General features: G+C 42.2%; 2 protein-coding genes across 2 annotated transcripts; both read right to left on the bottom strand.

Annotated features, from left to right (window-relative positions):
• Positions 1-3,579: 3,579 nt before the first annotated feature.
• On the bottom strand, positions 3,580-84,099 carry Pstpip2 (proline-serine-threonine phosphatase interacting protein 2). The gene is made up of 15 exons (XM_070029231.1): positions 83,955-84,099; positions 42,722-42,822; positions 36,263-36,340; positions 33,023-33,057; positions 29,032-29,138; positions 23,174-23,236; positions 22,711-22,809; positions 21,138-21,183; positions 20,834-20,913; positions 16,945-17,043; positions 13,773-13,869; positions 13,239-13,320; positions 10,966-11,000; positions 9,319-9,376; positions 3,580-5,387 (listed from the first exon to the last, which is right to left on the bottom strand). Exons 1-14 carry the CDS (start codon positions 83,985-83,987, stop codon positions 9,327-9,329), a joined length of 1,005 nt encoding a protein of 334 aa, XP_069885332.1. The 5' UTR covers positions 83,988-84,099; the 3' UTR covers positions 3,580-5,387; positions 9,319-9,326.
• Positions 84,100-91,327: 7,228 nt separating this feature from the next.
• Positions 91,328-102,930, bottom strand: Atp5f1a (ATP synthase F1 subunit alpha). Its single transcript, XM_070029230.1, has 12 exons — positions 102,607-102,930; positions 101,187-101,265; positions 98,732-98,901; positions 96,408-96,581; positions 96,136-96,302; positions 95,829-95,977; positions 94,371-94,522; positions 94,044-94,268; positions 93,179-93,286; positions 92,928-93,072; positions 92,156-92,306; positions 91,328-91,541 (listed from the first exon to the last, which is right to left on the bottom strand). The coding sequence occupies exons 1-12, from the start codon at positions 102,664-102,666 to the stop codon at positions 91,460-91,462; spliced, it is 1,662 nt and encodes a 553-aa protein (XP_069885331.1). The 5' UTR covers positions 102,667-102,930; the 3' UTR covers positions 91,328-91,459.
• Positions 102,931-103,333: the final 403 nt, after the last annotated feature.

Below are 103,333 nucleotides of genomic sequence, written 5' to 3'. Positions count from 1 at the left end.
AAATAAAGAAAAGAAAAGAGGAGACCAGGTAGATGTTACATTTCATATGAAAAAGTTAGGGAATCTGGGGGTAAAGGAGAGAAATAAGAGCTCTTTAGAAAGAAACTGAAAGGCTGGGCATTGGTGGCTCACACCTGTAATCCTAGCTACGCAGGAGGCTGAGATCTGAGGATCGAGGTTCAAAGCCAGCCCATACAGGAAAGTGGATGAGACTCTTATCTCCAATTAACCAGCAGAAAACCAGAAGTGATGCTGTGGCTCAAGTAGTAAAGAGCTCACTTTGAGCTGAAGAGCTCAGGGACAGCACCCAGGCCCCAGACGTTAAGCCCCATGACAGACACAAAGAGAGAGAGAGAGAGAGAGAGAGAGAGAGAGAGAGAGAGAGAGAGAGAGAGAGAGAGAGAGAGAGAGAGAGAGAGGGAGAGAGAGAGAGAGAGGGGAAGAAGAAGAAGAAGAAGAAGAAGAAGAAGAAGAAGAAGAAGAAGAAGAAGAAGAAGAAGAAGAAGAAGAAGAAGAAGAAAGAGGGAGGGAGGGAGGAAGAAAACTCAAAGAGGGGCTTGACATTGAAGCTCAGTGGTAGATCACTTGGTTAGCATGATCAAGGCCCTAGATTCCAACCACAGCACTACCAAAAAGAAAGGAAAAAAAAAAAAAAAAAAAAACCTCAAAGAGCTGCTTGAGAGGCCAAGGCAGAAAGATCAGGAGCTCTAGGGCAGGGGCTAGTCTCTAGCTAAAAAGTCTATCTAAAAAAGAAAATAAGGGGCTGGGAAGGTGGCTCAGTGGTAGAGCGCATGCCTTGCATGCCAGAGGCCCTGGGTTCGATTCCTCAGCACCACATAAGCAAAAAGAAAAAAAGCCGGAAGTGGCGCTGTGGCTTAAGTGGCTTAAGTGCTAGCCTTGAGCTGAAGAGCTGAGGGACAGCACCCAGGCCCAGAGTTCAGGCCCCACGACAGGACCCAAAAACAAAAAACAAAAAATAAATAAATAAATAAAAAAGAAAATAAGTCTATCTAAAAAAGAAAACAAGTCTCTATCTTAAAAAGAATAAAGCAATTCAAAGGAACTAGGCTATAGCTTGTTAAGAGATGTAGCAAATAAAAAAGATTGACAAATTACAAAGTAGATTTTTTTTGCATGTATGAAAAGAGAACAATGAAACCCATTGAAATTGGGGGAAAGAGAGAAGGAACAATCATTCTCATTTTTGTGTTCCAGTATTGGGGCATGAACTCAGGGCTCATGCTCTTGCTTAGCTTTGTTGCTCAAGGCTAGTGATTTGCCATTTGAGCCACACCTCTACATCTGGCTTTTTGTTGGTTAATTGAAAGTGAGTCTCAGATTTGTCTGCCTGGACAGGCTTTGAACTAGGATTCTCAAATATCAGTCTCTTGAGTTACCAGGATTACAGGCATGAGCATGCATGAGCACCCAGCTTCATTCTCATTTCTATTTTTGATAAACATATGCTAGAATTCCCTCTAATAAACTATCTTGTCACTGCAACTTTTTAATCTCTTGAGAAAAATTTCAACCAATTTAAAACAAGCACCACAAAGAAAAAAACAACCAGTCATTTATATAAGGACTGCAATTCTCATGGTATATTGTGACGTTCCAAAATTGACTATGATTATGATACACAAGTCAGCTAATAATCTGAAACCTTTCTGAAACTGTTTTACCAAATCCTAATCCAGGGTCTCTATTGCCCTCTGGTGGCAATTTCTCATTGGTGACATGTTCTACACATGATTTCCAGGAAAGTCATTCTATAAAAACTCTACTGTACACCACCCTGTAGAGGGAATTCTTTCACCATTCCTGATTACTAATTCATTTCACAAGATTAAACCAGACTAGTTGTAGATTATTTCCATCTATTGAGACAATTAATTTGCAAGACAAGTGCATACCAAAAATGTCCAGCTACATTTGTGTGTGTGTGTGTGTGTGTGTGTGTGTGTGTGTGTGTGTTTATGTATGTGTGTCTGCATACACGTGTATGTGCTGATACTGGGGCTAATCCAGAGTCTAGGCGCTATCTCAGCTTTTCTGCTCAAGTATAGCACTGTAGCACTTAAGCTATATCTCCACTTCCAGCTTTTTGGTGGTCAACTGAAGAGAAGAGTCTCATTTTCTGAGTAGAATGGCTTTGAACCATGATCCTCAGATCTCATCCTCCTGAGTAGCTCGGATCATAGGTGTGAGCCACTGGCTCTTGGCTCATAGCCTACATTTTTAAAAGACTCTTCCACAAACAGGCTCTCTTCTATTAACAGACTTTTGTTTTTATACCTTGAAAAGCACTTAAAATGAGTCTTTTACCTTCCTTTTCATCGCTTCCCTACTTAAAAAATCAAAAGAGCTGAGTTGTAGAAGTAGCTTTTACATTCCCAAAACATCATGCCTGGGTAGTGCCTCATTGGTGTTGTTTGGCACTTATGTTTATGAGTGTATGTCCCCTTCCCCATCCCAACTGCTGGCATATTTTTGCGTCTGAGTTCACTTCAGCCTCTGCTTGTGGCCAGCCTCTACACATGCACACAACTGTTCTATCTTTCTCTTCTTGTGAGGATGCCAGGCCATTTTGGCTTAGAGTCCATTGCAACAGCCTCGTATCAACTTAACTGTCTCTTTCAAGAGATGATCTTGATTTCTAACATACAAATTGGGGTGTGCAAAAAAGGAAACAACAGAGTATTTTAGAGGAAGGAGAGGATGAACATCGATTGTGGACTTAGAACTATTTGTAAACATAGGGACTAGAGCTTATCCTACTAAACTTGCTGTTTCTCTTAGGCATCTGTGAGTTTGTTTTGGAGAGCTGAGACTTCAAGAAGAAATAACAGGATGGAGTCAAATGAATGTGGCACAATATGAGTATATAGAGGCCAGACACTGCCAGTGCCCCATCCACATCTCCCCAATATCTACCATTTCCTGAAACACCAGCCCAAGTTCTTACTGCCAGTAATTATGTTGTTGCCTGAAGACCTGGACCACTGGAAGCACTCTGCCACTGTCAGAGACAGCCCAGAAGTAACAGAAAAGTTGTGTGCCCCTTCTAGGAGCAGCCCTCTACCAGGAGTTCCAGGCAGGATCACACCCCAAGTACCAGCTGCAATATTCTCTAAGTAAGACAGACATGGAATTTTTTTTTTTGGTCCAGTGGTGGGGCCTGAACTCTGGGCCTGGGTGCTGTCCCTCAGCTCTTCAGCTCAAGGCTAGTGCTCTACCACTTGAGCCATAGTGCCACTTCCGGCTTTTTTTTTGCTTATGTGGTGCTGAGGAATCGAACCCAGGGCCTCATGCATGCAAGGCAAGTGCTCTACCACTGAGCCACCTTCCCAGCCCCCAGACCTGGAATTATTATCCCATTTAATAACAAGGAAAAGGAGTAATGAAATAGTAAAATTCACTCCAGCAGTAAGACAGGGACAGAGGAAATAATGTGGCAACTGACATAGACGAAGAGGAAGTGTGATAGGCTCCATCTCTACCTGGCCTTCCTGACCAGTGGTCTGGTATTCTGTAGTCTAACAATTGCAAATCAAATAAGAGGTCGAAGGAAGCTTGCACTAATGCAAAATAAATCTCCATCATCCAGGATCTTTATTTTACCTCAAATCAAACTAAAAGAACAGTAAAAGAAAAATATTACTTTCCACTCATGAAATATTTTTATGACCACACTGACCAATAGAAATATGAAATCCCTGAGGACTTGCCAACATAAATAATATACTCAAAATAGAATGTTCTGAGTACGAAGGAAAATTTCTCGAAACAATTTGGTATAGTATGGGGAAGTCAGTGGTCCTTTGCAAACTTGAGTTTCTCAAAAGGATGCCCATCTGATGCAAGTTTCCTGTGTTAGCAAAAAGTTGCCACGTTCAGTAGCACTGCATACTTTAAAAGAGGGGAAACAATCAATCTTCTTTTAATCAATTTGTCTATAGTCCTAGAAAACCTATTACATAGAGGAGAGGAAAACATTGGCGCTTTGTGGTAACAAAATTTTACAACATACCCAATAAGTAATAGTGCTATTTTAACTTGCCGTAACTAAAAGTTACCATATTCTCAAGGTGCAAATATACAAAAGGTATAATGTAATTTCCTTGCTGTTGGGTGACAAAGAAAGATCCAGATATTTGTGGAAGAGTAAGATTTGCTCTTTAAAGACCCCAAGATCTAGTATCTCTGTGAAGACACAGTATTGTATATTGCCTTTGAAACTCTGAAATTCTCTATGAGAATCATCAAAATATGATAGTTCATTGACTCTAGGATCTTTGTCTTATGCTTTACTGCCTGACATTCAGATGAGTTTGGCCACCATACCCTGTTTTAGTTTATTGGCAACTTTCCATCCCACATTCCTGGTGGTACATTAGTATATCTATGACTTCTTAGATTAAATATGCTGTTCCTTAGTTCAATACATAATTACATAAATGAATCTGGCATTTAAATCTTGATAATTTTCCCAATTGAAAATAAAGCTAGGAAAAAATATATTTTGCCTTTTAAATTGTAGTATCACAAAGGGTTAGAAGAATGACTTTTTAGATTGGGCTGCTGTTCTGTCACAACAGCACAAAATTTATTTCATGCACCTGGGCTTTGTTTCCTCATCTGCAACATGAGAAAGTGCTCTTAGGTGATTTGAAGTCTTCCAGCCAAAAGAGAAGGTGATGACTTTATTTTATTTTATGTTATCTATTTTTTGTGCTAGCTACTGGGGCTTAAACTGAGAACCCGGGTACTGTTTCTAAGCTTTTTCCCTCATGGCTGGTGCTCTCTCACTTAAGCCAAAGCTTTGCTCCAGCATTTTGGTGGTTAATTGGAGATAAGAGTCTCATAGACTTTCTTGCCCAGGCTGGCTTTAAACCATGATCCTCAGATCTCAGCCTCCTGAATAACTGGGATTACAGGTATGAACCACTGGCATCCAGCTGAGAAGATGATTTTAAAATCTTGCATGCTGAGAGTATGTGTCGCTGTGGAAATTTCAGTCTTGGTTCCAAAGCCTAAGCCGCTTCTTCCTCAGCTGATGGCTCAGCATCTTCTGCAGCTGCCTCTGCGCCTTCAAGTGCCAATACTCAGGGATAGTTCTGCTTCCAACTAGGAAAGAGAACTCATCCAAGTTGACTAACTGGCTGAGGAAGGAATAATTCTTCAGACTAGGGCAATTCTGTAAACTTTGCCAAACAATTATAGAGCTTTACTAACTTAACTTGAACTCAATGTCTACAATAAATTTAGCATATCAAAAAATTACAGCAAGGGTTCACATCAAAGTCTTCATGATTTGGCTAAGATTCTGTTGCTCTGCTTGCCTCTTTCTGTGCCACAGAAGCAACAAATTGAAAAAGCTTTCTTTTCTGAAAGAAAAAAAACAAAGAAATTGTATTAGAACATTCATATCATCACCCACTCTTATCCTGCGAATGCATTCAGACAATGTAAACGTGCTTGCCCAAATGGTGAAAAATGAATAATTCCATGTGATGACAAATGACAAATGTGACAAGTGAGATAATAATGGAAGTTTCTTAAGATGAATGACACATATTTATATTTTTGATACTCCTTTTTATTTTTGTCTGGTAGTAGGGCTTGAACTCGACCTTGAGCTTCTGCTTAGTTTTTTCTCAAGGTTAATGATTTACCACTTAAGCCACAGCCCTACTTTCCTTTTTTTCTGGTTAATTGGAGATAAGATTCTCTTGAATTTGTCTGACCAAGTTGAATTCAAACAAGGATTCTCAGATCTCAGCCTCTTGAGTAGCTATAGTTATAAGCATGAGTTATGCCAGTATCTGGTATGATACACATTTTTAAATTCAAAAATTATAAACTGTCTTTATCTAAACATATTAGGATTCAAAACTAGAATAGCAGCTAAAATTCAACAACTGTAAAACCCATTGCAAATTCCTAAATCTTACTATTTAAATTTCAAAGCTAAGATTCACTCAAACATTTTAAATATCATAATTGTTCAACTAAATTATTATTTGTGTGTGTGTTGCAGGTGCTGGGGCTTGAACTTAGGGCCTGGATATTATCTCTGGGCTTCTTTTGCTCAAGGCTAGTGCTCTGTGCTCTACTTCTTGAGCCACATTGCAACTTCTGGCTTTTTCTGAGTAGTGTTTTAGAGATAAGAGTCTCACAGGCTTTTCTGCCTTGGCTGACTTTGAACCACCATCCTCAGATCTCAGCCTCCTCAGTAGCTAGGATTACACATGGGAGCCACCAGCACCCTGGCTAGTTCAACTAAATTATTAACTAACCAAATCAAGGCTCTTTTCTCTAAAATTCTCTGAAATTCATACAAATATGTATGTATATATTGAGCCTCTCTTCATTGAGCTGGTACAGTAAGATTAGAGAGAGATAGCTGAAGTAAATGTATGGCACTAGCACCACACATTCACATATCCAAGAATTCATTTTCTTGGGTTCTGGGGAGTCCAAATGCTAGTTCCTAGCATGTATGCTTTATCCATACAGGAAACAAAGGTAATAAAACTCATAGGAGTGCCAATGCTCTGTCCCTTAGCCATCATTTGCACCATGTCCAGAGAGCAGGTTTTACCTCTGAATTCCAATCACTGATTGACTTGCCATATCCACGCTCTGAATCTAATCAGGGCTTTATCCCTTCTCTCTGAGAAACAGAGCAAGGTTTTTGAAGAAGAAATTGTAAGTACATGAAAAAACAATTCTTGGAGGTCAGAAAGACATATCTAGTTAGAGAACAGAAGATTTTGTCTTCAGTTTGCTCACCTTTTACAGCAAAGTTACTTACATATTATATTTCTTTTTCTGTGTGTGTGTGTGTGTGTGTGTGTGTGTGTGTGTGTGTGTGTGTGTGTGTGTGTGTGTGTGTGTGTGTGTGTGTGTGTGTGTGTGTGTGTGTGTGTGTGTGTGTGTGTGTCTCCGTCATGGGGCCTGAGCTCTGGGCCTGGGTACTGTCACTCAGCTCTTTAGCTCAAGGCTAGCACTCTACCACTTGAGCCACAATGCCACTTCTGGCTTTTTCTGCTTATGTAGTGCTAAATCGAACCCATGGCATCATGCATGAAAGGCAAGCACTCTACCACTGAGCTACCTTCCCAGCCCCCATATCAGATTTCTTAAATTTGTGTTTGACATAAACTGATACTAGCTGATTTATTTTTATCTAGTAAAAACTATGTGGCACATGTCCTATTTTAGCTAATTGCTATAAGTTAAAATATAGGTGCTTTGAATATTGAAGTAATGTTTGATGTGCTAACACTGTAGGAAATCACCATGGGAAACCTATTGGGTTTCAGTTATGAAATCAAACACTACAGTCAATGTCATCAACAGGAATCCAGGAAGGGAGGGGAAGAGGCTATTCCAGCTCTCCTATGACTTCTGGCATCCCAGTCACCCACTTCCTGTAACTCCCAGAAACTCACAGCATCAGGAAAATACAAAACTTCAAAACTTTTCTTTGAGCTGGGCACCAGTGGCTCATGCCTGTAATCCTAGCTACTCGGGAGGCTGAGATCTGAAGATTGTGGTTCAAAGCCAGCCCAGACTAGAAAAGTCTGTGAGACTCTTATCTCCAATTAAGCCCCAGAAAACCAGAAGTGGTACTGTGGCTCAAGTGGTATAATGCTCACCTTAAGCTGAAGAGTTCAGGGACAGTGCCTAAGCCCAGAGTTCAAGCCCCACTACCAACCAAAAAAAAATTTTTTTCTTTGTGTGTGTGGGTACTAAGGCTTCAACTCAGGACCTGGACACTGTCTCAGCCTTTTCTTTATTTTTTCTTTTTTTTTTTTTTGTTGGTTGTGGGACCTGAACTCTGGGCCTGGGCGCTGTCCCTCAGCTCTTCAGCTCAAGGCGAGCGCTCTACCACTTGAGCCACAGCACCACTTCCAGCTTTTTTCTTTTTGCTTATGTGGTGCTGGGGAATCGAACCCAGGGCCTCAGGCATGCAAGGCAAGCACTCTACCACAGCACCACTTCCAGTTTTCTGAGTGGTTTATTGAAGATAAGAGTCTCATGGACTTTCCTGCCCTGGATGGCTTTGAACCGAGATCCTCAGATCTCAGCCTCCTGAGTAGCTAAGATGACAGGCATGAGCCACTGGCGCCAGCCGTCTCAGCTTTTTCTAACACTTTGCTTTTTCTCAGTATTTTACCATTTGAGCCATACCTCTACTTCCAGATTTTTTGGTAGTTAACTGGAGATAAGAATCTAACAATTTTCCTGCCTGAGCTGCCTTTAAACCTCGATCCTCATATTTCAGTCTCCTGATTAGCTAGGATTACAGACATGAGCACTTGGGCTCAAAACTTTTAGTTAAACAAGTAACACATTCTCATAATGGGCAAATTAGAAAACAGGATTTTTTTTTAAATAATAATATTAGGAATATTCTTTCAGACTTTTTCTTTGTTCATGTATGCCTATATAATTTCACCAAGCATTTCATTTATTGTGTTACTTTGGCTTCACATTGGTGAAGAATGACTTTGACTTGGGGCATATTCAAAGTGTCTGAGTGCCAAAGAGACCAGCTATCATTTGATGATCTTTGACGGCTCAGTTGGCAGAGTAGTGTTGAGTTCTCTTCCAAGAATTCTGTGGCTTGCTACTTTCGAGCAGGAACAATTTGGCATAGGATGGCCCCTGTGATGTGTTTGGTAGTATTTGTGATATCATTCATTTTACTTTCACTGACTTTTTACTTTGCCCTTTTAGGGAAGCAGGAATACATTAAAGACTAAATGACTTAGTGAGACCATGTATGTTTTGTTTGTGAGCATGCCTACATAGAGGTGTGTAATGGCTACCAAAAGAGCTTAACATCTAGCAGAGACTCAGAGAGTAATGAAAGGAAAATACCTTCCTTTAAATAAATATGGAACAAGCCTAGTGCTGGTGGCTCATGCCTGTAATCCCGGCTATTCAGGAGGCTGAGAGCTGAGGATCACGGTTCAAAGCCAACCCAGGCAGGAAAGTCCATGAGCCGCCAATAAACCACTCAGAAAAAGGCGGAAGTGGTGGTGAGGCTCAAGTGGTAGAACGCTAGCTTTGAGCACAGAGAGGCTCAAGAACAGAGCCCAGGCCCTGAGTGCAAGTGACAGGATAGGTAAAAAAAAAAAAAAAAAAACAGTATGGATCAGTCTCTAGTCATCTTTCAGTTGTAGGACCCAGAGATCCTGAAAGGGCATCATCTCTACCAGAATGCTGAGTCATAAAGAAACTTCTAAGGCTTCAGAAATATGATCATAAGTTCAACTTGATTATGTGAAAGTTCAAAGTTCTTACCATTGATGTTACTGATAGAGCAAACTGTAGTCATCGACCAAAGAATAATCAGGGTCACCTACAAAACGAAGAACATAGCACTAAGCTATTTTTTATAATAAAATCAGTCCTTTCAAACCTTGTCATTCCACTTAAAGATTGGATGACTGGCCTTTTATAAGGATAAAAATATATGTGACACCAAAACCTATCATTAGTTGTCATGACTACAAGCCAGAGAACATTCTAGAAAATGCTGTTAAGATTTCTTTGCTCTTTTTTATCCAGGCCCAGACAGTAACATCTGTAGTGATCTTCAAAACTAAATAAAAGTGAAATCCATATTACCTAGTAGTAATTATAAACTGACACAGAATAATTTAAACCATCCTATCATCCAAAAAAGATATACAGCTGGCGCCGGTGGCTCACACCTATAATCCTAATCTTAGGAGGCTGAGATCTGAGGACCATGGTTCAAAGCCAGCGCCCAGATTCTTGTTTGTTTGTTTGTTTGTTGGTCATGTGGCCTGGACTCTGGGCACTGTCCCTCAGCTCTTCAGCTCAAGGCTAGAGCTCTACCACTTGAGCCACAGTGCTACTTCAGGTTTTTCTGCTTATGTGGTGCTGAGGAATTGAACCCAGGGCCTCATGCATGCAAGGCAAGTACTCTTCCACTGAGCTACCTTCCCAGCCCCAAGATTCTTATAAGTTTCGTTTGGATTCTCTTGCATAAGCTATAAATACAGAGCATCACTTACCAAATTTCACTCTGTGGTAGAGTATTATAATAAGATTCTAGTAATGCAGGCTCATTCTCTCATTCTTTCTGTCTCTCTCCCTCCCTCTCTCTCTCTCTGCCTCTCTCTCTCCCTCCCCCCCCTCCTGTTGTAGGGCTGGAAATCAGGGCCTATGTGCTGTCCCTGAGCTCTTTTGCTCTACCACTTTGAGCCACACCTCTACCTCCAGTTTTCTGGAGATGAGTCTCATGGACTTTCCTGCCCAGGCTGGCTTTAAACCACAATTCTTAGGTCTCAGCCTTCTGAGTAGCTAGGATTACAGGTGTGAGCCACCAGCACTAGCTTCAGGTTTGTTCTCTTGAGAATTTGATTCTATTAAGTTCTTTTCCCTTATTTCAAAATTCTAGTTATTCGGGCTGGGAAAGTGGCTCAGTGGTAGAGTGCTTGCCTTGCATGCTTGAGGCCCTGGGTTCAATTCCTCAGCACCACATAAGCAAAAAGAAAAAAAAAGCCAGAAGTGGTGCTGTGACTCAAGTGGTAGAGTGCTAGCCTTGAGCTGAAGAGCTGAGGGATAGCACCCAGGCCCAGAGTTCAGGCCCCACAATTGGACCAAAAGAAAAAAAAGAAAAGAAACCTAAAAAAATTCTAGTTATGTGCTGGGAAGGTGGCTCAGTGGTAGAGTGCTTGCCTTGCATTCATGAGGCCCTGGGTTCGATTCCTTATCACCACATAAGCAAAAAGAAAAAAGCTGGAAGTGGCACTGTGGCTCAAGTGGTAGAGCACTAGCCTTGAGCTGAAGAGCTGAGGGACAGCGCCCAGGCCCAGAGTTCATGCCCCATGACCGGACCCCCCACCAAAAAAATTCTAGTTATTCAACCATAAATAAAACCTAAATTAAGAATTCCAAAAAGCCTTTCTAATGACATACCTGGTAAATTTTTAGGAATTGGAAGAGGTCCTCTCCTGTAAGAAAGAAAAAGACCTTCAGATAAGTTCTTGTGTTTATAATGTTCTACTCCATGTTACAAGCATATTCTACTGTAATCAGCTCTGGTTTCTAAACTAGAGGGTTAAGAAGGGTCAGATTACTGATGCCACTGATCTGCAGTCCCAGCCTGTTGAAATCTAAGGATCAGAAATCACAAGATACTGACCATACTAGTCAGGAGCACAGAGCACTTCTCCCATAGCCCACTCTGGCATGACTAAAATCTCAGCACGAAATCTCCTCCTTCATCCACATCTTCCTTTGCAGAATGGGAAACACAAACAGATCCTACCTTGTTGTGTTCTTTCATATTAACCGTTTTTGAATAGGGCCTGGCATTCCTAAATTTTGATGGTAAACACGTAATCCCTCTCAAACACTTTCCATCTTTCCTAAAACTGAATGGAAAATTCAACAGCTTAAACTGCTGCTGACTTTATGTGAAAGAGAAGTTTCTCTTCCCTCAAGATTCTTTATAGCAGAATGCCAGGCACTGGTGGCTTATGTCTCTAATCCTAGCTACTCAGGAGGCTGAGATCTGAGGATTGTAGTTCAAAGCCAGCTGGAGAAGGAAAGTCTGATAGACTCTTATCTCCAATTAACCACTAGAAAACAGGAAGTGGAGCTGTGGTTCAAAGTGGTAGAGTGCTAGCCTTTAGCAGAAAAGATCAGGGACAGCACCCAGGCCCTTAGTTCAATCCCTATGACAGAGGTGGCAGAGAGGGCAATTCTTTATAGCAGAAGCAGCAAACATTCCCTGTGGGCCCATTTACCAAATTAATGGTAAAGAGTATAGGCTTTGCTGGCCATCTGGCACCTCTGTTGCAATTCTCCTCGGCTTCAGTGAGGAAACAGTCATACATGATCCATTAATGGCTATGTTTCCATACAACGTTCCTCAAAAAGGCAGAAATTGAAATTTCATTTGACTTCCACATGTCATGAGATAATATCTCTCCTTTTCATTTTTTTCCAGCCACTTAAAAACATAAAAACTCATCTTAACTCAAAAGCCCTAGAAAAAAAATTTAGATCAGATATGATTCACAAGGGGACATAGTTTGCTAGTTCCTGCTTTTTTCTTCATATTTTTATTGTCATTAGAAAGGTGATGTACAGAGGGATTACTGTTTCATATGTCAGATAATGAGTACATTTCTTTTTGGACAATGTCACTCCTTCACTCTCTCCCAGTTTTCCCACGCATCCCCACCCACAAGTTGTCTAGTTCATTTTCAACATAGGGTCGACTGAGTACCACTGCTGCATTTGTTCATTCTTTGTTCCTCCATTTCTGTGCTCTCCGTTGCCTCCCCCACCAGATAAACGAACAAACAAAACAAAAAGAAGAAAACCCTCATGTTTCCATTTCCTAGAATTCATTCAATAAATATTATTTTATATGATCAGAGGCACAGAGGCGCTGCACCTTTGTGTTTCCTTCCCTAAGTGGCTCCTGCTTCTTATAGTCTCTAAGAAAGGTATAGGATTCATTAAAAAAAAAAAAAAAAAGTAATGATGGTCACACTACAGCATGACATAGCCCTCCTTAGACTATGAGTAATAAGAATCCATTTAATATTCATCCTAAAATGCTATTTTTATGTAATGGTAAAAATGTACAAGTTTTATTAATGAAAACTAAACTTGCCAAGCACTGGTGGCTCACAGCTATAATCCTAGCTACTCAAGGGTCTGAGGATCAAGGTTTGAAGCCAGCCCAGGCAGGAAATTCTATGAGACTTTTACCTCCAATTAAACAGTAAAAAGCAGGAAGTAAAGCTGTGCCTCAAGTGGTAGAGCACTAGCCTTGAGGAAAAAAAAAAACAAGGGATAGCACCCAGGTCCTGAGTTCAAGTCCCCATACTTGAACAAACAAACGAACAAGAAAAAACTTTAGTCAGGTGCTGGTGGCTCATACCATCAGGAGGCTGAGATCTGAGGATCAAAATTCAAAGCCAGCCTAGACAGGAAAGTCCATGAAACTCTTCTCTCTGATTAATCACCAAAAAATAAAACAGAAGTAGAGCTGTGGCTCAAGTGATAGAGTACCAGCCTCAAGAGAAAAAAGCTAAGTGACAGTGCCTAGGCCCTAAATACCAGCACAAAAACAAAGCAAAAAAAATCTTTAAAATTTAATACTCCTTCCAACATTAATATTAAAAGCATTAATCAAATATATTTTTCTTCACATGAAAGACAGCAGGCATTACCTTGCCAACTTAGGCCCTGTGGCCTTTCCTGGAGGAGCTGCATTCCGCTGTGGGCAGTAGAAATTCTCGTACATGATGGGTGCTAGGAGAGTCATTGAGAAACAAGACAGTAAGAAGGGGCAGTATCATCTGGGTCTGGAATATCCCCCAAGGACTCAAGTGTTAGAGGCTTGGTTCCCAGCTTGCCATTATTGGGAGGTGTTAGTTCCTTTGAGAGGTGTTACCTATTTGGGAAGATAACTGAGGTAACTATGGTAACTGAGGGTGTGCTTCTGAAAGGCATAGTAGGATCTTGACCCCCATGAAGTAATTAATGATTTTCTGGGCCACATGCTCTCTATCATGACATGCTATGTCACCATAGACTCAAAAGCAATGGGAACAGCTGACTGGGAACTGCAAGACTCTAAGACTGTGATCCAAACTCCTTTTCTGTTATAAGTTGATTTATCTCAGGTATTTGTTGCAGTTACAGAAAGACTAACAACATTGCATGGAGAGCTCTCCTTACCCTGCTACCCGCATTCAACTCACCTGGTGGAATCTGTCCAGTTTTGCGTTGGTTCACAAAATACTGGATGTCCTTCTCAATGCTGCACATTTCTAAACTCTTACGGACTTGTTCATACATCTAATGAAAAGAAGATGAATTGGTAACTAGAGGTATAGTGATGATGATTTTGAAGTGTTTCTTTGCTTGTTTTTTTAATTAAATATATATTTTTATTGTAAAGATACTGTACAGAGGGGTTACAGTTACATGAGCAAGGTAATGAGTACATTTTCTATCAAGCATTGTTACCCCCTCCTTTGTTTTTTCCCCTACTATTCCTTCCCTCCCCACCTTCCCAACTCCTCCCTCTGGCTTTAGACTCAAAAAACTCCTCCTATCTCAGCTTACCAAGTACTAGGACTACAGGTATGTATTGTCATATGCAACTTGAAATAGCTCTTTAAAAAAATTGCCAGGGCATTGTGTAGTCATACCTGTAGTCCTAACTATTCAGAAGGCTGACATATAAGAATCACAGTTCACAGCCAGCCCAGTCAGGTGAGAATCTTATCTTCAATTAATTACCAAAAAGCTGAAGTAGAGCTATGCTCAAGTGATAAGAGTACCAGCCTTGAGCAAAAGTCTCAGAAACAGTGCTCAGGCCCTGAAAAAGCCCCAAGACTAGCATACGTGCATACATGCACACACACACACACACACACACACACACACACACACACACACACACACACACACACACACACACACACACACACACACTAGTTTTTCCCACACTGACTATTTTTGAGATAAGGTTTTGAAAATGAACTATATAACTTGTGAGTGGGAACAGGAGGGAAAAACTGGGAGAGAGTAAGGGCAGGGGTGATGTTGTTCAGAAAGAAATGTACTCTTTACCTGACATATAACTGTAACCCCTCTGGACACCACCCTTATAATATCAGTTTTTTATGAAAAAAAAACTTTGGCTGAACTTAAAAAATACCAATGGAACTAAAAACAACTTACCAAATCCAATGAGATAAGACTAATGTTACACAGAAATGCAAAGAATGATTACTTAACTTCAAGAAAAGTTCTTCCAGCTGAGCGCCGGTGGCTCACGCCTGTAATCCTAGCTACTTAGGAGGCTGAGATCTGAGGATCGAGGTTCAAAGCCAGCCCGGGCACGAAAGTCCATGAAACTCTTATCTCCAATAAACCACTCAGAAAACCAGAAGTGGTGCTGTAGCTCAAGTGGTAGAGCACTAGCCTTGAGCTGAAGAGCTGAGGGACGGCGCCCAGGCCCAGAGTTCAAGCCCCACGACCGACCAAAAAAAAAAAAAAGAAAGAAAGAAAAGAAAAGTTCTTCCATGCAATCCTATGGGTTTTCCACATGTTTAATAATCATTCTATAGTAAGTGTCCCATCTAAGTGAAGGGAGCTGTTTATAAGGTTGTGCTATCCTGATTTAGTGCTTCTGAGGTCTGGGGGCCCTATTACTATAGTTGTGTACAAGTTAATTCTAGGAATAGTGTTGAAGAAAATATTAAGCTCTTCAGTGATTGCTAGCCCAAGTATGGGTCAGTCTGCTAATACTTGCTGCTGTCTGGAGCCATCTCATCCTAGACTAGAGCCATCTCTGAGACTCATATACATGCTGTGACATCTCTCTCTCCAAAACATTAAACTGCATTGAGGTTCTTTCTCTGTTCTCCTGGACAAACATTATTTTTTTTTTGTCAGTCATGGGTCTTGAACTTTGGACCTGGGTGCTGTCCCTCAGCTCTTTAGATCAAGGCGAGCTCTCTACCACTTGAGCCACAGGGCCACTTCCTGTTTTCTGAGGGTTAACTGAGATAAGAGTCTCATGGACTTTCCTGCCCAGGCTGGCTTTGAACTACGATCCTCAGATCTCAGCCTCTTGAGTAGCTAGGATTACAGGCGTGAGCCACTGGCATCCAGCTTTCACTTATTTTTAAAAAAGATTTTTTTTATTACCAGGAATTAATTGTACAGGGATGGTAGGTTATTGTGACATTTCCACACATGTATGTACACCTGTTAACCCCTCTAACACTCTCCATTATCTCCTCTCCCACTTCTTTGTGTGTATGTATATGTGTGTGTATGTATATGCATGTGAACATGCATGCACACACTCAGGCTTGAGCTCAGGACATCATATTCTTGCTTGACTCAATCCTCAGATTTCAGTTTTTTGAGTAGCTAGGATTACAGGCTGGAGCCACTGATGTCCAGGCCTTCCCCTGCTTCTTGAATCAACTCCAATAGTTTCATTATTCTGTTTTCATACATGCATATAAAGTACTTGTGCTTGTGCTACCTTCACACTCATTTACTCTCTTCATTCACTTTCCTCCTCTTGCAGATACCACTCCCTCCTCTCCCCCCGCACCCCCCCCCCCCGCCCTGGCAAGAGACCTTGTTTTCCTCTCCTCTCAATTTTTTTAAGTGTATATTAGTTGTACCAAGGGGCCTCTGTGGTATTTCAACAAACTATGAATTTCTTAATTAGAAAGTCATGGTGGTGGCTGGGAAGGTGTCTCAGTGGTAGAGTGCTTGCCTTGCATGCATGAGGCCCTGGGTTTGAGTCCTCAGCACCACATAAACAGAAAAAAATAGAAGTGGCACTATGGCTCAAGTGGTAGAGCGTAGCCTTGAGCTGAAGAGCTGAGGGACAGCACCCAGGCCAGAGTTCAAACCCCACAACCAACCAAAAAAAAAAAAAAAAAAAGAAAGAAAGAAAAGAAAAGAAAAGAAAGTCATGGTGGTAGCATGGCATGGTAGTTACTCCTATAACTCCAGCACTAGTGAAGTACAGGCAAGGAGATTGTGAGTTTGAGGCTGGCCTGAGTTACATAATGAGATCTTGTCAAATAACAAATGAAGAAAGGAAAGAGGAAATGAGAAAAGAGAGGAGGAAGAGAGAGAGGAAGAGAGAGAAGAGAGAGAAATAAGGAGAAAATGTAAATGAGTGGGTCATATCATCATATTAAAAATGGGCTCGCAGGTTAGGTGTTTGGGACCTTGTATCATGTCACTTGGCTTAGAGTGACTCATTTAACCTCTTGACTTCAAATAGAAGAGGGGAGCAGGGAGATGATGAACTAATAAGCCTTTGTTGGGTTCTTTCCACTCTAAGGAATCCAGTCACAGTGTCACAATCCTCTGTGGATGCTTCCAACTTACCTCATCGCTTGTGACACACTGTTTTGACAGCTGATTCACATGTAACCACAATGTATTCCGGAAGAAGTTTATTCGTTCACATTCTTGAACTTCAAACACCTACAGAAAAACAATTACATGAATATACACATGCACTTGTTTACACTGGTTATGACTTAATGTCAACTCCTCATTATCTGCAAGCTGAGTGTCTAATTTAGGGTACTTCCCCCAGCACCAGGGAGAAAGGTGATAAACTCACCACAGACAAAAAGTACAAATGGATTCAAATTTCATATCAACACAAACAGGACTAGATAGAGTTCTTAGGCAAGAGGAAATGATGATCCCAGGAGACAAAGGTCTAACCTGAGTTCCAGATGATATTTCCAAATGCCTAATGTGCATCTCTGCCCGAATAACCTGCTAGAGCATCAGTTTCAACACACTCTCACTCTGGGGTGAACTAATTGTTTTTCTTTTCTTTACTTTTTTTGCTGGTCCTGGGGCTTGAACTGAGGGCCTGGGTGCTGTCCCTGATCTTCTTTTGCTCAAGTCTAGTGCTCTACCCCATAGTACTATTTCAAGCTTTTTCTGAGTTTGTTGGAGATAAGAGTCTCACAGACTCTTCTGCCCTAGCTGGCTTCTAACTGTGATCCTCAGATCTCAGCCTACTGAGTAGCTAGGATTACAGGTGTGAGCCACCAGCACCCCAGTAATTTGACTGGCAAGATGATTATGATTATTTAAGCAGTTCAAGAGGACATAGGAGACCTTGTACTTGTTTTATCTTTGTGTATGTTTTAAGTTTTTCCTTAATAAAAAAATAAAAAGTTACTACCTGAATAATAGGTTTTTGGGGGGGTTTTTTGTTTTGGGGTTACTAGGCCTTGAACTCAGGGCCTTGTACTCTCACATCTGTTTTTACTCTAGGCTGGTACTCCACTGCTTGGGCTATACCTCTTCTTTCAGCTTTTTGATGGTTAATTGGATATGAAGAGTCTCACAGACTTGTCTTTCCAGGGTGGCTTCAAACCACAATCCTCATATCTCAGATTCTTGAGTAGCTAGGATTACAATCATGAGATGCCAATGCCCAGCTTTGAATGACAGTGTTTTTGAGATGTAAGCAAATATGAGTATTTGAAAACTCAAGCTATTCAACAAAGTGGTTGATAGTCTATTCAATAGTAGATGTTATATATACTAATATATTTTATAATATTGAATACTACAGCATTCACCTTTAATAATATAAAATTTTAAAAGTTTTCAAAATAGGGAGACTAGCATAATGAATCCCTGCCAATGGTTTAAATATTTATCAGTGGGGCTGGGAAGGTGGCTCAGTGTAGAGTGCTTGCCTTGCATACATGAGGCCCTGGGTTTGATTCCTCAGCACCACATACGCAGAAAAAACTGGAAGAGGTGCTGTGGCTCAAGTGGTAGAACGCTAGCCTTGAGCTGAAGAGCTGAGGGCCAGTGCCCAGGCCCAGAGTTCAGGCCCCACAACACACACACACACACACACACATATATACACACATACACACACACACACACATATCAACCCACTGTCCATTCTATTAACTGATATCCCTGCCAACCTACTTCCTACTTCCTGGGCATTTTGAAGCAAATGCATTATTCCACCTGTAAATATTTTACATATATTTATATACTAAAAAATGTTTACACACTAAAAATTATTTTGGAATATTTCACACAGAATAAGACAATAATATAGTGAATACTCACCAATCACCTAGCTTTACTATTTTCAGCCACTGGTAGGTATCATGGATCACATCTGTACATACCTGTCATCTAAGCACTTAGAAAGCTGAGGTAGGAAGAGTTCAAAGCTACCCTGGGCCACATAGCAAGAGTTTGTCTCAAACTTCCCTTAAATCAAAAATTTTTGGCCATCCTTGTACCAGATCTTGTTAAAGTCCCTATGTGATTTTCCTGATCTCTGTCACCTTTCCCCCTTCCCCAGAGAAAATCTAAATGTCATCATTTCTATGCAGGTTCTAATAATACCTATGTATCCATGAGAGGTGTGTCATATTGTCTTGTATATTTTTTAAATTTAAAAGGAAATCCTCATCTGAGCCTTTATATGAATTCATATAAAGTTAAGAAAATAAAGTAAAAGGGAATGCTTTTGTGGGGGGGGGGATGGCATCATGGCATAGAGAAATCAAAGGAGAAAAATTAGAAACCACAAAGGCCAGGTGAGTGTGCAGCTCAATAGTAAAGGGCTTTCCTCCCATGCATGCAGCCTGGGTTCCACCATCACCAAGGATAATGAAGAAGCCACAAAGGCCCACTAGACCTCACACTGGAGGGTCCCTGGTAGCCCCCAAGAGAGAAGTGAGCTTCTTCAGGGAAGCAAATCTCAGACTGGGAAGGCTGAAATAAGAACTTGGAAATAGGGCTGGGAAGTTGGCTCAGTGGTAGAGCGCTTGCCTTGCATGCCTGAGGCCCTGGGTTCGATTCCTCAGCACCATATAAGCAAAAAGAACAAAGCCGGAAGTGGCGCTGTGGCTCAAGCGCTAGCCTTGAGCTGAAGAGCTGAGGGACAGCGCCCAGGCCCAGAGTTCAGGCCCCATGACCGGACCCCCCCCCCCCAAAAAAAGAACTTGGAAATAATTCCTTCAAAAGATTAGAATGGGGCCAAGCAACGGTGGCTCATGCCTGTAATCCTAGCTACTCAGGAGGCTGAGACCTGAGGATTGAGTTACAAAGCCAGCCCAGGCAGGAAAGTCCATGAAATTCTTATCTCCAATTAACCACCAGAACACTGGAAGTGGTACTATGGCTCAAGTGGTAGAGCAAGAAGCTCAGAGCCAGTGCCCAGGCCCAGAGTTCAAGCCTCGTGGCTGATAAAAATAAAATAAAATAAAAGATTAGAATGAGGCTGGGAATATAGTTCAGTAGAGTGGGCACGTATAATTTTACTTTGTTTTGAGACAAACTGGCCTCTTATTTGTGGGCTTTCCTGCCTGAGCCTCCACAGTGCTCCAGTTCCAGTGGTGTGCCATGACACTCAGTAAGCTGATGGGCTGGGAGGATAACAGCTGTTGATGTTCAGGGAACTGTGCCCTAGAGAGCAGGAAAAGGCCAGCTAGATGGGATACGCGCTTGCTAGATGGAAAAAGCCCAGTTTTCTACTCTCAGAGGAGAGAGGGGCCCTCTGAACTAGTGGTTCTCATTCTCCAATGCACAGAGATTGCTGGGCCCCCACTCCCACAGTTCCTGACTCTGGAGTTCTGTGGTTGAGTTGAGAATATTCATCTCTAACAAACCTCCAGTTGATGCTGCTTCTGTTAGTCCTGGGGCCATGGAGTAGTCATTAGAAAATGTGTAGACATGGTAACAGAAACTTGAGGAAGTTACCAAATTATTCTAAGTTCCTCTGGGAAATCGTGAGGTCATGGCCAGAAAACAAAAGGGCTAGTAGTGAAATAGATGGGAAGAGAATTTAAAAAAAACAAACACCTAAAAACCAGTATTCCAAAGCCTACATTTCCTCTCTTCTAACCTAGCAAGTACAGGCAAGGTTCTCAAAGGTAATTACTGTGTGCATCCCACCACTAACTGATTTGGCTGGTTCAGGCCTGCCTAATCAAACATTACACTAAAATGGACACAGTGGTACAGTGTGATCTGGATGGAGAAGAGGCAGAAAGATGAAGTTTGGAGGAGGGGGGGAAGTATTCAAGTTACCTGAAGTTTTTCACTTAATTTCCTGATTTCTAACTTACTCTCAAGCTCCTTAACAAATGAGAATCAGGACACTAAAATATGAGAGCAGAGCAGGGTACTAAGAAATAGATGCACAGGGCTGAAGTCCTGTGTCCCAAACCCCATCCCACCATTCTGAGCTGCTTCCAGTTCCAAGTACCTCACAGGCCTTGATGTGCTCGCTCTGCCAGTCTTCTCGGACCTTGTCCAGTGTGTTGATGTGCTGCATGTACACTTTGTCTGCAGTGGAAGGGAGGGGCCTGGGTTCAGAAACTAGACAGTTGGTCAGAGTTGTGGTAAACTCACAAGGCCCCCACAGAGCTCTGAACAATGTTAGAAAGGCATAATTCCTTCCTTCTCCCTACTTTGTATTCATACACTCTTGACTAGTTTTCAGGATAATAGGTTTAGGATAAGGTAAGCCACCACCAGCCCTCCTCCAATCATGGCAGCAAAGCCCTCACCTGAGTCTTCCACTGCAGTCTTTGAAGTCGCCAGTTTCACAAAAAGCTGTGAGGATACAACATAGCAAGAAAGCAGCTGAGCCAGGCTTACATGAGTAAAACCCATGTAAAAGCAGTGACTATGGAGAGACAAGTTCTAGTCCAAGTCCAGACTAGGTTTCTCTCAAAAGTAAATCATTGCTTTTCATTTTCTCACAATTAGAAAACAGTCATAGAGCATCTTGCCGTATGTCTTCATAAACACACCCCTGCCTCTGATTGTTAATAATCTTATATTCAGATCTTATAATATTACATTTACAATCCTCCCACGAAAAGGCAATCTGACAACAAAGAATACATAAGGTTTGAAAACACATTAAAGAAAAAAGCAGATCTCTTATATGTCACCCCATATGCCTCAACCAGACATGATTTCCCTAAACCCAAAAATATGACAATAGTTTTTCTGGTTCACAGGACTCAAATATCCTGAATGGAGATATTACCATAGGCTTTGGTCCATGTGCATGTGTGTGTATGTGCGCGTGCGCATGCATGCATACATGTTGTGGACATTTTCTGGGGCTTGAACTCAGGGCCTGGGTGCTGTACCTGAGCTTTTATGCTTAAGGCTACTACCACTTGGGCCACAACTCCTTTGGCTTTTTTGGTGATTAATTGGAGATAAGATTATGAGGACTTACCTGCCTGGGCTAGCTTTGAACCATGATCCTCAGATCTCAGCCTCCTCAGAAGCAACTGGCACCTGGCCATGTCCATTTTATAATTAAGATTCTTAGTTACACCCGGGTGTCAGTGGCTTACACCTATAATCCTAGCTACTCAGGAGGCTGAGATCTGAGGATCATGGTTCAAAGCCAGCCCAGGCAGGAAAGTCTGTGAGACTCTTATCTCCAATAAACCACTAGAAACCAGAAGTGGTGCTGTGGTAGAGCACTGAAGAACTCAGGGACAGCATCCAGGCCCAGAGTTCAAGCCCCACGACTGACAAAAGAAAGAAAGAAAGAAAGAGAGAGAGAGAGACAGAGACAGAGAGAGAGAAAGAAAGAAAGAGAGAGAGAGAGAGACAGAGACGGAGAGAGAGAAAGAAAGAGAGAAAGAAAGAAAGAAAGAAAGAAAGAAAGAAAGAAAGAAAGAAAGAAAGAAAGAAAGAAAGAAAGAAAGAAAGATTCTTAGTTACTTCTTTGATAGAATTTCTTTTTTTTTTTTTTTTTTTGGGTCCGGTCATGGGGCCTGAACTCTGGGCCTGGGCGCTGTCCCTCAGCTCTTCAGCTCAAGGCTAGCACTCTACCACTTGAGCCACAGCACCACTTCCAGCTTTTTTCTTTTTGCTTATGTGGTGCTGAGGAATCGAACCCAGGGCCTTGAGCATGCAAGGCAAGTGCTCTACCACTGAGCCACCTTCCCAGCCCCTTTGATAGAATTTCACTATGTAGCCCAAGCTGACCTCAGACTTGTAATCCTCCTGTCTCAACCTCTCCAGACATGTGCCACCACTCTCAGTCCTTAGTTGACTTTATATGAATATAGGTAAATCTCAATTTTTTCAGTTTGGGGATCCTCCTAGTACCTTTTCTTGTTGTTTTGGGTTTACTGCATTGGCACTCCGGTGCACAGCTTGCTCAGCCTCATCTTTGTCCCGGCATTTCTGTTCATAAACCTTCTTTGCCTTTGTTATTATGAACAAAGAGAAAAAGGAGACAAATGAGTACACTGTAGTCCTGAAAAGCAGTCCCCTAGTGCTCAAGCCCAGCACAGATGGGGACTCTGGCTAGTGTTGGGATTACCATTCGTCATGGGCTTCGGAGAGCAAATGCTCACTCTGTCTATCATTTTACCTTCAGGATTTCTAAGGCTTTAAGAAAAAGGAAAGCCAGGCCACTTAAGATTGGGTTTCCCCTAAAACACCACACTAATAAATAATAGTATCATTGAAATGTTATTTGAGTAAGGATATACTCTTTCACAGCACAGGATTTCAGAAAATATCACCATTACTCCTCCCCTCACAAAGGCAATGAAGTGTGACTCACATCCATAGTTTTCTTGAACTGTAAGTTTCTTTGTTTATGAGCAGCATCCATTATGAGTTCTGTCTGTGAAGATAATAAAAGTATTTTTATTAAACACAGAAACCATTATTAACATTAGAGTAACTTGAAGCTAAATAGTCCATATGAATTATTCTGTGTAGTTCTCAGACCTCCAAGAATGCAGGTTCTAATAATAAAGATATATTCTCTCAGCAGAACATGGAAACTAAAAACAATCTGGCCAAGGTCTTATGTCTAATTGACAATGACCTTTGAACTTGGGCCATGGAACACCAGAGATTGAACCCCAGGTTTCTGTAGGCTCATGGATCACCTCTGAGCACTCTCTTCAGATTAGCTGAAATCAAGGAACTTTGGTTTCATAAAGAAATTTTAGGACTGGGTGTGGCTCAAGTAGTAAAACATTTGCTTTGCATGAATGACGTCCTGAGTTTAATCCCCAACACTGAAAGAATTCTAAAAATGTAAATACCGGATTATATTTTAAGAGTAGTCTTTAGTGTCAAGATACATTGTACTCACAAATTGACCTGTTGGATTGAAAATCCTTGGTACAATTACGTATAATTAAAAAAATAATGGGCTAGGAACATGGCTTTGTGGTAGAATGCTTGCCTAGCATGCATGAGGTCCTGGGTTTGATTCCTTGGTACCACATAAACAAAAACTAAATAAAATTAACTTTAAAAAAAAGAAGTAAAAAAAAGAAGTATTTTTAAAAGGAAATGTAAACAAGAAAACAATAATAAGTTATGAAAGTAAAAGGCGATAGAACGCCAGGTGATAGAACGCCAGCCAGTGAGTGAAAACATAAGATACCAAGTCCAGGTCTTAGACAAAAAAGTAAATAAATAAATGAAAATAAACAAAACAATAAATCTATAATAATGTGTTTTTAATATATAAAATAAACATTTGAGGAAAAGAGAGGTACTTATTCTGTAAGTTTATGTCAATGCAACTAAATTAGTAACATAAACATCCATTTCTATGGTCCATCAGTGACACGCCTTTTGTTTTTCTAGCTGGGTTTGTTACTGCTGCTGCTGCTGCTTATTTGACACAAAGTCTCACTCTGCAGCCCAGGTTAGCCCTGAATTCATGATCTTCCTGTCTTACCCTCACAAGTGCTAGGATTACAGGCATATCTCACTTTGCCTGGCACCAGTGACAAATCCTTTCCCAGAAATATTGCCCAGGCAATATGAAGGAAGGAAGTGTTTACAGGACAGCTAAAAGACACTGCTATGCTATTCCTTTCCCTGGTTAACCTAGCAAGGGTCAACTCTTCCATCAAGTTCATTTAAGAGCAATATCTTCATCATTGTGGCTGGAATGATAATGGTGCTAATAATAAAGATATTATCTCTCAGGGGCTGGGGGGTTTAGCCCAGTGGAAGGGGGCCTGCCCGGCGTGCACAAGGCCCTGGGTTCGGTCCTCAGCCCTGGGAAAAAAAAAAAAAGATATATCTCTCAGATACAATCATAATGCCTCACATTTATCAGATGTTTCAGAAGTGGAAAAAGACTGTCCCATGGGCCATATAAAATTTGATATAAAACAGGACAGACATGCATACTTCTCATCAGCTGCCCATGGCTTATCTGCCTGCATTAATAATTTTCTATGGCCTATAAATGATGATATAAACATCCAAATGGCCCTTTGTAGAAAAAAGATTCCCTAGCCCTGTGTGCTAAGCAGTTTTCATGCACCACAACAATAGTATGAGTACTATTATTTCTATTTTCTTGATGGTAATAAATTTAATAAACTTACCCCAAGTAGCAAGTATCAGCAAGTAATAGAGCTAAAACTTGAACCCAGGAGCCTGACTCTGGTACTCTAGTTCCTAGTCATTAACCTAAAGCACCATTATCCCTATGATAGCTCAATAAAACCAACCAGCAGAACAAACTGAGAGATACAATGACTTCAAAATGAGCAGTGACAGTGATTTTGTGCAAAAATGATAAAAATAATATTGACAATGAAATTCAAATGTAATTGCTTCTGAATCTATTAAAAACTAAGGGTTGCTGGGGTTTTTTGTTTGTTTGTCTGTGTCTTTGTGCCAGAACTGGGGCTTGAACTCAGGGCAGTACTGGGGCTTGAACTTAGGATCTGGGCCCCATCACTTTTTCACCCAAGGCTAGGGTTCTACCACTTGAGCCACAGTTTCATTTATGTCTTTTTGCTGACTAAATGTACCTAAGAGTCGCATAGACTTTCTTTCTTGGGCTGATTTCAAACCTAGCTTCTCAGATATCAGTCTCCTGAGTAGCAAGGATTACAGATGTAAGCCACCAGTGCCTCAACTAGAAATTAAGTGTTAACCCATTACCATATACATAGATAACAAAATATTTTCAAGATTATAGAGTATTTGAGATAGTCTCACTTCCAGGATGAACTTTGTGGAGAACATGAAATTCCCTTGAAAGAGTCCCAAAGGGCCTTCAGAGGGCCCAGTAGTCATCTTCCAGCCTGGCTGAAAAACAGGTACCAAGAGATGGTATCATCTGCTAACAGGAAAGAAGATAGAGACACTGAGAGCAGACAAGGCTTTTACTTCAACTCATGGCAGCTTTTTGTTATGACAGGCAGGGCTGTGGTTCACAGAAGTGACTGTGCCCCTCTACCAGGAGGAAAAGCCAAGTTTCCTGATTTAATAATGCTTCCTGATGTGCTCTGGCTACTAGAGTACATCGGTTAGCAATGTTGTTTTATGCCATCTCCTTTTTAGTCCAAATACACACTTCATCACTTTTCCAGTTTGGAGTTGTTACTGTCTTATAGTTGGTAGGTTGAGACAGGTCTCCTTATCTCCAAGTTCAAAAAACAGCACCTGCTCCAAGCACCTCGTAGGTGTTGCCAGTATCACCACTGACAAATATTTTCACTTCCTATCTGCCTTCAGGAATTTCTGGCATTTGAAAGCTGGCAGGAACCTAGAAAGCAGCTACCCAACTCTACCCAGATACGAGAGAGTCTTGGCATCCCAGATTTCACATGCTTTGCTCAAGGTCACCCAGTGACCTTCTGTCTACTATACCAAAAATAAGCCTCCTTTCCCTAACCATGACATGTTTACTTATAGGCTGACCCCAGAGAGTGAAAGCTTCTTTTTCAGATATGCTGAGGGGGCAGGGAGAAGGTCCTTCTAAAACTCAGACTTTTTCTTTGCTCAGTCCAAATCTGGTGGAAATAAGAATTTTATTTGGCTAACACAAAGGAGAGCAAAACCACAACCATTTGGCTCTAGGATGGGAAAGAATGAGGGAGGGAAAAAGGAAGGAGAGATTTATGAATGACCCAAATAACTGGAGGCAAATTCTTGAAATAGCTGCTTTATGGTCTGTTTTCCTGCTTGCCTATACTTTTCACTCTGATTCTACAAACTGGAAGCACCATTCTCAGTAACAAAGAGGCTCCTGGCTTTGGAAATGGCTCTCTACACAGACAGCACAAATCCCTTCAAAACCACTCTGACCTTCTCCCATGATTCCAAAACAGTGTGAACACCAGAGGACAGAATGATTGGCCATTTTCTGTCTCTGTCCTATCAAAGACATTTCTGGGATGGAAAATAAGCCTCAGCATCCTTAAACATCCAGATTTCTGAGCAAAGACCCCTTCCTTATCTGCCAACACCAGGGGTTTCCTGGCCTTTTACTGATGGTACTTTCACACTTTCTGCCAAGAGGTTTTCCTCAAACTACAGATGAGGTTATACATCCCCCACCTCTGATGCTCAGATGTCACCTTCTTTTCCCTATCTCCATAGAAGTCTCATCATGATTTATCGTTTTCTAGAGTCACATCAGTCTATCTGGACATGCTCTATGCTTAGTGACAGTGAGATAGCTATGTCCTTCTTGGTGTCCATCCTTAGAAAATATGAGCTTTATGAGTGATTAGCTATAAATGTCTGACCAGCCATTCTACCGGTGGGTCTCCTACCAGTAAGGTCTGCCCCGGGCCATGCAAGCCCCGTGTGGATACTTCCCTACCTCTTGGATAAGTTTCTACCCAGTATCTGTGTTACCAAGGTAACTGGCATACCAGGAAGCAGTCATCTCTCCCTCCTGTTAGGTTATATCCTGGGCTGCTCCTAGTCTAGCTTCCCATGTGACCACAGGAAGGGTCCCAGGCCACAAGGTCACATCCTTTCCCCTACCTGGACACACCTTTCCCCCACCTGGCCACACCTCTTCCTGTCCCTGACCTAGATAAGTCCTGGCCCAGTGATGAGTTGCTCCTTTCATCTATGCCTTTCCACCATGCTTGGCAGGACAGCAGTTCAGTAAATAAACTTCTTTTTTTGGAGGGGCGGGGGGTCAGTCGTGGGGCCTGAACTCTGGGCCTGGGCGCTGTCTCTTAGCTCAAGGCTAGCGCTCTAGCGCTTGAGCCACAGCGCCACTTCTAGCTTTTTTCTTTTTACTTATGTGGTGCTGAGGAATCGAACCCAGGGCCTCAGGCATGCAAGGCAAGCGCTCTACCACTGAGCCACCTTCCCAGCCCCATAAATAAACTTCTTTTCCTGCCTGAATATCACTTGGTGTTCTCTTCATCTGTTATCTAATGAAACCTACCTATTTAATATACCCATTTACTGAAAAAATCTAACTCATGGTTTTCCTTGAAAAGTAGAAATGCCTTCATTTCCAAAAAGCAGAAGGTCATAGTGTGTAAAGTTTGACCACTGAAAATGAGAAGTTAGTATTGACACATTTTCTCCTAACATGTTCGTTTTATCTAACTACAGAAATGATGAAAATCCTGAGCTCACTGTGATGCACAAAACTGCAAATTCCTTAATGAACTTTGGACTTGTCAATGTTCTGAATGTATCTGCCTGCTAGAGAGGGAAGTTGACTGATAGCAAGGAAGCTAAGCATAAACTAATCTATTGCTTAACAGAATTCACAGCATGCTCTAACAATAACGACTTGTTCTGTGTAACTTGTTGGAGGGGAAGTTTCAGAAGCTTTGCAAAAGCATCAAAATTCTACCTGAAAGGAACAGTGCTGGGCTGGGAAGTTAGCTCAGTCGTAGGGTGCTTGCCTCACATACATGAGGCCCTGGGTTCGGTTCCTCAGCACCACAAAAATAGAAAAAAGCTGGAAGTGGTACTGTGGCTCAAGTGGTAGCGTGCTAGCCTTGAGCTGAGGGACAGTGCCCAGGCCCAGAGTTCAGGCCCCAGGACCAACCAAAAAAAAAAAAAAAAAAAGGAACAGAGCTTCTCAAAGACACTTAAAAATATGAGGAATGACTCTCCTCTGATCATACTGAAGGTATTTTGCTTCTGAGAATAAAATTTTAATCTCCATAGAAAGAAGGGCAAGCCTGGAACTGTCCTGTAAAAGGATCTGGCCATCTAATTGATTAACATACATAGTGTGGAAAAAGATTTTGGGACAGATGTCCTCCTCGTGTCTAATACATGAGCTTGAGAGAATGTGTGAAAGTACCTGACACAGTTTTCTGAAATATTCATGTCTGCATTTGCTTCTGGAAAAGAGGTAGAGCACAAGAATAGGCTGAGAAATGGGATGAAGCTGCGGTTTGCTAAGAGCAGTGTTTGAGGTAGCTGTAAGGCAGGCAGGCAGGATCTTAAGATACCAATACTAACCCCAGAAACCAGTAGCTACCAGGGACCAGTGGACTCATACAAGGCAAAGTTTCCAAGATAGAAGGAGGGGTGGAGTAGGGAAAGGAGGGAAGAGAGGAAGGGAGAGAAGAGAGGAGAGGAGAGGAGCATTTTTGTGTGGGTGTGGAAACTGAGCTTTTCTGCAGGAAGAAAGGTGACATTTCATACGTGTACAAATCCAACCTTTTTCTGTTGTAGCTTTTGCTTTTCCCTGAATTCTTCCATTTTCCTGGCCTCTTCTCTTAGAGTTTGTGCAAGGTGAATGTGACATTGAGCCACATTGTCTATTTCTGCAAAAAAAAATTTAAGACAATAATTAAGATCAAATATATGTCTAAGCTTATGCCTAAGCTCAAATATACAGGACTATACAATATTCTAAACACACACACATATATACTACTGCTACCATGACTAAACATTGATATCTTCATCTTACAACATATGTTCTGAGTATCATTGTTGAATTTGTTTACCCTTTGTTCCTCCATTTTTATGTCCAAAGACAGATAAATGAAAAAACAAGACAAAAAGAAGAAAACAAAAACAAAAAATCCCCATGTGTTCTGGTCCCATCCTGTAAGATTCTGAACTACTGCCACAGTAGAATATTATATACATTGTTGACCATAAATATATAGCATATATGGTGAATATATAGTCTCTATATGGCATATATGTGATATATGATAGCTATAACATGTATATATACCATCACATACATGACATATATTGTGTTTCCTATATGATCACTGACTTATAACCTGCTCCTCTGCCATTAGCTGGTCATATAGAAATTCCTTAGCCCACCTTGTCAGATAAGAAGTCAAAGACCATCCTATTCAAAAAAATTATTTCCTCTGGTAGGACACCACTTACCTAACTATAGAAACACCCGAAGCACAGGTGTTTAGAAAGCCTCCAGCTTTTCTAAAGTATAGAAAGCTTCAGAAGCAGAGTCTGAGCACTGTAAGCTCTATAGGACACCTTAACTGCACAATTCCCTTTAAAGAGCAAAGTACCAGGCCTCACCCTCAATTTCTCAGTTTCTAGTGTGATGACCCCCCCCCCAAAAAAAGAATATAAATGTGCAATTAGAAACAGAACAAAATCATTGATTATTAAGAATAGGGCCAAACCTGAAAGGCAGGATCTCCCTGTAGAGGAAAAAAAAACTCCAGGCTAGTCATTAAAAGGAGAAATTCCAAAGATAAAGGCTTGAAGTAAATTGAAGAGTTAAACAACGAGTTACTACCATTTGGTAAATAACAGTGAAACTAAGAAAGAGCCAGAAAACCTGGAAGGTGGTTTGATTTTGGGTGGGATAAGTAAGAGGTTTGGAATGTGTTCTGGTCAATATCAATTAAAACCAAAACCGGAAACTGAAAAAAGGGAAGTTGGGATAAGAACTTTGCCTTGTGACTTATTGCCTTGGCTATTGGAATTGTAATTGCCATTTTGTAACCAGTAACTGCTAGCTCTGCTTCTGTAACTTGCTTCTTGGTCAATTGCGAAACTACCACTGGTCACCTGTGGGTGGCCCCCTTGCTGGTATTTTTCCTATATAAGCCTACCCCATTTTGAGCTTGGTTGCTGTTCACTGTTGCCAATTGTGGGTTCCAGTCCCGCCAGCCCCGGGAAATTGGGATACTTCACTAGTTGTCACCACAATAGAATAAAATCCTGCTGACTGGCTTGTCACCAGGCGCTTATGCCTATAATTCTAGCTACTCAGGAAGCTGAGATCTGAGGATCGCGGTTCAAAGCAAGCCCTGGGCCGAAAAGTCCATGAGACTCTTATCTCCAATAAACCACTAGAAAAACCGGAAGTGGCGCTGTGGCTCAAGCGGTAGAGCGCTTGCCTTGAGCTGAAGAGCTGAGGGACAGCGCCCAAGCCCAGAGTTCAAGCCCCACGACGGACCAAAAAAAAAAAAAAAAAAAAAAGCTGGACATGGGGCTGCGACTCAAGTGGCAGAGTGCTAGACTTGAACAAAAGACCTCAAGGGCAGAGCCCAGGCCCCAAGTTCAAGCCCTATGGCCAACACACACACACACACACACACACACACACACACACACACACACACACACACACACACACACACACACACACACACACACACACACACACACACACTTCTGATGGCTGAAGTCCAAGTTAGATTTATAACCAAAGGCAACAATACAGAAAGAAGAACTTGGAGATTAAGAAAGCCTACTGATGGCATGGTAATTCCTGCCTTCCATCTAAACTCTGGGTGGAGACAAATAGATAATTAGCCATACCTTGAGTTCAAGCCCCATGACTGGCACACAAACAAACAAAAAAAATTCTGCTGGATGAAGTCCAAGTTAGATTTACAATAAAGGCAACAATACAGAAAGAAGAACTTGAAGATTAAGAAATCCTGCTGAGGACAGGGTAACTCCTGCCTTCCATCTAGCTTCTGGGTGGAGGCAAACACATTAGCTATGAGAAAAACCACACAAAAAGCTGTTATCTTTTCCACTGAAAACAATGCAGAAAAGTAGAACTTCACTCCAGCAGATATGACCCTGACAGTGAATATCAGTATTTCCAAAGACGCAGTTTCCTTTCTGATCCTTTCTCATACTCAAGATGCATGTTTAAACTAGAATGCCCAGGGGAAACATTTATAAAAGAAATCCAAAAACAAGAGGGAGCTCCATTCCAATAGGATGTCTTCCTGAGAGGATGACAGAAAACAGGGGAAGGGATCCTGTCATTCATAGGACAGCATCCTGACTCTAGGGATAAAAAGAATAAATTAAGAATTAAGAGAACACTGAGATCTGAAGGATGTGGTTTGAAACCAGCCTGGGTAGAAAAGTCCATGGAGATTCTTATCTCCAATTAACCAGCAAAAAGCTGAAAGTAAGATGGAAGTAAGTGGTAGAGCACCTGTCTTCAGTGGAAAAACCAAGTGAGAGCTTGAGGCCCTGAGTTCAAGCCCCAGTATTGCCCCTACACCATGTATACACACATACACACACATACATACACATACACACACACACACACACACACACACACACACACACACACACACACACACACACCGAATCTTGAAGAAGAATATGAATGTGAATGTCTTGACAAGACATTCACAATTTACTGAGGCAACATCTGTTTTTTTTCTTTTTTAAAAAAATTTTCAATTAATTTACTTTTTGCCAGTTCTGGGGCTTGAACTCAGGGCCTAGGCACTATCCCTGAGTTTCTTTTGCTCAAGGCTAGTACTCACCACTTGAGCCACAGCACAACTTCTGACTTTTTCTGTGTATGTGGTACTGAGAAATTGAACCCAGGGCTTCACCCATGCTAGGCAAGCACTCTACCACTAAGCCACATTCCCAGCCCCTCTTTTTTTTTTTATAAGGTACAAGTGCTGGACTTGAACTTGGTACCTGATGTTCTGGCTTATTGGCTAGTGCTCTACCAACTGAGCCATGCTGTGGCCTGTGGTGATGTCCCAGAAAGAGGAAATCAGACCATACAGAATAATATGCAAGGTTAGACTGGTATATGAGTCTGTCTGGTGGGGTGTGAGTAAGCACCTTAGTAACTGTGTCTCTGAGTTAGAATAAAACAGTATAGACAATCCTCTAAATGTGCCATTCCCACTGAGGTCCCTGGACCAGTGCTCTAAGCATCAGTTGGGAACTTATGAGAGAGTCAAGATCTCAGACCCCACCCCACACTGCCTGAGTCAGAACAAGCCCTCCAAGTGAGGGCTAGAGTGAGAAAGCCAGAGGCCCAGCATGATGATCAAGTGTGTAGGAGCCTCCTGGTTACCTTGGCTCTGCCCATTTTTCTCACCTTGGGAGTCGCTCTCATCTTTTTTAATTTTACTCATTGTGAAATTGCTCTTCAAATTAAAACTTGCCTTTGATGAGGCAGAACTTATTTTGGCCCACAGGTACATTTTTTAGCTAGATGCCCATGGTCTAATGCCTGCCTAAGCAGAAATGTCCACTAGACTCTATCTCCAAAAAACAGGGCTAGAGGCATAGCTCATGTATCAAGTGAGAACCTAACAAGCATGAGGCCCTGAGTTCAAACCCCAGTATCACACACACACACACATACAGACACACACACACACACACACATGCACACACATGCACACATAAGTTTTTAAAAATAACTTACGCTGCTTGAAGACTTCAAGGGCCCGCTTCAGGGTGCTATAAACCAAGAATATATATATACATATATCATTTCAGTGCTGGAAATTATCTTTACAGCTTTACTATAATCCCTTTGTATGGTTCTCTCTGTCTATATCTTAATTTAGAGCTATAGATTCATCCTTGTGAACTTGAAAAGAGAGTGAAAGACCAAATGTTCTTAAAGTTGAATTCCCTCAAGTGAGGGAATTCCTGTCTTCCTTGGATAAAGATGCCAAAACTCTTTGTGCTACATTTTCCCTGTGATAGTCTTGGAGCCATGGCTTCTTCATCATAAGAATATCAGCCAGCCAGGCACCGGTGGTTCACGCCTGTAATCCTAGCTAGTCAGGAGGCTGAGATCTGAGGATCACAGTTCAAAGCCAGCCCAGGCAGGAAAGTCCATGTGAACCTCTTATCTCCAATAAACCACTAGAAAACCGGAAGTGGCACTGTGGCTCAAGTGGTAGAGCACTCGCCTTGAGCTGAAGAGCTGAAGGACAGTGCCCAAGCCCAGAGTTCAAGCCCCATGACCGACAAAAAAAAAAAAGAATATCAGCCATCCTTTAATGTATAGAAATTATAAATACAGAAATGCAAGGCAATAAAGAAGGGCTAGGAAGGAACCCTACTTATTGGTTGCCTCTCTTTCATTCATTTATCAATCATCATAAACTTAATTGCCTTATACTATGGATCAGGAATTGTATCAGATTTTGGAGATCAATAGTGTAAGGCAGACACTGTCTCAGACTTCACAATCTAATGGAAGAGACATTGGACAAATTGTACTGTGTTAGTTTTTCTGTTACCACATAACAAACAGCAGTAAATCTAGTTGACAAATTAAAAACGTGCATATCATGTACAATGTGACATTTTAAAATCTGTACACAGTGTGGAATAGCTTATGAGAAATAAAATATGCATTATCTGCTATTCTTAAACTACTTCTTTTCTTTTTTCTATTTTCTTTTTTCTTTTTTTTTTTCGGTCCTGGGGCTTGAACTCTGGGCCTGGGTGCTGTCCCTAAGCTTTTTTTGCTGGAGGTAACATTGTACCACTTAAACCACAGTGCCCCTTCCAGCTTTTTTATTTAGTTAATTGGAGACAAGAATCTCATGGACTTTCCTGACCAGGCTGCTTTTGAACCACAATGCTCAGATCTCAGTTTCCTGAGTAGCTAGGATTACGGCATGAGCTATCAGTACTTGGCTTCTTACCATTTATTGTGTTAAAACAGACTCTCTTGGTAATTTTCAAGATTACAATAAATTGTTTCTGATGATAGTCACAATGTAAAATAATTCTCTTGAATCTACTTCTCTTAACTAAAAGCTTGTATCTTTTGACCAACATCTCTCCAGCCTTGATCTTAGCCCCTTGTGATTTTGTTTTCATTTCTATTCAATTCTCTTTCAGAATTTCTTGGATGCTTCTGAAAATCATCTTGCTCATGCTATCAATTAACTTCTTTATTTTCTTTAAACATATTGTGTACAAGTTGTTATGTCGAAAATGAACTTTACAACTTTGGTGGGGGGGTGGGTGGGGAGGACTAGGTGGGGGGGACGGGGGGAGGATGGGAAGGGATGGGAAGGGGAAACAAAGGAGGAGGCTACAATGCTTGATAAGAAATGTACTCATTATCTTGCCCATGTAATTGTAACCCCTCTGTACAGTATTTTCACAATAAAAAATAAATAAAAATTTAAAAAAAGAATAAAATACAAAAAAATAAACATATTGTATATATTTTGTTACTTGCAGAAGGTAAAATCTACAAGCAATTTACTGCTTTTGTTGAATTCATACTAATTTACTTTCATGTGTGCGTTTATCTGTGTACTTGGACATATGCAATTTAGTTTGCATGTGTGTGTGTGTTCATGTGTGTGTCAGGTAGGTAGAGAACTTACCTAAGATTGTTTTAAATTAAACTTTTCATATGATGTTGATGAACACCAACATCATATACGGTTTGGAACCGCAAACCATGCCTGTCCTACTAGGACCTCTGTAGGAACACAGACCTCTAGAAATCTCTGCAGGTGTCTATAGCACAGCTAAAGTAGGATTTAGGTAAATATGATAACTGATTAGTCTACAGAGAGTAGACTCCCAAGCTTCCTTCAACATTCTTACTTTGGGGAAAGTATCAGGAAAATATGAAACTCCTCATTTATAAACTACTAAGAATTTCAGAACAGTATCAGGAGAGGAGTGAACTAATTATGAAACCCTTTGAAGTAAGGGTTCTTACATGATGTCCATGAAGTCAGCCATATATATGAGAGAGACTGCTCCTAACATAGACATGTTCTGGCAATTTCTGCATCCTTAAAATATTCAATGAATGATTGAAATATAAATAATTATGGTACAGGAATCTCACATTGGGCTAAGACTATAGGCAGGCACAAAGTTACTCTCTTATAGCTATCATAAACCATAAAATACATATAAACTATAAAATATATTTTATGTTATTTCAACATATCATATCAGAAACAAGAAGCCCTACTGTTAAACTTCTAGCATAAATTTATATACAATACAAACTTTTTATATACAGATAAAAAGGCTTTAAGGAGCTAAGTACAAGCAGCTGACACCTGTATTCCTAACTACTTAGGAAGCTGAGATCTGAGAATCATGGTTTGAAGCCAGTCCAGGTAGAAAAGTCCATGAGACTCTTACTTCTGATTAACTACCAAAAAGGTAGAAATGGAGCTATGGTTCAAATGGTAGAGCACTAGGCTTGAGTAAAAAAGCTCAGAGACAGTGCCCAGGCCTAAGTTCAAGAACCAGGACTGGCACAAAAACAAAACAGAAAGGCTTTAAGGAAACTAGAAATGTTAATGAGAGATTATGGCTTCATAATTTAGTTTTGCCTTCTTTCTGATTATCTAAAATTTTCAAGGCCAGTGCTCTACCATTTGAGCCACAGTGCCACTTCTGGTTTTCTGGTAGTTAACTGGAGATAAGAGTCTCACGAACTTTCCTGCTTGGGCTGGCTTTGCACCTCGATCCTCAGGTATCAGCCTCCTGAGTAGCTAGGATTACAGGCATGAACCACTAGTGCCCGGCTTTGAAACACTTTTTGAAAAGCATTAATTTTATGTTTTATCCAATAACTGCACACCTTAACATGCTGAAGCAGAGGGAGCTCCAGTAGATCTTATCCAACTTAGAAACGAGAAATACACATCTAGATACCTACTTGATCTCAGATTGTCCATAGGGCTTCTTCTTGGAGAGGCTGAGCAGATCTTTGCCATATTTCTCTTCAATCGATGCCCTGGGAAAACAGAAAAGAGGGTTACAGGTCATTTTTTGGAGCTAACTCTAAAAGCCATCTCTAGATCTTTTCCTCCCAAATAGCTGGGTTTGCAAGCATGAGCCACAGGCTATATTAACAATTGCTTAAATTATTACCAGCCTTTAAAGAAACATTAAAAAATAAAGAAGAAGAAATAGAATAGAAGCCAAGTATGGTGGTACATGTCTATAATTCTTTCATTTGGGATACTGAAGCAGTACAATCATGAATTCAGGGTCAGCATGGTCTATAACAATAAGACTCTCAAACTCACACAAATAACTTTGGGAATATCCACATTGAGAAACTGTTGTTTATTTATTTGTTTATTTATTAACTTATTTTTCCATGCTGGGAACTAAACCCAGGGCCTTATACATATTAGGCATGTACTCTATCATTGAGCTACATCTCCAGCTGAGCAATTTTATCTAAGAGAGAGAGAGAGAGAGAGAGAGAGAGAGACTCTCCCTTTGAATTTACATTTCCCTCATTTCTAGTGTGGTTGTACACCATGTATATGTTTACTGAACTTTTTATTTCATCTTCTATGTTGTCATCATGTTTCACCTGAATATTTGGCCCTTTTCCTATTATTTGGTAGAAGTTCTTCATATACTATGAATATGGTACTTATTCTTACATTAAAAAGTTTCTCCATTTCTTTTTTTAGGTTTTTTAAAATAACCTTTATTTAAGATGTGCATTGCAGAAAACATATATAAGCAAAGAGCAAAGTATTACTGCCACAAGCAGTTCAATGGGACATGACTGCCTAGATCCTTCATATAAACACACCAATCCCTTTTAGCAACTGAGATTGTATGGTATGTGTCATGCTTTTCCAAAAGTTGTGAATTCACCAATTCAAAAATCCAAAAGCTGCATGAAAATTTTGATAACAAAGACTAAACTATATCATATAATCTCTCCATTTCTTTATAAAATTTATTTTATTTATTTGCTTGTTTATTTTGTTGTACTAGAAATTGAACTATGGACCTTATACTTTCTAGGCAAGTGATCTACCATGTGAGCATGCTCCAGTCCTCTAAATAACTTTATGTATTATATTAAAATAATATGGGCCAGGTGCTAGTGTCTCATACTTGTAATCCTAGCTACTCAGGAGGCTGAGATTTGAGGATCAGGGTTCAAAGCCAACCAGAGCAGGAAAGTCTGTGAAACTCTTTTTTATTTTTTTGGGGGGGGGTCCGGTAGTGGGGCCTGAAATCTGGGCCTGGGCGCTGTCCCTCAGCTCTTCAGCTCAAGGCCAGCGCTCTGCCACCTGAGCCACAGCACCACTTCCAGCTTTTTTCTTTTTGCTTATGTAGTGCTGAGGAATCAAACCCAGGGCCTCAGGCATGCAAGGCAAGCGCTCTACCACTGAGCCACCTTCCCAGCCCAGAGCCACCTTCCCAGCCCCTGTGAAACTCTTATCTCCAATTAGCCACCAAAAAATCAGAAGTGGTGCTGTGGCTCAATGTGGTAGAGTGCTAGCTTTGAGTGAAAGAGCTCATGAACAGCCCCCATTCCCCAAGTTTAACTCCATGACTGACCCAAAAAAGCATATTTTTTACTTCTTTAATTAAGTAAAAAGCAAAGCACAGAGGACATTGTAAAATTTCACCAAAACTAATTTCACTAAATATAATTTGTTTTGAGACCTGGTAATGATTATAATGAATATACCTTTATATAAATACACAGGTTGGACAGATTGATACAACAAATACTTTTGAGGGATTTTGTTTTTATTTGGGGGGGGGGGGGGCGGGCAGTCATGGGGCTTGAACTCTGGGCCTGGGTGCTGTTCCTAAACTCTTCAGCTTAAGGAGAGCACTCTATCACTTGATCCACAGCGCCACTTCTGGTTTTCTGGTGGTTAATTGTAGATAAGGGTCTCATAAACTTTTCTACCCAGGGTTGGCTTTGAACCATGATCCTCAGATCTCAGCCTCCTGAGTAACTAGGATTGCAGATGTTAGCCACTGACTCCCAGCCACAACAAATAATTTTTCTGTGTGTGCCCATCCTGGGGCTTTGAATTTGGAACTGGGTTCTGTCCCTGAGCTTTTTGGCTCAAGGCTATTACTCTACTACTTTAACCACAACTCCACCTCTGGCTTTTGGGTGGTTAACTAGAGACAAAAATTTCTTTCCTGCCTAAACTGGCTCTGAGCTGTAATCCTCGGATCTCAGCCTCCAGAGTAACTTAGATTACAGGTGTGCACTGCCAGCACCTAATCACAACAAATGATTTTTAAACATGAAACAATACTGTACTGCTTTTTAAAACTTTAGTATGAAAACTGATCTTTAGTTTCTTGGGAGAAGAGGAAAATGAAGTAAAGCTGAAGGAATTGCTAAATTTAATTGTTTCTTTGCCACAGGCAAAAAAATGTTCACAAATCATACTTGTAAAATTAAAAGAAAAAGTTTATGAAAATGATCAAGAGAAGCCAGATGTCGGTGGCTCATGCCTGTAATCCTAGCTACTCAGGGGGCTGAGATCTGAGGATCATGGCTCAAAGCCAGCCTGGGCAAGAAAACCATGAGATTCTTATCTCCAATAAACCACCAGAAAACCTGAAGCGGCGCTGTGGCTCAAGTGATAGAGTCCTAGCCTTGAGCTGAAGAGCTGAGGGACAGTGCCCAGGCCCAGAACTCAAGACCCACAGCCGACAAAAAAAAAAAAAAAAAAAGAAGAAGAAAAAAGAAAAAAGAAAAAGAAAAGAAAAGAATCAAGAGGATTGAGATGTTAAAATATTTCTTTTTTCCTTGCTTCCTTCTTTTGTGGCTGAGGTGCATTTTCTTGGCTGCTGGCCCTCCTATTCTCTAGCAGGCCTATCTGTTTGCTCGGAAACTAGGTCAGTGAATGTTCCTTCTTATCCTTCTGGCTTCACATGGTGCTCTGCCTCACAGTTGTAACAAGACCCTGTTTCTTCTCATGCTTCTGCTCTTGGACTCCTTGTGAAGTTTTTCCCAGGTCCTGATCTTTCTCTAATTATAGAAACAAATGCATTTGAATAACAAAAAACTATTTCTATCTTTCTGAATTCCTATTGATTGAATTTATAGTCTAAATTATGATAGTATGCAATGAATAATAATTTTATTGTGTGTTAATACTGGGGCTTGAACTCATGGCCTTGAACTCTTGCTGGGTTTTTTTTCTCACAGCTGGAGCTCTTCCACTTGAGCCACATCTATAGTTCAGGCCTTTCGTTGATGAAGATAAGAGTCTCTCAGATTTGTCTACCCTTCTCTGCCTGGGATGGATGGCTTCAAACCACAATCCTCAGCCTCCTGAGTAGCTAGAATTACAGATGTGAGCCACTAGCACTAGGCTAACATTAACCAGTAAATTAATGTTTAATTAATTAATGTTTAAAGGGAAATTACTGTACACTAATTTACATTAATGTTTAAAATGTTAACATAATTTAATGTTTTTTTTTGTTTTGTTTTTGTCAGTCGTAGGGCCTGGGCGCTGTCCCTCAGCTCTTCAGCTCAAAGCAAGCACTATACCACTTGAGCCACAGTACCACTTCCAGCTTTTTCTGCTTATGTGGTGCTGAGAAATCAAACCCAGGGCCTTATGCATGTGAGGCAAGCACTCTACCACTGAGCCACCTTCCCAGCCCATAATTTAATGTTTAAATTAACTTACAGGCAAAAAAGATTTACATGCAGAATTGTGTTAAGACCATTTATACTTTTTTAAATATATGCTGTATGTATGCCCTATCCTTTTGGAATTATGCCCACTAAGAGTGCTAGAGAATCTTTTGTGGTTTCCAGAAAAAAAAAAAAGACGTTATCTAACATTCTAACATTAAGGAAACCTCAGGCAGAATCTGTTCCCCATGGGAAACCCTAGAATGTGGTAAAGATGAATTTCCAGGAAGTGCCATGGCCTGCTCTTTGGAGAAAAGCAGGAGCTTTACTGAAGTGAAACTGCAGTCTCATCTGCTGGAAGCCAGAGGACCCACATCCAATCAAAAGAGGATGCTCTCTGGCACAAATGGGGAGTACCAGGTCCCAGGGCCTGAATGCAAGAGAGGAGTCACCAGGACCTCAAACAAATCACCACTGACTAGGGAGGCCTTTCCCATCTTCCCTCCATCCCAGTGCACCCTCTTATCTGCTTATCCATTTATGTCTTAAATATAGATGATGCATCCAGCATCCTCCTAGAAGCTAAGACCACAGAAATGATAGAATTATAAGAATGCCTAGCAGAGTTCACAGCCTTGTGGAAGAGAAAGATGCCAACCAATACTATAGTTTACAACCAAGTAACCATGGCCATATGTAAATGTACAGAACAAGAGATCCTATTCCTTTTTTGTTTCTAACTGCTAATTTATTTTTTAACTTTTTAATTGTAAAAGTTAACACATTAATGGGAAATTTTGATGGGTTTCACCCATAAAGCATATGTCATGCTTTAATCAATCAATTCCATCCTCCCTATTGCCCTTTCTTACCTGCCTTTCTCTTTCCCATTCCCACCTCCACCCTATGTGCCTTTCTCCTTCCCTTTGTAGTCCTTCTATATTCAATTCATCTTTTTGTTGTTAGTTTTCCTTTTCCCTTAAGACAGACTCTCAATACATAGCCCAGATTGGCCTTGAACAAGTTATCTTCCTATCTCAGCTTCCAGAATGCTCGTATTGCAAGAGTGTGGTATTATGCTCAGATTTTATTCTTTTTCCTTCTATTTTTTTGTTTTTTGTTTGTTTTTACATGTGATAGGAAACACACAATGTTTGTCTTTCTTCTGTGCGTGTGTATGCCAGTACTATGACTTGAACTTAGAACTGTGAGTTCTTACTTAATTTTTCTGCTCAAGACTGGCACTTTATCACTTTAACATTTCTGGCTTTTTGTTGGTTAACTGGAGATAGAAGTCTCTTGCCTTTGTCAGCCAGAGCTAGCTTCAAAACTCCTCTATCCAGGCTAGGAATTGAACCTCAGTACCACATACACAGAAAAAGCTGGAAGTGGTACTGTGACTCAAGTAGTAGAGAGTACAGCCTTGAGCTCAGGGACAGTGCTCAAGCCCAGAATTGAAGTCCCTTGACCAAAACAAACAAACAAAAAAAAACACCTCCTCTATCCCTTCATCTTTAGGTCTCAGCCTCCTAATTAGCTATGATTGCATGCATGAGTCACTAGCACCTGGCCATAATATTTGCCTTTCTGTGTCTGAGTTATTTCATATAACATGATGATTTACAGTCCCATCCACTTTTCTGTAAACAATGCTACACTTCCTCTTAAAACTACTTAGCTGGCTACATTCTTTACAAAGCTCCCCTTGAAAATCCCAGCTCCCTTTGCCCTGTCTGAACTTTCTCCGGTCTGACTTCCCAGACTAAGAATGATGCATGTGCTGACTCCCCTCCATGAACTCATGGCCAATATCATCAAGCCTTCGTTAGCAGACTTAAAGCAGCTGGAGATCACCCACAACCTGAAGCTCTAGCAGCCCCCAAGTTAGAGTGGTACTGACAGTGAAAGCCTTTTGCCATATACCTGACACTTGGGTAGGTGGCTTATTTTTATTGAATATGCTAGTTATTGCATCACAACTGAACCATAAATTCCTTGGGAAGATCCTGCTGTTAGCTCAAAGGGGATCTTACAGAACATCCAGTACAGAGCCGTCAAGTTACCAAAGAGGAAACAGACACCTTGATGAATCTCACTGCTGATAGCTGGGGACCAGGGTCAGAAGTCAGAGGCTCTTGACTCATCCCCAAACTGTTTTATTGTGAGCTTGCCTCCCAGTTATTCTGTTGGGAAAGTATTGTGGGTTGCCACCCCACTAAAAAAATAAACATACTAAAGGCCCAACTACAGTCCTGCAGAGGATGGCTTTCTTTGGAACAGAGTCAATACAGATGTAATTAACTGAAAGGAGGACACTCTGAAGTAGTCCATTTCTTCATCCAACATGACAAGTGTCCTTATAAGACACTGTCACCACGCCATGTGAGGGTAAATGGGGGCCTTGGGAATGACAGAGCTGCAAGCCAGCGCACACCAAGGCCTGCTGGTGACACAAGAAGCTAGCAGGGCACAGACCACATCATCCTCCACAGCCTCGTGGAGGGCCCAGTCCTGCCTCCCCTTACCCACAGCTCCATACCCTCCTGCTCTCAGAATCAGCCCCTGCCTCCACTTGCCACATGGACCATGCTCACTGCCACCATAGAGTGGCCACTGTCACTTTCCACAGGAATCCAGATACCCTCCCCCACCCCACCTCCACACACACCTGTCAAAACCAAAACCAGCAAATGGCTTCCAACCTGGCCCACCATCTTCAGAGGGACCTATACATCATACCTTTCTTTTAAAAAGTCTTCAAACTCTTTGCAGGTTTTTCGGCCATTGTTCAGATGCTGGATGATGCTGTCATAGCCCACGGTGCTGAGGATGTCAGAGCTCTGGGAGGAAGAACAACATGGAGTCAGACCAGGAGCACACAGGCGGCCCCGGGGTATAGAGCACAGACAGGGATAGGTGGGGGGAGAAGTCTGCATTGCCACATCACTGCATCTCTTTACCTCCAAAACATGAGACCAAACCTGAACAGTGAGCATTCTCACCATTGGAGGAATATATTCAACATGATGAACCTAGAGGGCCACAGAACAGGAATGAACATGGAGGAGGGAGAGGTGGGCTTTAGTTCCTTGCTAGGCTTCTACTTACACCTAAGTGGGGCCAAAAGAGAAGAAAGAGCCTGGTGCCCACTGGGACCTCTGCCATGCCATCATCACACTGCTGTGTGGAAACTGGATCAATCCACTGGTCCATTTTAACCAGGGACTATGCAAGTATTGTTCTTAAACTTGCCACTGAGCTTGGCCCTGACACTTCACCCCACAGCCAGTTAACCCACATGAGAGTCCAGGTATGTCTGCCCTGAGAGACACTTAAATCACTCCCCACTCCCTCAGCCCTTTGTTACTCCAGTTATTTTTCATTTAGGGTCTTCCATTTTTGCCCTGGGCCAGACTTGGACCACAGCTCTCTTACATGACCTCCGTTGTAGCTGGGATCACATGTGAGACCATGCCTGGCTTGCTTTGTTAAGACTGGCTTCTCACTTTTCTTTCCCTCAGTGTAGCCTTAAACCACAGACCTCCAGGTTTGTATCTCCTGAAGAGCTGGGATTACAGACACGAGCCACCATGCTGAGCCACTCTAAATTAGAAGTTTGTTCATATTTCATTCTACTGTGCTCTCCCCAGATTGAGAACATTAGCTAAATTCCCCTGCCCCATAGCTCTAGACACAGAACATTTAAAAATCAAGGTTAATTCAGCCCCTCGAAGCAACAAATCAGCAACTTGTAAAGAATATCAAAGTATCCTCTAATGAGATTGGCTTTCTCCTTTCTACCCCATAGATACAATAGGTTGCCTGAGTCAGACTCCAGTCTCTATAGACTGAATCTAGATGAGTTCTGGAACTTTAAGCTCACCCAGGCAGCCCCGTCAAGTAGGACTTCACCAGGAGGCTCTTCTCCTGACCAGTTTGCAGAGCCAGGAGCTAAGAATAAACACTGCATGAACTTGAAGTCAGTCATTCACTCCCCTGTATACTGTAGCAGCAAACCTTGCAATGACTTGCACTGATGATTTACCCAGAGCTCTAGATAGGCACATTCTAGGTAAATATCTAAATATATATCTAAAGATAGATAGATAGATAGATAGATAGATAGATAGATAGATAGATAGATAATAAATCTCAACCTTAGATTAAAAAAAATCTTTTCTGTGTTTTTTTATTTTGGGTTTTGTTGTTTTTTTTTGGAGGTCATGGGGCTTGAACTCTGGGCCTGGGTGCTGTCCCTCTGTAGTTCAGCTCATGGCAAGCACTCTACAACTTGAGCCACAGTGCCACTTCTGGTTTTCTAGTGGTTTATTGGAGATAAGAGTCTCACGGACTTTCCTGCCTGGGCTGGCTTTGAACTGTGAACCTCAGATCTCAGGCTCCTGAGTAGCTAGGATTACAGGCGTGAACCACCGGTGCCGGCATTGTGTTTTTGTTTTTGTTTTTGCCCATCCTGAGACACCCAGGGCCTGGGTGTTATCCCTGAATCTCTTTGTGTGCAAGCCTAGCACTCTACCACTTGATCCACAGGGACACTTCTGGCTTTTCTGAGTAGTTTATTGGAGATAAGAAACTCACAAGGACTTTTTAGCCCAGGCTGGCTTTGAATCGTGATCCTCAGATCTTAGCCTCTTGAGTAGCTAGGATTACAGGTGTGAGCTACTAGCACCCAATAAAAGATCTTGACAAGGAGAAAACATAAAGCTCCTAAGTGAGGGGCTTTTCTGCCCTAAGAAAACATCCAAAAGAAAGTACCTTGCAGATTTACAACCTATATGTCACTTGTGTTGAAATAAGGAAGTAATTCTCTGGGAATCCCAAACTTCTGTTTTAGAACTACAAGATACAATTAAAGGGGGACATCACAGCAAACAATGAACCTGGAAGGTGATAGAAATCGAAGAGCACACACAGAGATAAGGACCCAAAGACCAACCACTAACTTGAACCTTGTAATTATGAGTCAGACACAGGCCTTAGCTTGCTTCTCATGTGTCCGCATTTGTGCCCACATCTCAACATATTAGATGTGCTGTTCCCTGCTTTTTTGGCTAGACTGGTCCAAAAGTCTTCTCTGACAATGTCACAAATTTGGTCATCATCCGTGCCATGAACATGGCATGCTATGTCACAAACTTGGAGCCTCAGGTTAAGGACCCTGCCCTTTAAGACCCACCCTGGGATTTTAGACATACGATGGTGACTCCATTAGAATAGTTATGATGGAAGCCGGGCGCTGGTGGCTCACGCCTGTAATCCTAGCTACTCAGGAGGCTGAGATCTGAGGATCGCGGTTCAAAGCCAGCCCGGGCAGGAAAGACTGTGAGACTCCAGTCTCCAATAAACCACCAGAAAACCAGAAGTGGCGCTGTAGCTCAAGTGGTAGAGTGCTCGCCTTGAGCTGAAGAGCTGAGGGACAGTGCCCAAGCCCAGAGTTCAAGCCCCACGACCGACAAAAAAAAAAAGTTATGATGGAAATACAAATACAGATGATAGAGATAGAGATGATATAAAGATGATAAAGATAGAAATAGAGATGAAGGGTTAGGAATGTGGCTTAGTGGTAGAGTGCTTGCCTGGCATGCATGAAGCCTTGGGTTCGATTCCTCAGTACCACATAAACAGAAAAATAGCAGTGCTGTGGCTCAGGTGGTAGAGTGCTACCCTAGAGCAGAAAAAGCTCAGGGACAGTGCCGAAGCCCTGAGTTCAAGCCCAGAACTGTAAGAAGAAAGAGAAGGAAGAAGAGGAGGAGGAGGGGGGGGGGGAGGCGGAGGAGGAGGAGAGGGAGGGGGAGGAAGAAAGAAAGAAATGGAGATGAAAGGAAAAGTAAATTGGTACACAGCATAATGAACACAGAAAATCTTGAGTTTACAAAAATAGCACTAAATAAATTTAACAAGGTTGTAAGACACAAGGAGAATATACAAAAAAATTACTGCTATATAAAAGTGGCCAAACAAAACATGAACATGAATGCTTACACATTTATTACAATGAAATGAAAATTATAAACTATTTGGAAATAAAAGTTAAGATGGCCGGGCAACAGTGGCTCATGCCTGTAATCCTAGCTACTCAGGAGACTGAAATCTGAGGATCTCAGTTCAAAGCCAGCCTGGGCAGGAAAGTCAATGAAACTTTTATCTCCAATAAACCGCTAGAAAACTGGAAGTGGTGCTCAAGCGGTAGAGCGCTCGTCTTGAGCTGAAGAGTGCAGGGACAGTGCTGAAGCCCAGAGTTCAAACCCCACAACTGACACACACACACAAAAAAAGTTAAGATGTCTTGCAAATTTCTTCACTATGAGACCAAGGGAGACAGGGAAGGAACACAAAAGCACAATGTCTCTGGGCCTCTGATACTGTTTCCAGGAAATGGAAACAAGAGCTGTTTTTGTTTTTTTAGTTTTCCTTCTTTTTGTCTTGTTTCTTCATTTATCTGTCTTGGGGTGGGTGGGTAAGGAGGGCACAGAAATGGAGGCACAAAAGGTGGTGGTACTCACTAGACACTATGTTGAAAATGAACTACATAAGTTATGGGCAGGGATAGGAGGAAAAACCTGGGAAAGAGTAAGGGAAGGGGTAACATTGTCCAAAAGAAATGTACTCATTAACTGACTTACGTACTAGTAACCCCTCTGTATATCACTTTTATATAAGTTTTAAAATTTTCTTCACTTCAAATTACAAAAGTAGCATTGCTGAATTGAAAGAAGACCTAAATAGGGCTGGAAGGTGGTTGAGTGGTAGAGCGTTTGCCTTGCATGCATGAGGCCCTGGGTTCGATGCACCACATAAGCAGAAAAAGCCAGAAGTGGCACTGTGGCTCAAATGGTAGTATGCTTACCTTGAGCTGAAGAGCTAAGGGACAGTGCGCAGGCCCAGAGTTCAGGCCCCACAACTGACAAAAAGAAATAAGAAGACCTAAATAAAGGTGGACGACACATACCACCTTTGCGAATTGAAAGAATGAATACTAAAATGCCAAGTTTCTCTAGATCTACAGATTCAACATGATCCCATCAAAAATTCCCCAAAGTCCCCTCTCTAGATCCTTAGGTTAAAATTAAGCATGAAGTTGAGCCTGAAATTCATATAAAGGATTATAAAGGCACTAGAGTAGGCACAAAAAAAGACAAAAGAAAGAAAGAAAGGAAGAAAGAAAGGAAGAAAGAAAGAAAGAAAGAAAGAAAGAAAGAAAGAAAGAAAAAGGAAGGAAGGAAGGAAGAAAGAAAGGAAGAAAGAAAGGAAGGAAGGAAGGAAGGAAGGAAGGAAGGAAGGAAGGAAGAAAGAAAGAAAGGAAGGAAGGAAGGAAGGAAGGAAGGAAGGAAGAAAGAAAGAAAGAAAGAAAGAAAGAAAGAAAGAAAGAAAGAAAGAAAGAAAGAAAGAAAGAAAGAGAAAGGAAAGAAGGAAGGAAGGGAAAGAAAAAAAGAAAGAAAGAAAGAGAAAGGAAGGAAGGAAGGAGAGAGGGAGGAAGGAAGGAGAGAGGGAGGAAGGAAGGAAGGAGGGAAGGAAAGGAAAGGAAAAGTTGGAGGCCTGACAACACCTGACTTCAAAACTTTCCACGAGGGGCTGGGAAGTTGGCTCAGAGATAGAGCACTTGCCTTGCATGCCTGAGGCACTGGGTTCGATTCCTCAGCACCACATAAGCAAAAAGAAAAAAGCCGGAAGTGGTGCTGTGGCTGAAGTGGTAGAGCACTAGCCTTGAGCTGAAGAGCTGAGGGACAGCACCCAGGCCCAGAGTTCAGGCCCCACAACTGGACCAAAAAAAAAAAAAGCTTTCCACGAAGTTATCCTGATCAGAGCCAGATGGTATTGATCTGAGGATGGCCAACTAGACCTATAGAACAGAAGAAAAGCTGAAAATTGGCCCATTGGTTGATGAGCAGCTAACTTGCATTAAAGGTGCCAAAGCTATTGCATGAGGACAATGTTCTTTTTGACAAATGATCCTAGAACAAGGACATTAATCTGCTGAGAAAAGAGTAGTTACTCATTCCTCATGCTATATGCAAAAGATAACTTAAATAATTCATGAATTCAAATGTTATTAAAGGTTCCTATCCTTGTTGAAGGGCAGTTCCTTTGTACAACTACTTAATCATAAAAATAAAAAAATCCCTTTTCTAAACATTTTCCCAAGTTAGATTAAAAAAAAACATGCCCAGGAAAAGACATATCCAAGATCATTTTACTCATAATAGTCCCAAACTAGAAACAACCCAATGTCTCACAATTGCTGGATGGATAAATAACTTGTGTTCTACTCATACAATGAAATACTATGAAATGACAAGAAAAGAATTACTGACTAAAAAAAAAGAATATAAATGAAAATATTCTAGACACAAGAATTACTGCATCATTCCATTTATATAAAGTTGTAGGACAAGCCAGACAAAGCTATGATTAAAAACATAAGTCGAGGGAGGAAGGGTGAACAAATGCAGTCATAGTAATCAATAGACACTGTGGAAAGTGAACAATTTGTGGACAGGGATGGGAGGGGGAAACTGGGAGAAAGCGAAGGAAGGGATGACATTGTCCAAAAAGAATTGTATTCATTACCCCACTTATGAAATGGTAACTCCTTTGTATAATACCTTAATAATAACAATAAAATTATATTTTTAATTATATTTTAAAAAATAAAATATAAATTAAAAGCATACAGAGATGGTGGAAGAGTCAGGGAGAAATTACTGGAGATGCCCAGAAAGAACCAGGAATGAACTTTCTGGCTGGAACAATGCTCTATAGAGATGTGGGGTATGTGGTTGCATACAATTTTCAAAACAAACACTGTGTGTGTATATGTGTGTGTGTGTACATGCGCGCACACGCATGCGCACATGTGAGCATGCATGCACACTCCAGTACCAGGGCTTACACTCAGAACCTCAACTCTTGCTTAGCTTTTTTTTTTTTTTTTTTACTAAAGACTGGTGTTCTGCCATTTGAGCCATACCTCCACTTCTAGATTTTTGCTGGCTAAGTGGAGATAAGAGTCTCTTGGATTTGTTTGCCTAGGCTGGAGATCTTGGCCTCCTAGGTAGCTGGGATTACAGGCATAAGCCATCAGCACCTGGTACTGTGTCTTTTCTACCTGCTGATTCCGAAGCTGGGATATATCATGAAAGTCCCCACTTCTTTATAATTTTTCCAAGTAGCTGGAATGCAGTCTGAGAATCACTGCCACAGGAAATATAAAAGTTACAAAGAACATCATGGTTTGTGACTGAAGGAGCTTAGGAGAATTAGCAGAATGGGACAAGGAGGGTAAGAGGAGGACAACAGGAAAGTGCAAAGAAGAGGCTGTAGTTTGCATTTCATTTTATAACCCCCAGTTTTGAGTAATGCATACAAATTGGCATTGAGGCCTTTTGGAAGCCCAGTAATCCTGGCTGAAGAGGGAAGAGGCCAATCGCTTTGCATTGCATACCAAGGCTGGGTTTGTTTGAGGCCCAGGACAGCGTTCACATGTGTGCAGTAGCACTTTGCATCAAAGGACCACAACATGTTCCAGAAACAGAGTAGAATGGAGCAATTTCCATGTTTTACAAGTGGAAGAAATGACACACAGGAAGCCAATGTTTCACTATTGCTGTTATCAACCACAGTGAAGGGTTTCAATTATCTACAAGTATTACTATCCAAATTGCTCAGTTATTTATTAAAAGCTGCAGATTCCAGGTTCCAGTGGATCACACCTGTTATTCTAGCTACTCGAGAAGCTGATATCTAAGGATCATGATTCAAAGCCATCCCAGGCAGAAAGGTATATAAGACTATCTCTAATTAACCAGAAAAAAGCTAGACTGGAGGCGTGGGTCAAGAGGAAGAACACCAGTCATGAGCAAAACAGCCAAGCAAGAATAGGAGTCCTTGAGTTTAAGACCTAATACTGGTATACACATAAACAAACCATAAGAAAACAAGAATTCATTCCCACGCCATCCCTGATCCAGCGTTGTTATACAAACCCACAGTCTGCCTACTTCACCTCCTATATGTCCCCAGCTCTGTCTCAGCTAGACCCACACCTGACATTTCCTCTCTCCTAAACTTCCTTCCTCTTCAAGTCAGCAGTTCACTGACAAATTAGACTTTACTGGAGTTCAAATAAATGAAAGGAAAATGAGAGAAAGTACTATTGAATATAAGAACACATTAGGGCCAGACACTGGTGGCTCATGTATGGAATCCCTCAGGAGACTGAGATCTGGGGATTACAGTTCAAAGCCAGTCCAGGCAGGAGAGACTGTAAGACTCTTATCTCTGATTAAACACCAGAAAGCTGGAAGAACTGTGGCTCAAGCGATTGAGTGCCAGTCTTGAGCAAAAAAGCTAAGGGACAGCATTTAGGCCAGAATGGCAGCCCCAGTACTGGCACACACGTGCGTTTGCACATGTGCACGAGTGCACGCATGCACGCGCACACACACACACACACACACACACACACACACACACACACACACACACACACACACACAGAACACATTACAGGAAAAGATGAGAAAATGTACACCAAATGTTGGAAGTAATTCCCTTTTTAGCACTTTTTCCCCTTATTTTCTAAGTCTCTGAAAGCCTTTGTTCCCTACCTCCATCCCTTCATAGCAAATGAAAACTCTCTTTAAGCCACATCACAGGGGCTGGGAAGGTAGAGTGCTGAGAGTGCTTGCCTTGCATGCTGAAGCCCTGGGTTCGATTCCTCAGCACCACATAAGCAGAAAAAGCCGGAAGTGGTGCTGTGGCTCAAGTGGTAGAGTGCTAGCCTTGAGCTGCAGAGCTGAGGGACAATGCTCAAACCCAGTGTTCAGGCCCCATGACAGGCAAAACAAAACAAAACAAACAAACAAACAAACAAAAAACAAGCTTCACACCAAAATAACCAATGATCCACAGCAGCAAGAGAAAACATGAAAAGACCCAGTGATGAATCTGGAGATTTGTGGAAATATCTGCAATGTAAAACACATATGAGACTAGATGGACTAAGGCTGGAAGACAGCAGTGAGTTACAATCCAGGCAAAATAGAGACCAAAGCACACAAAGTTTCCTAACAAAATCCTAACACCTTAGTCATGGCCCACAGTCAGCAGGAACTGAAACCTAAGCAGCTGTGGAGAAATCTGCAGGGTATTAAGAGGACACTGGGAGCTGGGCCAGTGCCCTGCCCCATACTAGGTGCCAAACAGAGCAGCTGGTTCTGACATTAGTGTCAAAACTACAGCTGATTAGGACTCTACCCTGCAGCAGGCTCCTAGCTTGGACATGATGACCACAGCAGCCTCAGGGCATATTTCTTAGTTTGCAGAGTCCACAGTGAAATGGGCCAGCCCAGCTCTGAGGCTCTCTAAATGCTTTCCTTTCCAAGGAAATGTTTTTTCTACATCCTCAGTCCAGGTAGAAGCTGTACATTAGAATTTGTCAAATACAAGTATTTACTGGGGGCTGGGAAGGGGACTTAGTGGTAGAATGATTGCCTAGCATGCATGAAGCCCTGAGTTTGATTCCTCAGTACCACATAAACAGAAAAAGCTGCAAGTAGCACTGTGGCCCAAGTGATAGAGCGCTAGCCTTGAGCACAGAGAGGCTCAGGGATAGAGCCCATGCCGCTAGTTCAAGCCCCAGGACTCACAAACAAACAAACAAAGCAAACAAACAAGTATTTACTTAGAAAATCAGAGATTATCAAAGGTTGAAAAGGGAAATAACAAAATGCTGAAACAAGGATACAGGTGGACCCATTATAACAATGAGATGTACAAGACACTATGTTGAAAACAAACTTTACTACTTTGGGGGAAGGGAGAAGTTGAGGAGGTGAGGAGAGAAGGGGTGGTAGGGGAAAAACAATGGAGGGAGTAACAATGCTCCATATGAAATGTACTCCTTACCTTACTCATGTAACTGTAACCCTTCTGTATAGTATCTTTACAATAAAAAATATTAAAAAAAGAAAAAAGAAAAAAAAAAGAAATGCAAATCAAGACAACATTAAGATTCCACCTCACCCCAGTTAGAATGGCTACCATCAAGAAATCTAATAACAACAGATGCTGGTTGCATTGATGGTGGGAATGTAAACTTGTTCAACCACTTTGGAAAGCAGTATAGAGGTTCCTCAAAAGACTCTACATAGAGCTCCCCTATGACCCACCAATCCCACTTTTGGACATTTACCCAAATGATCACAAACAAGGCTATACTAAAGCTCCCAGCACAACTATATTTATCGCAGCATTATTTACCATAGCTAAGATACAGAACCAACCCAGATGCCCCTCAGTAGATGGATGGATCAGAAAAATGTAATATATTTATATGTGTACATATATATATATATATATATATATATATATATATGAATGAACTCTATGCCTCCATCAGAAAGAATGAGACTGCCCCATTTGTTAGGAAAAAAATTATATTAAGTGAAGTAAGCCAGGCCAAAAGAAACATAGGTCCCATGGTTTCCCTTATTTGCAATAACTAGTCTATGTCTAGGACAAGCAGAAAACAAAAGCTATTGACCATATATGACCATATAAGATGATGCTAAGCAAAATGAACTCCAAGATAGGGACATTGTGGTTTTATCTTTCTTGCTATTGTTTTTAATGTATTTATAATGTACTATGTGATTTTTTTTCTTTTGTATGTTCTTGCCCCACAGATAACCCCTGTTTTCACTGTAATGATTCTGGTACCCTGCATCTTGTATAACCATTTTTCTAATTTGGGGATGAGAAGGGAAATAACAAAATGCTGAAATAAGAATACAGGTTGAGGCTGGGAAGGTGGCTCAGTGGTAGAGCGCATGCCTTGTATGCCTGAGGCCCTGGGTTCGATTCCTCAGCACCACATAAGCAAAAAGAAAAAAGCCGGAAGTGGTGCTGTGGCTCAAGTGGTAGAGTGCTAGCCTTGAGCTGAAGAGCTGAGGGACAGCGCCTAGGCCCAGAGTTCAGGTCCCACAACCGGACCCAAAAAAAAAAAAAAGAATACAGGTTGACCCATTGTAACAATGAGATGTACTAGATACTATGTTGAAAACAAACTTTACAACTTTGGGGGTGGGGGATAGGAGTTGGGAAGGTAGGAAGGGAAGGGATAGCAGGGGGAAAATAAAGGAGGAGGTAACAATGCTCAATAGGAAATGTACTCATTACCTTACTCATGTAACTGTAACTCCTCTGTACAGTAATTTTACAATAAAAAATATAAAAAGAAAACAAAATAGAATTAAATATAGCAAAAAAGCAATAGCTTTAATATATACCAACAACTTGTGTGTGTGAGAAAGAGAGAGAGAGAGAGAGAGAGAGAGAGAGAGAGTATATCTGGGACTTGAACTCAGGGCCTAGGTGCTATCCCTGAACTTCTTTAGCTCATGGATAATGCTCTACCACTTGAGCCATACATAGCATCATTTCTGGCTTTTCCTGAGTAGCTTACTGGAGATAAGAGTCTCAGACTTTTCTGCCCAAGCTACCTTCAAACCACAATCCTCAGATCTCAGCCTCCTGAGTAGCTAGGATTACAGGTATGAGCCACTGGTACCCAGCCACAATAAGCGTTTTTAACTGTACTTAAAAAATGGCTGCCAGGGCAATAATAGTGATGCCTGTCTGTAATCAGCACTTGAGAGGCAGAAACAGGTCAGGTGGATTGCGTCTTCTGGGCCTGCCTGAGACACCTAGAGTGACTGTCTCAAAATTCCAAGGGGGAGAAGTAACTGCAGTAGAGCCATAAAGTATGGAAACATAGAAGTTAAATGTACATAATAAGTGATTTATTAATAGCACCTTACACAACGTATTTGTTGACATAGTATGTTCAACACATTGTCTTTGATTTGCAAGGCATGGTTTAATGTATTATGTAAAAGTGTGAATGTACTTTATTAAAATAGAATTTCTACTGGCCACCAATGGCTTACTTCTGTAATCCTAGCTACTCAGGAGGCTGAAATCTGAGGATCACAATTCAAAACCAGCCTGGGCAGGAAAGTCCATGAGATCTTTATCACCAATTAACCACCAAAAAAAGCCAGAAGTGGAGCTGTGGCTCAAGTGGGAGAGCACTATTTTTGAGTACAAAAACGTGGACAGCAACCAGGCTCTGAGGTCAAGCCTCAGAACAGGCACACACACACATACACACAATAGTATTTCTATCAACAATGTACATACATCTTTGATGCATTCATTGTTTTGGGTGATTTATGTTACTGTTTTTCATAGAACAAACTAATGTCACTATTTGTCCCAGAAGTATTCCAAGAGATGAAGTTTTTTCCTGATAATGCAAAATGATGCTGTATTTAAAAAATAATAATGCACAATTCCAGATGTTGCTGTCTTTCTATGTAGGATGCTGCCTTAAAAAAAAAAAACTATTGTTATTATAAGGGTGTTATACAGCCAGGCCACTGGTGGCTCATGCCTGTAATCCTAGCTACTCAGGAAGCTGAGATCCAAGGATTATGGTTTGAAGCCAGCCCAGGCAGAAAAGTCCATGAGACTCTTAGCTACAATAAATTACTCAGAAAAGCTGGAAGTGACGCTGGCTCAAGTGGTAGAGTGCTAGCCTTGAACTCAAAGAGGCTCAGGGTCAGTGCCCAGGCCCTAAGTTGAAGCCCAAGGATAGCCAAAAAAAATTAATAAATAAAAGTGATATAGAGAGGGGCTACAAATACATAAACCAGATAAAAAATACATTTCTTTTAAGATGTTGCCTTTTATACCAGAAGAGGAAATGGGAAAATATATTAATGTGCTTATTTGTGCAAAAAGGATAACCCAGAAATGAGTTAAATGATTCATTTAAAAGTGGTAGCTGGCTTACTTCGCTTCAAATCATTTTTCCAAGTCTTTTTACTTCTTTATGAATGGTACAATATCATTCTTTCTAATAGATAAGTAGAATTCTATTGTGCATTGTCTTGATTCATTCATCTGCTGAGGGGCATCTGGGCAGATTCTTGATTATGGTAAATAATGCTGCAATGAACATGATTGTGTTGGTAGCTTTAATGTAGATTTGTTTGTGTTCTGTTGGATAAATGCTCAGGAGTGGAATTGCTGGGTCATAGGGTAACTCTATGTTTAGTCTTTATAGGAACCTCCACACTGAAGCCAGACTCAGAAAAACAAAGTTTCATGGTTTCCCTCATTTGTGATAGCTAGAATGTGCCAATAAATCTACATGTAAACACACTGGATGGTAAAAAAGAAAAATACACTGGAACATTACAAATTATACAGGTCTCTAAGCTTTTACATAGTAAGACCAAAGGAGCATATTCTTAGGGGAGGAGAACAAAGGCACAATACCTATGTGCATCTGATCATATAAATAATGTTTATCAAAATAAACTCCAAAAAATTGAAATAAGAGATTTTTTCTTTGTTGCTATACTTGTTTTATTTTCCTTTGTCTAGTTTTTTCATTTATCAGTCTTTGAAAGGGTAAGGGGTGCACAGAAATGGTGGGACAAAGGGTGAACAAATGCAGCAATGGTACTCATTAGATACTATGTTGAAAATGAACTATACAACTTGTGGGTGCAGATGGGAGGGGAAAACAGAGTGAGAGAGAGAGAGAGAGAGAGAGAGAGAGAGAGAGAGAGAGAGAGAGAGAGACTGCTTAAAAAGAAATGTGCTCATTACCTGATTTATATAACTGCAACCACTCTACACATCACTTTTACAATAACAATTTTAAAATGCATGAAAGGCAAAAAAGTGGCAGCTACAATCCACAGAAAGGAGGGCAAGGAATGAAAGTGGAAGGAATGAATAAGGAAGACACTTCTCTGCTCTTGAAAGTAGTTCTGTCACACTTGTAGTCTTAGCTACTCAGGAGGCTGTTATCTAAGGATCTTGGCTTGAAGCCAGCCTAAGTAGATAAATCTAATTAGCCAGCAAAAAAACTGGAAAGAAGGCCGGGCACAGGTGGCTCATGCTTGTTATCCTAGCTACTCGGGAGGCTGAGATCTGAGGATCCTGGATCAAAGCCAGCCTGGGCAGGAAAATCTATGAGACTCTTATCTCCAATTAACCACCAGAAAACCAGAAGTGGCTCTGTGACTCAAGTGGTAGAGTGCTAGCTTTGAGCTGAAGAGCTAAGAAACAGTGCCCAGGCCCAGAGTTCAAGCCCCATGATGGACAAAAACAAAAACAAAACAAAGCTGGACAGAGAGGTATGGCTCAAGTGCTGAAGTGTTAGCCTTGAAAAGCTAAGCAAGAGCCAGGCCTTGAGTTCAATCTTCAATTCTGGCATGGAAGGATGGAAAGAAAGAAATGAAGGAGGAAGGGAGGTGGAAAAGGGAGGAAAAGAGGAAGGAGAAGGGAAGGAAGGAAAGAAGAAAGGAGAAAAGAAGAGAGAATAGTAGAGAAAAAAACCGAACACAAATTAACAAGTTGGAAGAAATGCTAAAATGGATTACAAACAGAAATAGGAGAACCTCCCTCTTTAAGGTGCTGAGGATAAAGCCCAGAGCCCTGCATATGCTATGTAACCACTCTACCACTATGCTACAACCTCAGCTCTCCCTGAACGCCATATGGACCCCAGGCTTGTATAGAATTTAGGTTTCTCTTGCTTCTACCTCCTGAGTACTGGGATTATAGATGGGAACCATACATCTGGCTCCTGACTTTGTTTTGAATAACTGTGAAAGAAAAAGAAGAGAACTAATCCAACTAACTGGGAACACAGTATTCTAACTGTACCCTCGTTTTTCCTGTTTTCTGTTCTTCAGAGCATACTAATTAGACAAAGGGATCATCTTAACCTAAAACAAATATAAGTACAAATATTAAGCTCTAGCTCACTTTTTTTTTACAATTGTATTGCTAACAATCCTGAAAACTCTTTCTATGTATGTTAGGATTGAATAAATGAGTGAATATATTGTGGGAAATGAGAAGCAGGTTCTCATAGAAAAGGGAAGAGTGGCAGGCTGGAGTCAATTCACACTATTTGGTAAGAACAAATTGTGAAGCTGAGCACCAGTGTCTCATGCCTGTAATCTTAGTTACATGGGAGGCTGAGATCTAATGATCTCAGTTTAAAGCCAACCCAGCAGAAAAGTCTGTGAGATACTTATCACCAATAAACTACTCAGAATAGGCAGGAAGTGTGCTGTGGCTCACGTCATAAAGTGCTAGCCTTGAGTACAAAGAGGCTCAGGGACAGTCACAGGAGTTCAAGCTCCAGCACACACACTCCCACCAAGAAAGAACAAATTATACACAGCTCTTCCTGATTCCCTTAATTTAATATCCTTTTGGAAGCTTGAAATTTGTCATGGAAGGGAGGTTCATACTATGGATAGTGGCAAATGCTGTAAATCAGACATTTGATGCATAGGAGAGCCATTGTTAAACATTTAGCATTACCTGCACATCATTGGAAGGGAATGAAAACTAACAGGTAGGGGAAGACTACAATGATCCTGTGGTGATAGAATGGACCTGGGGTGTCTTTGGGCAGAAATATACTTCCTAGATCTGTCCATTGAGAGATTTTAGAAACAATAACAGTAAGCTTTCCCTGAGCATAAATCTTAATTTCTTTTCTTCTTTTTCATATTCTTTCTTCTTTTCTCCTCTTTCTTCCTTCCTTCCTTCCTTTCTTTTTTCTTTTTTTTCTTTTTCTTTCTTTTCTCTTTCTCTCCCTTCCTTACTCTCTCTCTTAATACCCCCCTCTCTCTCCCTCCTCTTTTTTTTAAATAAGTTTTTTATTGTGAAAATACTGTACAGAGGGGTTACAATCACATGAGCAAGGTAATGAGTACATTTCTTATCAAGCATTGTTGCCTCCCCCTTCCCCCTCTTTTTTTTAATGCCAGTATCAGGGTTTGGACTTAGGGCCTCCCACTTTCCTCTAGTCTGGCATATTTTGGGTTAGCTGGAGATAAACTGTTGCAGATATTTTCTTCCTGGGCTGGCTTTGAACCAAGATCCTCCAGATCTCAGTCTCCCAAGTAGATAGGATTACAGGCTTAAACCACCAACACTCAGCTCACAAATCTTAGCTTCTAAATATTATTCTCTACTTACAGAAAACAGAAATCTGAATAAATGGCAGATTCCAAACTAGGTAAGAAAATGGCCTATTAAGCCAATAACATCTTGTGACAGAAAGTAATCATGTGTTTAGTATCTAAGAGAGAGAATCTAAGTTTAAAAGCTCCTTACTAACCATGTCTTAGAACAATTTCAGCTTTAAAATCAACAGTAATGGTTCAAAGGGCATCAAAGGGGGAAAAAAGGATCCATTAGAACAATGTGCTAAGCTGGGTACCAGTGGCTCATGCCTGTAATTCTAGCTTCTCAGGAGGCTGAGATCTGAATATTTGGTTCAAAGCCTGAGGTCAGGAAAGTCTGTAAGACTCTTATCTCCAATTAACCACCAAAAATACAGAAGTGGAGCTGTGGCTCAATGTGGTAGTGTGCTAGCCTTAATCAGACAAGCTCAGAGACAATGCCCAGGCCCTGAGGTCAAGCTCCACCACAAAAAAAAACAAATACAGAAAACATATTGAGGCGAGGGGGGACCAAGATGGCGACGGGGCAGTAGGGAAACGCCACAGCGCTCTCCAACCAAAAAGAGAGTTCGAGTTCCAACGCTTAATCTCCCCAAGAGACCGACAACAACAAAAAGACGAACACTCAGAGAAAAACCAGAGGCGGAGAATAACAAAAAAGAAAGAGGAAAAGAATTTCAAAACAGAGAAAAGCGAAGACCCCTCCCCCAACCTTTACTGGCCGCGCGGCAGCGCGCCAAGCCGCCGGCCAGCCGGCCCGGCGGGGGCTGTGGGAGCCCCAGAGAAACAGCAGAGACACAGGGGGCCACTTTCAGAACATCAGGTACTGGTTTGCAGAACAGCAGATCGCCAGGAACAGAGAAACCTACCAGCCGGGAGTCTCCACGAGGATCCCACCCCCACCCCTCACTCTCCACCCGAGCAGAGAGGCTCCATCCCGCCAAAGCCGCTCGGCATCAGCAGAGTGACAAAAGGACCTGCGGCAGACCACCCGGCCCGCCTGATCGCGATCACAACGATCCAGCACTCTCCACCCGAGCAGAGAGGTTCCATCCCGCCAAAGCGGCTCTGCGCGACAAAGGGTCCTGTCTGCAGACCACCCGCCCGCCCGATCACGATCGCAACAACCCGGCGGGGTCACTTGGGCCCCAGAGGTACCGAGAAGAAGCTGCCTGAGCGTGGACACTCTTGACCCAACAGCTTCGACAGAGGCAGAGACAGAAAAGAATCACACAGAGCCACCACCGCCCAACCCAGCCCGGATTGCAACAACAACTGACGACCTACACCACACAGAAACAACCAGCTCCAGGGTGAGTACCCCACAGGGGAAGTGTATCCCTCAAGGGAGACCAGAGCTGGAGGGAATCCCCAGACCCTGACCTAGACTCCCTACCCCAGCACCCGGACCACAGGACCCACTAAAACTGGGAACTGTTTGAGAGCTCCACCAGCCCGTGGAGCACACTCAGCTGGCCAGGCTAGAGCAAGAGCACCCCTGGAAGGGAGCTTAAATGCCCAAGCCAGGAACAGCGCCCCTGGGTCAAGACTACCAACAGTAGAAGAAATTTGAACTGTGTCCCCCAGGCTGTATAACCTAGGGGGTATACACATCAGCACAGGCCTAACAAGCGTGCTCCAGGCTGGGGCCGGAACCAAGCCCGGGGATCCGGCGCCTGAACAACACAACCAACTCCTCCCAATTGAAGTAAAAAGCTGAGCATACGCCTCAACAGAGGGGAGAAAACCAGGAAACAACACTCCCCCGGGAAGCACGCCTGTGACAACAAAAGACCTGGAGGCCCAGGACAAGAGAAGCCCAAACCCCACCAAAACTCCACCCATATACCCTAGACTGGGAATTGGGCAACACAGGCTGCCAGCACCTGATAGTAAGCAGGAGCTCAGACTGTTAAGGCGGCTCAGCAATAGAGTGATAGTCTTGGATGTATGAGGCCCTGCATCTGATTCCTCAGCATCACAAAAGCAAAAAGGGTCAGAAGTGGTGCTGTGGCTCAAACGGTAGGGTGCCAGCCTTGAGCTGAAAAAGCTGAGGGACAGCACCCAAACCTAGAGTTCAAGCCCACAACCAGCCCAAAACAAATAAACAAAAACACATCAGGAGCCCATAGCAGACTCCAGCATTTGGGAGAGTGCATCCAGAGCATCTGTTCTTCACAAGAGCACCCGTAGGAGCAAACACAAGCAGTCTAGGCTGCTCAACCCTTCCAAAGGCAGGAACTGTCAGCAATCTACAGCAGAGAGCTGAGAATCCTAAGTAAGTCAGAATAGCAGCTGGAAATAGGCTCCCAACAGAACCCAGATCAGGCACAGACTCTCTCTACCAATACAGAATCAGCAACCAAGCAAAGACAGACACACCAAAACAAAATTGAAGAGCAGTCTCCTGAACCTCCATGCGAAAATCACAGAGAAAAATCACAAGGTTTACTACCACCCAGGACAGCAAGCTCACCCCAAAAGCCAGCAGCCACACAGGGGAGAGCCCCAGTGGGAGCAAAGCAGGAATGGAAGACAAAGGCTACTTCCAAGGGTTGCTGGAGGCAATGACTCAAGAAATAAAGCGAGAAATTTATCAGAAATTGAAAGAGCACAAGGATGAACTATCCAAAGAGATACAGGGTATCAAACAAGAGATGCATGCAAAAATAGAAGCTGCACAAACCTCAATAAGAAGTGAGATAAACGCCAAATTAGAGGTAATGCATACCTCATTGAGAGGTGAGATCAGTACTCTGAGAACCAACATTGAATCCATAAAGGGATCCATTTCCTCCATGCAAACCACAATAGAAGCCACTGTCAACAGAGTGAATGAAATGGAAGGTCGAGTGTCAGATACAGAAGACAGAATACACCAACTGGACCAAAAAGTGACAGATATGGAAAAATTACTCAAATTAAACCAAAGGGATATTCAAGAGCAAGCAGATAATGCTAAAAAATTTAACCTTCGCATAATTGGAGTGGACGAAGGTGAGGAATTCCAGAGCAAGGGAATGCAACACCTATTTAACAAGATAATCAATGAAAATTTTCCCCACCTCAAAAACGACCATCTTAACTACATCACAAAAGCTTATCGAACACCCAACAAGCAAGACCCCAGGAGAAACACTTCTAGACACATTATAGTAAAAATGATAGATCTGAATAATAAGGAAACAATCCTGCATGCAGCAAAAATGAAGAAGGAGCTATACTACAATGGGAAAAAAATAAGAATTACTGCAGATCTCTCCACACAAACAATGAATGCAAGAAAAGCCTGGGAAAGCACCATACGAGCCCTGAGAGCCAATAACTGCCAACCCAGACTGATCTACCCGGCAAAGCTAGCATTCACATTTGATGGAGAACTGAAAACTTTTAATAGCAAAGAAAAACTAAATGAATTCATAAACATTAAGCCAGCATTACAAAGAATTCTAAGAGGGGGGACACAACCTGAAGAAAGCAGCCAGGAACTGGGGCCTGCCCCAAACAGGCATTACTCAAAGTCTAACTGAGCAAGCACAGGAGGAAAGGAAAAAAGAAAAACTTAGGAAAACGGAATGGCAGGGACAACAATGCATCTCTCTATACTTTCTCTTAATATAAATGGGCTGAATTCGCCAATTAAAAGAAAACGAACTGAGGACTGGATAAGAAAACAAGACCCATCCATCTGTTGCCTTCAGGAGACCCACCTCTCAGCCAAACATACAAACAAACTCAGAGTGAAGGGGTGGAAAAGGATCTACCAATCAAACGCCCCCAGTAAGAAAGCAGGTGTAGCTATCCTGATATCTGACAAAATAAACTTTTCATTAAAATCAGTACAGAAAGACAAGGACGGACACTACATATTAATAAAGGGAACAATCCAAGAGGAGGATATAACCATCATCAACTTATATGCCCCAAATATTGGTGCACCTAGATATGTCAAACAAATGCTCTCAAACTTACAGAATAAAATAGATCCCAATACGATAATACTAGGAGACTTTAACACACCACTCTCACCAAAGGACAGGTCTACCAACCAGAGGATTGGCAAAGAAGCTACCGAATTAAGAGAGGCCATACTGCAAGCGGAATTAACTGACATCTACCGAGTATTTCACCCTAAAACAACACAGTACACATTCTTCTCAGCAGCTCATGGAACTTTCTCCAAAATAGACCATATCATAGTTCATGCAAGGAACTTAAGCAAATACAAAGGGATCGACATAATCCCCTGTATCCTATCTGACCACAGTGGAATCAAGCTAGCTCTCAATAACAAAGCATACAGCAGAAATTTCTCCAATACATGGAAATTGAACAGCACACTCCTTAACAATGCCTGGATAACAGAAGAGATCAGAGAAGAAATAAAGCATTTCCTACAACTCAATGAAAATGAAAACACCTCACAAAGAAACTTGTGGGACACAGCAAAAGCAGTCCTGAGGGGCAAATTTATTGCCCTCAGTGCCCACATCAAGAGAATGGAGACAGACCAAGTAAATAATCTCATGTTGCAATTAAAACAGCTAGAAAAACAGGAAAAAATGGAACCTAAAGCTACTAGAAGAAGCCAGATAACCAAATTAAAAGCAGAGATTAACCAATTAGAAAATCAGAAAACCATAACCAAAATAAACCAAACAAAAAGCTGGTTCTTTGAAAAAATAAACAAAATTGATGGCCCATTGGCTAGATTAATTAAAAAAAGAAGAGAGGAAACCCATATTAATAGGATTAGGGATGCCACGGGAAACATCACCACACGTACCCAAGATATCCAAACAATTCTAACAGACTACTTTCAAAAGCTATACTCTCTAAAGGAAGAAAATCGGGCAGAAATGGATGCATTTTTAGAGAAATACAAGTTGCCCAAACTGAGCAAAGAAGAAGTTAACCAATTAAATAAGCCAATATCCTATAATGAGATACAGGAAGCTATCAAAAGTCTTCCAACAAAAAAAAGCCCAGGACCAGATGGATTCACAGCAGAATTCTATAAGACCTTTAAACAAGAACTAATACCCATACTCCTCAAGCTCTTCAGAGAAACAGAGAAGGAAGGAGCTATCCCAAACTCATTCTACGAAGCCAATATCACACTCATCCCCAAACCAGGCAAAGACCCAACCAAAAAGGAGAATTACAGGCCAATCTCCTTGATGAACACAGATGCAAAGATCCTTAACAAGATTCTAGCTAACAGAATCCAGAAACACATAAAAAAAATAACTCACTATGACCAGGTAGGCTTCATCCCAGAGACACAGGGATGGTTTAACATACGTAAGTCAATAAATGTAATCCAACATATCAACAGAGCCAAGGTCAAGAATCACATGATTATCGCTACAGATGCAGAAAAGGCCTTTGACAAAATTCAACATTCATTCATGCTAAAAGCTCTGGAGAAAATAGGAATAGAAGGAACATTTCTAAAAACAATAAAAGCCATTTATGACAGACCAATAGCCAATATTATACTTAATGGGGAAAAGCTACAACCAATTCTCCTAAAATCAGGAACAAGGCAAGGATGCCCACTGTCTCCACTCCTCTTCAATATAGTCCTAGAACCCTTAGCCAGGGCAATAAGGCAAGAAAAAGACATTAAAGGGATCCTCATAGGAAAAGAAGAAGTTAAACTATCCCTTTTTGCAGACGACATGATACTATACCTCCACGATCCCAAAAACTCCATCCCCAAACTCTTAGAAATCATAAGTCACTTCGGCAAAATAGCAGGATACAAAATAAACCCACAAAAATCAGTTGCCTTCCTATACACTGATAATGTACAGGAAGAGAGGGAAATAAAGGGAGCAACCCCATTCACAATAACCTCCCGAAAAATAAAATATTTAGGAATTAACCTAACCAAAGATGTAAAAGAACTATTTAATGAGAACTATAAAAAGTTAAAGAAAGAAATTGCAGAAGACACTAGGAAATGGAAAGACCTCCCATGCTCCTGGATAGGCCGACTTAATATAGTAAAGATGGTAATACTTCCAAAACTAATATACAAATTCAACGCAATTCCTATTAAAATCCCAATGACGTACATCACTGAAATACAGAAAACAGTCCAAAAATTCATATGGAACAACAAAAGACCTAGAATAGCCAAAACAATTCTAGGGGATAAAGACAATATGGGAGGGCTATCCATGCCGAACTTCAAACTCTACTACAGAGCTATAATAACAAAGACAGCATGGTACTGGCACAAAAACAGACCCGAAGACCAATGGAACAGAATAGAAGATCCAGAAATAAATCCACAGGCCTACAGCCAGCTGATATTCGACAAAGGAGCCAAAGACATACAATGGAAGAAACACAGCCTCTTCAACCGTTGGTGCTGGGAAAACTGGGCAGCCACATGCAGAAAACTAAAAGTGGACCCCAGCCTATCACCATGCACCAACATCAACTCAAAATGGATTAAAGACCTTAACATTAAACCTGAATCTCTGAAACTACTGCAGGACAGAGTAGGAGAGACACTTGAACTAATAGGCACAGGAAGGAACTTCCTGAACAGAGTCCCAGGGTCACAACAAATTGGAGAGAGACTCGACAAATGGGACTACCTTAAAATAAAAAGCTTCTGCACAGATAAAGCTATCGCAACCAAGCTAGAAAGACAACCAACTAATTGGGAAAAAATATTTACCAGCAATATATCAGACAAGGGGTTAACATCCTGTATATACAGGGAACTCAAGAAACTAATCCCTCCCAAACCCAACACACCAATTACTAAATGGGCAAGGGAACTAAAGAGGGACTTCTCAAATGAAGAAATAAAAATGGCAAAGAAACACATGAGGAAATGTTCATCATCCCTGGTGGTGAAGGAAATGCAAATAAAGACAACCCTGAGATACCACCTTACCCCAGTCAGAATGTCCCACATCCACAAATCAGCCAACGACAAATGCTGGAGGGGATGTGGAGAACGAGGAACGCTATTACACTGCTGGTGGGAATGTACACTCATACAACCACTTTGGAAAGCAGTCTGGAGGGTCCTTAGAAAGCTAAAGATTGACCTCCCTTACGACCCAGTCATACCACTTCTAGGCATCTACCCTGAACAACAGGAACCAATATACAAGGACACATGCACCTCCATGTTTATTGCAGCACTGTTCGCAATAGCTAGGATATGGAAACAACCTAGATGCCCCACCACAGATGAATGGATCCAAAAATTGTGGTATCTATACACAATGGAATATTATGCAGCCATTAGAAATGACAAAATAATGGCATTTGCAGGGAAATGGATGGAGCTAGAAGGAATCATGTTGAGCGAGGTAAGCCAAGAACGAAGAGACAAACAGTACATGGTCTCCCTGATAAGTGGATGATGAATCCAAAATGTTAGGTGATATGACAAAACTAACAGGACTTAAGAAACAAAGAACTCCCACTCATCTGGTTGAACCACTACTAAATATCCCCATGCTGCTGATCACATATATGGTATATAACATATGAGCACCGTTATATATTACAGACTGTGATAGACAATTTGCTCCAGGAAAGTTAGAATGAACTTGTGACTTTAAATGAGCATCATTATTCCACAATACTGTGAATTTCCGGAAATTAAGTAATCACTTAATCACGATCAAAAAAAAAAAAAAAAAAAAAGAACCTTGGGGAAGGGAGGGAGGGAGGGGATGGTAGGGGGAAAACAATGGAGGGGGTAACAATGTTCAAGAGGAAGTGGAAGTGTACTCGTTGCCTCACTCATGTAGCTGTAACCCTCTGTATAGTATCTCTACAATAAAAAAAATTAAAAAAATAAAAATAAAAATAAAAAAAAAAAAAAAAAAAAAGAAAACATATTGAAAGAATGGATAGCTCTGACTTATATTCAAATGCCAACTTCATTATGCATGCACATGGAATTATAAAATCACTATACAAAAATGTACACATGAATGTTCTTAGCAATTTTATTCATAATAGCTCCAAACTGGAAAAAAATATCCCTCAACAAGTCATAGGATAAATAAAACTATGTTTTGGTCAAAAAATAAAATATTAGTAATAAAAACTATAAATACATGGAACACACATAAGTGAATCTCAAAATAAGTGTAAGTAAAAGAAGCCAAATGAAAAAAAAATGTATTTACTGTGTTCTAATTATACAAACTCTAGTAGTGGTCTGGGAAGTTGTCAGTGATTGTCTGAGAAGGGAATGATGGAGTAGGACATACTTCCTGAGCAAACTTTGGGATGATGAGTGGGTTTCTTGTCTTGGTGTTTTCATGAATGTATGCACATGTCAAATTCTATCAAGGTATATACTTAAAACAGTTGTCAACTGGGCTGGGAAGATGGCTCAGTGGTAGAGCACTTGCCTTGCATGCCTGAGGCCCTGGGTTCGATTCCTCAGCACCACATAAGCAAAAAGAAAAAAAAAGCCGGAAGTGGTGCTGTGGCTCAAGTTGTAGAGCGCTAGCCTTGAGCTGAAGAGCTGAGGGACAGCGCCCAGGCCCAGGGTTCAGGCCCCACGACCAGACCCCCCCCCAAAAAAAAAAAAGTTGTCAACTGTTTGGCAACACAGAAAATATTTTAATTAGTACTTGGAAACTATTTTAGTAATAACTGATTCCAATAAAAATCATCAATAGATGTTTTTTAAATGTACTTAGAATTTGTTTGAGGAAAAAAGCAATATTTACATGTATGTCCCCTCAAGATACTGATTAATTAAAGAGGACTTCATTAGAAACCTAGGAAACTCCACTGTGGTAGGCTGAATAGGGATCCTGAAAGATGTTCCCATTCTGATCCCCAGAACCTGTGACTTTGTTTCCATACATGGGAAAATGGACTTCATAGATGTGATTAAAATCTTGAGATTGAGAGTTGATCCTGGATTATGCAGGTGGGCCCATTATGATCACAAGGACCGTTATAAGAAGGAAGCAGGAAAGTCAGTATAAAAGATGTAATGAGGGGCTGGGAAGGTGGCTCAGTGGTACAGTGCTTGCCTTGCATGCATGAGGCCCTGGGTTCGATTCCTCAGCACCGCATAAGCAGAAAAAGCCAGAAGTGGTGCTATGGCTCAAGTGGTAGAGCGCTAGCTTTGAGCTGAAGAGCTGAGGGACAGCGCCCAGGCCCAGAGTTCAAGCCCCACAACCGACCCAAAAAAAAAAATCAGAAGAGGTGGGGGGAAGAGAGCTTTGAAAATGCTTTTCCCCTAGCTTTAAGATGGAAAAGCTGGGCACCAGTGACTCAAGCCTGTAATCCTAGCTACTGAGGAGGCTGAGATCTGAGGTTCGAGGTTCAAAGCCAGCCCGGGCAGGAAAGTCTATGAGACACTTATCTCCAATAAACCACCAGAAAACCATTAGTGGCACTGTGACTCAAGCAGTAGAGCAGTCGCCTTGAGCTGAAGAGCTCAGGGACAGCACCCAAGCCCAGAGTTCAGGACCCACGACCACTCAAAAAAAAAAAAAAAAAAAAAAGATAGGATGGAAGCTGGGTGCTGGTGGCTTACACCTAAAATTCTAGCTACTTAGGAGTCTGAGATCTGAGGATCATGGTTCAAAAGCAGTCCAAGCAGGAAAAACTTTTTTTTCTTTTTTTTTTTGGTCATGGGGCCTGAACTCTAGGTCTGGGCACTGTCCCACAGCTCTTCAGCTCAAGGCTAGCACTCTACCACTTGAGCCTCAGCGCCACTTATTTGTTATAGCAGTAACCATTTACTAATATGACCACCTTAAACAAAATATCACCAGCAAGGGCTGGGAAGGTGGCTCAGTGGTAGAGTGCTTGCCTTGCATGCATGAGGCCCTGGGTTCGATTCCTCAGCACCACATAAGCAGGGGAAAAAAAGCCAGAAGTGGTGCTATGGCTCAAGTGGTAGAGCGCTAGCCTTGAGCTGAAGAGCTGAGGGACAGCGCCCAGGCCCAGAGTTCAGGCCCCACGACTGGACCCAAAAAAAAAAAAAATCACCAGCAAGCAATCACAGAAGGAACATAAGCCAGGTACCTCTTGATTCTGTAAGTAATCCAGCATCACCTCTGTGAATCTCCTGCCAGAAATGCACTGCCTGCATTTAATCAAAATGAAACAGGCAAACTCAAAATGATAGACATTCTACACAAAAACTATCCCCTACTCAAGTGTCAAAGTCAAGTCACCTAGAAAGACTTGGGAACTGTTCCAGATTAGAGACCAATTTAACAACTAGATGCAATGCTGAATCCTGAATAAAAAAGGTTTTCTTCCTTTGCTATAGAAGAAAGATGTTATCAGCCACTTGGGATATTTGAGAAAGGTCTACATATTAGCTAATAGTATTATATTGATATTATTTTCTGATTTTTCTTTAAAAAAATCATTGTGATTGCAAGTGTCTTATATGTAGAAAATGTATCCTTTATATTTAGAAAATGCACATTGAAGGGTTTATGGATAAAGAAAACTTAAGCCTGTTCCTTTGTTTTTCACATGGCTCAAATAATAATGTATGCTGAGAGTAGATCACCAGTGCACGCTTGTAATCCCAGCTACTCAAGAAGCTGAGATAGTGGGGCTGGGAAGGTGGCTCAGTGGTAGAGTGCTTGCCTTGCATGCATGAGGCCCTGGGTTCAATTCTTCAGCACCACATAAGCAAAAAAGCCATTAGTGGCACTGTGGCTCAAGTGGTAGGGTACTAGCCTTGAGCTGAAGAGCTGAGGGACAGCGCCCAGGCTCAGAGTTCAGGCCCTATGACTGACAAATAAAATAAAATAAATTCTCTTAGTGCATACTAAAACTTCTATCATAAGTAAAAACTGTTTAAAAAAAAAAAAAAAAGAAGAAGCTGAGATAGTTATGCTCCAGGTCCACCTGACAACCTAATAAGACCCTGTCCTTAGGGAAAAATCAATAACAACAACACCAGGTGAGTATGTAGCTCAATGCTAGAACACTTGCCCAGCATTCAAGAGGCTCTGGATTCTAGTATAAGCATGACCAAAAAAAAGTGAAATGCATATATAAAAAGAGGGAGAAGCCAAGCACCAGTGGCTCATGCCCATAATCCTAGCTACTCAAGAAGCTGAGATCTGAAGATTTTAGAACAAAACCAGCTGGAGCAGGAACGGATGTAAGAGTCTTATCTCCAAATAACCACCAAAAACCCAGAAGTGGAACAGTAGCTCAAGTGATACAGCCCTAGCCTTGAGCAAGAGTTCAGGGACAGTGTCCAGGCCTGGAGTTCAAGCCTTAGGTCCAGTAAAATTAATTAATTAATTAATTAATTAATTAATTAATTAATGGTAGAAGTGGATAGGGGGATTCTCACATTTGAGAAATGCAAGTAAAGGGCATATAGGAATTATTTGTTTTACTTTTGCAACTGTATTTTTTAAGTTAGAAAGGCTAAAGTTCATCATAACAAAATATTACCCAAGTAGAATAAAAAGTGACAAATTGAAACCAGACACCGGTAACTCCAGCCTATAATCCCAGCTACTGAGGAGGCTAAAATCTAAGAATCATGATACAAAGCCAGCCCAGCCAGGAATGTCCATGAGACTCTTGTCTCCAATCAACCACCAGAAAAACCTGTGGCTCAAGTGGTAGCTTGCTCACTTTGAACTGAAGAGCTCAGGGACAGCACCCAGGCCAAGAGTTCAAGCCCCCCATCTGACCAAAAAAAAAAGTGACAAATTGAAAAGGCCATGATGTCTAATCAAGGGATAAGTTACATAATGAACCTGAAATCAATACTGTAAACAACCAATGTTTTGGTTTTTTTTAATGGATAAGAGCTGAGACCAGTGTCTCACAGCTATAATTGTAGCTATTCAGAAAACTGAGATCTGAGGATCATGGTTTGAAGTCAGCCTGGGCTGACAAATCTGAGAGACTCTTATCTCTAATTAACAAAAAAAGTCAGAAAGTAGAAGTGTGACTCAAGTGGCCAAGTGGCAGAACACCAATTGTGAGCAAAAAACTGTCAAAGCATGAGGCCCTGAGTTCAAGCTTCAGTTCCAGACACTCCTCCCCTCCCCCCCAAAAAAGTAAAATGGATAAATTGTGACACCTTCTCACCATGAGATGTTACAGAAATGAGAATGGATAAACAACTGCACAGAGAACAGGATTAATCTCATGACATAATGTTGAGTGAAGAAAGACACAAAAGAAGAGATACTGTGTGATTCCACTAACACAAACCACAAAATAGCCAACATTAATGTAGGCTGTTAGCATCAGCAAAGGTATTGGTTACTGGGTAGGGTCTGGAAGAGAACATATGGAGCTAACAGCTACGATAACTTCCTGTTATGTTCTGTTTCTTAATCTCAGTATTGACTGCATGGTCAGTGTGGTCACTTATGATATTAGACTGTCACCTTCAGGGGCATGAGAAATTTTAATTTACGCACTTATTGGGAGAAGAAATCTGAGAATTGAAGAAGGGTGTTTTAAATCACAGAAAACATTAAAACGCTCCTGAGAGTACTACTGACATTCATGCTAAGAGTTTTCCAGTTAATAAAAAGCAAACAAACCAACAAAAACAGCTGAAGATCTAGAGGGTGCTGGATTTAGGCCTCCCTAGTCTAAATGTGGGACCAAGGGAATAGAGTAAAACATCAAACCTCAGCAATTCAGAACTCAAGCTAAGAAATCAAGCCAGATCAAACAACCAATACGTTGCTACTACTGCCAAAAGCAAATATAGAACTGGAAACCAGGAATCCAAAGTAGGTCAAACCTAAATGCCCAAAGGCACTGCACTAACATGTGTTCTTTTTCACTCGAGTATGAGCTGGAGCCGCATCCATGGAAATTTCCGAAGCCTGTTACCTCCTCATTACAATAGTATTTGAAGGTCTCTCGCCTCTGCCCACATCCTTCTGATGAACTAGAGAAAGTAAGGGGAATAAATGATGGGGTTTTAAGAAGCAATGTAACTGTAAAGACAGGAAGTCTGGAATGGGTTGCCTAGTTGCTAGCTAGGAAACCTCGGTTTCCTCTTCATTCCAAGAAATTGCAAGTTAAAAGAAAGTATGTCATGTTACTGACAAAAAAAAAAAAAAAATGTTTTTCCTAGGGTGAAACCTGGAGGAGTCTAAATTTCACTTGTCCTAATAATTCCTAAATGGTGGTGGTGGTGGTGTAGTGGTGGTGGTGGTTCCAGGGCTTGAACTCAGGGCCTCGGAGTAGTCCTGGGCTCTTTTGCTCAAGGCTAGTGCTCTACCACTTTGAGCCACAGTGCCACTTGCATTTTTTTGGTGGTTAATTGAAGATAAGAGTCTCACAGAGTTTTCTGCCTATGTTGGCTTTGAACCTCAAGCTTCAGATCTTAGCCTTCTAAGTTGCTAGTATTACAGGAGTGAGCCACAGGTACCTGGCTTAAGTTTTAAGATTAATTTTACTGATCACTTTCATTCATCATCTTAATTGTTTTGTACTGGAGCTTCAATTTAGGGTCTGGGTGCTTTTTCCCCTAAGGCTAGCACGCTACAACTTGAACCACAACTGGTTAATTGAAGATAAAAGTCTTACAGACTTTTCTGCCTAGGCTGTCTTTGAATTACAGTCCTCCCTGAGATCTGAGTAGCTAAGATTACAAGAATAAGCTGTCCACTCCCACCTCATCAGATCAATTGTTAAAATTAATTTAACTGCAAAGACACTTTACCCTGGACACAGTAAGCACCATGCACAATGCCACGTCCTTAGCACAAGGACTCTTTTATCATTAGAGGCTTGAGCTCAGGGTGGTTAGCTGGATGATTTGTGTAAGCCATTCAAATAATGAGCACCACAGGGTGTAGAGCTCATATGACACCAGTCAAGGCCAGGAGGGCTGCACCTGCCCTTGGCTGTTGGTCTTGCCTGTCACATGTGCGGTTCTTTCTGGATCCATTACAAATCACAACTCTCTCCTAAATGGCTGCATTTTTCCTAGATTCAGACTGTCTCAGATCTTTTCAGCTTCCAGCATCAACATCTGAAACCTCACCCACAAGACTCATTTCCTGTTGTGCTGATAAGAGCTGGCCAAGACCTTTGGCCTTGGGCCCTTCACTTTACTTTCTTCCTGGAGGAGCTCCATAGTCACAGTCAGGTGCTTTGAATCTGCAACTCAGCTACCTCCTTTGACTTTGAGCCAAGGACATTTGAGAAGAGTACCCACCTGCACTACCCAGAGAAAGGTAATAGCCTGCCTGTGTCATCCAGAGAGAGGCCTGCCCACCAAGATGATGTCTCAGGACTGAGGCTGGTCAGAATCCATTTTGACCAATCAGGTGAGAGTTCTGCTTAAGCAGAAAGGCACTAAGATAGGTGAGCAAGAAAGTCTGAGGTTGGAACAGACAATCCACAGACTCAACTCTCAGTACTAAGACCTGGGCATCTATAGAAGTACTGGCAAAGGACTATTGTAAATGCTTTTTATTCCTCTGAGTGAGGTCTTCTTGAACCTCTAATTCAGGTCCCACGGGGCAGGATCTGGATCTCCTGGGATGAAGAAAAGTATCTGTGCTTGATAATGGGGTATACATACCCTTGGAGAGGACTCCCAAAGGTGGAGCCACCCAGACCTGGAGCAATAGACTTTGATTCCTGTATTTCTAGAGCTTTAGGACATTTAGGACCACTTAAAAACCTATCACTCCCAATAATGACAGGTTAAATAGTGTATTGGTCCTCTAATCACTATATATATGTATATGTATATGTATATGTATATTTGTATGCCTAATATATATTAGCCTAATATATATATATTAGCCTTTTTTCCTATACATGCATACCTATAATAAAGTTCTACTTATAAATTAGGCTCAGTAAGAGATTAAGCAACACGGAAACGTAACAATGAAATTCCACTTTGTATAATTAATGTAAACTAATTTTAAAAAGAGATTAACTGACAATAACAAAAAACAGAACAACTATACTAATATAATGAAGTTATGTGGATTTTTCTCTCAGAAAACATTTTTATTACACTTCTACTTCTTTTTTGAGTCCGGTCGTGGGGGCCTGAACTCTGGGCCTGGGTGCTGTCCCTCAGCTCTTCAGCTCAAGGCTAGCGCTCTACCACTTGAGCCACAGCGCCATTTCCAGCTTTTTTTTTCTTTTTGCGTATGTGGTGCTGAGGAATCGAACCCAGGGCCTCATGCATGCAAGGCAAGCACTCTACCACTGAGCCACCTTCCCAGCCCCTATACTTCTACTTCTTTTTGTTGGTACTGGTCTTTGAACTCAAGGCCTCACATCATCATCTGATTTTCTGGAACTCTGCCTCTTAAGACATGCCTCCAGGATTGCTTTTTGCTGGTTGTTTTAGAGATTAAGCCTCTCATACTTATCTGTCTCGACTGGCTTTGCACCACAATTCTTCAGATCTCAGGCTCCTGAGTATCTAGGATCACAGGCATGAGCCACCAGAACTCAGGCTATCCCTCCACTTTTCCACTTAAAGGAAAAATGCCTTTACTTTGGCATATTTGAAGTGTCAATGTCACTATCTTGTGTTATGAAGTCATTATTAAATAAAATAAGGGCTCCTTGAACACAGCTCTGTGAATAGCTGATATTATCAAATTAGTTACTAAAGGATGGGCGAGAATGTTGAAAGAGGTGACACTGATCAAAATATATTGCATGCATAAACTGCTTGTTAAATGGCAAAAAACAAAGTTACTAAGTGACTAACAGGAGATTAGTGCATGCAATGTGGATAAGTGAACTGAAGGACGACCACCTGCCAGCAATGAAAAGGATACAGACAGCCGGGCGCCAGTGGCTCACACCTGTAATCCTAGCTACTCAGGAGGCTGAGATCTGAGGATGGAGGTTCAAAGCCAGCCCCGGCAAGAAAGTTCGTGAGACTCTTATCTCCAATAAACCACTAGAAAACCGGAAGTGGTACTGTGGCTCAAGCAGCAGAGTGCTGGCCTTGAGCTGAAGAGCACAGGGACAGCGCCCAAGCCCAGAGTTCAAGCCCAACAACCGACCCAAAAAAAAAAAAGAAAGAAAGAAAGAAAAGGATACAGACTTCATCACATGATGCGCAACTGGGCTATAATGTTGCTCAGTGTTAGATGCTTGCCTACCATGCATGAATGAAGTCCTGGGTTCGATTCTTCAGTGCTACATAAACAGAAAAAGCTGGAAGTGACACTGTGGCACAAGTGGTAGAGTGCTAGGCTTGAGCAAAAAAAGCAAAAGAAGCTCAGGGGCAGTGCCCAGGCCCTGAGTTCAAGCCCCAACACTGGCCAAAAAAAAAAAAAAAAAAATGATGTGCAACTTAAAACATTTGAATTGGGGTGGGAAGGTGGCTCAGTGGTAGAGTGCTTGCTTTGCATGCACGAGGCCCTGGGTTCTATTCCTCAGCACCACATAAGCAGAAAAAGCCAGAAGTGGTGCTGTGGCTCAAGTGGTAGAGCACTAGCCTTGAGCTGAAAAGCTGAGGGACAGCTCCCAGGCCGAGAGAGTTCAGGCCCCATGACTGACAAAAACAAAAAACAAAAACATGACTTATTTCTGGAATTTTCCATTTAATTTCTTTGGACTGCAATTAGCCATAGTAAACTAAACCCCCAGGAAAGGAAATTGAGGTAAGGGGGAACTACTGTTGCATTCAAACAGGATCAAAGACTAATCACTGTGAGGAAAGATAGAGGTGAAAGGTCATGGCAACTGTTTGTCTGGCATTTCAGTGTATGTTCATCACTGTGCCAGTACTGGCACTAGGACTCAGAGCTTGCTTGGCTTTTTTGCTCAAGGCTTATGCTCTACTACTTGAGCCCCACCTCCATTTCTGGTTTTTTGTTGGTTAACTGAAGACAAAAGTCTCACAGACTTTCCTGTCCGAGCTAGCTTCAAACCTCAGTCCTGGGCTGGGAAGGTGGCTCAGTGGTAGAGCGCTTGCCTTGCATGCATGAGGCCTTGGGTTCGATTCCTCAGCACCACATAAGTAAAAAGAAAAGAGCCGGAAGTGGTGCTGTGGCTCAAGTGGTAGAGTGCTAGCCTTGAGCTGATGAGCTGAGGGACAGGACCCTCGCCCAGAGATCAGGCCCCATGACCGGACGCAAACAAAACAAAACAAAACAAAACAAAACAAAACACCCTCAGTCCTAAGAGCTCAGACTCTTTGAGTAGCAAGTATTACAGGTGGAAGCCATCAACGCCTTCAAATCTGGGGCTATTGTTCAAGTGGTAAAGGCCTGCTCAGCCCCCAGTACTGCCAAAGAGAGGAAAAAAATAAACAAATAAAAGTCTAGAAAGCCAGTGCAGGTAGTTCACGACTGTAATCCTAACTACCCAGGAGGCTGAGATCTGAGGATCACAGTTCAAAGCCAATCCAAGTAGGAAAGTCTGTGAGATTCTTATCTCCAATTAACCACTAGAAAACCAGAAGTGGCACTGTGGCTCAAGTGGTAGACTGCTAGCTTTGAGCTGAAGAGCTGAGGAACAGTGCCCAAGCCCAGAGTTCAAGCCCCACAACTGACAAAAAAAAAAAAAAAAGTCTAGAAAGTTAGGGCTGAATTCTCAGTTTCCCTATCCAAATATCCTCCCCAGCTAAGTGCTATAACATACCTCCCTACAAGATACTTCACAAACAGGAATCCAGTCTTCTCGTTGTATGCTATGTGCTATTTTAGACTTTACAGACTCGTACTCTATAGCACCCCTCCCACAAGACCGTCTCCAGAACCTTGCCCTTTTCACACCACTACTGTTAGGCTGTCTCACTGGATTTTAGGCCATGTGAGTTACACACATCTACACACATTTTACATGCATGTATATATAAGAATATGTACTCAGGGCTGGGAAGGTGGCTCAGTGGTAGAGCGCTTGCCTTGCATGCATGAGGCCCTGGGTTCGATTCCTCAGCACCACATAAGCAAAAAAAAAAAAGAAAAAAAGCCGGAAGTGGCACTGTGGCTCAAGTGGTAGAGCGCTAGCCTTGAGCTGAAGAGCTGAGGGACAGTGCCCAGGCCCAGAGTTCAGGCCCCACGACCGGACCCAGAAAACAAAAACAAAAACAAAAACAAAAACAAAAGAATATGTACTCAAATGTATGTAAAAAAAGAATGTATCATTTTTAATAGTTTCTAAATTTATAAGTAAACTATGGAGAAGGAAGCAAAACTATTTGGAAACAAGGAAATACAGTAAACACATGTTCATTCTCCCTGGTAATAAAAATGCAAATGGAAATACAAATCAAAGAAATGAATGACAGGAAAGTAAACTAGACTCAATGAAGGGAGGGATACCAGCAAAAGCAGGAGAATGAAGAGAGTGGGGGAATGAGGATGAATATTTGTATGTAAGCAAATAGAATAATGAAATCTGTTGAAATGATTTTAAGAAGGGGACTAAGAGGTAAGGAAGAGTGATGGTGGGGATGAGTTTGATCAGGATACACTGTATGTATGTATGGAAATGTCACCTCCCTTCTACAACTAACATACGCTAACAACAAACCTCATAAAAATGCAAATGAAATGGATTGAAGCACCAGTGTTTGACTTGGAGAAAAAACTACAAAAGCTACCAGTCATAAAGTGAAACAAGAATCTTCAGTAATTGGAAATGTCAAGATCACGTCCACCCTTTCGAAAAAGTTTCATGCTGGACACTGGTGGCCCACACCTGTAATCCTAGCTACTCAGGAGGCTGAGATCTGAAGATGATAGCTTGATTCTATATATTAAGTATTTAACGAGTCCTATCATTAATTAACTGTATTTTAGTCAGCTGGTGATAGCACTATGACTATCACATGCAGGCATTGGAGCAGGTGCTACAGGAATAACTCCACAGGAGTGTAACTATACAATGGAGTATAACTATATGAAGGAGTATAACTATACAAAGGAGTACAACTATAACGAATGAATATAGTTATATGTGGTGGCCATGGGAGGCCAGCCCTGAAATGTTTGCCCAGCCAAGTCTAATCCTATTAGACAGAAAGTAAGTAAGACTCACAGGCTGGTGTCTGGTTTCTTGATGAAATAGAAGTGAGATCACATGGAACAGAATTTCAAGAAGAAAAGGTATGAGATTATCCCTTGGAAAGGTATAACATGGCTGGACAGTGACAAGTTCTGTCATGTGTTTCCAGAAATAGATGTTTAAAGAATCCAAATTCGGGGCTGGGAAGGTGGCTCAGTGGTAGAGTGCTTGCCTTGCATGCATGAGGCCCTGGGTTCGATTCCTCAGCACCACATAAGCAAAAAGAAAAAAAGCCGGAAGTGGCGCTGTGGCTCAAGTGGTAGAGCGCTAGCCTTGAGCTGAAGAGCTGAGGGACAGCGCCCAGGCCCAGAGTTCAGGCCCCACAACGGGAAAAAAAAAAAAAAAAAAAAAAAAAAAAAAGAATCCAAATTCTCACTGGGCACTGGTGGTTCACGCCTGTAATCCTAGCTACTCAGGAGGCTGAGATCTAAGTATCACAGTTCAAAGCCAGCCCAGGCAGGAAAGCCCATGAGACTTTTAACTCCAGTTAACCACCAGAAAACCTGAAGTGCCACTGTGGCTCAAGTGAGAGCTTGCCTTAAGCTGAAGAGCTGAGGGACAGTGCCCAGGCCCAGAGTTCAGGCCCCATGACTGACAAAAAAGAAATAAAATAAAATTGAGCAACAGCCTAAGCATTGTGTAAAATAGCATATGGGGATAGGCAATGTGGAGTAGCTGCTGTAATATCTTGTTTTCTCTCTATTTACTTTGTTGCTGGTTGTGGTCATGGAGCCTGGACACCCTGAACTTTTTCACTCAATGCTAGCATTCTACCACTTTGAGCCACAGCACCACTTCCAGTCTCCTATATGTTTGAGAAAAAAAAAAAAAAAAAGGAGAAAGTCTCCTTACATAAGCCCTGTCTCCATTCTGGTAAGATCCCAGAATGACCAGTTTCCAATCTGGTCTAATATTTGGATCTGAAGGTCAGCACTAAGTCAACAACAGGATAATGCATTCAGAGGGCCACAATACTTCCCCAGGTCAACTCCAGGTAAAGAGAAAGGTGCTACCCATGGCAGGTAAAGAGTGCTGACTGCAAATAGGAAGCTGCTCTGGCCCAGGAGCCTTGGGGCCCATAAAGACATCAAGAGATAGGTTGGGCCTCTATTCCTGAGAGACACCTGGAAATCAGGTTCTCCCGTCACCCTGGCATGCCTACATCTGAAAGGACTACTTGATCTGAGCACACCCACATCTGAAGAGCTCTATGTCTGACCATGACAAAGACTGCAATTTTTTTTCTTCTGCAGTTGGCGGAGCTGCCCCTCTAGAGCTCTGGAAACCACATCACTGGTCATTATTACACGAGGAACCACCCGAATTAACCAAGAAAAATTACACAGTACTGTTTAGCTAATGAGCCACAAAGAACTTACACATCCGGAAGCGTAATAGAAGTAATACTAAAGTATGCACCAAGACCAGACAAACTTAGTTGAAGTGGATCCCACTTTTGAGGAATACTGAGAAATTCTCTTTGGGAGTTAACCATAGGCTTTCAACTTCCTTCAAACTTCCCTTCCTTGGGCCTGAGATAGATCTGTTATCCCTGCCCCTCTACTTTCCCCCCCTCACTGCTCCTTCCTAAGCACAAGCATTCACCCAAAGATCTTCAGTGTGTGTGTGTGTGTGTGTGTGTGTGAGAGAGAGAGAGAGAGAGAGAGAGAGAGAGAGAGAGAGAGAATGAATACTAGGGCTTGAACTCAAGGCCTGGGCCTGGGTGCTGTGCTTAGAATTTTTTGTTTGTTTTATTTTTGCCAGTCCTGGGGCTTAAGCTCTGGGCCTGGGCACTGTCCCAGAGCTTCTTTTGCTCAAGGCCAGCATTCTACCACTTGAACCACAGTCCCACTTCTGGTTTCATCTGTGTATGTGGTACTGAGTAATTGAACCCAGGGCTTCATGCACGCGAGGCAAGCACTCTACCACTAAGCCACATTCCCAGCCCCTGTCCTTAAAATTTTGCTCAAGGTTAGCACTCTACCACTTGAACCACAGCTCCACCTCCAGCTTCGTAGTAGTTAATTGGAGGTAAGGATCTCATAGACTTTCCTGCCTGGGCTGGCTTTGAATCTTAGATCCTCAGATCTAAGGCTCCAGAGTAGCTAGGATTGCAGATATAAGCCACTAGTGCCTGGCTTCCCCCACCCCCCACTTCTTATCTCTTATTCTTTCTCATTAAGTAACTTTTGCTTTCCACTTTTGCGCTCTCTCTCTCTCTCTCTCTCTCTCTCTCTCTCTCTCTCTCTCTCTCTCTCTCTCACACACACACACACACACACACACACACACACACACACACACACACACATAGTAACAATAACTAACCATTAAAAGTGCTTGCATGTACCAGGAAATGTGTTAAACTCTCTTTTGGAATCCTCATAAGAAGCATTTCTATGAAGCAGAATTTTGTCCTAGTCTCGTGCTTGGTAAAAATGGAAGTTTTGGGAGTAAAGTGATCTGCACAAAGCCAGGCCATCTCAGACCACCTGCTGACAGCCGGTGACATTCTGGTATAACTATGTTCTTCCATGAGCTTTTTCACTGGGACACTCTTTCCAAGGATAGAAATCACCTCTACAATCTGACATCAGACAGTACCCACTGACATGCTTGTACTAATTGTCTAAATATAGAATGCTCCTAAACTTTGCTTCCTGACACCCTGTCCTCTCCCTCTGACCACCTCCCCATACCCAGCACCCCTCGCCTGCTATGCAGAGTTAGAAGGCGAGGCAGAAGAGAGCTCTGCACTGAACTAGCCTTGGAGGTGCTACACCTAAGTAAATATTGTTAATATCATATCAGCCTCTTCCTACTTCTGTCTTCACAAGCCAGTTCCCCTGCTGACTTCCTGATTTCAGGGGCCCACATGTTGCTCTCCAGTTCCCCTTCTATAGAACTGCTTCAGCCACCCCTCTCCCATCCCACACCTCTTCTCTCTGCTATTCACCTTCAACTGACTGGCCTGGCCTGGGCTTTGCCCAGGTTTCTCCAATTTCCTTCCCTTCTTCACTGTCTCCACACTGGAACAGACCCCTCCACCTTTAGTCCAATTTGTCTTTAGCCCATTCTAGACATTTCCCACTCCTAGCGCTTTCCTCCTCCATATTCCTTTTTCAAGGTAGGATCTTGTTTTAGGCCTAGGCTAGCCTGGGCTGCCATCCTCCTTCTTGGACTTCCCCATGTTATGATAACAGGTACATGCCACTGTTCCCACCCTTGGGTGAGAGGCCATTCACTGAGATGGAGTCTCACAAACTTCTTTTGCCCTGGCTGGCTTCATCTGAGATTCCCTAGATCTCCAGCTCCCAAGTAGCTAGGATTACAGGTAAAGGCTTAAACCACCACGCTTAGATCCTCCTCCATATTCTTAAAATCAAGGCAAAAAGCTGCCCTCCCCACCTCCCTTCCTCATGAGACATGCTACCATCTAACCAAGCTTGTGACAGGGAGTAGTTTCACCCCTGGAAATGCCCCCTCCTATTATAACACTGAAGACAGAGAGAGTTTTTCATGAATATTAGCTCTAGTAAACCAATAGCCAGCTGTGTTTCCAAAGTTTTCTCCCTTATCCAGTCACAACTTTTTCATCCTTGAAACAAGAACATGATGTCCATCCTCTCAGCTCTATCTATAGCTGTACCCAGCCGGCTCCCTGCGAGCAAGGAGCCCTGACAAGCAGCCCTCCTCTCTGCTCCTTTTCAAGTCCTGGCTGTTCGTGTCCTATATGCCTGATCCAGGGCACACAACTACAATGGCAGTCACTGGGAGCCTCGCTTATGGTGACACCGTGGCTACCCTCCAGAAACTCATGAGAGGAGCAGAAAGAGAAAAGCAGATTTCTATGAACAGTTCAATAATGGCCCAATATCTACCTGAACAGCACCAAAGGGCTGGTACAGACAGCTATGCTGGGACTTGCTCACTCCATACCCCTTTCTTTTGTGAGGCACCTACTGAGCAGTGAGTCCAAACAGATGGATTATTTAACAGCTTTCAGGCATTGGGAATATTGTTTAACTTTTCTATCACTCAGTGACATCACCCACAAAATGCTATTGTAAGTAAGCTAGTGTAGCTAGGAGGCTTAACTGAACAAAACATATAAAACATTTAGAGCACTGGGCACTGGTGGCACACACCTGTAATCCTAATTACCCAGGAGGCTGAGATCTGAGGATCACAGTTTGAAGCCAGCTTGGGCAGGAAAATCTGTGAGACTCTTATCTCCAATTAAGCATCAGAAAACTGGAAGTGGCACTCTGGCTCAAAATGGTAGAGTGCTATCCTTAAGCAAAAAAGCTCAGGGACAGCACCCAGGCCCTGAGTTCACACCCCATGACTGACCAAAACAAAAAACATTTAGAGCAGTGTTGGACAGTCTATGTATAGTGATGTCAGTAATCATTGTTTTTATTATTTAACAAATGGAATTAGGAATGGAAGATATCTTTGCTACCTGTCTCACAGACTAAGGCAATTTCTGAAAGTATAAGCTCAGAAAGTGCTCCCCTAGCCCCAACCTCTAACTCTCAACCCAGACTTCACTCTGTCCCCACCCCTGACCATTCCTGCAAGGATGTGTATGGAACAGCTGGAAAAGGGGGCTGCCTTATTATGGCCAGGGAGCCTCTGAGGATGAAGCTTCAACAATTATCAAGTCCCGTGCCCTGTTGGCTTTTGACTCGTTTGATTCATTGAGCGAATACTTGGTGAGGATCCATTGTATGCTAGCCTGTGCAAAGAACAGCAGTGTTGAGAACTGGGACACATCTAACCACAAGTACTTGTGCACTCTACACCATCAAAGTTACAAGCTGGCAAATGCTAGGAAGGAACAGAACACATATAAACAAAAGCTACTCAGTACAATGAAGGCTTTCTTGGAGCCAGCTGCAATAGCTCACACCTGTAATCCTGGTTACTCAGGAGGCTGAAATCTGAGGATCATATAGTTTGAAGGTAGCCTAGAAGGAAAATCTATGAGATTCTTATTTCCAATTAATCAGCAAAAAGCCAGAAATAGAAGTATGGCTCAAGTGGTAGAGCACTAGCCTTGAACAAAGAAGCTAAGGGACAGCACCTGGCTCTGAGTTCAAGTCCTAATATTGGCACAAAAGAAGAGGAAAAGGAAAGACAAGAAAGGAGATAAGAGCAGAGAGGTGGGAAAAAAGAGAGGAGGGGATCAAAGAAGGGAAGGGAAGTCCTGGAAGAAGTGATATTTGTCTCGGGACTGGGAAGGTAGCTCAGCGGTAGAGTGCATGCCTTGCAAGCATGAGGCCCTGGGTTCGATTCCTCAGCACCACATAAACAGACAAAGCTGAAAGTGGCACTGTGTCTCCAGTGGTAGAGCGCTAGCCTTGGCTAGCCTTGAGCTGAAGAGCTGAGGGACAGCGCCCAGACCCAGAGTTCAGGCCCCATGACCGGCAAAAAAAAAAAAAAAAAAAAAAAAAAAAAGAAGTGATATTTGTCTTGAGATCTGAAAAGTCTGCTCTGTGCTCAGTGCCTATCACAGGACTCCAAAGTCTGACATTCTCTCTGGAGAATCCTCAGACCTCCTCTTAGGGCCAGTTGACCCTCTCTATGATACTACTAGCCCTTCACCTGACAGGCGGGCAGTGACACAGAAGGACCCAACCTAGACAGTGTGTCCTGAGGTCACCAGCTTTCTCCACCCAGAAACTCACTATGGGGAGAGGGACCTGCTAGGCAAATCTGAAGCTAAATGGAGGACAAGCAAAGTCCCAAGTAAGGAGCTAGACCCTTTCACAGCTTGGACCAGGTCTCAGGGAGGCAACTTCCTATCCTAACTTAAAGGGATTAGGGGCCAGGTGTAGTGGCTCACCACCTATAATCCTGGCTGTTCAAGAGGCTGAGATCCAAAGGATCTTGGCTCCAAGCTAGCTGGAGGGGAAAAGTCTTCAAGACTCCATTTCCAAAATAATCAGCGAAAAGCAGGACTGTAGGTATGGTTCAAGTAATCATAGAGTGCCAGCATAACAAGCAAATAGAGTAAATGTGAAGCCCTGGGTTTAAACCCCAGTACTAGCAAAAAATAAAATAAAAGGAACCTTCTCAGAATTAAAGGGCACAGATTCTTGATGGCTACCTGGGAGTGACAGAACCATCACAAGGACTGTTAGGAGGGGAAGGGGGTGACCAGGAAAACCAGCTGCCTCCAAACTAGACCTTTCCGGGTGAGGTAAGAGGGCCCCATGGGCTGGGGAGGAAACTCCAGAGAACAGCTGCCAGTCGAAAGCTCCAGCAAAGAGCCCCCCTCTGCCTACACATTCCCTAGTAAAGGTACTCCCCAAGAGTGACTGCCGCTGTCAGCCTTGCAAAGCTCATCCCCCCACACACACACACACACACACACACACTGCTCACACACACACACACACACACACACACACACACACACACACACACACACACACACACACACACACACACACACACACACACACACACACACACTGCTCACCGGCCCTGTCCCCAGGCTCAGCCTTGAGGATCACTGGTGACTCAGCTGGGACTTTTTTTGGGGGGGGGGATCCATTCCTGATGTCCTGATCTAAGGTGTCCCCTGCTATATCCGTCCTCGGGAGTGCTCAAGGTGAACCCTAACTAAACACTGGCTCCAAGAACTTGTAAATAAAAGGGGGTGAGGGTTAGGGCCGGAGCAGAGGGGGCCACAGCACCGGGGGCCACAGCACCGGGCATGCCGGTCTGCCCTGGAGCGGGAGGACTGGGGAGGACTGGGCCCCGCGGCGCAGGGTCACCGATGGCAGCCCTGACCTCAGCCCGTGCCCAGGCGGGACGTCAGCCGCGCGCGCCCGCAGACTTACCCAAAAGTTTCCCTTGAACAGTGAGCCCGTCATGCCGGCGCGTGTCGGGGCAGCAGGCGGGACCGACGAGCGGGGTGTCCTGACGGTCACAGCCCACAGGCAGGCACGTCTGAAGTCCACAGTCGCGCCGGGAAGCCGCCCCGGGCCCTAGGCCACACCCCCGGTGGCTCTGCGCTCCGCCCGCCCGGCGCAACTGGATGGACACGCGCCGTCCCGACCTGGACCCGGGCAGAAACTCCGGGCCACAGCGCCTGGCAATCGTCATTAGCTGTGCGTTTCCGCCTCCTTCTTCCTGAAGGACTGGTCCTGTCCCGTCTGTGCCCACGAGGCCGCCCTGACCTAATGCTCACACAGACATCCAGGTTCCGTGGAGTGGTGAAAGGAACCCGGGCTCCAGTCCCTAACACTGCAGCGAGTCGTGTGCACGACCGAGGGGGCAACAGATGAGGTCCAGGGACACGTTTTAGTCTAAAATGTCAAGGGAATGTCACTGCTGCTGTTTCTCCAGAAGTCTAGGTCACGTAGCCTGAGCTTATCTAATGACCCAGGATCTTTCCCTGACAGTAGGAGCCACCGCTTCCTTCCTCTTCCTCCTTGTGTCACTCTTGAAAATAATAACCCAGGGCAAGTCAGACTCATTTCTGCCTTGTACTTATAAAACTGAGCTGGAAGATAAGTGTTACTTGTGCCCTGTGCCACATGCCCATTATGTGCTACAGAGCCCAAACTGCAGAGAGGGCGAATGACTCACTCAAGACCATAGCTTATTTAAAAGGCTGGAGAGGCCAAACTTAGAGGCCAGAGACTAAGGCGGCCAGCTGTCAGTCCTGGGGCTGCCGCCCAGAGCCTGGAGTAAGTGCTTAAGGAGGGAAGGTTGAAGGTCAAGGTTATCAAGACTAGTTTATGCTCAGCCCACAACCTCAGGCTTGGAGAAGCAAGCAAGTGCCAGTTCTAGCTAAGTCCAGGCACTGGGAAAGGGCAGTTACTTGTGACTTCGATGACCTCTAAAAGGTTTTGCCCAGTAACTCTACCCCAAGTCCCACTGTGCTCCAATTCTATTAACACAGTCATTCATAGGTACAAAGAGGAGAGATTGCTCTAGCTCTCTCCAAAGACATAAACCTGTTTACTAGGTTATTCAGGTGCTTTGAAAGCAGTAAGGGTAGCACCAAAGCAGAAAAGCCTGGCAGTGCTAGCAGGAGGCAGCAAAGACCATAACGGTGATCTAAACTGAAAAAATAGCACTTTTAATTGGGGTGGCCCACTATGGTGGCCCATATCTGTAGTCCCAGGTACTTAGAAGGCTGAGATGGAAAATAGAAGTTGAAGGCCTCTTTAGCACAAGACCCAGTGTGAAAACAAACTAGAAGAAAAAAGAAACAACAACTGGGAGTTGAACTCAAACTGGTACAGTGCCTACCTAGCAGGCCAGGAGGCCCTAAACTCAATGCCCTAGTACAGCTAAAGAGAGATGAGGGAAGAGAAAAGAAGTAACTGAGAAAGTGCCAGGATTCCTTATGGAAAGTTTAACTACTTTGGCAAATATTTTAGTTAATGTTCTTATTGTCTATGCTTTAATTTTAATGCATGTACTATTTTTAAAGTCTCAACAAGTTCTAATGATGCATGATTTTCCTGATACCTAAAATCCTTTCAATCTAACTCTCTTCTACCATCTGGTGGCAAAATTGGTCCATTGCACCAGGAAATATTCTTCAAATATTTATTAAACATATCATTGGGGCAAGTATTGTGTTAAAAAGATAAGTAAAGTGCAGGCTAACTCTAAGGGTCTATAAGAAACTTAGGATCTATTACTAACAAAGTTAAATAATATTACCACAGCAGTAGAGAAGAATCCCCAGCACTGAAAAAAAATTACAAAATTAGGCAGCTTAAAGCAATTAACATTATTTTGTTGTTTCGTAGAATCAGGTTGTAGGCAAGCCAAGGTTGCTGGCATCTTACAATCACTTTCATGCTTACTCCCCTACTGGTTGGTAGCTTGTAAAGCTGCTCCCAGAATAGCAACCTGCTTTCCCCCAGAGCATGAGGAGCAGAGAAAGAGAAGAAAGAAACACTCAGAAGCAACATTATTTTTGTAACATAATCTCAAGTCCTATTTTGAGCCATGTCATCAGCAAGTCACTGGAGTTTCTACCCAGCTCAGACCTCATCTCATGCCTCAGTCCATCCCCTACCCTCTGTCTGAAAGGATATTCCCGTTCAGTTCAGATCCACTGAATGTGTGTTTCCTCCCTACTATTAGTGGTCATCCATGTACAAATGAACACTTCTAGCTGTTTGCTTAGGCAGGAATGCCTGAGAGAGCTCAGTGCATGCACAGTCATCCCACTTGGGAATTCTCAGGTCTCAATATTGGTTAGAAATCTTTCTATTGGGAAACAAAAACTAAGACCAATGAGAGAGAGAGAGAGAGAGAGAGAGAGAGAGAGAGAGAGAGAGAGAGAGAGAGAGAGAGAGAGAGAGAGAGAGAGGTGAGAGCGAGAATAATTAAATCACTCCACTGAAAAGTTGTTGGCTAGTACCGACTTTATGCTCTGCTGGATTCAAACCATCACTGAGATATGTTTCTTTGCCTTTGAGCCTTGCCTTTGTTGTGCCAGTTTCATTCCAAACTCTGAATGGCAACTCCTAACTACACACTGATAATCGGGTTATTCTGTCTAGATTGATAGAATCTATCTATCTATTTATCTATGTATCTATCTTGTTGGTTGTGGGACTTGAACTCAGTACCTGGGGCTCTGTCCTTTAACATTTTTGCTCAAGGCTAGCACTCTACCATTTGAGCCACAGCACCCCTTTGGGTTTTCTAGTAGTTAACTGGAGATAAGAATTTCAAGGCCAGGTGCCGGTGGCTCACGCCTGTAACCCTAGCTACTTAGGGGGCTGAAATCTGAGGATCACAGTTCAAAGCCAGGAAGCCGAGAAGGAAAGTTTGTAAGACTCTTATCTCCAATAAACCACTAAGAAAACGGAAAGTGGCACTGTGGCTCAAGTGGTAGAGTGCTAGCCTTGAGCTGAAGAGCTGAGGGACAGCACCCAGGCCCAGAGTCCAAGTCCCATGACTGACCAAAAAAAAAAAATTTCACGGACTTTCTTGTCCAGGCTGGCTTCAAACTTCAATCCTCAGATTTCAGCTTCCTGAGTAGCTAGGGTTACAAGTGTGAGCCACTGGTACCTGGACCAGGACTAGGTTATTCTATTTTTTTAATTTATAATTTCATGGTCATTAAGGTGTTTACAGAGGGGTTACTATTTCATATGTCTGGTAGAGCACATTTTTTTTGGTCATGGTATTATGGCATGAGCCACCAGTGCCCAGCTAAGAGTACTTTTCATTTTGGACAATGTTGCCCCTTCCTTTGCTTTCCCCGTTTCTCCCTCCTGTCCCTGCCCACAAGTTGCATAGTTTATTTTCCACATAGTATCTACTGAACATCAGGTTATTCTTATTTTCTCATCCCTTACACTAAGCTTCTGCAAAGCTACCACATTTCCTTGTTGTATATCCAAATTAGATTCCAATGTCTGTGTCAGGCCCTACCCTGCCTACCCATCCCCCAGCCCTTGAGCCTGGCACTCTGCTCATTGCCCTCCTTGGCCAGCCCCCTGGGTGGTCCCTCCTGCTGCTAGCTTTCCCATCAACTTAAATTTCTCCAGTCCTCCGTGTCCTCTCAGTTCCTGAATTTCTAGAACTTGTCATCTTTATCCCACAAAGTAACCTTCCTTCTCCACCCACCTGCATCAGTTTCAGTTCTTATTGAATACCTTACCTCCCCCAAAAGACTGCAGAGCATTGCAGGGTAAGGATAAGATTTCTCTCCTACAATAATTAGGACTCAACAACAATAAAGCCAGCCAGGGGGTTCCGTGGATGCCTCAATAGCAGTGCTCCTTTTATTTCAGGTCCCACCATCTGATCCTCCCCTTCTAAGGAAACCTGGTAGGGGAGCAAGTGGCCTGAGTTCAAGCCCCAGGACCAATACCACAATAAATAAAACAAAGCTGAGTAAGAATTTGAAGCCTTGGGGGTAACAATGCTCGATAGGAAATGTACTCATTATCTTACTCATGTAACTGTAGCCACTCTAGAGGTACAGTATCTTTACAATAGAAAAAATATATATTAAAAAAAAAAAAAAGTGTGAAGCCTTGAGTTCCAGCCAACTGAAAGGGCTCCCAAAAGTCAAAACTGGGACACTTTAAACAGCAAAAGAAACCCAATACTGGATTATTCTAATCCAAAGCATAAAATAGGTAATTATGAATCCAAATGATATAAATGATTGAATACCTAAATAAATGGAACATAAACAAATCTCTTATGCATAAAAATTCCAAATATCCAAATAGATAAGTAGCCTTCAAGGAAGTAAAGCAGTACCCCTTAAGTGGAAACTTTTAGTGATTTCCTTCCAAAGAATCAGCATGGAAGGGAACAGGATGGAGTAAGAAGAGACAATACGTCAGGCAGGTGGTCAGTGAAACTTCATGTTGATAGTATGGGCCCTTAATATCATGTGATGAAAATGGAACATTACCTCTGTGCCCTTCCCCCTGAAACTTGTAACCCTAGTCCAACCATGAGAAAAGTCTCACATAGCCTCAAATTGAACGACATTCTATAAATATCTAGCCAGTACTTCTCCAAACCATCTACAAGGTCTACAAAGTCTGAGAAACAGCCCAGGGGAAGCTAAGTAGATCTTTAAACAAGTGTGGTATCCTGGAAGGAATTAGGTAAAAACTAGAAAAAGGAAATAAAGTTTGTATCTTAGTCAGAAATACACTATATACTTATTTAGTTTAACAGATGGGCTAGGAAGGTGGCTCAGTGGTAGAGTGCTTGCCTTGCATGCATGAGACCCTGGGTTTGATTCCTCAGTGCCACATCAGCAGGAAAAGCCTGTGGCAAGAAAAAGCACTGTGGCAAGCGGTAGAGCGCTAGCATTAAGCTGAAGAGCTGAAGGGACAGTGCTCAGGCCCAGAGTTCCAGGCCCTACAACTGACAAAAAAAAAAAAAAAAAAGTTTAACAGAAACTTGAGGCAGCTGTTGCCAGAATCGACCTTTATGGTTAATTTGTTCTAACTGGCTACACCTTGGACCTCTGGAGAGTAAAACTCAACAATGCAGTTGCTGTCACCATGCCAGAAGCCTCTACTGGTAATTTTGTTATTGTTGGTCGTGGGGCTTGAACTCTGGGCCTGGGCATTGTACCTGACCTCTTCAGCTCAAGGCAAGTGTTTTACCACTTGAGCCACAGCACCACTTCCAATTTTCTGTGGTTAATTGGAGGTAAGTCTCCTGGGGACTTCACTGCCTGGGCTGGCTTTGAACCGAGATCCTTAGATCTCAGCTAGGATTACAGGCGTGAGCCACCAGCACCCAGCTCTTACTGTTAATTTTGCTGTGAAGATGCCTGCAGTGTGTGTGTGTGCATACACACATACATACACACACACACACATGCAGACCTGGTACTGCTGTCCTGAGAAGCCAGCAAGGTTGACCCTTTGTTGGTATCTGAGGACTTGCCTGGTAAGCAATTTCCTGTAGTGACATCAGACTTTCCCTAAATGAAGAGTGCCTTGCTGTGCCTACACTAGATGAAAACACAATGTGGTTTGTCCTGATCATCTGCACTCCTTTAGAAGTTTGAAATATTGGTACATAGTGGGCAGTGTCTAGATGACTGGCCTTTGTAAAGTTCTGGGGCAGTGAGCTTTCCTGGTGATACTTCACATACATCAGTTAGTGGCTGGAGCGATTACATGCATTCTGTCACTCCACTGGGAGACCTAATGGTTCCTTCTACATTTCACCCCAAGACTATTGCCGCCTTGCATCCTTACTTCAAACTGAGTACTACCTCCATGCTGAATTCTGAATTCTACACCATCACTGACCCCAGGAGCCAACATATAGACCTAAATGTGAAGGGGACAGGTGCGGTGGTACAAGCTTATAATTCCAACACTGGAAAAGCAGAATCAGGAAGAGGAAAGGAGAAAGGAAGGAGTAGGAAATGTTCCACATTGGAACCTCATTAATTCCAATAGCTTTATATCATACTACTTTTGGCCATCTCTTTTGTACGTTTCTCTTTGCAGATATATCTGGAACAGATAAAGCCATAGTATTTTGACTGGCTAACACTGTGGTTAACAAATATTTAAAAGAATTTGAGCTGTGTGCTGGTGACTCATGCCTGTAATCCAATGAAGTGCATCCTGAGATCTATGGACAGACTTTGGTACTTTTAAGCAACTCTATACAATACTTTTCCTGCCTAAGTAACTATGCACGAGTTTTTGGTCATTTTGGGGGGAGGATAGGGAGGGGTCCGTGGGGCTTGGCTGTTGATTCAAGACAAGGTCTTACCATATAGCCCACCTAGCCTGGAATTTAAATCCTCTGCCTCAGCTTTCTAAGTGGGCCATGACAAATACAGTAAATATGTACCCCTTATTAGGAAAGAGGACAATGGAGATTGATGAAAAAGTTTTGTTTATAGCAAAGCCCCAAGTAGGAATCTGCGAATGTAGGTCAGTGTTAAACCACTTGCCAAGGCCCTGGGTTTGATGATTAGCATGGAGAAGGGGGATGCTACCTTTGTGACTGTGAAGATTCCCTAAACAAGACCAAAAATACTTACCACACTGACCAATTTGATTATAGTTAAAACCTGCTGAGGCAGGCATGGTGACACACACTTGTAATTCTGGCTAAGGAAGATAAAGTGTGAAAGCACGTGAACCACTTGGTGAAACCTTATGGGAAAATAGAACAGTTATTCATGATGAGAACCATTATTTCTATTCATTCAGATGTCTCCCATTTTTTGTCATATTATCTTGGGAATTTTACCTTTTTTCAGTTACTGATTGTGGGGCTTGGACGCAAGGCCTGGGTGCTGTCTCTGAGCTCTTTTGCTCGAGGATAACACTATACTATTTTGAGCCACAGCACCACTTCCTTTTTTTCTGATCGTTAATTGGAGATGACTCTCACAGACTTTTCCTGCGTGGACCTGCTTTGAACCATGAACCTCATATGTCCTTCTCCTGAGTAGCTACAATTATAGGCATGAGCCATCAGTGCCTCACTACCTGTCTTTTCTTTTCCTACCTAGAGCACCACTTTGTTGAACTAAGGCTTCTGGACAGAGAGAACTTACTAAGTCAGCTCTTCAATAGCAATTTACCACATAGGTTCAGTTATCTAGTTTATGAATTTCTCTCCTCAACCACAGCCCTGTTGATTGATTTAAAAGAATGAGATGAAAAAAACATTTCACCAATTCCTTAACATTTCAGCCGGTTTAAATAACACAAAGCACAAAAAATGACCACACAACATGGAAGTTTTATTTTTCACGTGATTTCTGTACATGAGGAATATGAGAACTGTTTTATAAATGGAAACAATTTTTCTAAAAGAAGCAACCAACCAGTATATGATATGAATCCATAGGCATTTATGACTCGAAACCAGCCAAGAAGTTTGTTACAATCTCCTTCAGCTTTGCATCTGATTCCTCTGAGATCTTCCCATCAGCCCTATTTGGAAAAAAAACAGATTTTAAGTTGTGACCTGGACAAAAACTTAATGAATAGGTTAACTATAACTAAAAAAGAGTAACATTTCTTATCTTGAAATTTTAAATATTTAGGGCTGGGAAGGTGGCTCAGTGGTAGAGTGCTTGCCTAGCATGCATGAAGCCCTGGGTTCCTCAGCAACACATCAACAGAAAAAGCTGGAAGTAGCTCTGTGGCTCCAATGGTACAGTGCTAGCCTGAGCAAAAGAAACTTAGGAACAGTGCCTAGACCCTGAGTTCAAGCCCCAGGACTGGCCACAAAAAATAAATATTTAGCAGGGTGCCGGTGATTCATGCCTATAATCCTAGCTACTCAAGAGGCTGAGATCTGAAGATTAAGGTTCAAAGCAGCACAGGCAGGAAAGTCCTTGAGACTCTTATTTCCTAATTAACCACCAAAAAGCCACAAGTGGAGCTATGGCTCAAATGGTAAGAGCATTAGCCTTAAAAACAAAGCTCAGGGACAGTGCCCAGGCCCTGAGTTCAAGCTCCAAGGCCAAGACATATAGATAAGACAGACAGACACAGACATCTACACACCCACACCTACATGAGTCCATTAACTACATTCATACCTGATATTGGCCAACAAGGATTGGTGCTGGCCGATAACATGAGACAAGAAAGAATTCTCAAATTTTGTGATCTTGCTGGGCTCCAGTTTATCAAGATACCCCCTTACACCCGCATAGATAACTGCCACTTGTTCTTCAATAGCCATGGGAGCTGGGGAGAGAAAAACAAATGAATTGGTAAAACAAGTAAAATGCCATGTTACCAAGATCAGAGAAACTTTTCCTCCAATTATTAACATGTCTCTATCCCCTACTGTCATATTCTCATCAATCTACATCTCTACATGATATTCTTTCTCACCTCCTTCCTAGTAAACAGAAGCATAATCTTTGAGTACAGCTAATAACCACTGTTTATAATCTCAAAGTGTTTAAACTGATGGTGTTGGAGATCAAATCCAGAGACTCACAATGCAGGATAAGCACTATCCCACAAAACCCACCCAACCCAATACATTAATCTCAGTAATAGAGTATCTAAAACCAGTTTCCTGGCAAGATAGAAATATATATTTTAAAAATTTTCCCATCTTGTAGATTAAGAAAATCTATAGATTTTGATCATTGAAAATGTTAAAACAGATCTAGGGCATTTTCCTAGTGATTAAAGTTCACAGCTTTTATGCTATGAAGGTAACGATATGTGATGACTAATTAAGTGAAATAGTCTACCTTTGATAAAACATACAAATCTATGGTACATGATATATCTCTGTAGGCCTGAGAAATCCCTAACATACAGTAGAAGTTCAGCCCTTAAAGAACAACTCACAATACTGTCCTTGCTTCAGCAACTCAGTCAGACGCACACCACGACTCAGGAGTTGTTGAGTGGCAGCATCAAGATCAGAGCCAAACTGGGCAAAGGCAGCAACCTCACGATACTGAGCCAACTCCAGCTTCATGGTACCCGCCACCTGAAACACAGAGGTTACAGTAGTCCAGAGCACTACATAGCTGATGTACTATTAAGACTTAATAGCATTCCCTTTCCCTGTCAAAATGGTGTATCATCTTCATTACCTGCTTCATGGCCCTGGTTTGGGCAGCAGAACCGACACGGGACACAGACAAACCAACGTTAATAGCAGGGCGAATACCTTTGTAGAACAACTCTGTCTCCAAGAAAATCTACAATGTAAAAATAAACAAGGCTAGCTACTTAAATTAAGAAAACAACTATTTTAAAATTTAAGTCATTATGCCAAAAAACTGAAACATGAAAACTTGAGGAAGAATGCTAAGTAACCAATTTTTTCACAACTGAAACTGATTTTAGATGTTCTATTACTGAGATTAAGACATGTTAGGATAAGGAAAAGAACAGTAACATTTATATTGAAATACATATGGGAGGTGATAACAATCTCAAGGATGTATTTCAAAACTATCTAGAGGTGGTGTTGGGCACCTGCAATCCTGGGTACTCAAGACACTGAGATCTGAGGATCACAGTTCAAAGCCAGCTTGGGTATAAGTCTGAGAGACTCTTATTTCCAATTTACCACTATAAAGTGAGAAGTAGAGATGTAGCTCAAGTGTTAAGAGAATTCCAACCTTGAGTAAAACACAAAAAACAGCTAAGGGACAACGCTCAGGCCTTGAGTTCCAGCTTCAGTTCTGGCACAAGCACATGTGCGCATATACACACTCACATAGTCAGGAGTGGAGAATCATAAGGTACAAACATACAGAATGAGTAACATTACCCTGTGAAATAATTGAGCTGACAAATATGTGAGGTTTATTAGTCTACTCTCCTTTTATAAACATTTGCAATTTTCTGTATAAAAAAATAAAGGCATTTGTTCATAGCCATTAGCCTCTACTAACTGTCTTGTAAGTATCCAACCATTTCTTACGTTTGTTTTAGTTATTAAAATAATACCTGTCCATCAGTGATGGAAATGACATTCGTTGGAATGTAAGCAGACACATCACCAGCCTGTGTTTCTATAACTGGCAGAGCAGTCAAGGAGCCACCACCAAAAGAATCATTCATTTTGGCAGCTCTCTCTAGCAGCCGGGAGTGTAGGTAGAACACATCACCAGGATAGGCCTCACGGCCAGGGGGTCGGCGGAGCAACAGGGACATCTGACGGTAAGCAACAGCCTATGACACAGAAAGGGTTATCATTCAACCTAGTAAACAAAGGTTCCATTTGTCAACTACTACTCTATTGCAAACGTGTAGATTACAAAATGTTTCTTTTACCTGTTTCGATAAATCATCGTAGATGATCAAAGCATGTTTGCCGTTATCTCTGAAATACTCTCCCATAGAACAGCCAGAATAAGGAGCCAGGTACTGAAGTGGGGCAGCATCAGAAGCAGTCGCAGATACTACAATGGTGTACTTCATGGCATCTGAGGAGAAAGAAGTTTCACATTTTGCAAAAGTTTTCAATACTGTGGTCTTCAATCAAAGGCTACTGTCATAAAATTGCCTATGTGGTAAAATTCACTGTAAGAATTAACCAGGGAGCCGGGCGCTGGTGGCTCACGCCTGTAATCTTAGCTACTCAGGAGGCTGAGATCTGAGGATCGCGGTTCAAAGCCAGCCTGGGCAGGAGAGACCGTGAGACTCCTATCTCCAATAAACCACCAGAAAACTGGAAGTGGAGATGTAGCTCAAGTGGTAGAGCGCTCACCTTGAGCTGAAGAGCTGAGGGACAGCGCCCAAGCCCAGAGTTCAAGCCCCACGACCGACCAAAAAAAAAAAAAAAAAAAGGAATATGGGAAGGGATTGGAAGGGGGAAACAAAGAGGAGGCAACAATGCTTGATAAGAAATGTACTCGTTATCTTGCCCATGTAATTGTAACTCCTCTGTATGGTATTCTTACAAAAAAAAAAAAAAAAAGAATTAACCAGATTGAGGCTGGGAAGGTGGCTCAGCGGGGGAGTGCTTGCCTTGCGTGCATGAGGCCCTGGGTTCGATTCCTCAGCACCACGTAAGCAGAAAAAGCCAGATGTGGTGCTGTGGCTCAAGTGGCAGAGCACTAGCCTTGAGCTGAAGAGCTGAAGGACAGGACCCAGGTCCAGAGTTCAAGCTCCATGACCAAAAAAACAAAAACAAAACAAAACCAGAATTTACCAGAGTCAGGGGCTGGGAATATAGTTCAGTAGCAGAGCACTTGATTAGCATGTAACAAAGTCTGGGTTTGATCCCTGGTACTACATTATGTAAAAGTAACCCCTCTGTTCACCACCTTTATAATAACAATAACAAAATTAAAAAGTTAACAAGATAGGCATAGTGATACATGCCTGTAATTCTAGCTACTTGGGAGGCAGAAGCAGTTTAGGGCCAGCTAGAAAGTTATGAAACCACATTTCAAACCAACACTAAAAATCTCAAAACATAAACAAAAAGCTTAGTACAAATGGGAGAGCATTTGTCTTACATATGTGAAGTACTGGAATCAATATGTAACATAGCAGGAATTACGTAGTCAAATAACATCCATTTGAAAGAAACATAAAATCCTTAAATGCATTGTTGTTTTATATCATTTTCCTGGTTTTGCTTATATATAGCATATACATATGCATACATATGTATGCACATACAACATATATATAATAATAGAAAGTTCAATTCATTAGGGTTAAATAAAGCTGTTCTAAAGTTAAGGAATTACGGTAACAACAGGCTTCAAGTTCTTTTAATACCTGCATCTGTCAATCTCTTTACCAACTGGGCAACAGTGGATCGCTTCTGACCAATAGCAACATAGATACAGTATAGCTTCTTCTTTTCATCAGTTCCCTCATTGAAACGCTTCTGGTTGATGATTGTGTCAATAGCAATGGAAGTTTTCCTTTAAAAAAGGAAAGTAAACACAAATGCCATTAGTACTTCAAAAGAATTCCTAAAATTAATTATATCCTACTCTCTTTATAGCCAAAGCATTTCCCATTCCAAAATGAAAAAGTAACCTCTGCCTAAAGTACTTCTAACACAATCTTGAATCTTTACCCAGTCTGTCTGTCGCCAATAATCAGCTCACGCTGACCACGGCCAATCGGCACCAAGCTATCCACAGCCTTAATGCCAGTCTGCATGGGTTCCCGCACTGAGATTCGAGGAATGATTCCAGGAGCTTTCAGGCCTACTCGCCTACGGCTCTTGGAACCAACTGGACCCTGTTTAAAAAAGAAAAAAAGTTTTGTTAAAATTAAAAGGAATCCTCTGAATAATGCGTTTAGATGTTAGTAGTTGCCATTACATCCAATAAACACTAAACCCACCTTTCCATCAATGGGATTACCAAGGGCATCTACCACACGACCCAAGAGCTCATCACCAACTGGAACATCCACAATAGCTCCTGTCCTCTTCACAATATCTCCTTCCTTAATCAGTTTATCATTCCCAAACACGACAACACCAACATTGTCTGGTTCCAAATTCAGAGACATACCCTATATAAAGACATAGCAGGGAGATTGACAGAAGGGGCAAGATTGATTAGAATACGTTGAACATGTGTGTAAATGTAACTAATGTGAGCTAATAAAAAATATTTTAGAAGACATACTTATGAAGCTAGAGCAATTTTCTTCCCCTTATACCCATACAACATGATATGCAAATTATGGGTGAGGGGTAGTACCTTTCTACCTGGCTTATAGTATTTTTCCAACCTTGGTTAAGACTCTTAAAATGGCAACATGTTCCCTTGAAGGGGTCCGGTCATGGGACCTGAACTCTGGGCCTGGGCGCTGTCCCTCAGCTCTTCAGCTCAAGGCTAGCTAGCGCTCTACCACTTGAGCCACAGTGCCACTTCCAGCTTTTTTCTTTTTGCTATGTGGTGTTGAGGAATTGAACCCAGAGCCTCATGCATGCAAGGCAAGCACTCTACCACTGAGCCACCTTCCCAGCCCCCCTTCAATAATCTTAAAAATAGCATTATGTTAGCCTAACTTGCTCATTATCACATCCTAGAAGGAATGAAAGAAACCAAGAACTTGAACAGGCTAAGCTTCTTTCCAATGTCATTTCCTTTTTCAATGTCATTACCTTAAGGCAAAGGATTAGTTTGAAATACAACATAGTCTAATAAAAATTTTAAACAATTTATCTTTTATCATTTTATCTGTGAGAAGCTCCATAATAAACAGTTTTGTGGTTCAAAGCCAGCATTGGTAGCAAAGTCTGTGAGACTCTTCACTCCAATTAACCACCAAAAGGCTGTCGCTGTAGCTTAAGTGGTAAAGTGCTAGCCCTGAACAAAAAAAAAAAACACTTGGGAACAGAGTCCCCAGTTCAAGCCCTAGGACTACATGTGCATGTGTGCATGCAGGTGCACACGCGAATACACACACACACACCCTATGTAATCAGAACCTATATTCATCATGTTAAAATTATTTAAAACTATCTAACTGTATTCCATTTAGAACAAAATTTCAGGACGGGAAGCTTGTGTGGGTAGAGCCTTCTTCCACTAGGTAGCAAGCACAAGGCTCAGAGTTCAATCTCTAGTACTAGAAAAAAGTATTTTTCATTAATAGCAATATATCATCTCTCATAATTACAACTGTTAAGCTATTAGGTCCCTAAATCATGTCTAAAGTACAGGAAAGCATCTGGAATGTCATTGTAGATACAAACTCATATCAAGCCCTGGGTTCAATTCCTCAGCACCACATAAACAGAAGAAGCTGTGCTTTCAAGTGGTAGAGGGTTAGCCTTGAGCAAAAGAAGGTCAGAGACAATGCCCAGGCCCTGAGTTCAAGCCCCAGGACTGGCAAAAAAAAAAAAATTAAAAAAAAAATTACACCCTTATAAGAGCAACAAGGTCATTAGGGGAACAGTACTACATACTGTGTATTTGGTCTACCCAGATGCCCTATGCTTTCCCCAGAGAACCTACAACTTTAATTTTTCACTCTACTGGTTGACTAAGCTCAGCCTAAAAACAAAGTGAACTTGTATCATCAAAGCTTGATAACCTTTTAATACATTTTCTCTTACTGGCATACAAAGCCAATGGCTTTCAACTTTCTACCAGAACTGGTACATCCTTTAAGGTTTCAAAAGCTTTTACCTAAGGTCATCTTATGAACACTTAGAATAGACTTGAATTTCTTGAAATTTCGGTGAAAATTTACATTTAAATCAGCCCATAAAATACAACATCTGGCCAACTAAAACCTCTGACGTTTATCTTCATCTTTATGACAAGAAGGAAAAAACAAAGACCAAAAATATTTAAGGCACCTGGGCTGAAGCCAGGAGATTGAAAAATTCTCAAGACACCTTCTCAGGCAACAGTTGGGTGCAGAGGCACACATCTGTTATCCCAGCTTCAGCAGGAAGCAAGTAGGATCTTGGTCTATGCTGGAAAAAAAGCCAGATCCTATCTGGCTCAAGCAGGAGCTTGAGGGCCTACCTAATAAGCTCAAAGAGAAGTTTAGATTGAGTTTAGATTGAGGCATGGCTCAAGTAAATTCCAAACTCTTGAGCCAAAGAAAGGAAAAGAAAAAATAACAGTTTGACACAATTTCTGCTTAACTGATAATAAAAATATATAACCCTAAAGCAGCAAATTCTCATTAAAGGTTCCTACCTTTAATCCTGAAGAAAATTCTACCATTTCTTCTGCTTGAACATTCCTTAGCCCATGTACTCGGGCAATACCATCACCAATACTTAAGACTCGTCCAGTCTCTTCAAGATCAACAGAGGTATCAGCTCCAAGAATACGCTCCTCAAGAATAGAGGACACCTCAGCAGTGCCTAAAAGAGGGCACTTCAATTAAAAAATAAGCCATAACCACGATCTCTTCACAGTTTATTTCTCAGCAACATAAAAACTACCCAGTTATATTTTTAATATGCTTTTTATTGCAAAAATACTGTACAGAGGGGTTACAGTTACATGAGTAAGGTAATGAGTACATTTCCTACCGAGCACTGTTACTTCTTCCTTTGTTGTTCCCCTACCATCCCTTCCATCCCCTACCCAGGTACATTCTAAAACAAATTCTCTACCACTACCACTATAAAAATGAAGAAACTCAAGTGGTTGAGAGAAAAAAGTTCTGCAGAACACAAATGTAAACAAGAGGTTAATAAACAGTTAAGCATTACTTTCCTCTACTCCTTAAATGTTCTACCATCCTTTGCTTTCTTTTTTCTTTTTGCCAGTCCTGGGACATAACTCTGGGCCTAGGTACAATCCTGAGCTCCTTTAGTCTCAAGGATAGCTCTCTACCACTTGAGCCACAGCATCACTTCAGGCTTTATCTAAGTAGGTTATTGGAGTTAAGAGACTCATGGGCTTTCCTGCTTGGGCTGGCTTTGAACTGCTAACCTCAGATGTTAGCCTCCTAGGTAGCTAGGATTATAGGCATAAACCACTGGCCCCTGGCTCCTGTTATAATTTCTAAGGAATCTGTAGTTACAGTGAAGCCTGAATTTTTTAAAATAAATGCTATAAAAAGCATAATTTAGTCTGGAGGCATAACTCAGTGGAAGTGCACAAGGACCAGAGTGCAAACCCTAGTATCAATATTTTTTAAAGCGTAATTTAAAATCTCCTCCTCCTCCTATCCTAAGGCTTGAGCTCAGGCCTGGGCACTGTCTTTGAGCTTTTTTTTTTTCTTCTTTTTTTGCCCAAAACTAGCACTCTACCACTTGAGTCACAGTTCTACATCTAGCTTTTTGGTGGTTAAATGGAGATAAAGAGTCTCATGGACTCCTTGCCCAGGCTGCTTTGAACCATGATCTTCAGATCTCAGCCTTCTGAGTAGCCAAGATTGACAGAGGCTAGCCATCAGTGCCTGGTTATAATGTTTTGCATATCTATTTATTGCCAGTCCTGGTGCTTAGAACTCAGGGCCTGGCCTGGGCACTTTCCTTGGGCTTCTTTTGCTCAAGGCTAGCATTCTACAACTTGAGCCACAGCACCACTTCTGACTTTCTGTTCATGTGGTACTAAGGAATTGAAACCAGGGCTTCTTGCATGCTAGGCAAGCACTTTACCACTAAGCCACTTTCCCAGCCCAAAACATGTTGCATTTTAAATGGCAATCACAAACTTAAAAACATCAAAGTTGGGGCTGAGAAGGTGGCTCAGTGGTAGAGTGCTTGCTTTGCATGCATGAGGCCCTGGGTTCGATTCCTCAGCACCACATAAGCAAAAAGAAAAAAGCCAGAACTGGCGCTGTGGTTCAAGTGGTAGAGCGCTAGCCTTGAGCTGAAGAGCTGAGGGACAGCGCCCAGGCCCAGAGTTCAGGCCCCATGACCGGACCCCAAAAAATAAATAAATAATAAAAACATCAAACTTGGGGGGAGGGAGAGAATCAAAGTACAATTGGGAGAGAGTAAGGGAAGGGGTGATATTGTCCAAAAAGAAATGTACTCTTTACCTTACTTAGGTAACTGTAACCCTTATATACAACACCTTTATAGTAATCAATTTTTTAAATCAAAATACATTCTTCATTTTGACATATAGAAAAATCCTAATATACACAGCCAAGCATAACCTCAGTATTAAGAGTACTTGCTATTTGTTTCATATCTTTCCTTTCAAACAAATAGTTGTGAGTTTGGTCAAATACCATGGAAGTATTTGCAACAATAAACAAAATTCTGGTGTTTTAAAAAACAAACTGTACTTGTCTATAAATGCACAAAGGCCCCAGATTTGCCATCCCCCACCCCAAAAGCTCTCATTACATCTCCAAGGATATTCCAAACAACAGCAGCTTCTTATGCTCAACTCCAATCCCACTTCTCCGTGTATTTGTCAGGTACAAGGTTAACACCTACTGTATTTGGAAAAATAAAAATCTATTGATATGAACTGCTTATTTTCTAATTTGGGGGGGCAGAGTATAGAAATATTCATAAATCAGAAAATTTGGGTTTATCCAAAAGGAACTATCAGAAGCAGCTAGAAAACCTACTAAGGCAAAACAAATGGTATACTATAGCTTAAAAAAATGAGAAAAATAAAAAGTTTAATGGAAAAAAAAATCAACCTTCACAATGCAGATTTAGAAATAATGACTTACCAGTCTTCTGAAGGCGGGTGTTAGAAGCATGGAGGTTCCTTGCAGCAATGAAAGATGATCCCAAAGCATTTTTGGAGACCTAGTGCAAAAAAAAAAAAAAATTCTAAATAAAACTAAAAAATTTAAACAAATTAAGGCTGAGCAAATTACTGGGTGAAAAATGTTAATTATAGTTCTAAGTATTCTGTCTAAAATTTTAACACGATTTAATCATATGAGAAAGCACCTTCTGACTTAATGTTATGCGGTTCCTGGCACACAACAGGCACTCTGTAAGTACTATCACTTTGACCTCAGATTTCACTTAAGTAGAAACCTCACTAAGATAAATATATTTATCTCAATATGTTTATCAAATATATATGCCTCGATATATTTCCAACTCTTAAAACAACGCACACACACACAAAAAAAGAAAACAAAACTGAGTTACAAAATAATGTGAAATTAAGAGAGGTATAGCATATGCACTTTTTCTTTTACTGCCCTGGCCAAATCCTGCAGCAACTGGAACGTGAACATCTTTATCTTTCCTTCAAGGTTAAATACTGTGATGTCAATTCTGAAGCCACTACCATTAAGACCTTGCTGAAAATAGTGTAAAATACTTTTCTGTTAAGAGGAAAGAAACCACGATGCTGCCAGTAGTTGCGTTAGGACAGCAAAATGGCCAATATATGTACCTCACCTTTCAAGTTTAGGTTGCTTTTATGAAGAAAATTAAAAAGCAAACGCTTTTTTCCCAGGACATAAAAGTCATACTCTTAACTACCAGGGAGACAAAGATAAGTAAGGAGGAGTGATGTCAAGGTACCAAGTGTACATCTCAAGGGCAAAAATCTCCAGAATCTACATGAAAAGTAGCACAAACTCAGGGCCCCATGAAATTCTTTTCTGCACCTGTCCGCTTGTTTTCACGATCGTTTGAGTATTCAACCCTTGAAGATCGCCTCCCCGAGGGGAAAAACAGAACAAATCCTTCATTTACTCCTTCGCTCCGATCTGACCTCGGACCGGGGCACGCTGACCTTCATCCAATGTCAGGCTCCCCCCCACCCAGGGCTGACGGCAGTCCGCTGACCTTCGGCGGTGCCAGACCCCGGCCGACAGGACCCGGCCCGCCCCGGGCCTGGGACAGCACAAGCCCTGACCTTCAGCGCAGGCCCCCGGCCGGGCCGCTCTCAGACCGGGAGTGGAGGCCCGGCCCCCGGGGAACACCGAGGTCACCGCCTCCCGGTCGCCACGGGGCACCATGCCGTGCCCAGGCCGATGGCCACCCGCCGGCCGAGCCCAGCGGCCACCCGCGCAAGATGGCGGCGCTCGCCCCGGCCCTTCGCGCTCCCCGCAGCGAGCTCGGAGCCAGCGCCCACCGCCCGTGCAGCCCCGCGGGGATGCCGCGGCCCAGGCCCCCGCAGCTTACCAGCCCGGCCCGCCGAGGGAGGGCACGGGCTACGGCCGCGGCGACGCGCACGGACAACATCTCTGCAGCTCCTGGTCGAGTGGGTCCTCCGCAGCCGCAGCCTCAGGACTGACTGGGACAAAATGGCCGAGCGGCGGCGAAGGTCAAAGCAGCCGGCCCACCTGACCCGGAAGTATTGCCTCTCGTTTTCGCCTCCGGATGCAAATCCACTCTTTTCTTTTTTCTTTCTTTTCTCTGAAGCGTAGTATCTTTTGGAGGTTTAAACCCCAAAACGAGCGACTAGACTGCGGCTGGCCTCTGCCCCGGGGTTTGCCGTGCCTTTAACTTGGAGCTCTCGGGTCGACCTTGCGGTTGCCCCGGACAACCACGTGAGTAGCAGTTCCCGCAGAAGTGCGGTTCCCGGGCCTGTGGGCGGAGCTGGCTGATGGGCGTCCCCGGCCCGGGAGCGCCGCCCTGGCGACCCGGAGGACTCACCGCGCCGTGCCCGAACACCCTGGTGCTGGAGCTAGGATGCACAGTGAGACCCCGCGGGGCTGGGGGCACCCGGGCCGCGTCTCCCACCCCGTAGGTCAACCTGCCACTCAACAGTCCCCAACGCAGACCTTGATGGGAAATTTTGGACCATCTTGACGTCCATACCATGTATGATTTGTATTCGCCTTAAAGAATCAACTGTTAACGTTTAACCTAAAAGAATCTTGTATGAATGAGATAAAATTGTTTAAAA

Source organism: Dipodomys merriami, unplaced genomic scaffold (genome assembly GCF_024711535.1).
Source record: "Dipodomys merriami isolate MVZ:Mamm:240054 unplaced genomic scaffold, mDipMer1.0.p SCAF_2, whole genome shotgun sequence".
NCBI lineage: Eukaryota > Metazoa > Chordata > Mammalia > Rodentia > Heteromyidae > Dipodomys > Dipodomys merriami.
This window is presented reverse-complemented; position numbering and strand designations above follow the sequence as displayed.

Excerpts from the sequence above, each read along its gene's own strand:
- Atp5f1a (XM_070029230.1), bottom strand. The coding sequence starts at position 102,666 with ATGTTGTCCGTGCGCGTCGCCGCGGCCGTAGCCCGTGCCCTCCCTCGG. Across the intron at positions 101,266-102,606 it reads TCCCTCGGCGGGCCGGGCTG|GTCTCCAAAAATGCTTTGGG; the intron begins GTAAGCTGCGGG and ends TTTTTGCACTAG. Across the intron at positions 93,073-93,178 it reads AAACCAGGGCCATGAAGCAG|GTGGCGGGTACCATGAAGCT; the intron begins GTAATGAAGATG and ends TCTGTGTTTCAG.
- Pstpip2 (XM_070029231.1), bottom strand. The coding sequence starts at position 83,987 with ATGACGGGCTCACTGTTCAAGGGAAACTTTTGG. Across the intron at positions 20,914-21,137 it reads GACTGCAGTGGAAGACTCAG|ACAAAGTGTACATGCAGCAC; the intron begins GTGAGGGCTTTG and ends CTTCCACTGCAG. Across the intron at positions 17,044-20,833 it reads AGCACATCAAGGCCTGTGAG|GTGTTTGAAGTTCAAGAATG; the intron begins GTACTTGGAACT and ends GTTTTTCTGTAG.